The sequence below is a fragment of the Bactrocera tryoni genome, chromosome 2 (assembly GCF_016617805.1).
Source record: "Bactrocera tryoni isolate S06 chromosome 2, CSIRO_BtryS06_freeze2, whole genome shotgun sequence".
Classification (NCBI taxonomy): Eukaryota; Metazoa; Arthropoda; class Insecta; order Diptera; family Tephritidae; genus Bactrocera; species Bactrocera tryoni.
The window spans coordinates 39,506,191-39,635,085 of NC_052500.1; the positions used below are offsets into that span (position 1 = coordinate 39,506,191).

The 128,895-nt window shown below is 35.6% G+C and overlaps 6 protein-coding genes and 1 long non-coding RNA gene across 9 annotated transcripts in view; 2 read left to right on the plus strand and 5 right to left on the minus strand.

Annotated features, from left to right (window-relative positions):
* Positions 1-13,888, minus strand: part of LOC120768679 — a 20,727-nt gene extending 6,839 nt beyond the window's left edge. Inside the window, exons 1-3 of the mRNA XM_040095457.1 lie at positions 13,464-13,888; positions 12,227-13,366; positions 2,742-3,522 (exon numbers count right to left, since the gene is read on the minus strand). Of these exons, the coding sequence (XP_039951391.1) occupies positions 2,742-3,522; positions 12,227-13,366; positions 13,464-13,860 (2,318 nt within the window). The 5' untranslated portion in view covers positions 13,861-13,888. The remainder of the gene's footprint in view (positions 1-2,741; positions 3,523-12,226; positions 13,367-13,463) is intronic.
* A 12,218-nt stretch (positions 13,889-26,106) lies between these two features.
* LOC120769572 (zinc finger BED domain-containing protein RICESLEEPER 1-like) lies at positions 26,107-28,207 on the minus strand. The gene is made up of 3 exons (XM_040096628.1): positions 27,433-28,207; positions 27,056-27,373; positions 26,107-26,997 (listed from the first exon to the last, which is right to left on the minus strand). Exons 2-3 carry the CDS (start codon positions 27,141-27,143, stop codon positions 26,285-26,287), a joined length of 801 nt encoding a protein of 266 aa, XP_039952562.1. The 5' UTR covers positions 27,144-27,373; positions 27,433-28,207; the 3' UTR covers positions 26,107-26,284.
* A 1,858-nt stretch (positions 28,208-30,065) lies between these two features.
* On the plus strand, positions 30,066-62,430 carry LOC120769570 (leucine-rich repeat and fibronectin type-III domain-containing protein 2). Its single transcript, XM_040096625.1, has 8 exons — positions 30,066-30,181; positions 54,611-54,829; positions 54,925-56,205; positions 56,264-56,961; positions 57,240-57,378; positions 57,873-57,997; positions 59,100-59,381; positions 61,371-62,430. Exons 2-8 carry the CDS (start codon positions 54,668-54,670, stop codon positions 61,498-61,500), a joined length of 2,817 nt encoding a protein of 938 aa, XP_039952559.1. The 5' UTR covers positions 30,066-30,181; positions 54,611-54,667; the 3' UTR covers positions 61,501-62,430.
* LOC120769573 lies at positions 36,888-37,912 on the minus strand. The gene is made up of 2 exons (XR_005704855.1): positions 37,873-37,912; positions 36,888-37,745 (listed from the first exon to the last, which is right to left on the minus strand). It is a non-coding gene; the product is annotated as an uncharacterized LOC120769573 (long non-coding RNA).
* On the minus strand, positions 49,688-76,936 carry LOC120769571 (rab3 GTPase-activating protein catalytic subunit). Of its 2 annotated transcripts, XM_040096627.1 has the most exons (7): positions 75,635-76,936; positions 75,407-75,579; positions 52,080-52,456; positions 51,897-52,019; positions 50,531-50,631; positions 50,332-50,457; positions 49,787-50,266 (listed from the first exon to the last, which is right to left on the minus strand). In XM_040096627.1, the coding sequence occupies exons 1-7, from the start codon at positions 76,934-76,936 to the stop codon at positions 49,787-49,789; spliced, it is 2,682 nt and encodes an 893-aa protein (XP_039952561.1). The 2 variants fall into 2 exon arrangements, with proteins under 2 accessions (XP_039952560.1, XP_039952561.1); XM_040096626.1 differs by having other exon boundaries at positions 49,688-50,266; positions 51,897-52,456.
* A 3,269-nt stretch (positions 76,937-80,205) lies between these two features.
* LOC120767925 (probable pseudouridine-5'-phosphatase) lies at positions 80,206-83,163 on the plus strand. Of its 2 annotated transcripts, none has more exons than XM_040094286.1 (3): positions 80,206-80,522; positions 81,053-81,271; positions 82,669-83,163. In XM_040094286.1, the coding sequence occupies exons 1-3, from the start codon at positions 80,462-80,464 to the stop codon at positions 83,085-83,087; spliced, it is 699 nt and encodes a 232-aa protein (XP_039950220.1). In that variant the 5' UTR covers positions 80,206-80,461; the 3' UTR covers positions 83,088-83,163. The 2 variants fall into 2 exon arrangements, with proteins under 2 accessions (XP_039950220.1, XP_039950218.1); XM_040094284.1 differs by lacking the exon at positions 81,053-81,271 and adding an exon at positions 81,310-81,528 and having other exon boundaries at positions 80,207-80,522.
* On the minus strand, positions 83,162-121,301 carry LOC120767926 (NADH dehydrogenase [ubiquinone] 1 alpha subcomplex subunit 2). The gene is made up of 3 exons (XM_040094287.1): positions 121,097-121,301; positions 83,385-83,491; positions 83,162-83,331 (listed from the first exon to the last, which is right to left on the minus strand). Exons 1-3 carry the CDS (start codon positions 121,192-121,194, stop codon positions 83,246-83,248), a joined length of 291 nt encoding a protein of 96 aa, XP_039950221.1. The 5' UTR covers positions 121,195-121,301; the 3' UTR covers positions 83,162-83,245.
* Positions 121,302-128,895: the final 7,594 nt, after the last annotated feature.

Genomic DNA, 128,895 nt, shown 5'->3' on the forward strand with positions numbered 1-128,895 from the left:
CCGGGGGCCCGAAATGCCATTGAATTTTATCTGATTCTAATATGGGAGCTACGGTTGAATTATTTTTGATTGCCATTTTAAAACCTCGGTCTAATCTTCTACAATCTCCGACAAAATTTGTTCCATTGTCCGAGTATGTATGTTGACTTTTACCTCTTCTAGCAAAAAATCTTTTCAAAGCAGCTAGGAACGCTTCGATTGTTAAATCACTTACTGCTTCTAAGTGAATAGCTTTTGTTGCCATACAAACAAATACAGCTATATATCCTTTAAATGTTTTTTGTCCTGTTCCTTTTGAACATTAATGATGACAAATGTGACCTATTTAATATTATTGTGTGCTTTTGATTAAATTGAAGATTTACGTTACCCAATCTACCTCCTACACGAAGGATTCCCTAATTTTCGAAAATTGGATTTAAGCTTGCAATGCTACTTTTATGATTTATTTCTTTTTTGATTCCTAAACTCTGAATTTCCTCTCTAAATTGTAATTTTTGCTGATATCTTATTAACATCTCTTCAGCTTTTTTCATTTCTGAGCTTACTAAGTATTCAGGGCATTTTTTCCCTCTTATACTTTTTATAAATCGCAAAATATAAGCTCCTACCCTTATTAATTTGCTTAAACTAGAATATTTTATTATTACCTTATCCAAGAAATGTAATTCCTTTGAGGTTGTCACATACGTTGCATCGATTTGAATAATCTTCCTTGGCCAATGATGTTCCTCTTCTCGCAACCATTTTGGACCCTTCCACCATAGGTCGTGTTCTATTAGTTTATTCGCCAGTACCCCTCTGGATGCTACATCAGCTGGATTGTCCTTTGTTCCAATATGTTGCCATTTCGCATTGGAAGCAAGTAATTTGATTTCTTCTACTCGTGTTCTAATAAATCTGTCTTTACTTTGGCAATTATTTATCCATACTAACGTTACAGTTGAATCGCTCCAAGCAAATATTTTCATTTCTCTGTTGATGACTGTTTTTATTCTTTGCAGCAATTTAGCAAGTAGGGGAGCCGCGCATAGTTCCAGTTGTGGTAACGTTTTCTTATATTTAATTGGATTCACTTTAGTTTTACCCAACTGCTGCATAAGCTTTCTCTGAAGCATCTGCGAATCCATGTAGTTCAAATAAAGTTGTTTTTAGGTTCAAACCATCTAGGAATTTTTATTTGTTTTATCTCTGGTATATGCTGCATAAACTCTTGCCATTCTTTTGTTAAATTCTCGTCAAGTAATTCGTCCCAGTTGAGTTTCATCAACCAATATTTCTGTATAAATAACTTTGCTATAACGGTTATTGGTGAAAGCCATCCCATTGGGTCTAAATCAGACAAAGCTTGTCTTTTTGTAACTGGCTTTTGCGTTGAAAGATTCGTATTAAATCCAAACATGTCTTTGGTAGGATCCCATTGAATACACAATGTCTTTATTGTTTCGTCCTCTGCTATTTTTTTACTTCATTTGCGTTATTTACTGGAATAGTTGCTATGATTTCACTGTTGTTTGACATCCACTTCCTTAAGGGGTTATATACGTTTTTTAATTTCAAAAAATCGAAATTTTTTTATTACTTTATTTTAAAGAACAACTCCTTGAGAACATTTTCTCAAATTTTCATAGAGATTTGAGCAGTGGAAAAAAAGTTACAGCACTTCTAACCGCGCGCCTCGTCGCTGCCCCAAACCAAAGCGCGAAACTTTAAACGCGAATATCTCGAAATAGATTTTTTTGAAAAATTACTTTGCGGTGACATGGATTGGCGGAAAACTACTGAACCGATTCTCTTCAAATTTTTTTTAAAATGTTCGTAATGAAATTTTTCTGTGCTTGAACGATCGACTTTTTACGCACAAACTTTTTTTTCGTCGAAATGAATTTTTTAGTGAAATTTCTAGTGACCAAAAAGTTCATTTTTTGCATAAAACGTTCCCGTGTGCACAAAAAAAAAATCATAAAAACGATCGTTCAAGCACCAGGAATTACACTAAACTAATGAAATTGTTTACTTTTATGTTTTCAGTAGACTTGTTCGACCTGGGGAACTGTCACCGCAAGGCTCTGCCAAAAAAAGGCCTCTATGGGAAACAGCTACCCCTTAAAAACTATTTGATATTTTTCCACGAAATTTCGCACAAACATTGTTAATAAAGTGTACCTTTAAAAAAATAAAAACATTAGTGTAATGAAATTATTGCTACATACCTTAAAAAAAATCCTAACTTTCCTTTTATTCTTCGACAAAGAAGGTATACTATATAACCCCTTAAGTGAAATCCATATATTTGTAGTTGTTTCGATATTTCATACTGAATGGCTTTAGATTCATCTATTCTGCTCCTGTCATGAAATACTTGTACGTTGGTAATCTTGATCACTATCTGTTATTTTAATTTGTCGAAACATCTTTTCAATATCACTTGTTAATACATATTGCCAAAGTCTCCATTTGATTATAATGTCAAATATATCTTTTTGAAGTATCGGTCCTATGAAGAGGATGTCATTTAAACTACTTCCATTTGTAGTTTTTGCAGACACATCGAAAACTACTAGTAGTTTAGTCGTTCTACCGTCTTCTCGAATCACTGCTTGATGTGGCAAATAGTATTTTCGCATCTGTTTTCACTTGATTTTTCCATGTGGCCCATTTCTGAATATTCTTTCATAAATTGCACAAATTGTTGTTTTAACTCGTCATTTGTAGCGAACCTTTTCTCAAGATTAAGAAACCTTGCCATAGCTGGTTTGCGAGAATCGCCAAATTCATTTTCTTGTTTAAAAGGTAGATTGACGACAAATCGATTATTTTCATCTCTCACTGTTGTTTTTTCAAAAATTTTTAGGCATTCATCATCATCTGCTGTATCTGCTGGAGTTGTAGTGTCTTCTATTTCCCAAAACTTCTCCAATGTTGTAGTAACCGCTGCTAAAATTGTATTGTTTTTTCTCGGTTGTTGTAAAACTCCCGACAATATCCAGCCCAATTTCGTAGCTTGACCTAGTATTCGATCCTTTTTAAATATGCCTTCTTCTAGTATGTCGGCATATATGTCACTTCCAATGACAATATCGATTAGATCCGATTTATTGAAATTGGGATCAGCTAAAGTGTAGTTTTTCAATTGTTCTACATCCCATTTAAACGTTTTGTCTGGTTGAGCACCCGCTAATTTCGGCAAAATTAGTGCTTCGACATTGTACGCCTGTTTGCTTAGGAATCTCGGCTTGATTATAATGTTGATTTTAAATTTAGACATTCCCACTGTGGTATTTCCTAAACCTTGTAGTTCAGTTACGTCTCTTCTTCTTGGTAAATGAAGTATTTGAGCTGCTTCTTCGGAAATAGTAGTCTTTTGGGATCCTTGATCGATTAGAGCTCGCAATGTCACATACTCTCTATTTGCTGCCTTCACCCTTATCTGTGCTGTTGCTAGGAGTATCGCAGTTTCCGAATGTTTCGTCACCATTGTGGAAGATGTTTTTGTGATATTTTCTTCACTTCCTCCTTTTCCTTTTTGGAATTCATAGAAGTACAATAAAATATGATGATTTCTTTCACACTTTTTGCACTTCTTCTTATTATTACATTTGCCTTCATATACGTGATCAAGGCAAATGTAGCATAGCTTGTTGTTTGTTATGAATTTTCTTCGATTCATCGTAGTCAATATCTGAAACTTTCTGCATTCACCAATTTGATGCCCAGGAACCTTGCAGTATACACAATTTTTTTGTGCCGCTGTATAAAATGTAGGTGTTCGTTGTGGCTGCTTTCGATTATTCCATTTAGCTGGTTATCTGTCTCGTATTGCTTCTAGAGCTTGATATTGCTGCTCCAGAAAACTGAAGACGTCATCTAGGCTTTGTACATATATCCTTACTTACCTTATAAACGTAGACTTTCTTTGTCTAGTTTTCGAACCACCATCCGAGCTATGATGGCTTGTTCGTCATTTAAATTTAGATTTAGTCCCTTTAATGCATAAATGCATTCTCTAGTGGTATCTAACAGCTGCTTCATGCTTGTTGCACTTTCTCCATTTGCTGCCGGTTGATCAAGTAGTCTGTCTACTTGTGCTGTGAATTGTAGCCTTCTATTCTCATATCTTTCCTTGAGAATTTGCCAAGCAGTTTCATAATTTGTTCCTGTTACTGGTAGATGTCGAATTAATCTACCAGCTTCTCCACCTAATGATGTCTTCAATCGGAACATCTTTTCCACTTCAGTAAAGTGCTTCGAATCATGCACCAAACTTTTAAAAAGATCGTGGAATGACGACCATTGTTTCATTTCTCCATAAAACATCGGAATTTTAATTTCCTGTAGTTTAATATTAGAACACATTGTTTGTGTCGTATTATAATTTTTTAGTTTCTCCGCTATTCTTGCGGTGATAATTTTATAATCTTGCCGAAATTCATCTATTTGTTCCTCGATAGAGTCTTCAGTTGTTTCTACTAATTTGATATTTTGAGTTTCAAAATATGCTTCTTCAACATTCTCAAATTGTATTTCAAGCTTGATTTTGAATTCTCTCATTTGCTCGAGAGAATTCAATTCATTTTTTTGAATTTCGTTAAGTGTGTTTTTGAGCTTTTTTGCACGACGTTGATATTTTCTTTCAACACCAGATGCAGCTTCAGGTGGTTCGACCTGAATAGTTTGTGGCATAGATTCTATTTGCCCCTTGCTGCTCACTGCTGCCCTTTTTCTTTTAAGAGTCTTCTAGTACTTGCACTTGCTCGATTCTTTTTCAAAAAGAGGATCGAAAGACCAAAATGTACAGAAAAACATCTTTTTAATCCGTACTGTGAGAGTTCACGTTTGACTCTGAAATTCTTTATTTAAATTTGTTTCGTCAATACATTTCTTAATTCTAATCTCTTAACTGGGTACATATGTATATGCTTAATGTACATACACATGTGTACATATGTATTTTATTTTTTATAGCCTTCTTCAGATACCAACGCATTGATATTTTACAGCTATTTATATTAGTACATCTAACGCACTTTATAATACTTTCTTATCTGTTGCTTATGTGCATTAATATTTGGAGTATGTATGTTTTGTATAGTAATATTAGTATTATGTATACTCTAATTTATGAGTTTTCTTTTATATGCAATGATTTTCACAATTTTATGAGTAAGCCTCATATTACAATTTTTGTTGCTTACCATTGCACTTGACATTTAGTGGACTGTATATACTTTTTATTTAATTTATTGCTTACAAGTGTATTTTTATGTATTAATGTATTTGTGTCAAAATAATAATGTTCTACATATAATTCAATCTTAATGAAATAAGACTTTCATGTTCATATATTTATGAACAATTGGAGAACGATTAGGAACGATTATTTTGATAATACAATTGAATAATTTGTAAACGTTGGTCTTGACAAAGTCTTTGTTGAGTTTTGAATATTTGGTCCTTCGAGCCGGATAAGTATCTCGAGCCAAAATTGTAAGACCTGTATGAATAAAATACGGGCAATATATGTAAAAGTCCTATTATATTATATACATATGTGAGTATATAGGCAATATAAAAGCCCTGTTATTTACACAGGCAAATGAATAAAGAAATTATAAGACGGGTCCATATTCCCGCATATTTATATGATCACATAAGCCGTTTTAGTACGAAACTAAACGCTGTGTATAAACCGTTATTTAAAAAAATATTCAGCGGCTGTGAATCGAGGCACAGCAAGGTCAACTAGGCGACCAAAACAATTACCTCCAACGATTTTTTGAAAGAATAAAAACAGTTTTTAAAATGTCGACCACTGCGGACATGTTAGAAAGGAAAAGCGATCTACTCGTAGAAGATATAACATTTGAGAAGAAACTGCGCGTAGAAGATATTAGATTTGAGAAAATAAATCTTGATTATAGGAGAGCCAAAGATTGTAGGAAGCAAATCGAGAAGCTCAAAATGGAACACGCATCCAAAGAGATGGAGATAAGAGCAAGGGCAATAAGCCCAACTGATAAAATGATAGACCTCATGGAGCAGGCAATTGAAAAAAGAGCAGAAAAAATTCGATTTTCCGTTGCAGAGGCAAAAAAAAAATGTAAATAACAGAGACGAAACTGAAATCGAAAGATACGAAAAGCGTGTCAAGCACTATTGGAGCTAAATGGAGAAAATATCGACGAATTGACAATGAAATACAACAAGTCGTGTAATAATTTCGAAATAGAAGAACTTTCTTTTAAAGTCACCGATACTTTGCGAGAATTGAAAAAACAAAAAGAAATCAACTTAAAAAAACAGTTGTGAAATTGGAATTACTAAAAATAGAATTACAAAAATTCTCAGGCGAATTCCGAGAATGGCAACCATTTAAAGAGCTCTTTAAAACCTTGTCTTCAAGGAGATGCTAGACTCATGGTTAGTCACCTGATAACGGGATCAGATGCAAATTACAAAACTGCTTGGGAATTACTGACATGTAGATATGATAACGCGCGAGTTAAGGAATGTATTACTTATAATAGTAACAAACATCAAAACAACCTTTTGTTTCAGTAAACAGAATGCAGAAACAACCTTGAGAACAATTGAAATGCACTATCACTATAACAAACAATCCTAAACAAACAAGTATTAAAACAACATTGAGTTTGAATACCACAACAACCTTATCTTAAAACAAAGCAATTGTATCTAACCAAGCAATATATATGTAAACAAACCTAAACAAATAATATAATCTGTATCTTAACAAACTATCAACTATTAATAAGTAAACATACTAGTTAGTATAAATAGAAGTAAGAACCATGTAATAAGTTAGTCTTAAGAGTATAAATAAAGAGTACACATTTCGGTGCAGCTTAAAATATATTCTTTTGACTCATTTTTACTTTATGTAAAAATTAAGTCGCGCAAACAGTTTAACGATAATTTCGAGAATCATTACGTTGACGACATATCGAAGGAAGGTAAACTACACGTAGAAGATATTACATTTGAGAAAGATAAAAGATCTTACAGAATAAGATATTGAAGTTGATGATACAACGGAAGAGCACGACCCAATGGTAGCTGATAATAAGTCAACAACTAAATGCGATCAAACACCATGCATCCTGGCAGAAACAAAGAAAACTAAAGAGGAGATTAAAGCAAGCACCTCCTTAATGAACGAAAATAAAATCAATGTAGAAGCAGTTAAATTTTTGGATAATGAATTTAAACAAGGGATTTTTTCACCTACGGGAGAGAAGACTTTAAGAGGTGTTTTATTCGCCGGGAGAGTCCTCACTTCGGAGGAAGTAGGGAGGCAGGTTATGATGTTACAGATACAACATTGGTTCTTGACACCTCCAATGAAGAGCCAAATGAAGACATGACAATTAAAGTCGCTGACGATGGAGGTCTGACAGCGGAAGATGCAATACTGAATTCAAAAGCCAAGAAGAAGAAACGGATGAGATGTCTGCCAACCAAGCACTTACGTATGTACAACAATCACCGAAAGACGAAAGTAGTGAAGAGGAGAATAACAGAAACGTCATATCAAAGATATAGCGTCGTCCGATGTGAAAGAGGAAAGTCGACAGGACACCTTTGTAACGAATTTGAAGAAATAGTTATGAGCAAACTATCATTAATTCAACATAGAAAGGCGCATAGTCATCGTGAACGTCACTTAGTTGACGAACATGACACGATTACAAACTGTAGTTACTTTTGTGTCCCGGGAGAATGTTCAAAATTGAACACGTTCGTTGCTACCAAAGGACGGACAACAACATTATATTCAAACCTTTTTTATATTCTTTACATATGCTAAATAAGATAAGAAACATTTTAGCTATTGTAATAAATTATTCAGTCCACATAAATTAGATAAGGCAGAGGCAGTACAAAGCATACATAAATAAACACATAAAAATATATGTATTTTACTTTTTTTTAATTTTCGGGTTGCAATTAATTTTAGCGCGCTGGTTCCTGCTCGGGCTCCAAATAACAACTTTTGTTGCTTTAGATAATAAGAAACATTTTTTTGGAAAGCAATGCTCCTTTATTCAGGTTAGTTTAGAGCTGACTATTACAACTGTATTTACTTAACTGTAAACGTTCTACGTTTGCTTTACAGTCACGAATTTAGTTTTTTACTTCAACGTGACAACGTGAAATACTTGAATAAAAGCAGTGAGCAACGCGTCGTCGTCGAATTAATTTATTAACATCTATACTCGTATAAATAAAAATGAATCGCCAAAATATATGTACGCTCATAACTTTCATACGACTGAACCAAATTTGATCATTTTTTTTTAAATGTTCGTTGAGGTTCAGGAATGGTTTTTACGGAGAGAAAAATTCGAATAATTGCCGGAAAACCCCTAAAAACAGCTCTTTTCTTTTTCCCATACAAACGAATGAATGTTTGTTTGTCAGTAACGCTGCACCAATCTTGATGAAATTTTCAGAGGTTGTTCGTTGTGGATCAAAGAATGTTTAGAAATAAAAATACCTTATACTTTTCATTAAGAAAAGTCGGAAAATTGGATAATTCCAAAAAGTAACTTTTTTCCATACACATTTATTTTCAATTTTTGTTTGTTTTGTTTTTCAATATTTTGATTTGTAAATTATTTGAATCGTTCAATTTCGGTCGCTTGCTTTTTATTCCGGCTATTCAAAAGAAAAATTATTGAAAATTATTCAGTGAAAACTTTACGTGTGTTTCACACAAAGAGGTCAATTGCAGATTGAAATTTGTTACGAAGCCACGAAGAGGTCGCCCTAATATCGGTCGGCGTTCTTTTTGCCATCAACAAACGTGCGGAATTATGGATCGCGGTCAATCAGCAAGCGAGCGTCACGATGTCACAGCATGACTTTTTAAACAACAGTTACGATGTTTGATTGACTTTATCTTGAAGCAACGTATATGTGGTGCTGTTGGATGTTAGATGTACTTTGTTGAGTGGCAAAAGAGAGGTTTTCCGCATTCTTTTTTGGATGATGGTTACACCAGATCAAATTGATGAAATCATTGCTGCTGAAATTCCTGATGTAGAGAAAGATCCAGTAATATACGAAGTGGTGGAAACCAATATGGTTCATCCTTTCGGTTTGTGTGTCTGACAATAAATGAATGAAACACTATCCACTAGCTTTTCTTTCGGATACACAAACTGGAAATGATATCCATTCTATTGGCGTCGCTCACCAGACGACAATGGCAGAACATTCAGCATTGAATTTCGAAGAGTGAATATCGAAGTTGACAACACATAGACCGTACTATATTCACCATTATTGTCTAATTCACATTCAAAACTCATATCAATGTTTAATATTGCAGTTTGGTGAAATCGATAAAATACGTTTGTAAGTACGTCACCAAAGGAAGCAACATGGCGATTCTTGGTCGTAAATGATACGGTGGATACGTGAACTGCAATAAAGCATTTTGTAGGATATTAACTTTTGCAATTCATGAACGTTTTCCGACTGTTGTGCGCCTCGCAGTTAATTTGGAGAATGGTAAAAGAGTGTATTTCAACCAAGAGAATACGGTACGCCAGCGGAAACACTTCCAACAACAAAATTGACATTGACGAGTTTTTTCTCAACTTTCGTCAGTGATCCGTTTGCGAGAACATTGCTCTATTCGGAAATAGCTTGATATTATACATGGAATGCATCGTCGAAGAAATAGTTGCGCAGAAAGCAAGGCCAACCAGTAGATAGACATCCAGATGTGTTCTCAACTAATGAATTAGGGCGAATTTACACAATCCACCTGAAAAACGACGATTGTTTCTACCTTCAGTTGCTATTGATTAATGTACGCGGTTCAACTTTATTTGAGTTGTTTGCAACTTTTGGAGAAGTAAGCCAGCAATTACAATTGCTGGAACACGTTAATCACTGGAATGAAAATGAAGTTCGCACACTTTTCCCGATAATCATTTCGACATATCAGCCTTCAAATCCGCGTCAATTATGGACAAAACTGACATTGGTACAATTTCGGTTGATACTTCCGGTAGTTCGTTATCAATTCCATCTTCTCTTTATCAATTCACGAGAGATGAACTCATCACAAATGTTCGGACATTGGCCAAATTATCGTAACTACGATTCCTTAAGTGCACGCGCAATGTTAGCTGCCAAAAAAAAAAAAAAGCTGCCGATGTTGTTGACTTAAACTGGAAGACTCAAAGTCAAATTCCGGGAGACTTGCGCTCATACAAATCGATCGATCGTCTTGACAATGAAGACGATGCCGTAAATTATCCCGTGAAATTTGTAAATTCTTTGGACAGGCTTGGTATGCCACCCCATCATTTGCGTCTCAAAGTTGGATCTGTCGTTATTACGTTTCGCAATCTTCATGCGCAGAAACTGTGTAATGGAACCCGACTGATTGTGATGCACCTATCGAATACAAGGGGGCAGAATGCTTGATTCTACGAATTCATTTGAGTTCTAACGATTTCCCATTTCAGTTCAACCGTATTTCGTTTTCAGTGAAAATTGTATTTGAGATGACAATCAACAGGACCTAAAGATAGTCGCATAGTGTGAGGCATAAACTTGGAAATGCTATGTTTTTCACATGGCCGTGGCGTGCTCATGAGTTGGAAAACCATCTTTTCTGTGCACCGGAACAGAAACCACAAAATGTTGTTTATCAAGCTGCGTTACATTGAAAAAAAAAAAAAAACAAAAATGAAATGATAAATTTAACTTTCTTTTCATTTCAAAACATATAATTTCACGCAGGACAACGGCTGCGGGGTCAGCTAGTTATTTTTATAAATTTATACAAGCATTAATCATCGCGCGTCAAGAAATTTTTAAGAAAAATTTTAAATGTCTTTGTTTTCTGCAGCCTTCGCTTCTTAATGCGCTGTCAAAATCGAATTTTTCAATGCTCAGCCTTGCCGTTTACTTCGGTATCCCTTTCAGACCTGAGGAATTAAAGTTTACAGATTTTAACGCCACTTCAGACAGTTGCTAATATGACCATCGTGAATGCAATAAAAATAAGAAAAACAAGTAAGGAAGGGCTAAGTTCGGGTGTCACCGAACATTTTATACTCTCCATGATAAAGTGATAATCGAGATTTCATTATCCGTCATTTACATATTTTTCAAATACCGTATTTGTGTAAAGTTTTGTTCCGCTAACATCATTGGTTCATAATGTATGTATATATTATACAGAGAAGGCATCAGATGGAATTCAAAATAGCGTTATATTGGAAGCAGGCGTGGTTGTGAACCGATTTCACCCATATTTCGCACATGTTATCAGGGTGTTAAGAAAATATTATATACCGAATTTCATTGAAATCGGTCTAGTAGTTCCTGAGATATGGTTTTTGGTTCATAAGTGGGCGACGCAACGCCCATTTTCAATTTTTAAAAAAACCCTGGATGCAGCTTCCTTCTGCCATTTCTTTCGTAAAATTTAGTGTTTCTGACGTTTTTTTTTAGTCGGTTAACGCACTTTTAGTGATTTTCAACATAACCTTTGTATGGGAGGTGGGCGTGGTTATTATCCGATTTCTTCCATTTTTAAACTGTATATGGAAATACCTAAAGGAAACGACTCTATAGACATTGATTGACATAGCTATAGTAGTTTCCGAGATATGTACAAAAAACTTAGTAGGGGGCGGGGCCACGCCCACTTTTCCAAAAAAATTACGTCCACATATACCCCACCTTAACCCTAGAACCATAACGTCATTCTATACTACGTTAAGACCAACTATGCGTAAATTTTACGCAGAAATGAGAATCCGCCTAATATAACCCGATTTTGAGCCATTTTGCAGTCTAAATTGATAATTCTTATCAAATAATTTATTTTTAAAATAAAGTATAAGATTTTAAAAGAAAATTCAGTTCATTTTATTAAAGAAAAGAGAAGGAATAGATTAAATTTCATTAACACAGTTTTTACAAACTTTAATTTGATGTTCACCACAAATTGCTGATGATTTGCATACAGAGCAATATGTTGTAGTAAATCGTCTTTTTGTGTAGTGGCAAAATGTGCAGTATTTCCTTTTCGCCTTTTGCTGAGAAGCTTTTTGACTAACTATTGAACCTATTGGGTTGTTAGTTTTTATTATTTCATTTATTTTTTCTTTTAATTTTGTAGGCAACCGTGCATTTAGCAATTCTTCATGAAGTTTAAGTACAAACTTTGACCTACTCATAGGCTTAAGACCGTTTCGTGTTACATTGTAACTATATAAAACGTAGGCATTAACTGAAGCAATATTTAACATATTGTAAAAGAAACAAAGTGGCCACCGTTTCGTCTTTCTGTTGCAGCAAATATTTTGAGTCATCTGATCAAAAGTGTCAACTGCGCCTTTGGTCGAATTATATGTGAGTATAATTTCAGGTTTTTTTGTGGTTGGGTCTAGCGCTCCATTAATATGCATCGTTGAAAGTAATAGTACATTCCTATTTTGTTTTGGCTGGAATGACACTAAAGTCATATTCTCATTGTAAACGAATCGGGATGAGCCACACTGCCGTGACTTAGTGTCAAGTAATTCCGGTGGTATTTCAGCTTTATTTTTACGTAGTGTGCCAACAATTGTCATACTGTAGGGATTACTTAACAGTTTTGTTGCCAAAGGGATGCTCGTAAACCAGTTGTCCATTGTTATATTCCGGTTACTTCCATGCAAAGGTTTCGTCAGTCCTTCAACAAAGTAATTGGCTAGTTGTTTTCCTTGTGTATTAGTAGACTTTCCGAGATACGGCTCTGCGTTAATAACGTATTTTGTAGCGACATCGCAGACCATTACAATTTTTATTCCGAATTTATTTGGTTTGTTCGGAATATACATCCTAAATGGGCATCTACCTCGAAAACCAACAAGTTGCTCATCGATGGTTACATAGGAACCAGGCTTAAAATTCTTTGTACAACTATCAACAAAAATATCCCAAATTTCAGAAATTGGCGCAAATGAAGACTTTTTCTTCCGCTCTTCTCTTGTAGTCATATCGTCGAAACGAAGTGAGTTTAGAAGAAACTCGAATCTATGTCTACTCATTGTCGCTCTATATCGATCGCCCGAATAAGAAGTGTCAAACAAGATATCAGTTGATAGATGGTTGCTCTTCAAAACAGCAGACAAATACAGCAAACCCAACAAGGCTTTCAATTCCATAAGACTTGTATTTGAAACCGTGGCATTTCTTGATTGATATTTATTTCTTAGTTGAGAAATTTTGGCATTTGTATGGTATAAAACAATATTCAATATCTCGTCACTAATAAACAGTTTAAATGCATCGCTTGGTTCCATGGCTTCTTTGGCGTTTCCCGATGGTCCTGTAAATATTTAGTGTAGATGTACGAAAGTGTACTTCTCTCGTTATTATTTTATTACCTGGCTGAATGTATATAATATTTCGTGCTGCGCATTTACCGTATTCACGTTTTATTGGAAAATTATTCCAAATGTGACCGTTTTTGCCCAAAATTTGACTATTTTCCCCAATTTCCGCAAGTTGGTTATCCAATTCTTGTTCCAAATTTGGCAATGTTAAAGTTTTACGTTTTATTTTTGTCTGCTTATTCCCCTCCAATGCTGTTGCTGTTTTTCTTTTTTCAGACCAGACAACTTCTAGTTCTTTTTCTAGCTCTGCTTCATGAATTGGATCAGGAAAATAGCTCATATCGGCCAAACTATCATCGCTATCGAAATCTTCATTTTCCTCTTCTCCATCTCCACTGATATCACTAAAATCTTTATCATGCAGAATAACCTCTATATCGTCATCATCAAATTTTTGTTTTGAAAAACACGGTTTTCCAGCTGCCATTTCGTCAGTGAAAACAAGCCTACATAAAATTTGCACAACAGTTGTATACTTTTATTACGAATAATTATTCCACTTATTACCAACAACGCGTAAATTTTACGTATTCGATTTTTTCGCTTTTTACCAACAATGCGTAAATTTTACGCATAGACTTGTGCTGCACTTGCTCTCAAACCTTCAAATGACCACATTTGCTGGGTTTTCTCATTCCTGCATATATAAAACTAATTGCTACAAGCACTGCCGGCGCTGGGTACCGTTACGTCATGGCACACTTGTGCAAACACAATTTGAAAATTGTATATGCGTAAAATTTACGCATATTGTGGTTCTAGGGTTAATGCGATCCTTTGTGCCAAATTTCACTTTAATATTTTTATTTATGTCTTAGTTATGACACTTTATAGGTTTTAGGTTTTCGCCATTTTGTGGGCGTGGCAGTGGGCCGATTTTGCCCATCTTCGAACTTAACCTTCTTATGGAGCCAATAAATACGTGTACCAAGTTTCATCACGATATCTCAATTTTTACTCAAGTTACAGCTTGCACGGACGCACGGACGGACGGACAGACAGACATCCGGATTTCAACTCTACTCGTCACCCTGATCACTTTGGTATATATAACCCTATATCTGACTCTTTTAGTTTTAGGACTTACAAACAACCGTTATGCGAACAAAACTATAATACTCTCCTTAGAAACTTTGTTGCGAGAGTATAAAAATTATCCGAAGAAAGATTCCTAGAAAAAGGACTCGTACAATTGTGTATTACCGGTCTTAAGGCCATATTATTGAAAGAAAAAGCAGTACGATTTAAAAATCTTATTTCAAGAAAAAAAATGATTTTATATTGATGGAACGTATTTAAAAATGATATTCATGTGACATTGATTGAAAGCGATCATTTTTTTGTGTGGTACTCCTGACAACAGTTTTTATTTTTTGGTTAGACAGAGAAATTCATCGCATTTGGAGCATTTTATTCTAGTTTTGCTTGTACATTCTTTCACGCGGCACATCCGTGGTGTTGTCATATCCATTGCCTCTGGCCAGTGATCATACCGATCAGTACGTTCATCAACGGGAGGATCCAGGGGTCTGTTTCTTTTTGCAGCTGGCTCTGCTGTTGATGTGCAATACGGAACAGGTGGATTAATTGGCCTTTCAGTGAATTTGGCCAATACTTCGCCGAGCTCAGATTTTAATATTATTTTTTCGCCTGCCCGCCTTTAGTGCATCGGCTCTGTACTCTCTCCATGCATTGCATACTGCCATGTCAATCAAATGAAAAGTTGTTTTTACAGTCCATTTCTTCGTTTTTTATAAAAATTCTGTAGTATTCCATTGACTGATCAGCTGCGTCGACTCCGCCCATGCTTCACGATTTGAGAGCATGATACATTAATGTGCTTGCGTTCCTTTTTGTTTCACCTTTGTACCACCCCAACTGGGTCTTTTCCACATTCTGTGGATACTAGCGTACCGCACTTGCTATCGCGCCATTTAACTGCAACTACATTACCTTTCACAAACTGGCTTATGTCTCCTCTATTCATATTTCGGTCTAACGGTAAATCCATCCTCTGCACAGGCAATCGGTTTAAAGCTATGGTTCCAGTAGCCTAGTAGCCGAGTTTTAGGAGCTTTTCTAAAAGCGGAATCGTGGTAAAGTACCGATCAAAACAGAGAAAACTCCCTTCAATGTTGTTGCAAATGTTTTTTCAATCTGATGACAATAGACGGTCCAACTCCCAAGCCTGTGTCAGAAAAAGTTCTTGCTCCTTGGAATATTTCGAAATCGACGATGAGCCCGTTGGAAATTGCAACAACAAGGTTCTTAAGACCTACAGGTCTCGGTTTATTTTTAACGTATTGCTGCATGGACGCCCTTCCTGTAAATGGGATCATTTGCTCATCAATCGAGTATTCCGTCATTTCTGTTGCTAGTGCTTGGCATCGAGATCTGACGCAGTCTATAACCGGCTGAATCTTAAACAGTTTATTTGTCGGAGGCTGTAGAGTATCAACAAAATGGAGGCTGTTCCTTATTGTAAAGAATTTATCTCTAAACATCGCGTTTCTTATTTGTGCTAATCCGGACACTGGGGTAAACTAGGCAACCCATTATGATATGGAGTCCATAAAGATTTTTAATATCGGCAGCAGTAGCATTGAGGACACATCCATTCTGAGATAAGTGATACTTATCCGTGAAAAACGCGGCGTTTTGAAAATGATCTTCAGGAAAATATTTCTGAAAATACTCCATGGGTGTACCAACTAAAATATTTCCTTTATGACTTGTTTGTTGCAGGGGCGTCGAGTCAACAAAACCGACGCTCTTCCAGACTTCATCCCGTGCAGATACGCTTGTATTTACATGACTTACAGTTGGGTCTTGATTAGCTGGAAGTAAAATTTCATCTTCCGAAGAAGTTTCATTACAATCCGACTCGGATGAACCGCCGAATTTGCCTATTTGGTTGTTCCCAGAGCGCATCATCATTTGAGTCATCAAAAATAAAGTCGCATCGCAATTTTCCAATATTTGGAGAAGTTGAAGCACGTCCTCATCAAGATTCAAATTGAAATGACCTGGAATGACACAATTGTGCGGGTAAATGAAAATGCGAGGTCAAAGCCTGAAGCGCACAATTGTGTGGTCCTTTTTTAAACTTGTTCAAAACACTTAATTTAATTATAATTTTTTTACAATAAGACAATATATAGTTTATTTTTTATTTTTCAATACACATTTTTGCAAAACATCACTAAACTAAAACACTGCACAAAATTTATTTCAATTTACCTTTTTCCATTCTTGACAACACGGCTGAACACTTCAAAACTTTGCAAATTGTGACAAAAATATGCAAAAAATCAAAGCAACCGTTAAAAAGAACCGTTAGAAATAAATGGCATAATCATTGCTTTCGGGTCTTAACACGTAGTAAAGCGAAAAAAAACATATTTTTAGTCTTACCCGCACAATTGTGTATTGAAGGTCTGAAAGGGGTATACGTAATACAAAATCTAGGGGTAATTGCCGTTGTCGCTTTTATTTAGGGATGTTTTTTTTAATTTTGCTGTTTAGACGTATAGCAAGCTCAAGCACAACTTTTGGAAGTATAGGCTGGAGAGATATGGGCCGATACGAAGTAATATATCCATGTTTCCAGTAAATATATATGTACGTCCAAATTAATGGTAGCGTTCATTAAAGCATAATTTTGAAACACCAATAAAGTGGAAATATCCCCAGAAATTCTTCTTTTATCATATCGTTTCCATATAAACATTTTTTCTCACACTGCATTAAAACAAGACTGTCGTCATCTTCCAGATCTGATACAAAAGATTTATACTCTAATTTTCTTACATATTTATCTTTTGCTACATCATTAGATATCGACGTCTCGTCAACTAAGAAATGGTCAATATTTTTATTGCAATACAATGCATAATTGATTAAATCTCGCGTCTTATTTAAGTATGTATGTAAAACATTTGTTTAACGACAAATTTATTTCAAAAACAACAGCACTCTTGGTCAATAAAGAAGAATTTTTAAGGGGGTTCTTTTTAATTTCGAAACAATAAGATAAACAAGTAAGGAAGGGCTAAGTTCGGGTGTCACCGAACATTTTATACTCTCGCATGGTAAAGTGATAATCGAGATTTCATTATACGTCATTTATATATTTTTCAAATACCGTATTTTTGTAAAGGTTTATTCCGCTATCATCATTGGTTCCTAATGTATACATATATTATACAGAGAAGGCATCAGATGGAATTCGAAATAGCGTTATATTGGAAGAAGGCGTGGTTGTGAACCGATTTCACCCATATTTCGTACGTGTCATCAGGGTGTTAAGAAAATATTGCATACCGAATTTCATTGAAATCGGTCTAGTAGCTCCTGAGATATGGTTTTTGGTCCATAAGTGGGCGAGGCCACGCCCATTTTCAATTTTTAAAAAAAGCCTGGGTGCAGCTTCCTTGTGCAATTTCTTCCGTAAAATTTAGTGTTTCTGACGTTTTTTGTTAGTCGGTTAACACACTTTTAGTGATTTTCAACATAACCTTTGTATGGGAGGTGGGCGTGGTTATTATCCGATTTCTTCCATTTTTGAACCGTATATAGAAATGCCTGAAGAAAACGACTCTGTAGAGTTTGGTTGACATAGCTATAGTAGTTTCTGAGATATGTACAAAAAACTTAGTAGGGGGCGGGGCCACGCCCACTTTTCCAAAAAAACTGCGTCCAAATATGCCCCTCCCTAATGCGATCCTTTGTGCCAAATTTCACTTTAATATCTTTATTTATGGCTTAGTTATGACACTTAATAGGTTTTCGGTTTCCGCCATTTTGTGGGCGTGGCAGTGGGCCGATTTTGCCCATCTTCGAACTTAACCTTCTTATGGAGCCAAGGAATACGTGTACCAAGTTTCATCATGATATCTCAATTTTTACTCAAGTTACAGCTTGCACGGACGGACGGACGGACAGACGGACGGACGGACAGACAGACATCCGGATTTCGACTCTACTCGTCACCCTGATCACTTTGGTATATATAATCCTATATCTGACTCTTTTAGTTTTAGGACTTTCAAACAACCGTTATGTGAACAAAACTATAATACTCTCCTTAGCAACATTGTTGCGAGAGTATAAAAATAACAAGTAAGGAAGGGCTAAGTTCGGGTGTCACCGAACATTTTATACTCTCGCATGATAAAGTGATAATCGAGATTTCATTATACGTCATTTACATATTTTTCAAATACCGTATTTTTGTAAAGTTTTATTCCGCTATCATCATTGGTTCCTAATGTATATATTATACAGAGAAGGCATCAGATGGAATTCAAAATAGCGTTATATTGGAAGAAGGCGTGGTTGTTAACCGATTTCACCCATATTTCGTTCATGTCATCAGGGTGTTAACAAAATATTATATACCGAATTTCATTGAAATCGATCGAGTACTTCCCGAGATATGGTTTTTGGTCCATAAGTGGGCGACGCCACGCCCATTTTCAATTTTTAAAAAAAGCCTGGGTGCAGCTTCCTTCTGCCATTTCTTCCGTAAAATTTAGTGTTTCTGACGTTTTCTGTTAGTCGGTTAACGCACTTTTAGTGATTTTCAATCTAACCTTTGTATGGGAGGTGGGCGTGGTTATTATCCGATTTCTTCCATTTTTGAACCGTATATGGAAATGCCTGAAGAAAACGACTCTGTAGAGTTTGGTTGACATAGCTGTAGTAGTTTTCGAGATATGTACAAAAAACTTAGTAGGGGCGGGGCCACGCCCACTTTTCCAAAAAAATTGCGACCAAATATGCCCCTCCCTAATGCGATCCTTTGTGCCAAATTTCACTTTAATATCTTTATTTATGGCTTAGTTATGACATTTTATACGTTTTCGGTTTCCGCCATTTTGTGGGCGTGGCAGTGGGCCGATTTTGCCCATCTTCGAACTTAACCTTCTTATGGCGTTAAGGAATACGTGTACCAAGTTTCATCATGATATCTCAATTTTTACTCAAGTTACAGCTTGCACGGACGGACGGACAGACGGACGGACAGACGGACGGACGGACAGACAGACATCCAGATTTCGACTCTACTCGTCACCCTGATCACTTTGTTATATATAACCCTATATCTGACTCTTTTAGTTTTAGGACTTACAAACAACCGTTATGTGAACAAAACTATAATACTCTCCTTAGCAACATTGTTGCGAGAGTATAAAAATACATACATATGTTTGAAGTTCTCTAAAAATATTGGAAATTTAAAGAACCTTCTTTCCGTAACAAATCTTTTATATCGTTTACCGTTTTTATTTAAACATAAAATTTTAATGTTTTGCGTGATGTTTGGTGATATTTATAAAATTTAATAGATTATATATTAATTTAATAGATTTATATATTCATGACCGTAAGTGCACAATAAATTATTGTGATACTTAGTTAGTTAAATAGTTTCAGAAAATTAAATTCAGTACAACTCTTATTACACAAGTAAAATCAGAATTATTTGCTTTTTAAACAATTTTAGCGATACTCAAGGGCAAAAAAAAAAGAAAAAAGAAAGAAACCATGATCTGCTACCAATCTAATACCACATACTAAAAAAGGCAGCAATGCATGGTTCCTTCGGAAACCATTAGGCTGAAATTACCTGATCAGACATAAAAATGATGTAGAATGTTTCTAATTTATTTAAATAAATTTAAAATAATATGGGAGCTTACATATTCGGAAGAGCGAATCATCAATATATAATGGAATTTGAGATACGTTCCCAAGGCCAGTATATTTCAAAATTAATGAGATCCTTAGTAGTCCATGACATGAAAAATAAAACTGTTCATTTTTAAACATATGAGGTATAATTCAAAATTTTTATTGTAAGAATGGATCCCAAATATCTTTTAATAAATTATTTATATGTAAAATTGTTTAGTATTTTGATTGAGTTAAATTGTTAAATTTTTTATAGCAAATTCAGAACTATTTTTTATTCTAATTCTTATTTTGAAGTATAAATACAACAAAAATAAGGTATCTTTAAGCCGTGCGCAAAAATGTTGTAGACCAGTATTATATAATAGATAACATGAAACGAAGCTCTTTTTTATAAACCTTGATATTGTCTCCACTGCGACGCCCACAAAATTACATTAAAGGAAAACCTATAAAGTGGCATAACTAAAGACTGAATTAAAATACCGAAGTGTCGTTTGGTACAGAGGATGCCGGCAACAACGGACTTTTTGACCGCCCCTCAAATGACTCAATGTATATATACAAGTATGTATATCCACCAAACCGCTGAAACTAACTGAGACAAACTTGTTGGGAAGAACTTTTTTTGGTACTTCTTTATATGCTGCGAAAATGGATAAAATCAAATATTAACAAGAAAAAACGTTAACTTCGGTTGCACCGAAGCTAAATACCCTTCACAGGTACATTTCTGTTAGTAACTATGTGTTCAGTTTGTAAGGAAGCTATATGCTATAGTAATCCGTTCTAAACAAGTTTTTTAGAGATTACATTGTTGCCTTAAAAAATAACATACACCAAATTTCGTGAATATATCTTGTCAAATGTGAAAGTTGTCCATACAAGAACTTGATTCCGATCGTTGAGTTTGTATGTCAGCTATATGCTATAGTTAACCGATCTGAACAATTACTTTGGAGATTACATTGTTGCCTTAGAAAATAACATATGTATATCAAATTTCGTGAATATATCTTGTCAAATGTGAAAGTTTTCCATACAAGAACTTGATTCCGACCGTTCAGTTTGTATGGCAGCTATATGCTATAGTCAACTGATCTGAACATTTTCTTCGGAAATTACATTGTAGCTTTAAAAAATAATCTATACCAAATTTCGTGAATATATCTTGTCAAATGTGAAAGTTTTCCATACAAGAACTTGATTCCGATCGTTCAGTTTGTATGGCAGCCATATGATATAGTTAACCGATCTGAACAATTTCTTCGAAAATTACATTGTTGCCTTAGGAAATAACATATACCAAATTTCGTGAATATATCTTGTCAAATGTGAAAGTTTTCCATACAAGAACTTGATTGCGATCGTTCAGTTTGTATGGCGGCTATATGCTATAGTTAACCGATCTGAACAATTTTTTCGGAGATTATATTTTTGCCTTAGAAAATAACATAAATCAAATTTCGTGAATATATCTTGTCAAATGTGAAAGTTGTCCATACAAGCATTTGATTCCGATCGTTCAGTTTGTATGGCAGCTATATGTTATAGTGGTCCGATATCGGCCGTTCCGACAAATGAGCAGCTTCTTGAAGAGAAAATGACGTTTGCAAAATTTCAAAACGATATCTTAAAAACTGAGAGACTAGTTCGTATATATACAGACAGACGGACAGACGGACAGACAGACGGACAGACGGACATGGCTAAATCGACTCAGCTCGGCATACTGATCATTTATATATATACTTTATAGGGTCTCCGACGATTCCTTCTGGATGTTACAAACTTCGTGACAAACTTAATATACCCTGTTCAGGGTATAACAAGTAAGGATGGGCTAAGTTCGGGTACAACCGAACATTTTATACTCTTGCAACTTGCAAGAATCAAAGCTAGGGAAATAATTTAAGGTTTGTTCGAAAATACTTTCGGATGTTCGAAAATTTTGATATTAGTTATATAGGGGCTAGGTCAAATTTATCTATTTCAGGTACAAATATACACTCATAAACCTATCTTATTTTCATTGGGATAACTGACATATTGCTCGATATATGCGATACAAAGTATTGAGTATATGGGGACTAAGGGAAGCATTGGTCCGATTCAACCCATTTTGGACATACAGACAAACCATAATAAGAGAAGGAATCTCCCTTAATTTTAGTTATGTAAATCACACATTGGTTATAAATATGGTTATCTGTAGTACTAGATTCCATCATAACTAGATTCATCACGCTACCTGGCTGTCTGCTGATCGAAAAATCACCAACCAGATCGATCATGTTGTGATAGACGGTGATAGACAGCCGAACGATTTTCTACTCTACCCCTACTCTACGAAAAGGAGCTGCCTCTATTCCGCGATGTCTGAATTTGGTATCTCCGCGAAACACAACACCAAAAGCTCCGTCAGGATCGGGAAGGACCTCTCCGAGCCGTTCGATACCAAACGAGGTTTCAGACAGGGCCGAAAGAGAGTGGCCCGTGTGTCTTCTTCAACATACTTCTGGAGAAAGTAATTCGACCTGCAGAACTAAACCGAGAAGATACCATCTCCTATAAGAGTGTACAGCTGCTGGCGTATGCCGATGATATTGATATCAGTAGTTATATAATAGTTATATAAGTATATTAATTGCTTAGCACTCACGTCACTGTTGACAACTGTCAATGTGTTTTACGTGGGTATCTGCCTGCGAATGCTCAAATCCACGGTGCTATCTATTGCTAGTAGCACATAGATCAAATTAATGCGTTGATCAGCGCCCCAAAGTGGAAGTGCATGCACAACACTACACTCTGGAAGAAACCAAGGTATGAGTGCCGCCCCACACACATACACTTTGGTTCCAATCGGTTCGGGTGAAAACCAAAGAAGACACCCTAGCCACCTTGGTCGGGTTCGAGGCCCATCTAAAACCTCTGCCGTACTCTGGGTCCGGCACCCGGCCGCAGTGCGACTCCACATTGGACAATTGCCCTTCCTGCATTTAGGTTTAAACCACAGCCACCACGAATCTCCCCAAAGGGCCAAGACCCAATGAGCAGACTGAAGCGAACTTCAGGGGCGGCTGCTCCCCGTGGTACCATGTTTTAGTCTTTGGTGTGACCTGTAGCCCAAGCTTGCGCTTAAGCTACTGCCAGTCGAGCCCCCAAAAATTCCGAGGAATTCTTAAGAACCCGACTGTATGATTTTTTTGTTATCCCATTCATTTTTGTGTTTGTTATATAATCGCAAACCCATTCAAAGAATATGATAGTATTTCAATATAGCACTTTTCTGACATCTCTGACCATGCCGACATTCAATAAACCAGACATGTGAATGTCGGACATAGTGCATTTGGATTTTAGTACCTCCTACGACAGGCATGCCTTACCGCGGGAATATTCTTATCTCCCTCCCCGCAGGGAGCGTCACTGTTGACAGTCATAATTTAGAAGTCGTAGATAGTTTCGTATATTTGGGAACCAGTGTAAACACCACCATCAATGTCAGCCTGGAAATCCAACGCAGGATAACTCTTGCCAACAGGTGCTACTTCGGACTGAGTAGGCAATTGAGAAGTAAAGTCCTCTCTTGACGAACGAAAACCAAACTCTATAAATCACTCTTAATTCCCGTCCTGCTATATGGTGCAGAGTATTGGACGCTTGGAATATCCAATTGGCAGCGAAAAGAAGAAACGACTGGCGCGTTGTTGTTAACTCGGCTATAATCGCGTAAGCGGTGTCTACGCCAATTAAGAAGAAGAAATCACATATTGACCGACGTTTTCGATCAAAAGTCAACTATAGGTACCGGGGTCTAAATATTCGGCACCTAGGGGCTTGAACAGTTTTTATTGCATTTAAACAATTTTTGGTCAGAAGGTGGCACATACTACAAACATTATTCGTGCAAAGTTTTATCCCGTTATATTAATTGCTTCTTGATTAGTGTACCTGAAACTGAACGAATCAAGTGGAATTTAAAATTGTGCTATATGGGAAGTAGGCGTGGTTGTGGTCCGATTTCGTACATTTTCAGAATGTAAGAGGTATGCCACGTAATAAATTTTGTCGAAATCGGTTGGTCTGCTCCCGAGATATGGGATTTCACCAAAAAGTAGGCAGTGCCACGCCCATCGTCCAATTTTCACACCGGCTCACATAAAGCCTTCTATACTATCTCGGGAGTAAAATTTAATGTTTTTAGCGTATTCAGTTATTGATTTATCGCATTAGTAGTTTTTAACAGTACCGTTATATGGGGATATCCGTTTTCACGTCGGTAGAAATTCTTAAAGGATTTGTACTCAGCAAATTTGATTGTTGTAGCTTTAGTGGTTTAGGATATAATGTATGTACATTAAACCAGGGCTGCAAAGGACGCCAAATATTGAAACAGTTCGGTTCAGTGGTTCGGACCAGTTTTCAAGAACGTGTACCGGTGCAGAAACCGGTTCCTTGGGTTCCCTGATCCGCGGTTTCGGTTCGGTTCATTTGGTTCAATGATATATTTGGAAGTATTAATTTTTTATATATAATTTTTTTATTGTTGTCCTTTAGTAGGCAATGAAATTCAATTTTTGCATCAATTATTTGTAATATTTTAATTCTCTTTTTACATTTTTCTTTTGTTGTCTTATAGTAGGTACTTATGTATAATAAGAAAATATATAAATATAATAAAATTCAATGCTTACATCAGATATTTTTAGTATATGTAATTGTTTTTTATGTGTTTAAATTTAATAATAGAATGTCTTCCAATAAATCTGTATCAATACTTGCTCTCAAGTCGGATAATATAAATTTAAGTTCTTTCCACTGATACCTGTGTTGCAGGAGCAGCAAGGACAATATTGGCTATAGCCTTTAATTCAATTTCAGAATGATTTTCCCAAAATTTTAACACATTAGATGTTTTAGAAAGGCGTTTAATGTTTGCAAAGCTATTTATAATGCCCTTGATTTTTTTGCCTGGTGACAATGCTCGCTTGTCTAAAAGCGCCCATACACGAGCACACAAGTGCGTTCGATCGGTATGTGTGCGCTTGCGGTTTATCGTGTATGGGCTTGTTCGCGTACCGATCCATGTTCGCGAAAATGTTTGATTTTTTACGATCGGTGCGCGAACATGTTTATCGTGTATGGCGTTGTCGGCGCACAAAATCTCATTTCTCTCGTGTCGCCGAACAGTGAAGATCGCGGACAATGGCAAGTGTTAAGGGGAGAGCCTGCTTTCAAGGCTTCAAAAAATCGATTTTTTTGAGGATTTTTTTGGGAGGGAAAGAAATAATTGATTCAAGCGATATTTCTAGGCTTTATAGTTCTATATTTAAACATCTTTCACAAATTTTTTGCATACGAAATCTTTGATATTCTGCCTTTGGGAAGCAATTACCGGATGCATCTCGCATGTACATTTTTCGGACGGCGGGCAGGATGCAGGTCGCAATTTCTATCGGAAACAAAAAATTCAAAGAGATTCATATTTTTTATTAATTTATCTTCTAGTTAAACTAAGAAAATTAAAAAAAAGTGTAAAATTTAAAATTTTATTAAAAATTGAATAAATAGTGGCTTTTGATCAAAAGAATTTTACTTTATGCTGCTTAAAAATATGTTAAAACTTGCATTTCTTAATATTTTTTTTAGTTTAAATATAAGATAATTATATGTCAATGATAATAAACTTTGCCCTAATTCTATACGACGTTTAGTTTTTTTTCTATCCTGCCCGCCAATTAAGAATAATCGTTAAAATGAAAAACCGAGAAATCACGCTTCAAAGTTTTGGCTTTTTTTGCCTAAGCGCTCATATACATATATACATAGTGTAAGAAAAATAAAAGTTGGAATAACTTATTAACGAAATACAATGAAATAGATAAAAATGCTACATTAGAAATAAATTCCAAGAAATGTTCCGCTTGCCTGCGCACATGTTAACTCTGTGAAGAACGAACGCAAAATGGATATGTGTGTCGTGTATGGGCAAACGAATTCATACCGATCGAACGCACTTGTGTGCTCGTGTATGGGCTCTATAACTGCTCGAGCACAGCATCAAATTCATCATCGGAACTTATTTTCGATTGGGGAGATTGGTCCACATTTTTCTGGCAAATTATATTTTCCCTCAATGTGAAAACTTGCTATATAAATATTTTTGCCAATTCTTTTTCGGAATCGCCAAGCAAAAGCTGATATCTGGGGTCTAAATAAACAGCCGCTAAAACGCAAGAATTATTTAACAATAATTCACCCCGCTTTTTCAATGCTGCAGCGAAATTCTTGCTCATCCACCCAGTCTTCTGCTCCACTTTTAGCTTGCATGAATACCATGCAAAAAACATGTCACCTAATTCAAGTTGTTTGTTTTGAAGTTTGAGAGAAATATTATAAGCTGGAAAAAGAATGTCGCATGCGCTTTCAATTTGCTGCCAATCATCATCGGTCATATATAGCTCTTTAATATCTTTAGAGCTCTCGCAACAAAAATCTTTAACCTCCAATAAACTCTTTAACATATTGTAAGTAGATCCCCACCGAGTGACGCATTCTAGCATAGGCTTACGTAATTTTTTTGTTCGCAGCAAATTCAGCAATGTAGGTGTTCTTAATTTTTTGACTACTACCTTGGCCTTGCTTCGCACATCCTTAATATCCTTTAAAAAATCAGATACTGCCAGGTTCAAAGTGTGTGCGGCACATCGAATTAAACTAACGGAGGAAGATTTCATAAAATCATTCTCGAGTTCTTCACACATTTGTTCATTTGGATCGACATTTTCGATCATATCTTGGTCATCGTTTACACAGTCAATATCTTTTTCATCCTCTTCACCTTCATTTCCAAGTAAATCATCTAAAATAAATTGAAATTATTTTTATACTCATTTATTACATGAACATGTCGTTATTACTATCTGAATCTTCGATAGCAACTTCGTTGCTATTTTCATCACTTGGCACTTTTGAGTTATTATTAAATAATTTACCAACGCAAACCATGTTGGCGGCATTATCGATTGTTATTGAATAAACCCGTTCTATATTTATTTGAAATGATTGAAGAACATCCGTGATTGTATTGAAGAGATTCAGTGCGGTATGTTTCACAAATATTTCCTTTGCCAAAGTTTCAATTTGTATTTCTCCATTTTCAATATATTGTGCGTTGATACCTATTATAGATCGATCTAATCTACATACTTACGCAATCAACTTTAATAGAAAGTAACCTGCAATTAGAATAAACATAGAAATTTAATTTGACAAAACATTATAATCTGTAACTTACCGATTAGTTAATCTGTTTGTTATTTGAGAACGCAGCGCAAAGGCTCTTTGGATAATTTCTTCTTTTACTGTCTTGCAAATCGGATCAATAATTTTGCGAAAACCACTGTCTTCTAATATTTTCAGTGGTCTGCCATTCTTTGTGACCAGCTCCAAACAAGCTTCCAACAATTATTCCTTTGTTAAAGAAAGTTGTGCCTTCGGCGTCTTGGCTACAACGTATTTTAAAATGCCGTTGTCGTTATTAACGTGTTCACTCTTTTTCTTTTTCGGCAACAGTTCCACAACATCACTATGCTTCCTTTTCACATGTCTTAATAAATTTTCCGTATGTTTTCCAGCCATTTGCATGTTGCAATGTTTGCACACACTTTTATTTTCTTTTGCATTGTAAATGAATTCTTCATGCACTTTATTTTTGCTCATTTTGAATAAATAACCATATTAAAATTGAAAAGCAAATACGTAAATGTTGCGAGTATGTAAATGCAATAAGTGATGTGCGCATTTTACAGATGACAAAAGTCAGTACTACAACAATATTGCCATATAAATATAAAAATGCTTGAAATATGCAAGGCGCAGAGTTGCACTTTTTACAAATATTTAGAGTAAAAATTGACTGAAAAATTCTTTATTTGAACCGAACCGAACCATTAGGTTTTAGTGGTTTTCGGTTCGGTTCAGTGTTTTCAAAATAAAAATGGTTCGGTTCGTGGTACAGCTTTTAACGGAAAAAATACGACGGTTCGGTTCAAAAACCGGTTCGGTTCAAAACCGGTTTGCAGCCCTGCATTAAACTTATTAGATGGCTGGTCCACGACCACTATTTTTTCAAAAAATTTTGCCCCCAGGTGCCCCTTGCTACTGCGATCCCGCGACCAAATTAGAGTTTTATATCTTAATTTAGTCCTCAGTTATGGCACTTTATAAGTTTTTGGTTAATGGCGGTTTGTGAGCGTGGAAGTGGTTCGACCGTCCGTGGCGCCCATCGATGAACTCGTGTTTTTTTTTTTGTACTAAGGAACCCGCATACCAAGTTTCATCAAAATATCTCAATTTTTACTCAAGGACAGGCGGACAAATAGACGTGACTGTCTGGATTTCAACTTTTCTTGTCATCCTGATCATTTATATTCTATATGTATATGTACATACAAGTATATAACCCCATATCTATCTCGCTTAGTCTTAGATGATGCGTACACGTTTAGAGTACTTCAAACTAAAAAGTTAAAAATAATTCTTAATACAAGTAAACTGACAATAATATTGACAGAAATATATCATAATAATATTATTTTGAGATAAGCGTGTAATGCTTTGTGTCCTAGTTTTCGTATATCGAGAATATTTTGTAGTGTTTATTTAAAGAGAGTTCGTGCAATGGTCGTCCAGTACAACGAACTTTAGAAATAACGAGTTTTCGGTTTAACGAACAATTAAAATTATCTTATTGACATTTTTATATTACGATCGCAAAATTAGGTTAAACAGGAAGCAGCAATCTTTTTGTTAGAAGTATGTGTATCAAACAATTTGGAACTGTCAAATCTTTAGGTACTAAGGTATTTGAAAGAAATCTTTAAGGAAAAGACACGAAATTAAAACCTTTTTTTTTAATAAATAAAGTTTTAAAATTTTGTTGTCGTTGAATTAAATTGTATATGAATGAATGTACATATATATTTTAAACAAAATGTATTTGGTTATTTATTTGTAAAAGTGGTAGTATTATTTTTCTATGAAGGATTTTACGAATTAGGTGTACAACGTAAGATTCGACAACTACTGTATGTGTTTTCCTTAGTGTATCAATTGTTAATTAAGTAAATATGTATTTTGATTAAAGTTATTTGGAAATGGTATTTTCTCTTCCCTTTCTTAAATACTTAATACTGGAGACTAAAATATGTTCAGGTGTAAGTTGGTGTACCTAATCAGTAAATGTAAATATTCAGTTAAATTTATTTGTAATATCTGTGTTTTGTGTATTGTTAAATATTTTGTTACCGGCGACTTTAAAAATTGTTTTCTGTTATATCCGGTTTTTTTTTTAATATCCATGCTTTCATTTATGAACTGACGCAGTAGTAATGCTTTACATTAAAAATAATCAGTCCCTTGTGTTAACTCAACCCGATTTTCGGTATTTGGGGAATATAAAATTTATTTGAGATCCATGAAACATCATTGCATAACTAAAATTTACTGTTTTTGTGCCGAAATCATCGCTACACTCCAAGATATAAATTTAGAGATATTGAAAGGTATAAATTTAGAGATATTAAAAGTGATGGAGTAAAATAAACTCAAAACAAGTAAGGAACGTAAAACGAACATGTTATACTCTTGCAACTTGCAAGAATCAAATCCAGGGGTATTCTTAAGGTGGTGGTAAAATATTTGCAACTGTCTGCATTGCACACTAAAACTAATCCGAACTTAACTTAAACTTAAATTTTCCTTTTGGGTATGTGAATTTCCTTCACTCAAATGTTAGTTATTACCACTGTATTTATACTTTTCAATATTTGCTCTGACTATTCTGCTGTTCTTCTGTTACGAAGATCGGTGTCTTCTGTTGGTTGAATAAGTGGTTGAAGTTAGGTATTGCACCAGTCGTCTCTTGAGGTTTCGGCTTGCCACAACGTACCTGTGGCTAGCTTTCGGTTTAAACCGCAATTCATTCGGACTTTTTAGTAGAGAAGCGTTTTTCTGGTTATTTTTTTTTTATACAAGATATAGAGGTGAATACTCATGTATAAGTTTTCTTATACCCGTTTATTTGTACATATGTATATACGCACATACATAAGTACATACGTTTATGAATTATAAAAAGTTTAATAGCTTTCGCGTGTGAGTAAAGTGTTTCTGTTGTTAAAATATACGATAATATCTATTTTATTTGGATCCATTTGGCCTAAAAAGCTCTCAAAGTGTTAATTACCATGTTTTTGTGATCGGTTTATTAAAACATATGGGTGGAAATATATGTATGTTATTCATGCTCTCATAAACGAATTCATACATAAGTATGTACTTCGGAATTTAAAATAAATATTTACGAAGAGCGCACACTCGGTTTACTCCAGCGCTTCATCTACAGTACATATCGTTACATTAATCTATAAAACTTTCAACCAATTTACAGAATAAAAATTTTCATTAAACACATTTCAATACGCTTTTTGTTTTTAAATGTAAGACATTTATTCCGAAACCTGTTCTAAGCACCAATAATGGTTACATTCACGTTTGTATGTTAATTCGACTCTCAATATTACGTGCCGGCCAAAGCTGTTGTTCGACTAGTACATATCTACAATAGACTGGTATTATTGAGCGCTTGGCCAGAAGCAGCAGAAGAAACGTTTATACGCAGTATATATGTATGTATGTACATATACGATATGATCTGTGCGCTGTGATAGTGTGGAATGTATAGCATTCCGCTGGGGTTTGGTGCTAACGCAACACATACACATATGTTCATATTTATATGTTGTCGTGTAAACTAAAGTAACAACGCTGTGCTCATTACGGACAATGCAACACGCGAGATTTTAAAGTTATTTTAATCATACTTACAAGTACACAAACAATATTCTTATACCGTTAAGTATAATGCAAATACTATGGCTATTTTCTGATTAATAATTCTGTGTGCGCGGGTTATAACTCCGCAAGCTGAATAAATTCAATAATATTATTCGCCAACAAATAAGGCGTTGGTGTAACCATTTACCAAATATATTTACAAGTCTGCTATTTAATGAAATAAGTAACGGAACTTCACTATCTAAATTAAAAAATTATTGGGAGGTGATATTAGAAAATTTTTTCTTGCCAAAAAGACTATTTTAAACATAATAAAGGCTTTTTAGCTTACTTGCAGGAAAGGCTTGTCCGTAAAGTAATTTTTATAATATGTTTTGTTTTTTGTTAGTTTAATATATTTGAAGATTTGTTATATATTAATATACCATAAATGACAGTATGATCATCTAGTTAAGCCTATTAGAAAAAGGTAGTTTCATAAGCAAAAAAATTTTTAAAATGCCTTTTAAATTGCTAATAAATACTACATAGGTTTCTCAATTTTAACAAAATGGGTAAGAGCTCATGAACACAGTCCCAGTCATGGAGCATAGCATGAAGTGGCGTCTTTTGACGTTGTCTTTTGTGGACTTGTCTGCCGAAAATAATAATATTAAATTTTCATTTACTCCACTTAACCTCACTCAGATTTAAACAAAATAAATATAACAGCAAACCAAACGTAGTACTTAAATCCATGAATACATGTTTGAATTCGTAATGCTCTTTACTAAACAAATTGTCATTCGGACCATTTTGACATTTCATTAAATTGCTGTTTTTAGATATTTTTTTCTTTTCCGTTTTGGAATACTCAGCATGTACAGTTGTATACCGCAATCTATTAGTGACGAGAGTTGTTAGTGGATCACAATCATAGGAGAGAAGAAATCTAAGCATGGCTCTGAGCTTAACCACATTTTTCACATGATTTTTATTGAGGTTACAAATACAATAACATCAAAAGAATAGCAACAACATTACTTGCAACAAACCAAATGTGCATAGTTGTATTGCATGTAGATATATGCGATATACAAGTGTTTATATGTACATATGTGTTTTACAAATGTACATACTACGTAGGTTGCCTTTTATATTTCGGGATTTGGCAACACAAGTGTTGCAACTGGAAACCCACAATTCTATAATAGAATTTGACATTTTTGATGGTATGCATACTCAGAACGTTTTGACATATCAGTGCTGTTTGTGTGATTTACAGTTATTTAAAATATTCTTCTCGAGGATGAAGTCATCAAGCGTACATAGATGAACTTAATTCAATTTTTCGACGATGAAGCTCCATCAAGGACCAGTGTTCATCGACGGTATTGTGAATTCAATCAAGTTCGTAGATGCTGTGCGCAAACTGATATTAGAAGATCGTTATTTAACCTATCGTGATATTGAGACAACTATGGGCATTAGGGAGACTAGCATATATTCAATTTGCACACAATTTGTCGATCGCTCAAAATAAGGCTCGTGTCGAGTGGTGGAGAGAAGCGATGCTTCTATGACTGAAACTTTTGCATTTTTGAGATCGATTTGATGAGTAAAGCACCGCGAAGTCCTGACATGGAATCGAATGACTTCTTTTTATTCCCGCTCGTAAAAAATAAACTAAGAGGTTAACGTTTTTCGACACCTAAACAAGCGGTTGAAGCGTTCAAAAGGCATGTTTTGAAGATACCAATCAATCAGAATGGCGAAAGTGCTTCGACAACTTGCTGAAATGCTAAAGTATTTAGATTTTAATTGAGAATATTTTGAAAAACAATAAAGCGATTTTGGATAAGTAAAATTTGTTTTTGCTCTCGAATTTCGATATATAAAAGGCAACCTACCTAATGGTCAAAATTTACCCATTCCATAATACTAAGCTCCATCCAAAAACAATCTGCGCCACCAATTGACTTTCTCCACTGTTGTTGTACTAAAAGCTGTCTTTAATATTTATTAATACTATTACTATATATGTTCAAATTGCAAGTGCTATTAGGTAGGTGCAGGCGTAGAAATCTAATATATACAAGTATGTATGTATGTATGAATATGCACATATGTAAGTATGTATGTTTTCAAACACTTCATATACATGTACATATATATCATATAATGTACAATTGCAGTTTGTTATACTACTTTTTAGCATTTAGTACACTTACATAAGGGCATGGGGCGGTTTTATTTCAATTAGATGATTTCAATGAATTGTTGATTCAACCCACTTTAACGGTTTTGTGTGTGCTCGTTGAAACTTGAAGTAGGTAATCGATATGAGCTCGCGTCAAAGAATGTGTGGTAGAGTGCGCGCCTTGCTAGAATAGTTTGGTTTTCAATAGCAATAGTTGCTTTATTTGAACAGCTGAATTTAAAGCCCCTAAGTTTATACCTCTTTTTAATTGTGGGGTGGGTGTGTAACAAATATGTAAATCAGATTTAAATTGCTTTAGAACGTAAGCTGTCCACCATAATGTAGCACCTCTAGTATTAGTTTTCTTAACCGGGTATCTGGTCCAAAATAACTTACTGATTCAATTAAAACGTATTCTCGCGACATTGAATCGTCAACCATTACGAACAGCCCGTTTTGACGTAGGGTCACTTCTTGCACACGTTTACTGGTTTTTAATGGCAAACATGGATAGCAGATTTAATGTTAAAACTAAAGAAACTATTTAGTTTAGATTGTAAAAAGTAGGAATTTGCATGCTGTGCTCTATATTATTATATCAAACACCAATTTCTCTTGTTCAAAAAGTCGTAGAGCAAGACAGGAGAAGTAAAAATAAGCGCAATTAATGTCGAAACCAGACCTAGTCAAAAAATCGTTTTTATCTCATTTCAAATCCTTTAATATATAGTATTTTCTTTACTACTACGATTCTAGTGATTTTCCAGCTTTTCGATGCGATTTTTGTACAACAACAAATAGTCGACAATTTATTAGAACATTTTATTTGTCGTTTCTATTAGTTTAACAGGATTTTTGGCTAGGTTCATATAGAATAGAATAGCTTTTATCTTTAAAAAATTAATTCTTTTAACCCAGTTACTATTATATCAAAGCAATATTTTTTTTCATTCGTGCTTTCTTCCACATTTTTGGAAATAATTGAGGTTTACCCAAAATATGTAGAATAAAAAAAGAGTATAAAATATATGACACAAAATTACTTTTGGAAGTAAAATTAGCCTTTAGATCAACTAAATCAAAGGAGTATCTAAAAATAATTTGTCTTTTTTCCACTTTTGGTGTGTTTAGGCAAGTAAGTCATATCTTTTTTTACTAATGTAAAAGCCAAATTTTAATAAAAATGCTCTCTAGTGATTTCGATGGATGATATTACAATAATAAATATATTTTTTAAAATTAGGCTGCTTTTACCATAAATAACTGAAAGATTTATTTAATCTGTTGTACATACATACATATATGTATATAGCAATAATTGGCTTGCTTAGTATCTGCGGTGGAAATGATTGACCCGCTATCATCGGTTGAAAGGAACTTGTTTGCGGTGCATTGTAAATTGCGAAAGACGTGTTGGAAGAATTAATTTGGGTCAGTTGGCTTCTAACATATTCCGGCTCGGCAAGATTGTCACAACAAGAACTGTTGCTGTGGTATTTTTTTATCTCGTATAGACATATTTTACATTTGTGTGTTACAAATTGCTTGCAAACTACTGTAATAAAATCAATTTGCAAAAGTTGCGCATTTCACTACCGCAAGTCTACTCTTTGTTTCAGACATGTGTGCACAAGTGGACATATATTTTTAAAAAGTTCGACAACAAATCATCGTTATTATCGAAAGCTATCAGAACCAATTTAAATGAAATCTAGAATTGTTACCAGACCACTCTCTAAACTATAAAATGTGTGTCGTATTTTCGGAATTAGCCGAGTCATAAAAGGCAAGAGAGTTATAAGCGTTGCGATCTTAAGCTGCTCAGCTGCAGAAATAAAAATTTCAACAGCCAAAATTAAGAATTAAATTGAAGTTTATAATTTTTTAAATGTTACTTGTTAAGAGTAGATAAAATAATTTTTTTAATGGTAAAGAGTGAGTCTGTTAGATCAAATGTGCTGGAATGAGAATTGAAATCATGACATATAAGGCGGAATTGTTCGTTTAACTCAAAATTTGTTATAGAAAATTTTAAAAGTAAGGGTCTAAACTGCTGTAGAGCGAGCGGGAACGTTAAAATTAATATCAGATAACAGAGATGGGCTACACACTGACCCATTCATGAGTTTTACAAGAAATATTATACCAAGCATCTCCCTACGTCTAGCGAGTGTCGGGAGATTTAAAAGTTTTAAACGGTTAGTGTAAGGGGGAAGATTTAAACTGGAATCCCAATGCAAATGATTTAAGGCAAAAAGTAAAAATTGTTTTTGAACGGACTCTAACTTATCCGAATGGACTTGGTAACTAGGGTTCCAAACCACAGAAGCATACTCTAATATAGGCCTCACCAGAGATGTAAAAAGAATTTTTGTGGTAAGCGGATCACTAGAAATTAGTAAATTCGTAAATTTTAAATGTTATGGCCCAAAATAAAAGAAGAGATGTAAGAAGAATTTTTGTGGTAAGCGGATCACTAGAAATTAGTAAATTCGTAAATTTTAAATGTTATGGCCCAAAATAAAAGAAGATTAGACTTCGATTTGTGAATAAAATAATGAAACATTGTCTTTTTACCTAAAACCACTCCCTCCCCAATTTTTTTCCTGCGTTCGCCACTGACACTAGACAACACAGCTGTCCATTTTGCATGTATACAATTTCGTTGTAGCCATACTAATACTTTTCTTTTCAATGAAATTTTAGTATTTTGTTCAAAGTGAAATTTTTTATGCAAAAAATAAGAAAATGGGTAAATTGATTTGTTTTAAATTATCAATTGTTATTACAAATGATATAATAGAGCTATGTTATGCTTTTATTTGTAAAATAACGACAGGTTTGTTAGAGCTTTGAATAATTTTACATTTTACATACTAGTGGCAACACCACTCTACCTCATCTCTCTACTGTCAACTCTACCGCCGTTGGCAAATATAAAATAAATATATTTGACAAATGTCGCTTGCAGTCTGTCGCGCTCAATGTGTTCAGCACTTGAAGCTTCATTGAGACGGGTGTGTATTCAATCCGAGAGCAAAGCGGCAATACTCGTCTTGAGCTAGCTGACAATGTGCACAACAGGAATAATGGGATGCCCAACTCCTCTCTCACTGGAAGTGAGAGAACAATTGCTAAACGTCAAAACCTACTGAACTTTGACAGCTAATCGAGTTCAGTAGGTTTTGACGTTTATCAATTGGAAACGAGCGATGGCCAGATTGAAATCTTACCAAAAAAATGTGTGAACGGAGGGATTTGTTGCATCGTTCAAGACCACTTATAAAAAATGTAAAAATAATAATAATAATAAAAAATAAATTGAAGCATCATAGTTTTATTTTCAATGTAAAATGATTAAAAACATTTAATGATTCAGAGCTGACAAGCTTAAATCCTATTATTGGGTATTGAAAGGACAAAAGTCAGTTGTTATAATATTCTTTAAAAATATTTATATAGTTTCTCCATATAATAAATAACCAATATTTAATAATTTTTATTCGTACTAAATATTGGGTATTGGGTTGATAAATGCCCAAAAATTGTTATTTTGTTCAATCTGGCCATAATGGAAAATGTAATAAAAAACGCTAATTTTGAGGCGCTCTCACACTGGAATAAGTTCAACATCCCTTTATTCCTACCACCGGTGGCTTTCATTCTAGAACTAGATCTGTAAATCCTTTTGCCACAAAATAAAACATAAAATCTGTTCTTAATATTTATCCTTATTATTTATTAATAAATGTTCAAGAGCTATTACGTAGGTGCATGCGTAGAAATTTAATATACTTGTATATGCACATATGTATGTATGTATGTTTGCGAACACTACAAATACATGTACTTATGTATGTAGATATGGTAAAAGGTGCCCTTGCAGTTTGTTATACTACTTTTTAGTATTTATTACTATGTACATATATATTATTTCCAATTGAGGATTTCGATGAATTGTTTATTCAACCCACTTTAACGGTTTTGTGTGTGCTCTTTGGGCATATTTGAATAAAAGCTTGAAATAGGTAATCCATATGAACATGCTCCAAAGAATGTATGGTAAAGTGTGCGCCTATCTCATCAGGCTGAGAAGTAGTCAGTGCTCCACCCGTGACTTTCATTTTAGCAGAAATTTATGCCAGGCTGAAGGCGCTTTGCCGATAAGTGATGATCGTTTTTAGCTATACTTATTTGCATTGAGCGTCACAACGGCGTTCCTAGCTGTCAAAGTGAATATGAATATCAGCCTGCTGATAAGTTTTGTATAAGTTACTTTGTTACTAATTAGGAATAAATACAGATATATTGAACAGGAGACAGTTCCATTCTATTTTATGGGAGATAATAACGTAAATAATTTTACAAAGAGACAACAATTACTCTGTGGCCTATGATGCTGTGGTAACGCTTTCTATTATAAATAGCTTATATTCTTTGTGTGGTTTGTGAGTGCGTGCATGTAATACAATAAACAGCTCAAAGTATACTAAGTGTTCCTAAAAATTATACTTTGTTATTACCACTCCAAAGCATGTTTATTTCAATCCACTCCCGATACAATGTCCGCTCTAATAGATAGGAAACATTAATTTTAGAAGCTAAACGGTCAATTATATAAATACATATTTATTCTAATCACAATCGATTTAAAAAAATCCTTAAAACCTCAATAAAAGCAAACATTTTAATACTTACACTTCTTCTTCTTCTTTATTGGTGTAGAAACCGATTACTTTTCTTCTTTTCGCAAAGTGGCGCCATTTGGAGATTCCAAGCGAAGCCAGGTCCCTCTTCACCTGGTCCTTTCAACGGAGTGGATGTGTTCCCCTTCCTCTGTTTCCCCCGGCGAGTACAGCGTCGAATACTTTCAGAGCTGTAATGTTTTCGTCCATTCGGACGTAGCCACTGTCTTTTAATTCGCTGAACTACTTATGTCAAAGTCGTCGTATATCTCAAGCAGCTCATCGTTCCATCGAATGCGATATTCGCCGTGTCCAACGCTCAAAGGACCATAAATCTTTCGCAGAACTTTTCTCTCGTTGTCATCGTCCATGCCTCTGCACCATATAGCAGAACTGGAATAATGAGTGACTTATAGAGTTTTGTTTTTGTTCGTCTCGAGAGGACTTTACTTCTACTTAGTCCGAAGTAGCACCTGTTGACAAGAGATATCCTCGTTGGATTTCGAGGCTGACGTTGTTGTTGTTGCTAGTTCCAAGATAGACGAAATTATCTACAACTTCGAAGTTATGACTGTCAACAGTGGCGTAGGTGAATAGTTACGAGTGCGACGGCTGTTTGTTTGATGACAGGAGATATTTCGTCTTGCCCTCGTTCACCAGACCCATTTGTTTCTCTTACAAAATTTAAATTTAATAAACAAAAATAATTTAACCGAAAGTCAAAAATAAATATCATTTTCGGAGAATTCTACAGTTTTTAAATTATTCACGTTATCAGATATTATAATTAAAATCTAGCTTATAACTACTTCAAAAAGTATATCGTTTCATAGGCTTTAGAGGAATGTAATGCTCTTCAAAAGGCTCAATCACAACAAATTCCTTATCCTAACTTTTTAAATTGTAAACGGTTAAAGTTTGATTATTTTAGGGAGTTTTTGTTCTTACGAATTTTATAACTCATAGAAAAATTTTAATAAAATAAAAAGCTTAAAGTTTTGTAAGAAATTTACTCATGAATGCTCAATGATCATGAACTCATGCTGTCAACTTAAAACGAGATTATGAGCTCTCACAACAAGCAAAGAGATGAGTTTCGGGTCGGCGTGTCGCCCTTCTGTAGTGTTGTTGTTCTCATTTGAGCATTATTGCTGTTTCAATGTAAAAGACAACTCACCACGACTTCTACCGTTAAAAAAAAGCATGAATATACATATTTGAAATATTCTTAAACTAACTCTCAAATTACAGTCGAATTATTTATAAATAGTTAAACTATTTTTATACTCTTCCAACATGTTGCTACCGAGTATAATAGTTTTGTTCACCTAACTGTTGTATGTATCACCAAAAACTAATCGAGATAGATATCTGGTTGTATATATATATGTAAATGATCAGGATGGCGAGACGAGTTGAAACTCGCTTGCTGTCTGTCTGTCGGTCGTCCGTCCGCCAGTGTAGTTGTAACTTGAGTAAAAATTAAGATATCTTGATGAAAGTTGATACACTGTTCCTTGGGGAAAAAGGCGGAGATGGGCATAATCAGACCACTGCCACGCCCGCAAAATTCCATTTATGGAAAACGTATAAAGGACCATAACTTAAACTAAATTAAGATAAGGAACTGTAATTTGGCACAGAGGGTCGCAAGGGGCACATGTGGAATAAAAATTTTGCAGGGCCTCGCCTTCTAAATGGTTTAATGTGCACATCTCCTAAACCACTTAAGCAAATCCCTTTAGAGGTGCTACATTCAGGGGTGTTGTGGAATCCAAGACAGAATTGCTTAGCTGTCAGAATTGCAAACCAATTCTGATTATCAATGGTGTCACAGAATCTGATTGGATTGTCGTCTTTTCGAACATACGCAAAACCAATATTCAAACCAACTGTTTACTAATGTGACAAAACTTGCAAATGAATACCAGGAATTAAGGGATGTTAAACTTATTTCAGTGTGAGAGCGCCTCAAAATTAGCGTTTTTTATAACATTTTCCATTATGGTCAGGTTGAACAAAATAACAATTTTTGGGCATTTATCAACCCAATACCCAACATTTAGTACGAATAAAAATTACTAAATATTGGTTATTTATTATATGGAGAAACTATTTAAATCTTTTTAAAGAATATTATAACAACTGACTTTTGTCCTTTCAATACACAATAGTAGGATTTAAGCTTGTTAGTTCTCAATCATTAAATGTTTTTAATCATTTTCCATTGAAAATAAAACTATGATGCTTCAAATTACAAAACGTTTCATCAAATATCTTTAAATTTCATAAATTTATTTAATTTTCATTGTTTTACATTTTTTATAAGTGGTCTTGAACGATGCAACAAATCCCTCCGTTTACACATTTTTTTGGTAAAATTTCAAGCTGGCCATCTCTCGTTTCCAATTGATAAACGTCAAAACCTACTGAACTCGATTAGCTGTCAATTAGTCGATTAGCTGTCAAAGTTCCGAATTAAAGAAAGATTTTAAGAGATAATATAGATGGGAATTCGAAATATTGTTGAAGCTAGAAGGGAAATAGTGACCGAGCGATATATGAGCGCTTGGGCAGAAAGCGAAAACTTTGACTCTGTTTTTCATTTTTACGATTTTTCTTAATTGGCGGGCAGGATTGAAAAAAACTAAACGTATGGAATTGGGGCAAAGCTTATTATCTTTGGCATTAAATTATCTTCTATTTAAACTAAAAAAATTAACAAAATAAAGTTTGAACATATGTTTAAGCAACATAAAGTAACATTTTTTTGGTCAAAAACCACTTTTTAAAAAAATTTAGAATTTTGTTTTTTGAAATTTTCCTAGTTTAACTTGAACATAAGTTATTGGCAAATATGAATCTCTTTAAATTTTTTGTTTCCGACAGAAATTGCGACCTGTATACCTTCCGCCATCCGACAAATGCACACGCGAGATGTATTGGGCAAATGCTTCCCTAAGGCAGAATATCACAGAATCCGTATCCAAAAAATTTTTGAGTGATGTTTAAATATAGAACTATAAACCCTAAAAATTTCGCTTCAATTAATTATTTCTTTCCCTCCCAAAAAACTCAATAATTAAAACATCTCGTACTTTATTCATATGCTTTCTTCTATAGAAATAAAGATAAATCAATTCGTAACAATAAAATAACTCGATTTCTTAACTTACATTTCAAATCTGTATGCGACTATTTTCTTGCTTTGTTTCTGACAGCAAAACTGATAAAATTGGTTTCTGTGACACACAAAACCGATACAAATTCTGTTTCGAATGTCAAACCAATAATGTCTGAATTCATGACACCTACTGCTTTTTTTGATCGGTTTCAATTCTGATTCCGACAACTATCAGATTCCACAACACCCCTGATTGTAAAAATATGTACATATATGAAACTGGAAGATAACATCATCTACATGCAATATAACTGTTAAAAACCACCTGAGTATTGCTCTACTTAGCAGTACCAAATGTCAACGAATACACATAAGGGGTATTCTCTTGCTCTTGCAAGACCCGGTGCACGGTGCAAGAATTGCAGATTTACAACGGCACAACAACAAACACACGCAGAAAAATATTTGCAAGGGCTGTAAAATATGTCAGACCAAAACCTATGTATATTTGCGTGCAATGTCACGCAAAAATATAATTGCAACCCTGTTGTAGTTGCCATTTTACATAAAGACATATTACGTCGTTAAATTGTTGAGGAAGATAAGTTTTAAATGGATTTTATTATTTCTATTTAAATTTTAAAGATTTGTTACAGTTTTTTTTCTTAAAAATGTATGCAGAAGATGCGCCAATTCACAATACTTCTTCTTAATTGGCGTAGACACCGCTTACGCGATTATAGCCGAGTTAACAACAGCGCTCCAGTCGTTTCTCCTTTTCGCTACGTGGCGCCAATTGGATATTCCAAGCGTAGCCAGATCCTTCTCCACTTGGTCCTTCCAACGGAGTGGAGGTCTTCCTCTTCCTCTGCTTCCCCCGGCGGGTACAGCGCCGAATACTTTCAGAGCTGGAGTGTTTTCGTCCATTCGGACAACATGACCTAGCCAGCGTAGCCGCTGTCTTTTAATTCGCTGAACTATGTCAATGTCGTCGTATATCTCGTACAGCTCATCGTTCCATCGAATGCGATATTCGCCGTGGCCAACGCGCAAAGGACTATAAATCTTTCGCAGAACTTTTCTCTCGAAAACTCGCAACGTCGACTCATCAGTTGTTGACATCGTCCAAGCCTTAACTTATAGAGTTTGGCTTTTGTTCGTCGAGAGAGGACTTTACTTTTCAATTGCCTACTCAGTCCGAAGTAGCACCTGTTGGCAAGAGCAATCCTGCGTTGGATTTCCAGGCTGACATTGTTGGTGGTGTTAATACTGGTTCCTAAATAGACGAAATTATCTACAACTTCAAAGTTATGACTGTCAACAGTGACGTTAGTGCCAAGTCGCGAGTGCGACGACTCTTTGTTTGATGACAGGAGATATTTCGTCTTGCCCTCGTTCACTGCCAGACCCATTTGTTTTGCTTCCTTGTCTAGTCTGGAAAAAGCAGAACTAACGGCGCGGGTGTTAAGGCCGATGATATCAATATCATCAGCATACGCCAGCAGCTGTACACTCTTATAAAAGATAGTACCTTCTCTACTAAGTTCTGCAGCTCGAACTATTTTCTCCAGAAGCAGGTTGAAAAAGTCACACGATAGGGAATCGCCTTGTCTGAAACCTCGTTTGGTATCGAACGGCTCGGAGAGGTCCTTCCCGATTCTGACGGAGCTCTTCGTGTTGCTCAACGTCAGTTTACACAGCCGTATTAGTTTTGCGGGGATACCAAATTCAGACATCGCGGCATAGAGGCAGTTCCTTTTCGTGTTGTCGAAAGCAGCTTTGAAATCGACGAAGAGGTGGTGTGTGTCGATTCTCCTTTCACGGGTCTTTTCCAAGATTTGGCGCATGGTGAATATCTGGTCGGTTGTTGATTTTCCAGGTCTAAAGCCACACTGATAAGGTCCAATCAGTTTGTTGACGGTGGGCTTTAATCTTTCACACAATACGCTCGATAGAACCTTATATGCGATGTTGAGGAGGCTAATACCACGGTAGTTGGCGCAGATTGTGGGGTCTCCTTTTTTATGGATTGGGCATAGCACACTTAAATTCCAATCGTTGGGCATGCTTTCGTCCGACCATATTTTACAAAGAAGCTGATGCATGCTCCTTATCAGTTCTTCGCCGCCGTGTTTGAATAGCTCGGCCGGTAATCCATCGGCCCCCGCCGCTTTGTTGTTCTTCAGGCGGGTAATTGCTATTCGAACTTCTTCATGGTCGGGCAATGGGACGTCTGCTCCCATTCAGCAGGCTGGAGAAGTGTTCCCTCCATAATTTAAGTATGCTCTGGGCTTCGGTCACTAGATCACCTTTGGGGGTTCTACAAGAGTATCCTCCGGTCTTGAAACCTTCTGTAAGCCGCCGCATTTTTTCGTAGAATTTTCGAGCATTACCCCTGTCGGCCAGCTTATCAAGCTCTTCATACTCACGCATTTCGGCCTCTTTCTTTTTCTGTCTGCAGATGCGTCTCGCTTCCCTCTTCAATTCTCGGTATCTATCCCATCCCGCACGTGTAGTGGTCGATCGTAACGTTGCGAGGTAGGCAGCCTGTTTTCTCTCCGCTGCGACACGGCACTCCTCGTCGTACCAGTTGTTCTTTTGCTCTTTCCGAAAACCAAGGGTTTCGGATGCAGCTGTACGTAAGGAGTTTGAAATGCCGTCCCGCAGTTCCCTTATACCGTGTTGTTGATGAGTGCTCTCAGAGAGCAGGAGTGCAAGCCGAGTAGAAAAACGTTTGGCAGTCTGTTGTGATTGCAGCTTTTCGACGTCGAACCTTCCTTGTGTTTGTTGGCGTGCGTTTTTTGCTGCACAGAGGCGGGAGCGAATCTTGGCTGCAACAAGATAGTGGTCCGAGTCGATGTTAGGACCTCGGAGCGCACGCACATCTAAAACACTGGAGACGTGTCTTCCGTCTATCACAACATGATCGATCTGGTTGGTAGTTGTGCTAGAATCTAGTGCTACAGATAACCATATTTCGGGCCCCGGCGAAGTCGATCAGCCTCAACCCATTTGGGGATGTTTCCTCGTGGAGGCTGAATTTACCGACCGTAGTGCCAAAGATACCTTCTTTGCCCACCCTGGCGTTAAAGTCGCCAAGTACGATTTTGACATCGTGGCGGGGGCATCTCTCATAAGTGCGTTCCAAGCACTCATAAAGGCATCTTTGGTCACATCGTCCTTCTCATCAGTCGGAGCGTGGGCGCAGATAAGCGATATGTTGAAGAACCTCGCTTTGATGCGGATTGTGGCTAGACGTTCATTCACCGGAGTGAATGATAGTACTCGGCGACGGAGTCTCTCTCCCACCACGAATCCCACACCAAACTTGCGCTCCTTTATGATGGCCACTGTAGTAAATGTCACAAGGACCTACTCGTCTCTGTCCTTGTCCCGTCCATCGCATTTCTTGGACGGCGGTGATGTCAGCCTTTATTTTCACGAGGACATCAACCAGCTGGGCAGCGGCACCTTCCCAATTAAGGGACCGGACATTCCAGGTGCATGCCCTGATATCGTTGTCCTTATTTCGTTTGCCATGGTCGTCATCAAAAGAGGGTTTCTCATCCGAGGCTGTTTGTCGCTTTTCATTGGGATAGGCTTTTTACGTGGCGGGTCCCAAACCCAGCGCACAACCCTATGCAGGGGATGTTTCGCCTTCTCACTTTAGCTCACCTTCGAACGGATGTTCTTAGGCTACCCAGAGGATACTAGGTCAAAGACCGGAAGTCGTGAGCTGCTTGAGTCATATGTAAAAGAATCGTTTCTGGCCACTCCCAAGTGAATGGCGATCAGAGAACTTTCCTCACTTGCGTGAACTTCTACACATGACCCCAATTCACAATAGCCATGCTTAATAGTCGTTCACAACAAATTGACCGAATTAGCCATTCATATATCACTAGATTCTGCAATGGGTGCTCTCGTGCTCTTGTATATTTCGGTATAGTATTTTTGCATTCTGCAATTTTGCAAGAGCAAGAGAATACCCCTATATTTTGTATAGAATTCCCCTAAAGTTTTATTATTTTTATAAATTATCAAAAGATATTTATTTATAAAGTATATAAAAAAGAAGTAAGGTTCATGTTTAGGTTATTTAAAACATGTAAGTGCTTGAAATATAAAAATATTTAGTTATGTATATTGAGCTTTAAAGTTAGGTTAGCAGTTAAGAAACAAACTTATAATAAGTGGGCTTGACCATAACTTTTAAATATGAATCGAAATCATAACTATTTTGAAATTGGCAAAAAGCTTGTATTAAAAATTATGCAAATGTTACATGTTGTTAATGTTATTGATAAAAACTGGATTTTTGTATGAATGTGTATATACATATGTACATAGGTACATATGTGTTTGTATGTATGAATATTTGGATGGCTTTTTTTGTATACATGTGCAAACCACATTTCTGGTTACGATATAAAAACAAACAATGGGACGAAGATGAAACCTGAAGAAGCTCAAGGCCGCGCATGACATCATCCAAAGTCTATGAAAATTGCAAACGAACGGAAATAGAGTTTTATATAATCAAGGGTATGCCAGCATGTTATACATGTTGACTGAATGAACCTTATTTGGAGAACGTTTCAAAAATGAACCTTTATTTAATTTTCTAAATTTTATATACAATTTTGGAAAAATAACGCACATATCAAGTTCAAGGTGGAATCCAATGCGTTGGACGTATGATTAATTACTCCCAATAAAAGAATTATGCCCTAAAAATTAATGCTTAAAAAACTGTGAAGAAATAACGCTTAAAGCTTAGTATCCAGCTCTCAAGAAATTTAAAAATTTCGTATAAAAAATGAAATGGTCAAGAAAATTTCCTGCGATAAATTTTCTTGTGCTAGTATGCAGCTCTAAAGAAATCTAGTACTAATTTTTAATACATTTTTTCAATAAAATGCGAATATGGCAAACCTGGTTTTGCGAAGAAACAGTAAATCAACAATTATTTCTTGAAGGAAATTCAAAGTAATCGTTAAATTCATCCTAAATTAGTTAAAACCATTATTATGAAGTATAGTTCATTTTGAAATTTTGTATAAAACCTACCAATCTTCATCCACATTCCTTAAATCGCGATGAAAATATTTATGTTACTATACACATGCATACATACATTTTACACATAAAGCTTGTTTATTCTCTCTTGCTCTTCTAATGTGGCTCATTCACAATGCGTAAAGTTACTTGAAGAAATAATTTATTTTTTTTCTTGAGCAATTACTTAAGAGCTGGATACGGACCTTAACTTCGGGCTGCTGAAGAAAATTTTTTGTGTTTTTAAAGGCTAACTAATTAAATTGTAAAAGAAGAATTAAATTTATTACGTTTTTTTAGAATTAGGGTTCCTAAAAAACATAATGCATTAATTTTGAAACAAAAGAAAACTACGCTATTGGAAATTTAACACTCCTATTGTGTATCTATACTAGCGAGAGTATCAGCTTATACCTAGCGCTGGTAACAGACGTTGCATTCGCTGAAATGTGAGTTATGAAATATGAATGTTAAGGCAACAAAAGTAAGAACTATCTGAAGTTACGAACAAAAGTCTATAGAGAATTTCCTAAAGTTCAGGAAAGTTAGATCCATCACAAAAAAGTTTGGAATTTTTGGCTTTAGCGTCTCTACAATTTATTTTTTTTTTTACTTTCTAGTAAATCTTTTTAGCCAATCAAAATATTCCAATTTTAATAATTGGACATTAAAAAAAAGCGAATAAAATTACATTTTACATGTAAAGGGTAGTTTCCAGCTTTTAAGATATGTAAACACTTCATATTAAAATACGTTTAAAAATGGTCAAGAAAATTTCCTGCGGTAAAGTTTCTTGTGCTAGTATGTAGCTCTAAAGAAATCCAGTACTAATTTTTAATACATTTTTTTAATAAAATGCGTATATGGCAATCCTGGTTTTGCGAAGAAAAATTAAATCAACAATTGTTTCTTGAAGGAAAATCAAAGTAATCATTAAATTCATCACACAATTAGTTAAAATCATTATTATGAAATATAGTTAATTTTGAAAGGTTATATAGAACTTACCAATCATGGCACAACTCCGATTTCTTTGGCGCCGCGATTTGAAGGTACCGTTGGAAAGAGGAAGTTAGTTTACGAGATATTCGGCCTTAAAGTTCAAAAAATCCCAAAATTCGAACATTTCAACAAGCTATTTTACCACATTAAACACACTTTACTCACACTTTTCACTTCGAATTAATTAAATTAAACTATAAACTTTTCAATAAATCCACATTTTACACTTTTAACAGTTTTTTTTACAGAAGAAATCTTCATTTTAAAAATTACATTTTGCACTCGTAGTGAACATCATGTGTGTGCTAAAAATTTCGATGAAATGGAGCGCTGCCATGTGATAATAAGGAAATTCGCTGAAATTCCTTTTTTTCCCAAAAATTCCTATATCCATTCATATGGATATGTTCTATATTTAATTTAATAAACAAATAAGTAATATTATATAGTAATATTATATAATAATATTATATAGTAATATTAAATAATAATATTATATATATTGTCACCTAATATACAAAACAACGTATTATCAAAAATAAATGGAAAACGCTGACAGATATCGGGTGATTTTTTAAGAGCTTGATAACTTTTTTTAAAAAAAAAACGCATAAAATTTGCAAAATCTCATCGGTTCTTTATTTGAAACGTTAGATTGGTTCATGACATTTACTTTTTGAAGATAATTTCATTTAAATGTTGACCGCGGCTGCGTCTTAGGTGGTCCATTCGGAAAGTCCAATTTTGGGCAACTTTTTCGAGCATTTCGGCCGGAATAGCCCGAATTTCTTCGGAAATGTTGTCTTCCAAAGCTGGAATAGTTGCTGGCTTATTTCTGTAGACTTTAGACTTGACGTAGCCCCACAAAAAATAGTCTAAAGGCGTTAAATCGCATGATCTTGGTGGCCAACTTACGGGTCCATTTCTTGAGATGAATTGTTCTCCGAAGTTTTCCCTCAAAATGGCCATAGAATCGCGAGCTGTGTGGCATGTAGCGCCATCTTGTTGAAACCACATGTCAACCAAGTTCAGTTCTTCCATTTTTGGCAACAAAAAGTTTGTTAGCATCTTGGTTGACATGTGGATGTTCGCGAAGTTTAGGAATGTATCTCATTCTGCTTTCCTCTATATCCTTCTTTACCATAGGAATATCAAGATCTTTATGAATGTTTTCATTACGCATGTACTATGGTGAACCCGTGATTGTTTTAAGAATTTTGGATTGGAACCTCTGTATTATATCAATATTGGTTGCACAGGTCGTACCCCACAGTTGAATTTCATACATCCAAATCGGTTTTATGATTGCATTATATAACAAAACTTTGTTGTTTAGGCTAAGTTTAGAATTATTGCTTAAAAGCCAATTTAAATTTGATGCTCTTAACTTCATGCAAGCTATTTTACTCGCTATATGTTTTCGTCACGTGAGCCTTTGATCCAAGTGAATCCCAAGATAAGTTCCTTCATTCGCTTGGTGTACTAAGACATTAGGGCTATTCGCTTGCTCTTGCAAGATTGCAGATTGCAAAAATACTATACCCAAATATACAAGAGCACGAGAGCACCCATTGCAGAATCTAGTCATATATGAACGGCTGATTCGGTCAATTTATTGTGTATGACTATTATGCATGGCTTTGTGAATTGGCGCACCTTCTGCATACATTTTTAACAAAAAAACTGTACCAAATCTTAATAATTTAAATATGTTAAAATCATTTCCACTGCATTTTTGATAACCACCGTCAGCAAGGAAACGCAGAGTTGCGCATAATTTTAATATAGGAGGTATGGCCGTTCCTCGCACACGTTTGTGGAAATGTTCCTTCATCTCATTCAGTAAAAAACAAAATGCTTCTTTATTTAATCGAAAATAACTTATGAATCTGCAACAAATATTAAAAAAAAGCAATTCAATTGTGAAAAAACTATGGCTTACTTTGCATTTGGAAGCTCCAATGGATTTGAGTGATCACGAATATATCCATTTTTTATTTATTGTTTATTATATATGTTTATTCACTTTTTCGCGAGCGACAACTGAATTCAATTGTTTAAATATGTCGTTTACAAAATTTTAGCTGTTTCACTATCTGTCAAATTTCCCTTTCTTAGGTTGGCAACGCCAATCATACTTCGACTGAACTTAGTTGAAGTTCGCAATACCGAAAAAGAGTTTGGTTGATCTGAAGTTGAGTTGCCTTAACTTCAATTCGACCAAGTCGGGTTGAAAACCGCAATAGGGGCATAAAGTTCTTATTTGGGCAATTAGGTTGAAATACATCTTCTGGGTGATTTGCAAAGCAATTTGCCTTTTCTTCATCACTATGTGCCGAATTACCATTCAACTGTCTTAGAGGCATGTTGGTATCTACTGGTGGCTTAAAAGACTTTTGAAATTATTTTACTTTCACTTTTGGGTTTTCCAAAGTGAGTTGCTAGAATTTGGACACAGTTTCTTTATAAAATTTTTAGTGTTGTGTTCTTCCTCGCGTTTAAGCGATTTTTTTAACTTACCTACAGCAGATTTCAGTTGAAGCAGAGTTGAAGGTGTTTAAATAACAAGACCCGATTAAAAGGTTGACATGTTACGAACCCAAGTGGTTGGAATTAATTTTAGAGTAAATAAAAAAAAATAAAATGTTATTATTTGTATTGTTTACAGTGGCATAACAACGGAATTATTTATTTCACACTGTGACAAATTCAAATACATATATTTTTAATCAAAAGAATATCCTTAAATAAGTGTGGTGTTCTCGGTAAAGGCGCCGCATAAACGTACTTCTTCACCTGTTACAACAGCCCGTAAGAAATGTGGTCCTGCCGGTTCATTCGCTCGCACTCGCAAAACATATTCTTTCGTTATCAAATTGCTGTGCAATTCACTGCCATAGGATGTGATAATATGTTTCCCAATGTCCTCTGCATTATTTATGCTGCAACTGTTTTGATTTTCAATCATTTCTTTAAATTTGCACTTAATTTCTTCGAAGGTTATATTGTCTGGATACCCTGTTAGTTGTTCAAAGCATTTATATTGGTAGAACTGAACTTCATATTCTTCAAGTCCCTTAATTAGACCTTCAATTTTTGATTTCGTTTGTTGAATATCAAAAACCTCTGTGTCATCAGCGCGTGATATGTGGCTCAATTCATTAAGTAATGCTTCAATTTTATACTCGAAAAGGTCTAATATTTTCTCAGTTTCTAAAATTCCCTTTTTAATTTAATAGAATGATTAGAATTATTAACTAAACAACTTCGTTATATGTATATACATGCCTTAAACTTTATTATCGCTGCATGCAGTACTGTTATTATTACCATATCATATATTTCAGCTATATTTCTAGTTTCTAAATAGGATAAAACCTTTAGCGCTTCCGTTGTTTCATCAAATAAGCGCTTCTATACGATGAATTATGCAAAGTTTATTTTTTCGTTATTAAGAAAAATTACAAATCTGGTTGAAAATGTATACCTGTTTGTTAGCTGCAACCGGTTGGGCCTGTTTCCACACTGTTTGCCAAGTATTGCCCGGAATTCGCATGCGCGCGCTCAATTGTCCCACTCCGAACTCATCTAAAAATATAAAATAACAAGTGAGAAAGAGCTAAGTTCGGATGCAACCGAATCAAACCCAGGGAAATATTTTAAGATGCAAAACGTCAAACACAGGTTCGAAATTCAAGCAATTTTATGTATAACTCTTATACTCACAGACACATAAGCTTCCTTAAAAAAGCGAAAATCGTTATATGTATTATCTTTTCCAATACCGCATAGTATTAACATGCCACGTACTAAAAAAACTAATCATCTAGAGTAAGGTCAGCCGGATGTTCGAAAATTCTGATATTAATTATATAGGCGCTGGGTCAAGTTTTTGCCCAATTTGTATAATTTTAGGCACAATGATACAATGTTATCAGTGAAACACGATCTCACATTTTCATTGAGATAACTCATATCACCCGGAAAATCGAAAATCTTTATATAAGGTATATGAGGGCTAATGGAAGTATTGGCCCGAGTCATTCATAAGGTTGCATACACTAAAGGCATTAATTTAAAATTATGTTACATGGGATGTAGGCGTGGTAGTCCGATTTCGCACTGTGATACATATATAAATATTATAAAAATGTTATGTACCAAAGAGATATGGGGTTTCACCAAAAAGTGGGCTTTGCCACGCCCATCGTCCTTCACTTAGACTCCTATAAAGCCCTCTCATACCCTGTCTGAGGTAAAATTTAATATCTCTTGTGTATTTATTGATTTATTGCGCTTTTAGTAGTTTTAACAGTACCGTTACATATATGGGGAGTTATATTCTATTTTCACACTGTCGGTAGAAGTTCTTATAAGATTTGTACTCAGTAAATTTGGTTGATGTAGCTTAAGATATATACCTTAAACTTATTAGAGCGCGGAGCCACGCCCACTTTTTTTCAAAAAAATTTGCCCACAGGCGCACCTTGCTACTGCGATCCTCTGTACCAAATTACAGCTTTATATCTTAATTTAGTGCTTAGTTATGGCATTTTATATGTTATCGGCTAATAGCGATTTGAGGCGTGGCAGTGGTCCGATTACGCACATCTACGAGATATCTTAATTTTTACTCAAGTTACAGCTTGCACGGACGGACGTATAGGCAGACAGTCAGCCGGATTTCAACTTTTCTCGTCATCGTAATTATTTATATATACATAACCCTATATCTATCTCGATTTAGGTGAACCGTTAGATGAACAAACCTACACAGAGTATTGCAAGTGGTTGCAAGAGTACAAAAGTATATTTTTAGTTTATAACAGCTGGTCTTCAAAATACAACTTTACCTTTTTCCCAATCCTTCGGACTATACCAACGTATGAAATCCTCCATTTTTCCCTTTGGATTTGCTGCTTTAAACGCCTCCATATCAGAGAGTAAGGAAAAGGACATCATTTGAATGTTGAAACCTATTTGATTCAGAGTAAAGAGTGAATTAGAAAAAATATGTTTCAACATTTCGTTCCGACCTGAACCCAGTTTCAGCATAGCCTCTGAATCGGCTTGCAATTCATCCTCTGTTTTTGGTACAGGATCTTGCGTTACAGGAATGTACAATGGTTCGTCACTATCCAATATATTTTCATCCCCCAATCTCTTTGCGCGTCCTTCTGGAACATATTCTGTACAATCAAAGAACTCGTCTTCAGTTTCATTGCCTGTTTCATCAGAAACTTCTTTGAAGTTTGTACCCTCTAGCCCTTCAGGATCAATATTACTGCCGATGTCGCTTAAATACTTTTTGTTTTCATACTTTCGACACTTGGAACGCTCAATGCAATAGTTAAGCATTTGAAGTTTTTGGTTTAACAGACAAGTACGCGTATCAGGAAACCCGCCAGAAATTCTAATACAAAAAAATAGTAAATTTAGGATAATTTTACAATGGCCATTTGCTAATAATAATATATTATAAACAGGAATATATGTACATATGTATGTACTCCTCTTTGTGGATTATAGTTGCCATTATGTTTTCGTTGGAAATTATATCAGGATTATTTGCGGAAGACAACTCTGAGTTTAAATTTTTTACTTTATACTCGTATAATATATTGCTTAGTCGAAAAAGTCTTTTCGTATTTTGTCATTAGATGTCGTTGCTGACGTATTACTCCAGGGATACCAATCTCATTGTGTCATACCATATAATGATGGAATGGTGTGATTTTAAACTTCATTTAACCAAAAACAAATTAAATTCGGGGAAGTTGAAACAAAGTTACAGCTGTTCAAAAATGAGTGAAAATAATGAAGAAATTCGCTATATTTTGAAATTTTTGTAAAAAAAAAGGAAGAATGACATGCAAGCCACCAATAAAATTTGTGAAGTTTGATCGAAAAATGTCTCTAGCGGAAAAATGACAAAAAATGGCCAATCAAAATGGTACATATCTGTTTATTTATTTATTATTATAAATATAAAAAAAAAAAGTTGAAGTTTGATTAGAAATAAGAAAAGACTTTTTCGACTACCCAGCAGCATTGCCCAAATTTATTTATAAGAACAGAGTACAGAGTATAGATAATGTGAATTCAAAAAAAAACATTTCCCAACAAAAAAGTGTGAAAGTAAATTTCAATTCAAAAATTCATAAGGTATTTAAAGAGCAACAATAATGATTCGAAGGTCAATTTAGATAAATAATTGATTTAGAGACGTTTGTAAATAAATAAATTATAAAGTAAACATATTTTTTAAATATATTTAATGCATTCAAAAATCATTTTATGCGTATTTAACTTCGGGTTTATTTCGTTGCTTTCATTTTTGTTCGGTTTATGATTTTAGTGATACATTTAAAAACATATTTACTTACTTTGAATATGCATATTCATTGAAAGGGTGTGAAATCCAAAACAGATTTAAAGCAGCTGCAAACCAATTCAGATTTTCAATGCTGTCACAGAATATGATTTTTTTTCGTCATTTCGAACATACGCAAGCCATTATTCGAAACAGTTGTTTACTAATGTGACGAAATTTCCAATGAATAAATTTGGTAGCAATTTTATTAAAGTTTATAATGCTCTGCTATTTTAGCTTTTATTTGATTGCAAAAATGTAACAAAAAATTAAAAGGAAGATATTAAGAGATCACAGCAATCCACTTGATGTACTTGTGGAATCTAATATGAAATTTATTTTGCATTTACTTTCATGATTGTATTTACATGCTTACTTAACAGATTTATATCACAATATCTACTAAATAAAGACGCATTTGTTATGTTGTTACATTTTGTAAATATCTGCATTTTTTCATAAAATATTTTTTTTCTGTTTTATTCTTATACTTCCGCTATAAAAATAGAGCTAAATTAATTCGTAACAGCGGACTATTTCAAAGGAGAAAGCTTTAGTGCACTTCACGCAATTTCTTTCTACTATATCCTATAGAATTAAAAAAATCTACAAATAAAATGAAAGAATAATATTGAAATTATATTTAAGGGATCGTCTCAATGTGACCCTAAGAAAAATTACTGATTTTTTTTTAAATAATTTTTTTAACTAATGTAATATAGTAGTTAAATAAATTGTTCAAATAACGCGTAAAAAATGTCCTCTACGATGTCCACGATTGCAATAGTTTTTACAAAAAACTATTCCTTTTAGAGTGGAAATCGTGTTGAAAAACACCATTCTGAGAAAAACGCGTTTAAAAATTTTTCGAAAATTTCACACTGAGACGATCTCTTAATATAAATAACTTATAATTATATTAGAGTTAGCACAGTTGGTTTTCGTTTAATTTTTGTGCAACTATTTTTCAAATGATGCAAGTTTTGCGCAGGAGCCACGGCTGTGATTCAATTTTGACATTGATGTCAGACATTCTATATGTATTTATATTTTGGTATACGGCTATATATCGGTTTCTATACTCGCGCGATTATAGATACACAATAGGGATATGAATTAATATGTTCATAATCTAATAAAATTTCTTTTTGTATATATTGCTAATATATTTAATTTACTTCCAATTGTTTTCAGAGTACATTTTCGCAAATCACACTTTTGACTTCTTAAAGATTTTTCGACAAATGCAAAATGTTTGCGGATATATATATTTTATTCTTATCGCTCTTACTGGCTTCCGCAATTTCGGGAACAATATCTCAATGTCCTTGGCAAAGAGATATCTTGGAACTACAGACATCTTGCATATGCGCATATAATTTAGGACGAGAGCTTTCTGTTCAATGTGATCAGGTTTGTTTTTAAATGTATACTATAGAAATATGTTATATAAATAAATCATAATCACAACGTTTTTTTTGGAAATAACGTTTTTGCTTTTCAAATAGGTGAACTTCTTTTTACTTATGGACGCTTTAAGTATATACGCCACACAAAAACCGATAGATCTACTTTATATCAACAATTCAACAATCAATGAATTGCCAAACAACATCTTCCAAAATCTTAGTGTGCATAATGTACAATTGTCCAGTTGCCAAATAAGAAAAATTCAAAACGGTGCTTTTAATGGCCAAGAAACAATGCTGAAAAATCTCAATTTACAAGACAATTTGTTGACAGAAGTACCGACTAAAGCCATAAATTCTCTAAACAAACTAAGTTTGCTCGATCTTTCAAAAAATCGTATTACATTTGTATCCAACAGCTCATTCTCAAGTCTAAAAATATTATCGACCCTGAAGTTAAATGACAATAACGTTACATTAGATGTTGCAGCCTTTAGTGGGCTGGACGAAAGTCTTAAAAATCTTAATCTGAAAGGCACAAAACAACGTCATATACCCGAAAGTATACGGGGACTTAAAAGTCTGGCATTCCTTGACTTATCATTGAATGGTATTAAGGAATTACCTGGTGCTGGAGGTGTACGTACGTTCGAGGGCCTCGATTCATTAACTGCTTTGAATTTAGAACGGAATTTTATACAAAGTTTGGGAGAGACATCATTTGCTGGCATTCGCAAAACACTGAGTTCCCTCAGCTTATTAAATAATTTACTATCTGAATTCCCCATTGGAGCTATACATGCATTAAAGGAGTTGCGAGTTTTAGACATAGGTTTTAATTTGCTAACCTCATTACCTGAAGGCGCTTTCCGTGGCAACCCCGGTATTACATTACTGGCGTTAGATGGAAATCCACTAAACACAGTACCTCAAATAGCTTTCGCACATTTAAATTCAACACTTCGTGGCCTATCATTAGGTGGCCGATTTCTACACTGCGATTGTAAATTACGTTGGGTTGCTGAGTGGATCCGCAATGGCGACTTGCAAGTAACATCACGAGAGCGTAACCCTCAATTTTGCGGTTCGCCAACTAATTTTCGAGATAGAGGATTTTACTCTATACAACCGGAAGAATTAATCTGCTCTGACGTGCAGAATATATCAAGTATCCTTAAAGATATAAAAACAGAAACATCACTAATAACGCAAACCAACACTACATCCAAACCAATTGCGCAAACATCTACCATTACATCAAATGACGAAATTCACCATCCAGAGTTACTTGCAATAAATACATCTACTACTACAAGCAGTTTACAAGCTTCTACAAAGACAACTCCTATAACAACTACACCACGGCCCACAATAAATCCAGTAAGTTTCGGTCTTATATGACAAATAAAGCTTACTTTTTATTTACATTTGTTTATAGCCAACCAAAAAAAGTTCCACAATGCAGCCGATGGTGGTATCCTCCACATTATCAACTAATCCGACAATCTCTAATTCCGGAAACACTACTTTAACAATAAAGCCTTCTTTATCTAGCATAGGTATCAAAGCAGTAGCAACTAATGCGACAAATAACAGTGCCAGTAATTCGCTCCATAACAACAAGCAATCGGGCACATGGCGACTGAATAGCTCAACAACATCGTCAGTGATAGCACACAGCAAAACGCAAAAGCAGCAGCGTCCACCACTGATACTAAGTTTTCCTCCACAAAGAGACACACGGTTCGACGACACTAATGAAGTACAAGTAAAGAACGCCTTTCGTCAAGAAAACTCGGTCATCATTCAATGGGATTCAGATACAGCTAATATACTTGGCTTCCGTGTGGTATACCGCCTGTTCGGCGAAAAGACATTCAAGCAAGGACCACCGCTAGAAGCAAGTGAGCGCGAGTTTAAAATAAAGAATGTACCAGCTCAAGAATGCATTATTGTTTGTGTAATTTCATTGGAGGAATTGCATGTGACTCCCGAAACGGTGCCTTATCAGCAATGCCGTGAAGTACGTACAGTAGCTTCACAAACTTCTAACATGGACAAGATAACAATTGCAGCAAGTGCGGCAATATGTGGTACAATTATTGTAGCAGTAATTGTATTTATAGCCGCAAGTAGGTAAGGTCATTTGTAGTAAATGTATTTACTAAAGTAAAGTAAATTTTTAATTTCTAACAATATTTCCCACTATTGATCCATTTATAAATAGCCTGTATAATATCTAGACTTTCTGTTATTACGCAATAACGCACACCTCTGATTCAGATTATTTTTATATAAATTTCTTCATTAAATATTTCTCATCTAATTATTTATTAGAAACTAGCAGTAATCAACTAAAAAATATGCTTACACATCCATATATTAATTGGCACATCCTTGAATTTGAAATATAGACGCTCGCGTAAACTCCAGAACACGCAACAGAAGAACCCTTTACCAATTGGGGGATTGCCAGTAGCCTGTTGCGGACCAGCAGGATCCCCTGGGCCGCTGGGCTCCATCGCCACTTTGTCGGCATTTAATAACCATAAGGTAACAATTGAATAATCATTTAATAAATTGATTTGGTGCAAAAGCAATAATAAGCTCTTTTCGCTTTAAAAAGTTTGTATAATAAACTGTAAACGTGAAAAATTAATGTCGCGAAATATAAATTTGAATTTAAAAAAAGTAAAAGTGTACGGATATTATTAGTTATTCGTTATATATGAATATTATTTGTAAAATATTTCGAAATACAGAATTTCTTAACAATATAATAGCAAAAACCACGAAACATTTTTTTCGATAAATCAAAATTGTGACAATATAATATATGGAGGCATTTTCCTTTATTTTAAGCAAATTACAGCTTATACTATATGCATCAATAATAATCATTTTGGTTTTGAGCACAAATTATATTTTTATGTAACTAAGTGCGATACTTTTGTAGCGTGAATAAATAGGAAAGTAATTTTACTAAATTTTTTGTAGTTTTAATAATAAAATTATATCAGTATATACATATATGTTTCTTACTACAGGAATGGGATCAAATGTCTGCATATAGCGGTCGCTCTATTCCACGACCACGAATTTATTCCGTAGATAATCAAGAGGATATGCGAAGTCATTTTTCTGCTATGCCTGGGAAAGTTGGTAAAGCGAGGTAAGCTCTTTTTTATAAACTTAAAAATTTTAATATCAACATCACATTTCCCGTGCATCGAATATTTAATTGAATGATGTTTGAACACATTTCTCCGACTTCTAAAATGATGTATCGACGTGTTATTGAATCCAATTTGAGCATTTAAAACTAAACTGTTTTAATTAAAACGATAAGTTTATTAATACAACCTGCTCCTCACTATGATACCAGGCTTCTTGAGGTTGTTGAATGATTGAATTCTTCTTTTTTACAAATTCACATCTACTTAGAACTTTAATTTCCATGTTAATTAGGTAGTGCATTCAAATGGCTATATTTGAAAGTGTAAGCTATCGATAGTTTTTATCAGATCAACGTTCAATTGAAAATATCATACGACCAGCATTAATCTTTCTTGATCTATAGTGAATTCAGTGGTGTCCAGTAGAGAGCCCTAAAAGCACCTAATTTAAAAATTTAATCTGGGAGTAAGGAAAGAAAGGACCAAATCGCTTTCTTTGAAGCTTCATTAATATTGTGTTTCTGTGTATAAAACATGCTATTATTAACACTTTGATATAAATGTTACACAATGTATTTTTAAATGTTCAAGCAGACTGACTCAAAGGTTTCGACACATACTAATAAAATACTCTTTCACTGTTTTACCAAATTATTAATGGTTCTAAGTGTACTGAAATAATGATTGAAAACAAATCGAGGATTGTATTTGATAATTTCAAAAGATTCGAATTTTTGAAAATCGTATTTAAAATCTCTTCTCATTCAATAGTACTTAGATTATCAAAGTATGATTCATTTCAAAACCATCATCTAAACAGAAGCCAAAAAGTAATGGCTCGATTTGTTTTAATTTTAATCACATGGTGCAATCCTAGTAACTTCCTCAGAAATGCCAATAAATAATAAATGATTGGCAATATCTTTCAAAACATCTGGAAAACCAGAATAATAAAAATTCTTTCTTGATTTTAGTATGATAAGAATTTCATTGAAAGTTATATGACTAATAACTGGTTTTTAATTCTGCATTTCAATTCTTGTGATACATAATCCTCATCAATCATCGCCCTCTAAATACAAACTGGTGTTCAAACAGATCAATAGCTGATGGTCAATCCCACCACAGTTTCTCAAATAATTCACATCGCGGCTATTTAGGCGCAGCATTTCCAACTAATTTGATTAACTCTCGACCAGAACTTCGACAATCCAGACAGTCTTTAGCAGCCGCTTCGGAACGTTTATCGCGTGCTTCATATGCTGGTTCCACGCATGGTCCAACCAGCATAACTTCAAGTACCAGGCGTTCACGTCCACGCTCGAGATCACGCGAGCAACTCAATTCAACACATATACATAATCATAGACCTGGTAGCCGGTAAGTAATAATGTTATAATACGTATATATGGGTACATACAGAAGTTGATCAATGTTTTTGTCAACCAAAAGATTTCAAATTATGAACATATTAACTTTTCAAACACATGTTCCACAGAAACACATATTCCACCAAAAGATTTCAAATTATGAACATATGAACTTTTCAAACACATATTCCACAGAAACTATTCGATAAAAAATACGTTTTTAGCATATTAATATCTAAGCTTACTGTTAAATAAAATCAAGCATTAAAAACAAACACAAAAATTCAACACCATTTTTGATTTGAGGTTTAAAGTTATTCTGAAGAGCAGCGAAATTCTTTCCGAGAATCAAATTAAATCAGATCATTTTTATTTTATACTCTTGCAACCAGTTGCTACAGAGTATTATAGTTTTTTTCACCTAACGGTTGTACATATCACAAAACTAATCGAGATAGATATAGGGTTATATACGTACATATAAATTATCAGGATGACGAGAAAAATTGAGATCCGGTTGACTGTCTGTCTGTCCGTCCGTCCCTCCGTGCAAGCTGTAACTTGTGTAAAAATGAAGATATCTTGATGAAGAGTGGTACGTGGGTTCCTTAGTACAAAAAAAATGTCGAGTTCGTAAGTGGCCATAATCGGACCACTGCCACGCCCTCAAATCCCCATTAACCGAAAACATATAAAGTGCTATAGCTAAACATTAAATTCGATCATCAGGTTGATGTTTTACACCATAAAGTATTTCCCTGGCTTTAATTCTTGTAAGTTAAAAGAGTAGTTGTAAAATGTTCGGTTGTTCATATTGAAATTAATCATATAACTAAACCACACTCATTTATAAACGCGAAATGTGAGTGTGTATGTTTATTACCTCTTCACGGTTAAACGGCTGGAGCGATTTTATTGAAATTTGGTATGGACCCTTAATCACCACAAAGATTACGTTTTATTTCAAAAACATTTCTTATTCCCATAGGAAAATCAATCAAAATGAATTCGCGAATAATGTATGAAGAACTTTGTACAAAACTTTTTCAATTAAAACACGATACTTAAAATGACGCCCAGGTTAAGTAGGTTATATACCCCACTTAAATAATTAATAATTTTGTTTCTTGTCTGTTATACCATAATTCAAACAAAATTAGTTTTCGAGTTTACAAGAAAACCTGGGAAGTGGTTGTGCATACAAATTTCTATAATAGTGGCGTTCTCTATAAATATAAATAAGAGTCAAGGACAAACTCTAAAAGCAGCCGGCATTCACCTGGGCATCCTTTTCTTCTCCCACGGTCAACTGTACGGGAGTTGTTCGCAGGCGTTGAGAGCAAGAAATCTTTTCTGCCCCTCATAAAATTCAAATTATTTTGATTCTGAAAATGTGAATAGTCATTATTTTTACTGTTAATACTCAATTTATTTTCCTTAATAAACCCGGGGTGACACCGTGGGCAAAGCTCGTACTTTGTATATTTGGTCGCTAATTAAGTAATTTCCTTTATTTAGTGCAATTTAAATACGACTTTTTTTTTGTGTAACGTGAACGGAATGAAATTATGCAAACCAAGACATTGCCGTTCGGCCAACACATCTTCTCCGTACACGTTACATAATTTTCGCCTTTATTGAACTGAATTTTTACCCTTTTGATAATAAAACAGTATAATATAAAATATAATATATAATACTTCTTCCACCTTCGATAGGGCACCAAACAAACCCTATTCCAAAAAATTTATAAAAAGAAAATTACAAGCAAGCCTCACTATATGTATCAGCTGATATATATAACAGCAAAATGGTTAAGTGTAAAGCTGGTTTCAAAAAAAAATCAATAACATCAGTTGTTGTCATCAAATGAAATTACTTAGTGAACACATACATATGTATATAGTATATTTAATATGCAGACAATCATTAAACATTTTCCAATTGATTTTATTGACTTTATATTAAGTTGCTTATTTTTTTAATCTGACTATTTTAGATATTCTCAAGCTGGTTCAACGCACACGATAAACAACTATTGTGACACATCCGACAATTGGACTGACCATGATATGGACATTTACATGGCAAGAAACCCAACAACTCGCAATGGTCTAGTGCCATTATGAGGGCAGGTTTTATTCTCCTGATATTTCTATGATGTATTAACTAAAAACGATATTTTCTGCTAAAACGTTACGAATTTGCCTAATGTTGTAATGAAGTGGCGTCATTTTTACAGCCATCAATCGAAATGACATTGTGTTGTTCATGATTACGAACATTATATACGGCCATATCGAAACGATATCGGAAATAACTAATAATAAGGATACCTATAATTCTCAAAATATGGCTTACATTTAAATATTATATGTATTGTTTACATTTTAAAGCTGTGAGCACACTTTTAAATAAATAATCGGCGAAACTAGAACATGCATGTAATTTGGGTTACGCCGAGGATCTTCCTTTCATTTTCGAAATCATACACATACTGACCGCAATGAAATATACCCTTGTATAAGGTATTCGTAATAGCGCTTAATTACACTTCTACGGAGAACAACAAAATTTGTTTGGTAATGAAAGAAATTTGTACAAAATATAATGTATTTCTAATACAATTACTAGGCGGTAATATATTTAATTTATATAATACAGTCAGCATCAAAAGAAAGTGTACAATACTTGTTTACTACATTTTATTTCAGCCTTATACAGGTATATAATGTCCCGTCGGTTACAAATCATAATTAGAGCAAATGAAAAGCATACAAAGTACTAAAAACATGTTTCCATCACATATGTTCTTTTAAATACTTTTTTGACCCCAGAAATATAAAGTATTTTGAGTTTATTGTTTATAACTTGTTTTGTTGTAAGGTTTTTGTTTTTGTTTTTCCATAAATTTGAAGAGTATTAAGTGCGATTTATTTAAAACAAGCAATGTAAAAAACAAGTGTTGTACACATTCTTTTGATGTTGACTGTATAAACATTTTAATAACAAGAATGCAATAAATGCGGAAAAATGGCAATAAAAACCCAAGATGATACTTATATTTTTATATTAAAATTTAAATATTTTTAAGATATTTACTGGTTGTATATTTTTTTATATGCATATGTATGTATGCTTGTAAGCCCACGCTGATTGTTGTAATTACAATAATAATAAACTTGCAAACGCTTAAATTTATTTTTTTCGACAACTTTAGCTATACATACATATACTCGTATTAATTGAAATATAGATTACTTATTTACTATAGAATCTTACTTCGACATTACCAATACGGAGTGAAGCAATTTTGAAAACAGTAAAAAAGTATTTGCAATTATTTTTTTCCAATATTTTTATATAATATTAATATTTCCCATCTGCTTTTGCCATAGACCTGAAATTAGCGCATTCATAGCTTATATAGAGTTTTGTGACCTTTCCATAAAAGTAATCTCATATCAGAACGAAACGGTTGTCCTTAACGCTGATCCAATAGTTTATACTTAAGTGAGTACATCATTTTTGCTCAATTAGTTAAAGTTCTGTATAATATATCGAGACAAAATTCTGACTATTTTGATATGTATAATCATAATATCGGGTAGCCGAAAAAGTATTATCGTATTTTGTTAATAGATGACTATATAACTAATAAGTATTAAGGTAAGTGTTAGGTCAAGGAATATCTGATACGTTTTATAATATATTTACATGAAGAAGTTGAAACAAAATTTCCAAGCCACTTAACGGCAGTATGGAGCTAGGCTATGGAATAATCTGCATCGCTAATTTCTGGGCTGTGGAGGAAGAATTTGTTATGCTAGAAACATTTTACCAATTACATTATAGTTTCTATTTGTAATTTAATCCACACTAAGGCGGGTCCCACACAATTTTTTAAATACATGCCTTCTATTTTGCCTTAACAACAAAATTTAAGAAAACTTATAATTACAGAAAACTATTCTGTTGTTGTTTATAATTTGTATTAGAATATAAAACTATGATACATAGAAATATAAGTATTATGTTTACTTATTATTTATTCAGTAACATTTATAAACATTTTGATTGTATTGACCATATACTTTCTATAATAACAGGTTGTCAAAAAAGTCTTGCGGTATTTTCGCTAGTTGGCGCTGAAAGCGCGTAGTTCTAGTTTTATTCGTCGCATCGAGTCATGCTATACCTTTTTGGAAAGCTCACGCGCTAACACGTGTTTGATTGATTGTCGTTTCTTTTAAGTCGTTGTGCAGTTTATGGACCCGATACAGTTTCCATTTCCACCGCACAACGATGGTTTCAACGTTTTCCTTCTTGTGTAGAGGAGGTCGAAGATGCGCCACGCTCCGGAAGGCCTGTCGTCGAAAATTGCGACAAAATCGCTAAATTGGTCGAAAGAGACCGGCATAGTAGCAGCCGTAGCATCGGTCAAGAGCTGGGCATGGGTCATCAAAAATTCATTTCAATAAAAAAAAAAACTTCAATAAAAATACCGCAAGACTTTTTTGACAAGCCATTATAAAAGGTTATTGTGTTACAACAGTAATTTGACAAGTAAAGAAGGGCTAAGTTCGGGTGTAACCGAACATTTTATCCTCTCCCAAAGGCGGGCAGCAAAGCTGTATATTAAAAAAAGTTCAGAATCAATTCTACCTAATTAACTCAAATATTGAGTTTATCTCAATCATAGCTAAATTTAATATATGGAGTTAAATTGGTCAAATAGTTCTTGAGACATCTTCATTTAAAGATGTGCGGTGCCACGCCCATTATCCAATTTTTAAACTTACTCTTGTAAAGTCCTTTCCTACCAATTTAGGTGTGAAATTTATGTGAATTATAGCACTTGTAAGTATTTTTCAACATAGCCGTTATATGGAGAGTGGGCATACATAGTTATTATCTGGTTTTACCCACACAGTTCACAGTGTATTAAGAAGTACTAAAAGACTTCTTCTCAGCAAGTTTGTTTAGTTGTGTTAGCTTCAGGGTTTGAAATATTTATATGTACATTAAGCCATTTAAAGGTCGGGTCTCCCCACCATTGGTGTAATTTGTTAATATTTTATTTATTAAGAGAATGAAAATTTAAAGCGAAATTACAAATGCTGTGGAAAGACTCATTTGGTTCTAAATTTTTTTTACAAGGTTTTAACAGTAAGGGTCTAAACTGCATCGAGAAGCAGCATATTACATTGAACTTCAGAGAAGAGAAAATAACTGCAAACTGTTCCATTCAAGACTTTCATTAAGGATATTATGCCAAGCGACTAGTAATCATAGGTAGATTTATCAGTTTTAAACGACTTAACCTAGATTCCCATCGGGAATATCTAAGGAAAATAGTAAAAAAATTTTTGAACGGATTCTAACTTGTCAATATAGATTTGGTAACTAGAGTTCCATACCACAGAACCATATTGCAATATACTTATGTAAGTCTAACCAAAGTTGTAAAAAAGAGTTTAAGCAACGTACATGTCTCTAAATTGTTTGTACTAGCGTTTAACAAAACTAAAATCGCCTTTTGTTTTCAAAACCATGATAGAAATATGAAGAACAAAGTGAAAAACTTGCTCTATAGTCTATAATTTTGTATTATATGTATATATATTGAAACAAGTAAGGAAGAGCAAAGTTCGGGTGCAACCGAACGTTTTATACTCTTGCAACTTACATGAATCAAATCCATTTAAGTTGTAAAACCAATCAAATATGGTAACGTCAGCTGAATGGTCGAAAATCCTGATACTAGTTATATAGGGGCTAGGCCAAGTTTTCGCTCAAATGTATCTATTTTAGCCACAAAGATATACTGTTATGAATAAAATACGCTCTCTTATTTTCATTGAGATAACTCTCAAATTAGCCGATATATACGGTACAAAGTCACCCCGAAGTTCGGAAACTTTTATATTAAGTATATAGGGGCTAACATTCAGAAATACTTTTATAAGAGAAGGATTGTTCCTTAATTTCAATTATATATATCACATATTGATCGACATTTTCGATCAAAAATCAACTATAGGTACTGGGGTCCACATATCCGGAGCTTGAACAGTTTTTATTGGATTTATGCAATTTTTGGTCCCAAGGTGGCACACACTAAAGACATTATTTCTGCAAAGTTTTATCCCGGTATATTAATTTCTTCTTGATTTGTGTACTGGAAACTAAACGAATGAAGTGGAATTTAAAATTATTGTCCATTTTCACAACGTAACATAAGAATGTAAGAAGAATGTCATGTACTAAATTTTGTCGAAATAGATTTGCGGTTCCCGAGATATGGGATTGCACCAAAAAGTGGGCGGTGCTACGTCCATCGTCCAATTTTCACACCGGCTCCCATAAAGCCTTCTCATGCCATCTCGGTGGTAATATTTTATTTAGATACACTTTTAGTAGTTTTTAACAGTACCGTTATATGGGGAGTGAGCGGAGTTATCCTCCGATTTTATCTATTTTCACACTGTCGGTAGGAGTTCTTGTAATATGTGCTGGGCGAATTTGGCAACTTAATGGTTTAGAAGATATTGACATTAAACCTGTTATAAGCCCGGGCCACGCCAAATTACATCATTTAGATATACATATATAATACTATTTCTACCTCGCTTAGTTTTAGGTGATTCGTACAACCGTTAAATGAACAAAACTTTAATACTCTGTAGCGACTGGTTGCAAGAATATAAAAATATACCTTGTTTAAGAGAGGAAAAGATATACTATATTTGGTACTACTTGTATTTTTGAGAAAGCATTAGGGTGAAGTTAACGAAACCATAAAACATTTCTAAATTTCGTACAATATTAATTTTACCTTAGGCCTGAATGCTGTGGTCGCAATGCTAAATATTTAAAATAGTGGACAAGTAAACAAGCTTTTTAAAATATTAAATTCCGAGATTTTTAATTAACTTGCGACAACCACGGATTTGTACTTTTATTTTTGTAAACAAATAGTTTTGGAATATATTTTTCAAATAAATGTATAATAGTTTTATTTAAATGTTAAACACTAGTAATTTTAATCCTTCCATTATTGTCTAAAGTTAAATTAGAAAATTCCATACTCAGCTTTTTAAATTTAGTTTTTACAAAATGAAACCGAGTACAGAAACTAGAAGGTTGATGACTATTATCAAGTAAATAGCTTATCGTTTCAAAAGTTATTTCGACAGCAGGAACCAATAGGAGCAGGAGTAACAGACATTTTTAAAGCTGTATCAAAGTATAATAAATGCAAGAATTTACCAAATTTGTTCGGAATTAAATTAATTTCGTTAAGCCTCCACTCACACTTTTTTCTAAAAACTCATTAGAGTATGACTGAGTGTAAATTGATATGATTTAATCATCGAAAGCTTTCTACGAGTCACATGGTAAATTTAAACCTCCCTGAAACACTCATCGAGATAGCACCATTTATAAAAGAAGAATGCTTCATATACATATGTATGTATAAGATAAGTCTGATTTGGGAGATATATAACATAAAGTTAAATAAATAAAGCAAATATTAACACAAACTATAAAGAACTTAAATTCAAATGAGTCAGTACCAGAAACGAGGAAAAGCATGAGACACAGACAATATCTATGAAATATTTAGAAACACATTCGTATGGGCACAGTTAATTTGAGAATGGTACATGTTCACGGCAGCAGGCTAGCAGTTGTCAATATAAAATTATTCGAAGCTCTAACAAATGAAACGTTATTTTACCTACAGCAGTATTCAATAGCTTTGAGGTTTCATTTGTAATAACAATTAAAAATTCAAAAGAAATGAATCGGGCTTTTTACTCATATTTTGCACAAGAAATTTCAATTTGAACAAAATATTTAAATTTCAGTGAAAGGTAAAGTACGGCAGCAACGAAAAGTGCACATCAATTGTTTGATAAGCGTTGCTGCCTTCAAAATGTTTTAAAACTGGCTTCGAGATACCATTTGCTGACAAAGAAATTTCGCCTTTGTTACAGCAGTTCTTTATGTTTTTAATGCTTAGAGCGCAATCAGCGAATTCCGCAAAACCGTGGCCCGAATCAGCTGATACGACCTATCTACACCGCTTCTACCGCCCGCTTTACCGTAGATTTTTACGGTAATTGGATTTTTCCAGTAGAAATGTGTCTGCTGATTGCTCTCTCACAACACAGGGTTACCACTTTCGATATACTGTAGTAATTATAAAAATTGTCTTCAATATGTTTGAAATTTTCTTAAACTAACTCAAAATCAGAGTCGAATGCTATTACTTATAAATATTTAAACTATTTTTAATAGTTTATTTTCAGTTTGTTTTATATTATGAAAAATTGTAATTAAAAACTTAGATGTGTACAAAACTATATATGCGTATTGAGCAATGGCAACATTGTTCAAATGAAAACAAACAAAGATGGCTGATTTCTACGGGCTCAACTTTTGGCACATTTTACTCGCTACGGACGGCAACTGACGAAGGGAGTAACGGAATTCGCTGATCCAGCTATTAGAGCATGATGTGCCTCTCTCACTTATAAAATATACACGTTCTTATGGACACAGTTATTTAGACAGCTGCAGACTGACTACAAGACTGCAGGCTCTTAGTTGTCGTTCTCGCTAACTTGAAAATATTTTTAATTTTACCGACGACAGTAGAGAGGAGAGCAGAGAGGAGAGAGGAGAGGATGCCACTAATATGTTAAATGTAAAATTATTCAAAGTTCTAACAAACCTGACGTTATTTTACAAAGAGAAGAATAAAATAGCTCTGTTATATCATCTGTGATAACAACTAATAATTTAAAACAAATAAATTTACCTATTTACTTATTTTTAGCATAAAAAATTTCACTTTGAACAAAATATTAAAATTGCATTGAAGTGAAAGGTATTAGTATGGCAACAACGAAATTGTGTACATACAAAATGTACAGCTGAGTTGTTGTGTACATGCCGGCCATTGTTATGTCGCTGAGAGCACACGTTGACAGCTTAAGAAAAAGAGAGAGCTACTAGTTTCTGATCGACATTTGTAAATGAGCGATATTTGGCGCATTTGGTTTGAATTTGTTTCTTCTTAATTGGCGTAGAGACCGCTTACGCGATTATAGCCGAGTTAACAACCGCGCGCCAGTCGTTTCTTCTTTTCGCTACGTGGCGCCAATTGGATATTCCAAGCGAAGCCAGGTCCTTCTCCACTTGGTCCTTCCAACGGAGTGGAGGTCTTCCTCTTCCTCTGCTTCCCCCGGCGGGTACTGCGTCGAATTCCGTCCATTCGGACAACATGACCTAGCCAGCGTAGCCGCTATCTTTTAATTCGCTGAACTATGTCAAGGTCGTCGTATATCTCGTACAGCTCATCGTTCCATCGAATGCGATATTCGATTTCTCTCGAAAACTCGTAACGTCGGCTCATCGGTTGCTGTCATCGCCCAAGCCCAAGCAGGACGGGAATTATGAGCGACTTATAGAGTTTAGTCGAGAGAGGACTTTACTTTTCAATTGCCTACTCAGTCCGAAGTAGCACCTGCTGGCAAGAGCAATCCTGCGTTGGATTTCCAGGCTGACATTGTTGGTGGTGTTAATACTGGTTCCTAAATAGACGAAATTATCTACAACTTCAAAGTTATTACTTTTCAATTGCCTACTCAGTCCGAAGTAGCACCTGTTGGCAAGAGCAATCCTGCGTTGGATTTCTAGGCTGACATTGTTGGTGTTGTTTACGCTGGTTCTTAAATAAACGAAAATATCTACAACTTCAATCATCGGCATACGCCAGCAGCTGTACATTCTTATAGAAGATGGAACCTTCTCTTTTTAGTTCTGCAGCTCGAACTATTTTCTCCAGAAGCAGGTTGAAGAAGTCGCACGATAGGGAGTCGCCTTGTCTGAAACCTCGTTTGGTATCGAACGGCTCGGAGAGGTCCTTCCCGATCCTGATGGAGCTTTTGGTGTTACTCAACGTCAGTTTATTAGCCGGGGGTACCAAATTCAGACATCGCGGCATAAAGGCAGGCTCCGAAGAGGTGGTGTGTGTCGATTCTCCTTTCACGGGTCTTTTCCAAGATTTGACGCATGATGAATATCTGGTCGGTTGTTGATTTGCCAGGTCTAAAGCCACACTAATAAGTTCCAATCAGGTTGTTGACGGTGGGCTTTAATTTTTCACACAATACACTTACCTTATATTCGATGTTGAGGAGGCCAATCCCACGATAGTTGGCGCAAATTGTGGGGTCTCCTTTTTTATGGATTGAGCATAGCACACTTAAACTCCAATCGGTGGGCATGCTTTCGACCGACCATATTTTACAAAGAAGCTGATGCATGCTCCTTATCAGTTCTTCGTCGCCGTGTTTGAATAGCTCGGCCGGTAATCCATCGGCGACCGCCGCTTTGTTGTTCTTCAGACGGGTAATTGCTATTCGAACTTTTTCATGGTCGGGCAATGGAACGTCTGCGCCATCGTCATCGATTGGGGAATCGGGTTCGCCTTCTCCTGGCGTTGTGCGTTCACTGCCATTCAGCATGCTAGAGAAGTGTTCCCTCCATAATTTAAGTATTCTCTGGGCATCGGTGACTAGATTACCTTTGGGGGTTCTACAAAAGTATGCACCGGTCTTGAAACTTTCTATAAGCCGCCGCATTTTTTCGTAGAATTTTCGAGCATTACCCCTGTCGGCCAGCTTATCAAGCTCTTCATACTTACGCATTTCGGCCTCTTTCTTTTTCTGTCTACAAATGCGTCTCGCTTCCCTCCTCAACTCTCGGTATCTATCCCATCCCGCACGTGTTGTGGTCGATCGTAACGTTGCGAGGTAGGTAGCCTGTTTTCTCTCCGCTGCAACACGGCACTCCCCGTCGTACCAGCTGTTCTTTTGCACTTTTCGAAAACCAATGGCTTCGGTTGCAGCTGTACGTAAGGAATTTGAAATGCCGTCCCACAGTTCCCTTATACCGAGTTGTTGACGAGTGCTCTCAGAGAGCAGGAGTGCAAGCCGAGTAGAAAATCGTTCGGCTGTCTGTTAAGATTGCAGCTTCTCGACTTCGAACCTTCCTTGTATTTGTTGGCGTGCGTTTTTTGCTGCACAGAGGCGGGTGCGAATCTTGGCTGCAACAAGATAGTGGTCCGAGTCGATGTTAGGACCTCGGAGCGCACGCAATTTGTTTATTTTAATAGTTTTGAATTGTTTAAATAAGAATGACCTTTAAATCACGCCACTCCCGTAGCATTTCATTTTGCTATTGCTACCGCTCTCACCTTGTCGGGAGCCGTAGCAGAGCCATAGCAAAACAAACTAAAAGCATGGATAATGGGATGCCCAACTTATTCCAGTGTGAGAGCGCCTCAAAATAAGCGTTTTTTTTAAGATTTTTCATTATGGCCAGATCGAAAAAAATAAGAATTTGTGGGCATTTTAAATTAAAACACCCAACATTTATTACGATTGCAAATTATTATATATTGGACTTTTAATATATGATGAAACTACTTAAATCCTTTTTTATGATTTTATGGTATATTAAAACAACTGACTTTTGATCTTTCAATACTTAATAAGCTGAATTAAGCCTGTTAGTTCTCAATTAATAAATGTTTTTAATAATTTGTAATTGAAAACTAATTCTATTATGCATCAAATTACAAAACGTTTCATGAAATATATCTAAATTTCGCATTTTCTTTGATTTTCATTGTTTTAAATTTTTATTAGCGATCTTGAACGGCGGCAACAAATTCCTCCGTTCACATATATTTTTGGTATAATTTTAATCTTGCCGTTCCAGTCATTCCAATTGCAAAACGTCAAAACCTACCCAATCCAATCAACCAGGATAATATTTTATACAGAATTTGGTAGAAATTCGTAGAGTAGGCCTCTGAGATATAGATTTTCACTTGGATGTAAGCGACTCACGCCCCTCGTCCAAATTTGTAAAGCTTTTTCGTACTTTTTCGGGCGTAAATTTTAGTGTTTTTCACGTATTTAGTTATTGATTTATCGCGTTTTTAGTGGTTTTTAATAAAACCGTTATAAAGGGAGTGGGCAGGGTTACATCCGATTTCGTCTATTTTCATATTGTTTTAGGAGGTTAAGAATTCCAAAAATTTGGGAGCAGTCCTATACGCCCATCTACGAACCATTTACTCAAGTTACAGCTTGCTCGGGCAGTCACTCGGAATTTACCTCGGTCCATCATCATGATCACATATGTATATGTATGTACATATATACACGCGGTGTCAAAAAAATAAATTTACTTTTATTCATGGTTGGAGGGAAAGAAAGTTACATTTAAATAAAAGAAATAAAGATATTAGTAATAAAAATTTATATAGCACCTCAAGTTTCTAGGGATAATTGAAATACTGTAAATTGCCTGCACAAAGTAATAAGTACATCAGGTATCTGATATTGAGAAAATGTATTAGTTTCAGTTTTCTGTACAATATTTGATTTTTTGCTTATTTATTTCATTAGTATTTAGTATATTCGCTTATATTTTCAAATACTTTTGAAATTTGTTTTGGCATGACGGGTATAAGTTTGCGGCACGTATCTATTGAAGTCTCACAACAGCTTTTTCTACAAAATTTCATAACTGGACCTTACTTTGGAATGATTGCTGCCAAATTGGGGGTACACAAAGGTTATCAATTAGAACCAAATCGGGAACTGACTTGGCCAATTAAGAGAACAATTATCCTGCTGAAATATGTATATCAGTAACATACTTTCCTTATAGCAGCATCGTGTTCTCCAAGATATCTTCATATTGGAATATATTCACGGTGTCTGTAATACGATGTATTGGTCATACACCACATCATGAAAACAGCAGCAGACCATGCCGTCGAAATGTTCATCGGGTTCTTTTTTGTAAACCGCGCATGGAACTTTTTGCCTTTCGGGCGGCGAACATTACGTCTGGCATCACTCAAACAAATTAATTTTCATGTCGGACAAATTTTCATGATTTTTCGCGAATTGTAAACTTATCCTTACATTTTTTGTCGCATACCACTGGCTCTTCTTCCTAGGGACAGCATTACCAAAAAGGTGAACATCAATAAGAAGTTTAAGATCACCCTCAGCAGCAAAACCGAATGGAGCGACTCCGCTCTCGAGCTACTACTCAGGGATAGTACAATCAGGTGGTACACCGACGGCTCGAAAACGTCGGAGGGAATTGGCACAGGGTCGCAGGACCACGTGCAAAACTCTCCATATCTATGGGTAGGTTTCCGAGCATATTCCAAGCAGAGGTATTTGCTATAAGTCGGTGCGTAGAGTTAAACCTCCAACGCGGCCATCGCAACGAACGTATAACCATACTAAGCGATAGCCAAGCGGCACTCAAAGCGATTTCGTCATACGAGATAAAATCACTATTGGTGCAGGAGTGTATAGAATGGCTGAATAGTCTGGCAGAATGTAACCAAGTGCACCTTATTTGGGTGCCAGGTCACAAAGGCATCGCCAGAAACGAACTGGCCGATGAGCTTGCCCGCTCTGCAGCGTCCACCAACATGGTAGGACCGGAACCTTTCATAGCGGTAGGTTCCCACAACATAAAGGAACAGCTCCGCAAGGATGAAGCGGTGGGTAGGGAGAGACATTGGCAACAACTTCCAAGCTTGCGCCACGCAAGGTTGCTAATGAATGGTTTCAACCTTAAAAGGTTTAAATATGTAATCAATCTCCCAAGGGATAAAGTCAGGCTACTGGTTGTTGTTGTTTTAACGGTTATCAGTCTCCGTCAGGATGGTAAGGGTTATCTGTGTTGTCATCGACGTCATCTTACGGGAGGCCCAGGAAACGTGCTGTTTCGACGGGGTCGGACCAAAGGGAAAAGTGTTAGATGAGTGGGGTTGGTAGGGCATGCAAAGAGGTGGTCAGTGTCATGCGGAGACTCGTTGCATGCAGGGCATACATTGGGTATGTCTGAGTCAATTCTGGATAGGTAGGAGTTTAACCTGCTACAATATCCAGAACGAAGCTGCGCTAGGGTCACTCGCGTTTCTCGCGGCAACTCAAGCTCTTCGTCTGCGATGGGTGGTGGTTTGACTCCAAGAACGCCATTTACGGGAAGGGAGTCGGTGAAGGTGTTAATGGCTCCACTGTGAATGGCGGTCAGTACCTGTCGAAAGTCAGTTGCGTCCGAAGTCCGGTCGGCGTACTGTACGACGTTGGCGATGTCGTCAAGGAAGGACCTTTTGATGTTCCTAGGAGGCGATTCCGCTCCAAGCAGATGGCTGCAAGGATGATTTCTACGAAAACATCCCAGCAGGAACTGCTTGGAGAGGAGTTCATTATGCTCCTTAACCGGGAGCATAAGCGTCTCACTGTGTAGGTGTTCGATAGGAGACATCAAAAGGCATCCCGTCGTGGTCCGGAGTGCAGTATTCTGACAGGTCTGGAGTTTCCTCATCTGCGTACCTCTGCATCCAGGCGACCATATAGGTGTTGCGTAGTTGAGGACCGGCCGGCCGATTGCCTTGTATGTTGCCAACAACGTTTCTTTGTCTTGCGGCTAGCGACTTGAGGATTTTATTGCGGCTCTGTACCTTGGCAATAATCGCGGTCGTATGGGGAATGAAGGAGCATAGACTATCGAAGGTTACAACTAAAATCTTAGGGTTATTTACGGTCGGAATTTTCACGCCATTGACTGCAATATTAAGTTCAAGTCTATACTCCTTCGTCCAGTTCGTAAAAATTATCGCTGTGGATTTGGTGGGGGAAAGTGTGAGGTTCCGTGCAGTAAGGAAACGATAAAGGTCAGAGAGACAGCTGTTTACCTTCGAACACATGCCATCAATTCCATTGCCCGACGTCAATATCGTGCAATCATCTGCGTACGAGGTTATGGAAACCCCCTCTGGTGGCTGCGGGTGTTTCGAGATGTAAAAATCAGGCTACTAGTCGCCTTCTACACTGCAAACTCAAGAAGTACTTATTCAACATGGGCCTAGCTTTTTTGCAAATTGTCGGTTCTGCGACCTGGAAACTCCAGAACACCTGCTAACGGATTGCACAGCAATCTGTAGACGCAGGACTAAGGCCCTTGGATCAATATTTCCAAATAGGGATCACATCGCCTCATTAACACCTAGCAGTATATTGGAATTCATAAATTTGTTGGGGCTAGTTGAGACGTTGTGAGATAGGAGAGGGCACAATAGACCCTAGGTCGCGGTGCAATACTTATTTAGTTAGTTAACGCAAAAACAAACAAATACCAAAAACCCAAAAAACCAGCACATAGGTAAAGTTACTAAAGCAAACTTGAATGACAAAGCTTGGGACCCCGCACTATTACAAAAAAACCTAATTTGCTAATATACTTTAAAAAGTGGGGAATATTGAATACAGTATACTTTATCTTTATTCGATGAAAACGGGAAAAAATTACAGTAACCTTTTGTGTCATATTAACTTATGATATACTTGGTCAACTTGGACTAACTTCATTTCATGAGTACATTTTGCTTCCTGACCAAGATATTTATAATAAAATCAAAGTAATTAACTGATGTCAACTCAACCGAAAGGGCTAAATCAAATATAGTGATTATATGAGAAATAATAAACCAGGAAATCGAAGGACATTATATTTAGGATATGGGATTAAATCAATATTTAGACCGATTTAATTCATATTTAGTGCTAAAGCACATTATCTTTAAAAAAAATATATCTACTTATTTAGATAACTCACACATTAGCCGATATGTTCGGAATATGTGTGATGTTTTGTGGCAATGAATGGAAAACATCCCAAATTCAACATGTCTCGACATAATCATCATTTTAGTTGTTACAAATACCCGTCCAACTTAGATGCAATGAAAATTTCTTAAAAACTAATTGGTCTATAAATCAAAGCATTTAAAAGTCAACATAATGATTTTATAAGGTTAAGAGTTATGCCAATAATAATTGGCGTGTAACTAAAACGAATTTTAATTAGGCAAGACAACAAAAGTACATATATATGTTTCAATAGTCGAATGCTCACCCTTGAATTGAAAGTCTACAATTCCATATAAATCGGAGCTCCCTAATAAACGCAATCCAAAGCTGAGCAAGCCCATTTTTCCCACCAAAGTGAGCATTACAAGTAACTAGTACGCAGCTAAGACGGCTGGATAAAGAGTTGAATGGAGATGATTTTATCCGATGAGGATTACCCTGAAATATATTTGATAATTTCAAAGTCATATTGTGTTACATGTTTATATAGTACCTCAATATTTCGTGCCGCTATATCATTTATATAACAATAATTTTCGTTATCTGGATATAAATCTGGGAACATAAATGCTATAAACGACTTTAGTTCAGATTCATTTAATGGTCCAGCAATTTTTTTTAAACTCTGATAACCTTCCTTGATATTTAATTTATTGTTTGACCGAATTTGTCTAATTTGAGGGTTTGTCAAGTGATATCGTGCATCTGCCATATTGACACCATCAAAAGAATCAGTAACATTACGACCTACAAATGTTTCTAAGGCTTCTCTACTATTATATAACTTTAAAAAATCTCGTAAACTACTCGTCAAATAGGAACCCACATTAGCCGTTTGGTACATATTACAAATATGCGCTTTCGATGGTACAAAGTCAGTATGCAGTGGCGAGTCTATTGCAAAAATTTCCGAAATTCCTACCCAACTGTAAACGAGGTATACATCTGTACCTGAATCGGGAAAATAACCACATGGTAGTGCTATATTTCTATCCCAACTTTTGTATTTATCTCCAATTCCGTCTTTACCATTTACATCAAAACGTTTAAGAAATGGGACATTCATTGGATAACGAAACCGTATAGTTCCCAGCGCATATATATTTCGCACTGATAATGAAATGGGTTGCACATTACTAAACGGAAGTTTTTCTTTAAATATTTGTAGTAATCCAGATAGGTAACGGCAGTCGACAGGAGACTGTTTAAGAACAACAATATCAAAATTAGTTCGTAGCATGGCATTCATTCCAACTCCTAAAAAAATATTTAATTTTGGGTCATAAATTTGAACAAATATTGGCACTGTACAATATTCCGAAGCCACAACCGTCGCAGCACTGAGAAAAAAACAAAATTCCGAAGGATTAGTTATATATTTTTGATTTGTCTGATGTGGATGGATGACCGCAAACCGTTGCAATCCAAATAAACTAGATATTACATGTAAACATTTACAATTGGAAGTTTTTAACGGTGGACCAAAAGTTCGCCTAATATTCATAAGGTCGTAGTACATTGAGTTATACGTGTTGTCGTCTTTGGAATTCCTCTCTCGATGTTCAGAGATTGTGGAATAATAAAAACTTACACAAATTTTAGCTTTATGTACTAAAAAAGTTTCGGTGTGTACTTTATAGTTAAGTTGGTAGGTATCAGTTCCGCTGGTAGCATCAATTTCAATTGCATTTAATTTTTGAATAACATCTCCTAATTGGGCATTAAAAACCTCCCAGTCGGACACTGTACTAAAATCCTGTCTATAAAAGCCACTATCATCTATTTCCTCAGCCATTTCACGATATTTTGTATCAAACAACTAAAATAACAAATGTTCCCTCTGCTTTTCTTCAATACAAGCTACAAAGATAAAAAAACAAATGAAAAGTTCGTAAAAAAATTACCTTTGATAGTTGAGAGAGCTATAGTGGTTTGTTTGGCAGCACTGAAAATTCGTGCCCAGTGGCAGTACAGCTGAGAAGCAAAACAACGAAGTACCACTAAAATCCCACAGAAATCAATAGAGGGTTCTCTTGCTCTTAAACATCCCTTACACGGTGGACGTATTGCACGAATTTTAAAATTTTCCAAATGGTGCAACGGCAGAACAAAAAAACACACGCAGAAAAATATTTTCAATGGCTGTTAAATATGTTGCAACCATTTGCCATTTTTGCAAAAATTTCGCCGTTAAATTGTTGAGAAAGGTAAGTTTTAAATAGATTTTATAATTCCCATTTAAATAATAAAGATTTGTTACATTTTTATGTTAAGAATGAATTCAGAAGGTGCGCAAATTCACAATTGTCCTGCGCAATAGCCATTCTAAACAAATTGACCGCATCTGCTGTTCATATATCACTAGATTCTGCAATGGGTGCTCTCGTATATTTAAAGAGATTAAATTTATATTTTTAAGAACAAGCGGATATTTTGTCCCAGAGTATTTTATTGCTTAGCATTACCAAATGTAATGTATTTACATATTTTGGTTAGAATTGTCGAAAATATTATTTAAGCTTTGACTACCGAATGAAGTATTAAAAAATATTGGTTTACTAAATTTATAATTAGACCAGAAAAAGAACTTTACCTCATATATGGATTATTCAAAACATGTACTACTCTGATGAAATTGAAAGGTGAATTTTTATTTTATACTTCGCGTGTTTTTCGAATCGGTAATCGGTTTCTTTCTCTAAGTTGGTAGTACTGTTAGTGACATCTATGCAAAATTTCATGTCAAAATACTTATTCGTATTTGAGATACGCGTCGTTTTGTGAGGCTCTGAAAGTGAATTCTTCTATTTTTACTATGTCTGAATTTATTGAACAAAGAAGTGCGATAATGGTCTCTCAACGGAGTGGAGGTCTTCCTCCTCCTCTGCTTTCCTCGGCGGGTACTTCGTCGAAAACTTTCAGAGCTGGAGTGTTTTCGTTCATTCGGACGACATGACCTAGCCAGCGTAGCCGCTGTCTTTTAATTCGCTGAACTACATATGTCAATCTTCCGCAAGACCTTTCTCTCGAAAACTCGTAACGTCGATTCATCACACGGTATCATCGTCTATGCCATAATGAGTGACTTATACAGTTTGGTTTTTGCTCGTTGAGAGAGAACCTTCCTTGTGTTTGCTGGCGTGCGTTTTTTGCCCCACAGAGGCGTGTGTGTCTCTTGGCTGCAACAAGATAGTGGTCCGAGTCGATGTTAGGATCTTGAAAAGTACGCACGTCTAGAACATTGGGGACGTTCCTTCCGTCTATTGCAACAGGAACGACCTGGTTTGTGACTTTTCATTCTTATGCTGAAATCTAGTACTACAAATAACCATAATTCGGCATCCGGCGAAGTCGATTAGCTTCAACCCATTTGGGGATATTTCATCGTGGAGACTAAATTTATCGACAGCAGTGCCAAAGATACCTTCTTTGTCCAGGATGGCGTTAAAGTCGCCAAGCACGATTTTCACTCTTATAGGTGTGCTCCAAGGGCTCATAGAAGGCATCAATGGTCACATCGTTCTTCTCTTCCGTCGGGCGTGGGAGCAAATCAGCGATATGTTAGAACTTCGCTTTGATGCGGATTGTGGCTAGACGTTTATCCACTGAAAGAATCGTTTCAGGCCACTCCCAAGTGAATAGCAATCAGAGAACTTTCCGCACTTGCGTGGACTTCTACACATGGGTCCATCCTCCAATTACCTGATTTGTCGTTTGTTAAAAAATAATTAATGATCACATCAATATATATTTGTGACTCGTATTTCTCGTATATTTCGTATTATTTCTCTCATATCTAAGATAAAATATGTGTGCTATGGTCCAAGAAACAGGGTTTTTGTTATTATATTTATTTAAAAAAAATACATTTCTGGTAGCACTTTTGGATAAGGAACCGGTGACTAAACGATAGCTGGGTTTTAGGATATATTTGTGACTCGCATTTGAGGTATAATCATGAATTTCTAGATATAATCCTTATCCTTTATGCCCCTTTGTTCATTTGCAAAAATTAATTATATGAATAAATGAGTTCAATAGACAATTTATTAGTGAATTAATACTATTTTGAAAATAATTGATAGAAAATAAATGCGCAGGAGATAAATAAGTGTAAGGGGTGTCCGAAAATGAATGCAAGATTTAAATTTACCGCTACTTCTGTTAATCTCTTTATACCATGTTCAGACCGACACTTAATCACACGATTTCGGCTTTTGAATGGATTATCCCACTAATCTTAAAAATTTATCAAGATTTCGCCATACAAAAATGACAGTTCCAAATCACTTCATTGAAATGATTTGAAACTGATCCACGCTAAATCTCTCTGTGCGACTCTGATTTTGCGCAATCTACTTGTCAGCACTGGAAATCTGTTACATTATCACAGCTGATTTAGACACTACAAAGGGAAAAAAATGTAAACAAACAAATTTTTTTTTAAGCAATGAATCTAATTTCATCTGAAAATCGACTTAACAAATGAAAAAATGCATCCATTATTGCTATTATATGGAAAATATTAAAAAAAGCCGTCTTTTTATTTCAAAATACTATATGACAATCTTTTCTTTTGATAAATATTAAGCGATGTGAATTCTTAATTGACAATAACAGCTGTGTTTTGATCTTTCTAACGGCAGTGAGAAGACTGTTGGGTTATGAAATGCTTAAATATAATCTAATCTTTTAAATTTTCGGTCTGAACATGGTATTACAGCTGATAAAGTCAAAACACTTTCCGACGATATTTTGTATGAAGTTTTTACACTTCAGCTGCCAAGTTTTCAATATGTTAGAAATTGTGTTCAATAATTGATACACTTTCTTTTATAGTGTAACTCTCCAATTCTACTAATCCAAAACTGTCAGGTGGCTAGTTGTTGTTTTTAAGGGTTGTCAAAATTTTATTACATAAATGGCGGTAAATCTTTCGTTAATTTGGGACACCCTTTATAAGATTGAACTCCAAATTATGCAGGTGTGATAGGTATGGAGGAAATTTACCAGAAAATGGTGAAGTCAGCACTGGTAAGCGAATTCGCAAAACAGCTGATTCCAGTGTTTTCTTTTCACGATGTACTCATCGAAATATCCAGCAAATAGAATCCAGCTGTCATCAAAAGATACGACCTTGATAATTAGTCTTTTTAATGCACCGAAATATTTGAATGAATACATTGGTATCAATAGTATTGCAATCGTTATATAATTTTATTTCAGTCGCAAAGGCAGTAAAGTTTTCAAATAAAATTGTTTCTAATATTTAACACACTTTAGCGCATAGATCTTGATAGATTATTAAAAACTGTGCAGTATGTGTATTAAATTTAAAAATGTTACGCATTGCTTATTTGATATGGATGGTTTATTACTAGGTGAGTATGTGTGTCTATACCTTTGAAGCAACTACATAATACATAAATTCGGAAATTCAAATAATTAATTTAACTATTTTTTATAGGAAGGAGATCAAAATTAACAGCGTAACTGAACTACTTTTTATTGTTTTATAACGACATCATTCCTTACATACTTACATTCATTTTATACATAAGTATATTAGTTATACAGATATTTTTATTCGAGAAATTATTAGGTTCAGATAATCAGATTTTACCAGCAAGAGCTTAAAAGTTGGTATGTATGCTGAAAAAGATCTTAGATTAACTACATACCATATATCCGAGCCATTATAAAGATTTTTCAAAAATTAAGACAGAATTTTTGAAAATAATACCTGTCAGGATATCAATCGAAGATATTGTCAGTAATATAACTGCTACCCTTGATCAACCTCCCTCATTCAATAATCCATAGTATATTTGCTATTTTAATCATGCTCCGAATATTTTAGGTTTTTATATTATGCAGCCCCAAATTTATTTTTTGGTATATTAATCCTTAGATACGGAAAAATTGTATTCGCAAGCCACTCAGGAAATTCTGGATCTGTATGGTAAAACTTACACTTGGGACGTTAAAGTAAGTGTTATGGGGTTGCAGACCCAGCAAGTAGCTGAAGCTATAGTTGCTGCTTATAAATTACCTATAAGCTGGGAAGAATATGCACAAAGGCAACGCGAGCGAACAGAATTTTTAATGACAGAAGCTGAATTAATGCCAGGTAATATCCAAATCTAATCTACTTTTTTTTTGTTGTAGATACTGAAGTGGTTTATGAAGAAATTGTAAGGCAAATAGCTGACTCTTTTAACAAGTCTTACCCTCGTGATGTGCGAGTAAAAATGCTTGGCTCAACCGAGCAAAAATCGGCTGCAATTGCTGTCATTGAACTAGAATTGCCCATAACTGTAGAGGAATACCTGAAAATATTTACAATTAAATGTAAAGAAATGTTGGGAAATTCTCCGTTAATGCCAGGTTAGATCATATACGACCTTTTCAAATAGGTAACTAGATCAGCCGTTAGATATTTTACTTTCATTGAATATTTGTATATATGAAGCGATGTTTTTTTTATGATGCAGTGTTTAGATAAGAAAAATATTTCAATCTCTCCTATTGATAAAAAAATATTTATATTTTTAAACTTTGCATCATTTGTTGACTCACTGACATTTCTTTTTCGAAATGTATACATACCATAAACAGACATACGTGTATATGTATAATATTTGGCTGACTTTTGTCCAAACAATGTAATATTGATCTATAGTATTCAATTCAGTATTTTTAATATAAAATCAAAAATATAAAAATCATCGTTTCACTAAAAATAATTATTTTTCTTTTATCCTTAAACCTTATTCAGTAATTTGTTTTATTATTTGCCGTTCTTTATTATTACCGGTTTTTTATCAATGATACACAGGAACATGCACAAAATAGCAGTTTAAAATTAATATTCACATAAATGTTAAACATTCTATTATTCCTATGATGAATTCTTAACTTATCCAAAATATATGAAAATATCAAACAATGTTGAATGAAGTAAGCAAGTTTACCAAATAGGCAACACTGTGATAAAATGAAATACTTATAACTCCTGAGTAATAATGCTGCTAATTGTAGGTAAATGGAAAAATTAAAAAGTATACAAACAACAAAACGAATCTAATTTTAAACAAATATCTTGTAATCCAATTAAAATACACCCTGTGCTCATAAAAATATTTAGAATGTAAATACAATAATATTTTACAGTAAAATTTATTAACGTTTAGAAAGTTTATCCAAGTTTACATACATACGCGGATTATCCTGAATTAGTTCTAAGCACTTCCAAATAGTAAACAAACGTATTAGTACCACTATGTTTACAAAACAATAATTTTTAAGTTTTTCCATCTGAATATTTGCATGTAAAATAATTATTTTCATTACAATTATACATTTTGTTTTATATATTTTACTTTGAGAGATATCATTATGAAATTTATTATCAACGGTAATAATTATTTTCATATTTGAGGGAAATCGAAAACACAATGCTTACATACGTATGTACATATAAACTATCGATCGCTTTAATCATTGTGTTCTTATTATAATTTATAGGTGCTGAGCGATTGCTGAGGCATCTCCATGCTAATAAGATCCCCATAGCATTGGCTACTAGTTCTGGTGAGCATATGGTTGAAATAAAAGTTACTCATCATCGCGACGTGTTTGAACTTTTTCATCATCGTGTTTGCGGGTCAACTGACCCAGAAGTTAAAGCAGGCAAACCTTCACCTGACATATTTCTTATAGCTGCTTCTCGGTTCTTGGACAAACCTGACCCATCAAACTGTCTTGTGTTTGAAGATGCCCCAAATGGCGTACAGGCAGCCTTAAGCGCAGGGATGCAAGTTGTGATGGTACCAGATAAACTAGTAACGGAAGAGATGCGTAAGGGTGCAACTCAAGTGTTAAGGTCTTTAGAGGATTTTCGTCCCGAAGATTTTGGCTTGCCACCTTTTCCAACAATTGGCTAATTAATAAGTTTAATAAGTTATAGCCATAAAATTATATTTATATTTAATAGAAGAGCTTAATAAAATTCAAATCATATGGTTGATGTTTCTTTATTATATTTTATTATTTAGATAAACATATGTTAACAATTTTGGCTTGTAGTCAAAAATATATAAATTTACGCTTTTGCTACAGCTTCAACTTGCTTTTGAATTTCTGGTGCCGATTGATTTGTCAAAGGAACGGAAGTTTCTTTACCTAGAACTATGAACAAATAATTATAATTATATATCGTTTCTACTCTCTAATGATCTTACCATATCGTGCCCATAGTCGCGGCTGAATCCCTGAACATTCTCGAATTAAAATGGGCAATTCTGGGTTGTTCTTCTTAAGATTTGGATAAAATTTCTCCACGTATTCCCTAAAAAATTATTGCTTTTTATTTATATATGTATATAGAAAAGTGTGCTCTATACTAAAATAAACAATGCAAATAATACTGTATATGTAGTTATGAAGAAATATTTACAGAATATTCGACCCTATTCCTATTGTCGTTTTTAAGTTGCTGTCGTTTTTCGTTCCGAAATTAAATATAATATATAGCAAAGTCAAAGAGAAGTTATCGAAATTTTAAATTAAAATTAAGAAAGTATAATAACTCCCAAAAGCGTCATGGTCAGGGGTGTTGTGGAATCCAAGACAGAATTGCTTAGCTGTCAGAATTGCAAACCAATTCTGATTTTCAATGGTGTCACCGAATCTGATTGGATTTTCTTTTCGAACATACGCAAAACCAATATACGAACCAGCTGTTTACTAATGTGACCAAGTTTGCAAATGAATACATTTGGAAGCAAGACTACTAGGAAGGTTTTAAGAGATAACATCTATCGAATGAATACAGACACATTTGGGTGTTAAATTACGTGTATTACGTTTTGTAAATCTAGTAGATGTTGTGGAATCTGATAGTTATCGGAATCAGAATTGAAACCGATCAAAAAAAGCAGTAGGTGTCATGAATTCAGACATTATTGGTTTGATATTCGAAACAGAATTTTTATCGGTTTTGGGTGTCACAGAAACCAATTTTATAGGTTTTGCTGTCAGAAACAAAGCTAGAAGATAGTCGCACACAGATTTTAAATGTAAGTTAAGAAATCGAGTTATTTTATTGTTACGAATTGATTTATCTTTATTTCTATAGGAGAAAACATAAGAATAAAGTACGAAATGTCTTAATTTCGAGTTTTGAAAAAAATGCGGATATTTGGGGGGGAGCTAGGGTTTATATTTAAACATCACCCGAAAATTTTTTGGATACGAATTCTTTGATATTCTGCCTTAGGGAAGCAATTGCCCGATGCATCTCGCGTGTGCATTTGTCGGACGGCGGAAAGTATGGAGGTCGCAATTTCTGTCGGAAACAAAAAATTTCAAGAGATTCATATTTTTTAATAACTTATGTTCAAGTTAAACCAGGAAAATTTAAAAAAATAAATTTCTAAATGTTTTAAAAAAGTGGTTTATGACCAAAAAAATTTTACTTTATGTTGCTTAAACATATGTATGTTCAAACTTAAATTTTCCTAATTTTTTTAGTTTAAATAGAAGATAATTTAATGCCAAAGATAACACAGGCCAACACTCAATTTGCTTCTTTGAATTTATCAACTGATTCTAGTTAATTTGGGTGCGCTGAATTCAAATCTGTAATCAGTTTGTCTCTATCAGCTCTAGTTTTCATGATATAGTTTTTTAATACCTTCCAATTATGATCGTCTGTCGGTTTTTTCAATTTTTTTTTTTAATCAAAATTTCTTATTTACAGCTATAGTAGTTGCCAAAAAAAATTTTTTTCGGAAAACAATTTTTTACGCAAAATTTTTTTTCCAAAATTTCTTTTTCATCAAAATTTTTTATTTGCTGTTACAGTTATTGCCAAAAAAAAAATGCCCAAATTTTTTAAGTATTTAAAAAAGTAAAACTTTTCCATAGGAATATAAAAATAAATAAAAAGAAGTAAAACTGTTTCATACAGATTTATTAAAATAAAAAAAATTCTCACAACGCATTAAAAATATAATATATACATATATGTATATAGTTCTAGTTACAGAATGTAAAGCTTCTTTTAAGATACAATCTGGAATGAACACCCGGATCAGAGGCTCTTTGCAAATTCCAATAGTAGTCTGCCATCATATGTATGTGTATCCCACCTTCCCTGGTACAGATTCTCCATACTTTTGATATCTTGGTGAAACCTCTCTCCTTGTTTTTCGCTTAAATTACTCAAATTTTCGGGAAATCGGTCCAAGTGACTGTGCAAAAAATGAATTTTAATACTCATGTTGCAGCCAAGGTCTCTGAACTTATCCAGCACATTATCCACTAATTGAACATAATAGCTATTATTTCCCAAGAAATTTTTTATAACTTGAACGAATGATGCCCACGCATTTTGTTCAGTTTCGGTCATTGACCTATCAAAATCGTTGTCATTCATAAACTGCTTTATTTGGGGACCGTCAAAAACTCCTGCTCTAATCTTATCTCTACTTAGATTAGGCATTTTGCTGCAAATATATGCAAAACATTCCCCATCGCGATTCAGAGCCTTAATAAACTATAACATGAAAACTGCTTCATGTGTCCTAATTTGATGTGCAACGGTGGTAGGACGATCTTTTCACGTGGAACTAAAGCTTCATTTACAATATTTTTATCGCCAACAATATTTTTTTCTCTCGTAGGCCAATATTTTTGCCGGATCTGCTATCCCAGAGACATAAAAAGCAAGGGTACTTAGTATAACCACTCTGTTGTCCAAGAAGAAAATTGACAATTTTAAGATCAACACAAATGATCCATTGGTGGTCTTGGTATTTTATCTTTTTCATCACTAATGCAATGTTGTTATATTCTTCTTTCATTGTTGTGGAGAGCGCAATTGGAATTGATGCATACACATTGACATTGTGCAATAAGATGTACTTCAAACTTCTCTTGGAACTGTCCACGAAGAGACGCCAATCGCTAGGTAGGTACTTGGATAGCCCCATTTCCTTCATAAGACCATTTATATTATTACAAAACACCAGATTGCCTTCCTTAGTAAAAAATGTTAAAAAAGCTTTATCCCTGGAGCAGTAATAAGTTATTTTTGTTCCACGTTCTAACAATTTCTTATCATTTAACCTCGAAGCTAACTAAGAAGCGTCTGAAGGCTTCTTTTGATAATGCCAAATCTCGAATTAAGTTATTCAACTCGCATTGATTAAAACGTTGAGGAATAGTTTCTGTGTCTTCGAAAACACTGTCGCAATCACTTAGATCATTAGCGGCATTATGTTCAAACTCCGATCTCGGCTCTGGAGAATCATTCAGTTTTGGAATGGGAACATCTTCGAAATGGGGAATTGGACGGCGTGCTGACGGTAAGTCGGGATACTGCCATTTATTTCGATTTTTCCTATTAATACCAGCAATACTCACTAAACAGAAGTAACAGTCCTCCAAATGATTTCTGGGCTCTCTCCAAACCATCGGCACACCAAACCGAAATAGGTCTTATGTTTTCTTTAAAGGTGTATTCTCCACACACCCAACCCACAATGTAACAAAACACCGTCTTCTATTGGAAGTCATTTCTATTTAGATCAACACTTTTTAATAAACTTTGCCAACTGCAATAAATCACTTCTTACAAGCAACTCACTTCTGATATGCAATTGGAGCGCAATATGAAAAAAATAACGTTCTCAATAATATTATACAAATAAAATTTCCGTTAATCAGCTAGCAACTACACAAAAAATAATATTTTCGGAAACTGTTTGTACCGAATTTTATATACATACATACCATCCAGTAAATGAGTTACTAAGTTAAATTAACCGAATTCATCAAAAAAGCATATCTTAATACCTATAAGTTGACTGGAAGGTAAAATATACTTATGAAACGAAAAAAATATTTGAATTAAAAAAAAATTTAAGGTAAAGTCCTTTTAAGTCCTTTTTAAGGTAAACATTTTTTTTGCGAAATTTTTTTTTCAGGTCATAAGTTAAGTGGAGGGTATAAAAAAGCTATATCATGAAAACTAGAGCTGATAGAACCAAACTGATTACAGATTTGAATTCCGCGCTAACTAACTAGAATCAGTTGATAAATTCAAAGAAGCAAAATTTTTTTTTAATTTTGTCGGGCTGTGTAATAAACTTTGCCCCAACTCCATACGTTAAGTTTTTTTTTTTAATCTTGCCCGCCAATTAAGAAAAGTCGTAAAAATTAAAAACCGAGTCAAAGTTTTCTCTTTCTGCCCAAGCGTTCATATATCGCTCGGTCACTATTTCCCTTCTAGCTTCGACAATATTTCGAATTCCCATCTATAAATGTTATCTCTTAAGATCTTTCTTTAATTCGGAACTCATTAAACACTTTAATAGGATTGCCTCCAAATGTATTCATTTGCAAGTTTTGTCACATTAGTAAACAGCTGGTTCGAATATTGGTTTTGCGTATGTTCGAAAAGACGAAAACCCAATCAGATTCTGTGACACCATTGCTAATCAGATTTGGTTTGCAAATCTGACACCTAAGCAATTCTGTCTTGGATTCCACAACACCCCTGAATAAAACACTAATAACTTCTACTCTTGTTTCGGATTTGTTGCGTAACAGTTTTTTCTTTATTTTAAATTTTAAGTCTTATGTACTTATGTACATAAATTTTAAACACATACTATACATAAAATTTCTTCTTCTTCTTTACTGGCGTAGACACCGCTTACGCGATTATAGCCGAGTTAACAACAGCGCGCAAGTCGTTTCTTCTTTTCGCTACGCGGCGGCAATTGGATGTTCAAGCAAAGCCAGGTCCTTCTCCACTTGGTCCTTCAAACGGAGTGGAGGTCTTTCGGACAACATGACCTAGCCAGCGAAGCCGCTATGTTTTAACGTCGACTCATCAGTTGTTGTCATCGTCCAAGCCTCTGCACCATATAGCAGGACGGGAATTATGAGCGACTTAAAGAGTTTGGTTTTTGTTCGTCGAGAGAGGACTTTGCTTCTCAATTGCCTACTCAGTCCGAAGTAGCATCTGTTGGTAAGTTATCCTGCGTTGGATTTCTAGGCTGACATTGTTGGTGGTGTTTACGCTGGTTCCAAGATAGACGAAATTATCTACAACTTCAAAGTTATGACTGTCAACAGTGACGTGAGTGCCAAGTCGCGAGCGCGACGACTGTTTGTTTGATGACAGGAGATATTTCGTCTTGCACTCGTTCACTGCCAGACCCATTTCTTTTGCTTCCTTGTCCAGCCTGGAGAAAGCAGAACTAACGGCGCGGGTGTTGAGGCCGATGATATCAATATCATCGACATACGCCAGCAGCTGTACACTCTTATAGAAGATGGTACCTTCTCTATTTAGTTCTGCGGCTCGAACTATTTTCTCCAAAAGCAGGTTTAAAAAGTCGCACGATAGGGAGTTGCCTTGTCTGAAACCTCTTTTGGTATCGAACGGCTCGGAGAGGTCCTTCCCGATCCTGACGGAGCTTTTCGTGTTGTCCAACGTCAGTTTACACAGCCGTATTAGTTTTGCGGGGATACCAAATTCAGACATCGCGGCATAAAGGCAGCTCCTTTTCGTGCTGTCGAAAGCAGCTTTGAAATCGACGAAGAGGTGGTGTGTGTCGATTCTTCTTTCACGGGTTTTTTCCAAGATTTGGCGCATGGTGAATATCTGGTCGGTTGTTGATTTTCCAGGTCTAAAGCCACACTGATAAGGTCCAATCAGCTTGTTGACGGTGGGCTTTAATCTTTCACACAATACGCTCGATAGAACCTTATATGCGATGTTGAGGAGGCTAATCCCACGGTAGTTGGCGCAGATTGTGGGGTCTCCTTTTTTATGGATTGGGCATAGCACACTTAAATTCCAATCGTTGGGCATGCTTTCGTCCGACCATATTTTACAAAGAAGTTGATGCATGCTCCTTATCAGTTCTTCGCCGCCGTGTTTGAATAGCTCGGCCGGCAATCCGTCGGCCACTGCCGCTTTGTTGTTCTTCAGGTGAGCAATTGCTATTCGAACTTTTTCATGGTCGGGTAATGGAACGTCTGCTCCATCGTCATCGATTGGGGAATCGGGTTCGCCTTCTCCTGGTGTTGTGCATTCACTGCCATTCAGCAGGCTGGAGAAGTGTTCCCTCCATAATCTAAGTATCCTCTGGGCATCGGTCACTAGATCACCTTTGGGGGTTCTACAAGAGTATACTCCGGTCTTGAAATCTTCTGTAAGCCGCCGCATTTTTTCGTAGAATTTTCGAGCATTACTCCTGTCGGCCAGCTTATCAAGCTCTTCGTACTCACGCATTTCGGCCTCTTTCTTCTTCTGTGTGCAAATGCGTCTCGCTTCCCTCTTCAACTCTCGGTATCTATCCCATCCCGCAAGCGTTGTGGTCGATCGTTACGTTGCGAGGTAGGCAGTCTGTTTTCTCTCCGCTGCGACACGGCACTCCTCGTCGTACCAGCTGTTCTTTTGCACTTTCCGAAACCCAATGGTTTCGGTTGCAGCTGTACGTAAGGAGTTTGAAATGCCGTCCCACAGTTCCCTTATACCGAGTTGTTGACGAGTGCTCTCAGAGAGCAGCGGTGCAAGCCGAGTAGAAAATCGTTCGTCTGTCTGTTGAGATTGCAGCTTCTCGAAGTCGAACCTTCCTTGTGTTTGGTGGCGTGCGTTTTTTGCTGCACAGAGGCGGGTGCGAATCTTGGCTGCAACAAGATAGTGGTCCGAGTCGATGTTAGGACCTCGGAGCGTACGCACGTCTAGAACACTGGAGACGTGTCTTCCGTCTATCACAACATGGTCTGATCTGGTTGGTGGCTTTTCGATACGGAGACAGCCAGGTAGCTTGATGTATTTTCTTGTGCTGGAATCTAGTACCACAGATAACCATATTTCGGGCCCCGGCGAAGTCGATCAGCCTCAACCCATTTGGCGATGTTTCGTCGTGGAGGCTGAATTTACCGACCGTAGTGCCAAAGATACTTTATTTGCCCACCCTGGCGTTAAAGTCGTAGAAGGCATCTTTGGTCATCGTCCTTCTCTTCCGTCGGTGCGTGGGCGCAAATCAGCGATATGTTGAAGAACCTCGCTTTGATGCGGATTGTGGCTAGACGTTCATTCACCGCAGTGGATTATAGTATTCTTCGACGGAGTCTCTCTCCCACCGCGAAGCCCACATTAAACTTGCGCTCCCTTATATGGCCACTGTAGTAAATGCCACAAGGACCTACTTGTCTCAGTCCTTGTCCCGTCTATCGCATTTCTTGGACGGCGGTGATTTCAGCCTTTATTTTCGTGAGGACATCAACCAGCTGGGCAGCGGCACCTTCCCAATTAAGGGACCGGACATTCCAGGTGCATGCCCTCAATTCGTAGTCCTTATTTCGTTTGCCATGGTCGTCATCAAAAGGGGGATCTCTCATCCGAGGCTGATTGCTAATTTTCAATGGGGGTGTTTTTTACGTGGTGGGTCCCAAACCCAGCGCACAACCCTATGCTTCTCACTTTAGCTCGCCTTTAAACGGATGTTATTAGGCTACCCAGAGGATACTTGGTCAAAGACCGGAAGTCGTGAGCTGCTTGAGCCATATGTAAAAGAATTGTTTCTGGCCACTCCCAAGTGAATGCCGATCAGAGAACTTTCCTCACTTGCGTGAACTTCTACACATGACTCCATCCTAGATAAAATTTTAATTTACAAATTTTATTTACTTTATACCAACCGTTTGCGTCGCGACAAGGAGGAGCAAGTTATTATTATTTTTATTTTACTAATATATTGCAACTAGTTCAGGTAAAATAAAGGACTAACAAACAACTTGAATATTTTTTAAACGTATAATTATTACAAAATTATAAAACTACAATGAAAGTATTGGCTAATTTGAAGGATCGCTAGGCATGAGCCGTTTGAGTCGTCTTGGTGGTCCATCTCTAGAACTTAACATGGCTACTTCTTCGTTACAATGCTGTAGCAATCTTGTACTATGTGCTGCTGCAATTTTTAATATTTCTGCGATAACCGAGTTTACGCCTAGATCGTGCTCTATATATCAACACATCTACAATACCAAGGCGCTTTGACAATTAGTCTTAGTACTATGTTTTGAAATTGTTGGGTGACTTTCTTATTACTTGCGTTAGTACATCCATAGAGTGTTTGTTTGTAGATAAGTAACCAATTTTCGATGGATAACACTGATTTGTTACCAATTAATATTTTTGAGTCGCATATCTAGCTCTCCGTTTGTTTTTTTACATTAACTTTCCACCGTAACTTAAAATCTAGCGTCATTCCTAAGTATTCAGCCTAGTTAAGGGCACACCTAGTGTTAAATTAAAAAAAAATCGATTTTTTTTTCGTATTTCGATAGGTTATACCTTTAAAAATAACATACTATAATTTCAATCGATATCTGAAACAGTTTTTGAGTTACAGCGATTTAAAAGAGTAGCCGCTCGGTAGTTATGTAGATAACAATCACTTTATCTTTAAACGCGTTTTTCTAGAAACAGCATTTTTCGAATTTGCTGGAGTGATTACTCGGAGACAAATGATCCGATCGCTATCAAATTTTTTTTGCATCTTCTCTATATAGTTTTCCATACGACCCAGTTTTTTGATCTAACCAAAAATAGAATTTTGGCAGGCCAAAAACGACCATAATTTTGGGTGAAATTTAACTTTTTTTTTTCAAAATGCCGCCATTTTGTCAATTTTTGATTTTTTTTTTACTAGCCAAGGGTCATCGTACAGACAATATGTTTTAGTTTAACGAGATTTTTTTTTTTTCGTTTTATCAACATAGAAAGCCGCAATCATGGCAGCAGTGGATGACCTTTTTTTTTGGCGCCGCCGGAGATCGCTTGTCATTTCAAAAATATTTAATATTTTCTTTCAAACATTTTTTATTTTACTCTTAAAACATGTATAAATATACCCTTAAAATTTTAAAACGATTGTTTGACAAGTTTTTTTTTTGATCCCAAAAAATGCCTTTTTTTACGCTGTCACACTAGGTGTGCCCCTTAAAGTACAGTACATGAAAACAATGTTTACAGACTTAGCAGCTTCATTCAGTTTTATCTGCCATTCCTCTGGAAATTGTAAACTTTATTTACGGCAAATTAGTAGTTGACTCGTGTTCACTACTACCAACAGCAAGCAACGCGGTATCATCTGCAAATGTGGCTGTTGTACTATAATTGCAGTCTACTGGCGGGTCATGTGTGAATATAATATAAAGAAGAGGGCCCAACACGCTACCTTGTGGAATTCCTGCTTTTATTTCCCTAAGAATAAGAACTTGTTTTTATCGAACTATTTTGCAACATCCAAACACATGGCAGAGCAGATTTTTTTTCTTCAAAGTATTTTTCAATAATGTGTGTAATTCTGTAGATTTGATCAATCGTTGAATGGTTAGCTTGAAATCCAAACTGATGTGCGGCAATTACGACTTTTTGTTATATGATTTTTTGAGACGTTTTATAAGAATTTTCTCAAAAAACTTCGATATTATCGGTAGAAGTGATATGGGCCTGTAAGAAGATAGATCATATCCAGGCTTTCCTGGCTTTTGAATCATAATAACATCAACAATTTTTCAATATGTTGGCACGTATTTAAAATGAAGAATATCGAAATTCAGTGGTTTTATCCTCTTATTTAAAACTTTGGCATACGCGGAATTTTTCTCCATTTTAGACGATAAAATTTCTAACTGATTCATGTCATTTTTATATTCACTTCAAATAAACGCGCGTAAAAACGAGCCCAATTACTGCAACGACTACACTCTTTTTAAAATGGGGTACTTATTTTCTTATTTCGTTTTAGAGGGACAACGGGCCGATTAAAAAAACAATAGAGCTAAATCAGGGTTGCAAGTTTCTTTTATCGGGTGATTTTTTAAGAGCTTGATAACTTTTTTAAAAAAAAAACGCATAAAATTTGCAAAATCTCATCGGTTCTTTATTTGAAACGTTAGATTGGTTCATGACATTTACTTTTTGAAGATAATTTCATTTAAATGTTGACCGCGGCTGCGTCTTAGGTGGTCCATTCGGAAAGTCCAATTTTGGGCAACTTTTTCGAGCATTTCGGCCGGAATAGCCCGAATTTCTTCGGAAATGTTGTCTTCCAAAAGCTGGAATAGTTGCTGGCTTATTTCTGTAGACTTTAGACTTGACGTAGCCCCACAAAAAATAGTCTAAAGGCGTTAAATCGCATGATCTTGGTGGCCAACTTACGGGTCCATTTCTTGAGATGAATTGTTCTCCGAAGTTTTCCCTCAAAATGGCCATAGAATCGCGAGCTGTGTGGCATGTAGCGCCATCTTGTTGAAACCACATGTCAACCAAGTTCAGTTCTTCCATTTTTGGCAACAAAAAGTTTGTTAGCATCGAACGATAGCGATCGCCATTCACCGTAACGTTGCGTCCAACAGCATCTTTGAAAAATACGGTCCAATGATTCCACCAGCGTACAAACCACACCAAACAGTGCATTTTTCGGGATGCATGGGCAGTTGGCCACCAAGATCATGCGATTTAACGCCTTTAGACTATTTTTTGTGGGGTTACGTCAAGTCTAAAGTCTACAGAAATAAGCCAGCAACTATTCCAGCTTTGGAAGACAACATTTCCGAAGAAATTCGGGCTATTCCGGCCGAAATGCTCGAAAAAGTTGCCCAAAATTGGACTTTCCGAATGGACCACCTAAGACGCAGCCGCGGTCAACATTTAAATGAAATTATCTTCAAAAAGTAAATCTCATGAACCAATCTAACGTTTCAAATAAAGAACCGATGAGATTTTGCAAATTTTATGCGTTTTTTTTTTAAAAAAAGTTATCAAGCTCTTAAAAAATCACCCGATATAAACAATTTTCGATTAAAATTTGTATTTTCATTTTTAAATTCGATTTTGGGATTAAAAAAAAATTTAATGAACATATACGTGCAAAATTGGAATTAAAATTTTCCCAAAATCAGAAATAAAAATGGATAAAATATACATATGTAAATCGTTTGAATATGTGAGTTTAACGACCACTGCCGTTGACATTTGTAATGTCATCATACTCAGAACGTTTTGACACACGACAGTAATTTAAAATATGCACCTCGGCCCAAAAATTTAATTAGTCCGTTAACATTTTCGAGCGATTATTTTTAAAACTTTAAACGTGGATTAATTTAGCAGCATTGCATTGATGAACTTAAGTAAGTTTTTGACGCTAAAATTCCTCCAGGGGTCAATGTTTATTGATGATATGATGAATTTAATCGAGGTTGTAGATCACTCTAAGCCGGATTCCCTGAAGCTCGTCCAATTTGTTATTTCGGCAATTGTTGATGCTGTGCGCAAACTTAGATTGTCAGATCGTCATGTGATCTATCATGAGATAGAGGCATTAAACATTTGAATTGCATGGATATTTGACTGTAAACATTTCTTTTCACGTTGGATAGCTTAAAAAGGCTCGTGTCAATTGGTTGATGATGAAACGTGGATTTATGCATAGAAGCCGGAAAGTAAAGTTCAGTCGACTGCATAGGTGTTTCAAGATGAGCCGAACCCAACAAAAGTTGTTCGCGCACGAGCAAATTCCACGAAAACTATTGTCGAACTTAAAATTTTTTCTACACTTGCAACCAGTTGCTACAGAGTATTATAGTTTTGTTCAATAACTGTTGCCCCTATCACCTAAAACTAAGCGAGATAGATATAGGGTTATATATATATAAATGATCCAGGTGATGGGGAAAAGTTGAAATCCAATGAAACTTGGTATGTGCCATAACTAAGAACTAAATCTTTACTAATATTATAAAGAGGAAAGATTTGTACCTATTTTTGTATGTTTGTAATGAATAGGCTCAAAAAGTACTGGGCCGATTAAAAAAAATCTTTCACCAATAGAATGCTACTTTCTTCCAATTTGACATAGGCTACATTTCATTTTGAAAAAAATTAGGAATCCTGGGTAAAATTTGAACAATGTAACCGAAGGTGTAGAAAAATTAGTCTTATACATATGTCTTTCGTCGAATGCGCTGCCGAAACTATTAGCGATAGAACAAAATAATGTACAACAATATTGAAGAACATCATAATGTCTACAAAAAAACTCCGCGGTAGCATATGTCTAACTATTGTAGTTATGTCACTACAAAAGAGGAAAGATTTTTATAAAGAGGAAAGATTTGTACCTATTTTTGTATGTTTGTATGTTTGTAATGAATAGGCTTAAAAAATACTGGGTCGATTTAAAAAATTCTTTCACCAATAGAATGCTACATTCTTCCAATTTGACATAACGTACACATTCTTCTTTGGATGGTGGATGGTGGTTACACCAGATCAAATTGAAGAAATTATTTCTGCGGAAATTCCTGACGCAGAGAAAGATTCAGTATTATAAGAAGTGATGAAAACCAATATGGTACATGGACCTTGCGGATACCACAATCCCACTTTGGTTTGTATGTCTGACAATACTATCCACATTCAAAAGTCATGTCAATGTTGCGTATTGCAGTTTGGTGTAATCGATAAAATACGTTTGTAAATACATCACCAAAGGAAGCAACATGGCGGTTACTGGTCTTGAACGATACGGTCGATACTTGAACTGCAACAAAGCGCTTTGTATGATATTTATTTTTGCGATTCATGAACGTTTTCCGACCGTTGTGCGTCTCGCAGTTAATTTGGAGAATGACCAAATAGTCTATTTCAACACAGAGAATACAGTACAGACAGGGGAAACACCCCCAGCAACAAAATTAACATTTACGAGTTTTTTCTCAACTTTTGTCAGTGAACCGTTTGCGAGAACTTGCTCTATTCGGAAATACCTTGATATTATACATACAATTACAATTACAATTGCTGGAACATGATAATCACTGGAATGAAGTTCGCACACTTTTCGCGATGAACAGCCTTCAAATTCACGTCAGTTATGGGATACGACCAAAAATTACATAGCCGAAGACATTTTACATCGTATACGCTAAGAATTGGAAATGGGTCAATACCGGTTGATACTTCCGGTGGTTTGATATCAATTCCATATGCCGTTTATCAATTCACGAAAGATGGACTCATCAGGAATGTTTATACGAACATTGGACAAATTATCGTTGGTACGATTCCTTAAATGCATGCGCAATGTTAGCTGGCAAAAATACCGATGTTGTTGACTTAAACTAGAAGATTCAAAGTCAAATTCCGGGAGACTTGCGCTCATACAAATCGATCGATCGTCTTGACAATGAAGACAACACCGTGAATTATCCCGTGAAATTTGTAAATTCTTTGGAGAGGCTTGGTATGCCACCGTATCATTTGCGTCTTAAAGTTGGATCTGTCGTTACTATGTTTCGCAATATGATAGCGACGCACCTATCAAATACATGGGGCAGAATGATTTCTTTTGAGTTCTAACGATTTGCCATTTCAGTTCAAACGTATTCCGTTTCCAGGGAAAATTGCATTTGAAATGGAAATCGACAGGACACGAAGGATAGTCGCATAGTGTGTGGCAAAAATTTGGAAATGCTATAATTTTCCCACGGCCAGATATACGTGGCGTGTTCACGAGTTGGAAATCCATTTTTCTGTACACCGGAACAGAAACCAAAAATTGTTGTTTATCAAGCTGCGTTACATTGAAATAAAAATGTAGAAAAATCTCAAATAAGTGATAATCAACACAATATGAATTTTTGTCTTTTCATTTCAAAAGACATAATTTCGCGCAAGACAACGGCTGCGGGGTCAGCTAGTTAAGATATAAAGCTATAATTTGGTACAAAGGATCGCTGTAGCAAGGAGCACATGTAGGAAAAGTTTAATGTACATATCTCCTAAGCCACTTAAACGACAACAACCAAATTTTCTAAGTACTAATCTTATAGGAACTTCTACCGAAAGTATGAAAATGCATGAAATTGGAGAATAACCTCGCTCACTCTCCATATAACTACTAAAAACGCTATAAATCAATAACCAAATACACCAAAGACATTAAACTTTGCCATCGAAATGGTAAATCGAGAGCTTAATGGGAACTGGTGTGAAAATTGGACGATGGACGTGGCATCGCCCACTTTTTGGTGAAATCCCATATCTCATTATTTTTACATTCTTACGCCTACTTCCTATATAGCACAATTTTAAATTCTACTTGATTCGTTCAGTTTCCAGTACACAAATCAAGAAGAAATTAATATAATGGGATAAAACTTTGCACGAATAATATCCTTAGTGTGGGCCACCTTATGCCCATAAATTGTTTAAATCCAATAAAAACTGTTCAAGCTCCTAGGTACCGAATAATGACCCCGGTACCTATAGTTGACTTTTGGTCGAAAATGTCGATCAATGTATGACATATGTATGTATGTATATAACTGAAATTAAGGGATAATCTTTCTCTTTTAATGGTATGTCCGTATGTCAAAAATGAGTTGAATCGGACCAATACTTTCCTTAGCCCCCATATACTTAATATAGAGATTTTCGAATTTCGGGGTGACTTTGTATCACATTTATGGACCAATATGTGAGTTATCCCACTGAAAAGAAGATAGCGTGTTTTATTCATAACAGAGTATAAAATAGATATGTAAATTTAAGCGATAACTTGGCCCCTATAAAACTAATATCAAGATTTTCGAACATTCGGCTAACTTTACTCTATATGATTCGTTTTACACCTTTAAGTAATTCCCAGGCTTTGATTATTGCAAGTTGCAAAAGTATGAAATGTTCGGTTGCACCCGAACTTAGCCTTTCCCTACTTGTTTTGATTTACGGTTTTTAACTCTTACTGGGTTGACTAGAGTATCAGTAGAGTATTTTTAACTGCTAACAAGCAGTTGGAGTTAAACATTAATGAATTTATTTAGGAAATATATTATTAGAAAATTTGAAGTATTTTAATAACTTAAGTATTATGTATAAATCTAGGAAAAGTTAAAAATTTGTTGAGCTCGTGGAGTAAAATTCAGAAACTGGACGCGATAAGCTACAATTTGGAAATAGGATTGTGGGTCGTGTTTCGAACATATTTACTCGATGCAATCTACTATTCCTAGGAATATACTTTTTAAGTAAAATTAAAACTCAACTTAGTGGAGTAAAAACCACAATGGGTTAAAAATATTACTATTTTAACTGATAAGCTAAATTTTAATACATATTTTACCATTGATTGTATTAAAAAGTAATAACAAGAAAAAAGTTTACTTCGTTAGCACCGAAGCTAAAATATCATTCCAAATTTGAAGTTTCCATTGAAAAAATTGATTTTGATAGGTTGTTGAGGTTGGATGTCAAAGTGTATAATGTATAGTGTATAGTGTATTATGATATAAAGACACATGGACATCGTTAAATCAACTCAGCTCGTCACGCTGGTCATTTATATATATTTTTATAGGGTGTTACAAAAATTGTGGCAAACTTAACATACCCTGTTCAGTGTATAAAAGTGAGGTCTGCTGTTTATAAAAGCAATAAAACGTTGTGAACGAACTGATACAGCAGCATACATCGGACTAGTCAAAGCAAACGTCTGATACAAAGCGAAGCAAAAGTTATATAAAGAATCAGTCATTATTTCAAGTGAAAGAAATATACATAATTATTTTTACTTATGTACACTGAGTTTGTCATAATTATTAAAGTATTGTAAATAGGTAAATGTAAGCAAACGTACATAAATATAGGCGCATTTGCAAATGCAATTCAAATTAAGGACAGCAGTTTAATTATTTACGATAACATAGTAGCCACTTAAATACTTAATATGCATATATACGTAATTTAAAAATTAATATATTGGATTTTGATTAAATTTATTAACAATTTTAAATATTGCAATAATAGATTAATACCATCAAATTACAATGTTTGCTTAATAACTAAATCAGCCTTCAATAATAACTGCTGCAGAAGGTCATCTTATTTACAAAATTAGTAAAATTAAGAAGTTAAGAGATTCATACAATTCTTATATAATATTACTAAATGCTTTAACCCATTCGTGTCTTTTTTTTACAAAATCTTTTAAATTGGCTTTTATATTTTCTTACTTTCCTGTTTTTAAACTTTACTAAATGGTGATTAGATTCGGTTTGAGTAAGTCTTACTTTTTATAGGGGTTACTAATCTTGTCTATCATTTTTCTGGAGGTTTCGGCGCTAACACAATTCGTATATATTTCTTTTTCTTGTCGGTTTTGATTTATGTTATTTATTCTTTTAATTAATTCTTTTTAATTAATTGGGGATTTGTTTTTGGGTGTTTTCGATTAAAAAATATGTTATACTGACTTTCACCTATAGTGAAATGAGAAATAATATGGTTGTAGTTAAATAATGCTTGTTCAATTTGAAGGTATTTCAACTCTTTATTCCCAGAGCCACAAATAATTCGCAATTTTTCATTCATCGTTTTATGAAACCGCTCAATGTCAACCAATACCAGTTTTCCCAGTTGTGAGTTCCGATTGCTATATTCAATTGTTGACACCACTGCTTTATGCTAATATGATCGATATCTTGGTCCTGGCCTATTTTAATGTTTTCGGATGTCCCATAAAATTAAAAATCTTTAGGAGGGCTTTCTTAGTTTCTAACCAATTTAAAGCTGATACTTTTTCAGCTGCATCAAATTTGGAAAACAAATCAATACATGTTAAATAATTTTTATCATCCCATTACCAAAAGTCGCCTACAAACTTTTCTCGAGTTGCATGCACAGGAGGCGTAACTTTAAATGGTAATTTGTTCGAAATGTGGTCATTTTTGCAATGGTTGCATAGCTCAAATTCATTAATTATTTTAGTTATCTCCTTAACGTGATTAGGGTGGAAATATTTTTGCTTGAAGTAATTTGCAACTTTTTCGATTCCCTGATGCAGTCTTCGAAGTGAATTTCTATTACTTTGGATTTGAATGCCGAATAATTTTCAATATTTTCTAATTCCTACATGGTAAGTAAATTTTAAATCTGTTGGAAGTGATCATTCTATTATAAATGTTTTGAAATTGTGCAAAGTCGTCGTCATCAGTCATAAGTATTGTTGTATTTTTGTGTAAGTTGTTAGTTAGTTAGATGTTAGTTCCGTATAAGTTATAGTGGTAAGATTTTTAGAAAATATTTTGCGTGTGTTTGTACAATTTTGCTTAGATCTTATTAGTTTAAGTTGATTTTTGAATACGTTCAATGGTCTTTTGGTAATTTTAATAAACTTACCCGAGTCTTCGTCAGCGGAATGGATTGTGGTTACATTCGAAGCAGTTTCTTCATTAACGTTACATTCTTCAATTCTAACGCGAGATAGCGCATCGGCAACATAGTTTTCTTTACCAGGAATGTATATCAAAATCGTATTCATTCAACCTAATCTGCCATCATTGCAGTTTTGCATTTGACTCTTTTAAATTATGTAACCATTGTAGAGGGCGATTGTCACTATTTATTAAGAATTATCTGACATATAAATACGGTCAAAAGTACTTCGTAGCCATACCATTGCCAAGAGTTGGTTTTCTGTTGCCGAATAATTCAACTCATGTTCATTAAGTGTACGGCTGGCGAAACAAATCGGATGTCCATTTTGGCTTGGATTAACACTGCTCCTAATGCTACGTTAGAGGCGTCTGTCGTTAACGTAAATAACTTCTCGTAATTTGGATATGCCAAGATCGGCTCTTTTGTTATTAATAACTTTATAGTTCTATGGCTCTGATAAATTCTTTATCTGAATTATTCACCACATTGCCTTTTTTTTAAGCAAATTGTTAAGGGTTTTGTTATTTTTGAATAAATTTGCGGTAAATTCCCGCTAAACCCTAAAATTGTTTTATTTCCCTTTCCGTTTTGGGAATCGGACAATTTAAAATTACTACGATTTTATTAGGATTTGGTTTTATGCCAGTAGGGTAAGTCTGTTTTTCGTCTATCTATTGGATCCATTTCGATTTGGTGGAATCCTTGCGCCAAATCAATTGTCGTGAAGTATAAACATCTATCTAACTTGTCCAGTATCTCGTCCATATTTGGAATGGGGTACTTTTCATGCACAATGATATTGTTTAACTTACGATAATCTACAACGATTCTCTACTTCTCTTTACCTAGTAGGTACCACCCAAATCGGTATGGAGAAGTACTGTCGCAAATAATTTTTTGTTCCAGCTTATCTTTTATTTGTTTATTTACTTCCAATTTATGAACTTCTAGGTACCTATAGGATTTAACGTAGATTGGATCTCATGAATAGTTTTTATTTTATGTTTAATTTTCTGAGTTAATGTAAATTTCTCACCTTCCTTGTAAAATAAAGTTTTGTGTTTGTCCAGCAATTTATTCATTTTTTCCCATTCTTCATTATTTAAAGGGTTGAGTCTAAATGTGTCAGTAAATTTGCCATCATTAACTTTCAACTCGGTTAGTAAGTTAATGTGTGTATAATTTTTAAGTGTTGAAAATGTGTTTAAATTTCACGCTTAGACAGATAAATTTTTATCATAGGTTTGTACAACTATCCTTAATTATGATGCCAAAAATTAGGGCGATCTGTCAACCAGTGTGTTTACAGCAGCTGTTTATGTCAGTCGACCTTAGTAGTGTAAAATTCGACATACAATGACCGAAAATATTGATCAACGTATTTATGTTAAATTTTATGTTGCGAACGAATTTTCGTATGCCGATACATTGAAAATGTTGCAGAAGGATAGAGAAGATTCACCAATTCTCTATCAAAAACGCGCACTTACGAGTGGCACAGAGCATTCAAGGAGGGTCGGGAGACCGTCGAAGACATGCCTTGTTATAGACAGCTTGCAACGAGTGTGACCGATGCTAACGTTGAAAAAGTGAAGGACATTGTTGCAGAAAATAGCCATGTGAGCTTGAGAGGGATTTCTCTTAAATTGGAGATGTCACACGAGTGCGTACGTACGATTATGCATGAAAAATTCGGCATACAATGCGTTGCTGAATTTCCTTCAAAAATGGTATCGAGAGCAGGTAGCTGCAGACATGCTGAATAGAGCCAATTCGGATCCCACCTTCATGGAACACATAATTACCAGTGAGGAGACATGGGTCTACGAATATGACACACTTACGAACCAGCAATTATCCGAATGACGGTCCAAAGGCGCGCCAAAACCGAAAAACCTCGCCCAAGCCGTTCGAAAGTGAAGGTAATGCTCATTGTTTTCATCGATATTCGTGGTGTCGTCCACTATGACTACGTTCCAACTGGTCAAACCGTCAACAAAGAGTATTATCTTGGTGTTATGAGGTGCTTAATAGACGCTATCCGTCGTAAACATCCGAGTTTGTGGTCAAACAATTCGTGGATTCTTCATCATGACACAAAGCCATCATTGTGAATGAATTTTTGGCCAAACACTGAAGAAATATCATTGAGCAAGCACCGTATTCATCTGGTATGTCCGCCTGTGACTTTACCTTCCTTCACACTGAAATATCCACTTCGGGGAACACGCTTCGACGCAATTGAAGACATCAAAAAAAAAAATTCGACGCGAGAGCTGAAAGAAGAGTTGGCACATGTGCATCGCTTCAAATGGATGTTACTTTGAAGGCGATAAAATAAATTTGGATGATGATTGAAAAATTTTCGTTTTATTTATAAATTCCCGATATATTCTTGACATTATTTCTTAAATCGATCTTAGAGTTGAGCTGAAGAAGTGTATTGTAGCCTATAAATCCGTTGTAATTTTCGGAAAATTATAAACATAAAACGTTAATTTGTGGTTATGGTAATTGTAAAAAACTTCTTGAATTTGTTTAAATACTACTTTTTCTGTAATTGTTGTTAATAATATTGGTTCAACTTCAACGACTCTACTACTAAGAACTTGGAGCTTAATTAAGCTAACAGAAGACCCCGTATCTATCAAGAACCTTATAAATTTATCTTCAATCTTTAATTTTATCGTTGGCAATCCTCCGAAATTGATTCGAATTAGTTTCATTTTGCCTTCTTATTTGTTGCGAACTTATTTTAGGTACATTATTGGCATTAAGCGCACTAAAATAATTTTTGTTAGTATAACTATTAGGACAATTTAAAGTTGTATTTATTTGTGGGTGCTAAATAAATGGAGGATGGAGTCATGTGTAGAAGTTCACGCAAGTGAGGAAAGTTCTCTGATCGCCATTCACTTGGGAGTGGCCAGAAACGATTCTTTTACACACGGCTCAAGCAGCTCACGACTTCCGGTCTTTGACCAAGTATCCTCTGGGTAGCCTAAGAACATCCGTTTGAAGGCGAGCTAAAGTGAGAAGCATAGGGTTGTGCGCTGGGTTTGGGACCCGCCACGTAAAAAAACACCCCCAGTGAATAGGTATAACCAGCCTCGGATGAGAGACCCCAAACGAAACCGGCAAACGAAATAAGGACTACGAATTGAGGGCATGCACCTGAAATGTCCGGTCCCTTAATTGGGAAGGTGCCGCTGCCCAGCTGGTTGATGTCCTCGTAAAAACAAAGGCTGACATCACCGCCGTCCAAGAGATGCGATGGACGGGACAAGGACAGAGACGAGTAGGTCCTTGTGACATTTACTACAGTGGCCATATAAAGGAGCGCAAGTTTGGTCTAGGATTCGTGGTGGGAGAGAGACTACGTCGCCGAGTACTATCATTCACTGCGGTGAATGAACGTCTAGCCACAATCCGCATCAAAGCGAGGTTTTTCAACATATCGCTGATTTGCGCCCACGCCCCGACGGAAGAGAAGGACGATGTGACCAAAGATGCCTTTTATGAGTGCTTGGAGCACACCTATGTGCGCTGCCCCCGCCACGATGTCAAAATCGTGCTTGGCGACTTTAACGCCAGGGTGGGCAAAGAAGGTATATTTGGCACTACGGTCGGTAAATTCAGCCTCCACGACGAAACATCCCAAATGGGTTGAGGCTGATTGACTTCGCCGGGGCCCGAAATATGGTTATCTGTGGTACTAGATTCCAGCATAAGAAGATTCATCAAGCTACCTGGCTGTCTCCGTATCGAAAAACTACCAACCAGATCGATCATGTTGTGATAGACGGAAGACACGTCTCCAGTGTTTGTTTAGCGCACGCACAGCTCCGAGGTCCTAACATCGACTCGGACCACTATCTTGCTGCAGCTAAGATTCGCACCTGCCTCTGTGCAGCAAAAAACGCACGCCACCAAACACAAGGAAGGTTCGACGTCGAGAAGCTGCAATCACAATAGACAGCCGAACGATTTTCTACTCGGCTTGCACTCCTGCTCTCTGAGAGCACTCGTCAACAACTCGGTATAAGGGAAATGTGGGACGGCATTTCAAACTGCTTACGTACAGCTGCAACCGAAACCATTGGTTTTCGGAAAGTGCAAAAGAACAGCTGGTACGACGAGGAGTGCCGTGTCGCAGCGGAGAGAAAACAGGCTGCCTACCTCGCAACGTTACGATCGACCACTACACGTGCGGGATGGGATAGATACCGAGAGTTGAAGAGGGAAGCGAGACGCATTTGTAGACAGAAAAAGAAAGAGGTCGAAATGCGTGAGTATGAAGCGCTTGATAAGCTGGCCGACAGGGGTAATGCTCGAAAATTCTACGAAAAAATGCGGCGGCTTACAGAAGGTTTCAAGACCGGAGCATACTCTTAAAGAACCCCCAAAGGTGATCTAGTCACTGATGCCCAGATCATACTTAAATTATGGAGGGAACACTTCTCCAGCCTGCTGAATGGCAGTGAACGCACAACACCAGGAGAAGGCGAACCCGATTCCCCAATCGATGACGATGGAGCAGACGTTCCATTACCCGACCATGAAGAGGTTCGAATAGCAATTGCCCGCCTGAAGAACAACAAAGCGGCAGGGGCCGATGGATTACCGGCCGAGCTATTCAAACACTGATAAGGAGCATGCATCAGCTTCTTTGTAAAATATGGTCGGACGAAAGCATAACCAACGATTCGAATTTAAGTGTGCTATGCCCAATCTATAAAAAAGGAGACCCCACAATCTGCGCCAACTACCGTGGGATTAGCCTCCTCAACATCGCATATAAGGTTCTATCGAGCGTATTGTGTGAAAGATTAAAGCCCACCGTCAACAAACTGATTGGACCTTATCAGTGTGGCTTTAGACCTGGAAAATCAACAACCGACCAGATATTCACCATGCGCCAAATCTTGGAAAAAACCCGTGAAAGAAGAATCGACACACACCACCTCTTCGTCGATTTCAAAGCTGCTTTCGACAACACGAAAAGGAGCTGCCTTTATGCCGCGATGTCTGAATTTGGTATCCCCGCAAAACTAATACGGCTGTGTAAACTGACGTTGGACAACACGAAAAGCTCCGTCAGGATCGGGAAGGACCTCTCCGAGCCATTCGATTCCAAACGAGGTTTCAGACAAGGCAACTCCCAATCGTGCGACTTTTTCAACCAGAAGGTACCATCTTCTATAAGAGTGTACAGCTGCTGGCGTATGCTGATGATATTGATATCATCGGCCTTAACACCCGTGCCGTTAGTTCTGCTTTCTCCAGACTAGACAAGGAAGCAAAACAAATGGGTCTGGCAGTGAACGAGGGCAAGACGAAATATCTCCTGCCATCAAACAAACAGTCGTCGCACTCGCGACTTGGCACTCACGTCACTGTTGACAGTCATAACTTTGAAGTTGTAGATAATTTCGTCTATCTTGGAACCAGCGTAAACACCACCAACAATGTCAGCCTAGAAATCCAACGCAGAATAACTCTTGCCAACAGGTGTTACTTCGGACTGAGTAGGCAATTGAGAAGTAAAGTCCTCTCTCGACAAACAAAAACCAAACTCTATAAGTCACTCATAAGTCCCGTCCTGCTATATGGTGCAGAGTCTTGGACGATGTCAACAACGGATGAGTCGACGTTGCGAGTTTTCGAGAGAAAAGTTCTGCGAAAGATTTATGGTCCTTTGCGCGTTAGCCACGGCGAATACCGCATTCGATGGAACGATGAGCTGTACGAGATATACGACGATATTGACATGGTTCAGCGAATTAAAAGACAGCGGCTACGCTGGGCAGGTCATGTTGTCCGGATGGACGAAAACACTCCAGCTCTGAAAGTATTCGAGGCAGTACCGGGGAAAGCAGAGGAAGAGGAAGACCTCCAATCCGTTGGAAGGACCAAGTGGAGAAGACCTGGCTTCGCTTGGAATATCCAATTGGCGCCACATAGCGAAAAGAAGAAACGACTGGCGCGCTGTTGTTAACTCGGCTATAATCGCGTAAGCGGTGTCTCCGCCAATTAAGAAGAAGAAGAAGAATACGAAAATATCAGTCACATTTTTCATATCAGTTCTCGTTTTATCTTTATCTTGATTGCCAATTTCAATACCAAAGTAAGCAGAATACAAGCGAATTACAACGTCATTAATGGGTTTCCGTGGATTTTTCATTATATACTCGCCGCGTATATAACAAAACTTGTCAGAATCATTACTGCAACTACTCGACTTACTTTCCATTATAAATTTGTACTATTAATCTCATAAAAGTGATAATCAGATTGACAGACTTTGAATAAATCCGGAAAAACAACACACAAATTTTTTTTTGTAGGCCAGTGTTATGATTTTGCTCAGTCTTCTATCATCTTCTAACACATTATTTTCTTTCAAATTTCTTATTGCTGACGTAAGGTCAGTTACTAAATTTGCGTTAATTTGGCAATTCTCTTTTTAACATCTTTAAACCAATCTGATCTAGCTCTTTATACAAAAATGTTTTAGTGGATATATTTTAATTTAATCTAATCTTTTACTCTACATACTTCGATTTCTTTGCACAATGATTTTACACTATTCTGACAAGCTGACCCCGCAGGCGTTGTCTTGCGTGATATTATTATATGTGTTTTGAAATAAAAAGAAAGTTGTGTTAAAAATCATTTATTTTCGATGTGTCTAAAATTTTTTCAATGTAACGCAGCCTGATAAACCACATTTTTGGTTTCTGTATCGGTGCGTCAATGTACAGAGAATATGGTTTTCCAACTCGTGAACATGCCATGTATAACTGACCGTGTGAAAAACATGGGAGATTTATGCAACACACTTCTAGGGACTATCCTTGTGTCCTGTTGATTGTCATCGCAAATGTAATTTTCACTGGATACGTTCGAACTGAAATGGCAAATCGTTGAAGCTCAAAGGAATCCGTAGGGTTCCATTACAAAATTTCGGCGCTTTCCAAAGATTTTAGACATTCCACTGGATAATTCACGGCTTCGTATTTTTGACAGCTAAAATTGCGCGTGCACTTAAGCAAACGTAGTTACGATAATTTGGTCAATGTTGGCATAAACATTCGAGATGAGTTCATATTTCGTTGAAGTGAATTGTTAAAAGGCAGGTGGAATTGATATCAAACCACTGGAAGTATCAACCGAAATTTGCCCTTTTCCGATTCTTAGCGAATACGATATAAAATGTCTTCGGCAATGTAATTTTTGTTCGTATCCCATAACTGACGCGCATTTGAAGGCTGATCTGTCGAAATGATCATCGCGAAAAGTGTACAAACTTCAGTGGCATGCGAAGTAGTTATCACATGATTCCAGTGATTATCATGTTCCAGCAATTGTAATTGCTGCCTTGCTTCTCAAAAAGTTGCACACATCTTACCCTTCACAGTACGCAATAACACACATGAAATTGAACCACGTACATTTATCAATAGCAACCGAAGGAAGAAGCAATCGTCGTTTTTCGGGTGGATTGTGTAAATTCGTCCTAAAGCATTAGTCGAGAACACACCTGGATGCTAATCTACTTGTTGTCCTTTCTTTCTGCATTCTATATATAATATCAAGGCATTTCCGAATAGAGCAGTGTTCTCGCAAGCGGATCACTTGCGCAAGTTAAAGTCTATCGAACAGCTGTTGTTTGAAAAGTATTTGAAAATTTCATCAAGATTGGTTCAGCCGTTCTCGAGCCTTAGCGTTGCCAACAAACAAACATTAATTCGTTTGTATGAGAAAAATAAAAGGACTATTTTTAGGGTTTTTGCCGGCAATTATTCGAATTTTTCGCCGTGAAAACCATCCTTGAACTTCAACGAACATTAAAAAAAAGAATTGGCCAAATTGGTCCAGGCGTTGTTGAGTTATGCGCTTAGCAACACATTTTGCGATTCATTTTTATATTATAGATTTTTCATATGCTGTGAGTATTTTTGAGTTTCTTCTCTTAAGTAGTTAATATTCGTGTAAATCACCAGAACCGTTTTTATTATTATTTTTTATAATGTAGATCTCTTTCCTTTGACATTAATTTCACCATAAGTTACATTGACATTTTCATGATTTTGAGAGACACTACACTGACCTTTACTTCACTTGAACTACCTTACATTGACATTGAACATTATATTGATGTCCAACGGCATGACATTAGAATAAACTTCTTTTTTTTTTGCTTTTTTGACTAACTTTCCTTTTATTATTATGATTAGTATTAATTTTTAATAGTAGATTCGTTTAAGGATCGTTTTGGTAGATCCTACAGACTGATCCAGTAAAATTTAAAAATTAATATATTGGATTTTGTTTAAATTTATTAACAATTTTAAATATTACAATATTAAATTAATACCATCACATTTCAACGGTTGCTTAATAGCTCAATCATCCTTCGATAATAACTGCTGCAGAAGGTCATGTCCATTATTTCACTCCCAACGTATAACAGCGTATTCGTTTATTGTTTCAGTGAGTGTAGCAATGTCACTTAGATGCTCACGTATAATAAATAATATATTCACCTGGGCACATCGCACCACAACTTGTGCCGAAAACTTCAGCTATATAATTGTAAATTTTAAACTTTCTATATGAGCGGAGATGCAAAATTTTCCCAAAGTGGATTTAAGTTTATATGGAAAATAAAAACATGCCAAAAAGCTACAACTAACGCAAATATTAAGGCTGCAAGATTTTCTTGATCTAAAAAGTACCAAAATTATAGTCAAAATTATTGACAACATATTACGTGGCTGACGAAGGCAAATTTAATCTGCTAAGCTTACAAAATCTGCTTTACGTGCTCCGTTCAGCTAATGAGGGGTTCCTCCTATGTCACCTCAAAGACAAATGATTTGGAATAATGAATGCACAAAAATAGGGGCCAGTGGTTAACGATTTTTTGTACCCACAATTGAAGATATTTATACGGATCACCTTATCTTCCATCGTGCGAAATGTTTAAGATAAAATAGGAAACAAATCATGCAAATTCCGATTTCGTTGGCGGCGCGATCTGAAGGTACCGTAGGAAAGAGGAAGTTCTCCTGATTAAAAAATTAATAGGTACCGCAAACGCTTAGTTTACGAGATATTCAAAATAAGGACATAAGTTTAATGTTCAAAAATTCCAAACATTTCAACTAGCTATTCTACTATTTTATTTAACACACTACGCCCATTTTTCACTTAAAATTAATTTAATTAAACCTAAAACATTTAAACAAAATCACATTTTACACTTTTTACAGGCTTTTAAGAGAGAAATAAATATTTTAAAATTACTTTTTACACTCGTTTTGGACATCGTTTATGTACTAACAATTATGAGGAAATGAGGTGATAATGCCAATAAGCAAATAATAGCGTTTCGCTGAAATTCCTGTTTTTAGCTAAAATTCCTCTTTTTTTATATAGCAATCTTAGTAGAAATAAAAACAAGTGCCATGCATATGAATATTTTAAAACTTAAATTTAATAAACAAATAAGTTATATTATATAATAATATTACGTAATAAAGTGTAAAGTATAGAGAAAGAAGGGGTCGGCTTTAGTATACCATCCCACGATTTCAGGGTTAAAAGTGGTATGGTTGGATAGTGCTGATGCTCCAGATTAAGAATATATATAATTATTGCCGCCGCAAACTTATAGTTTTCGAGATATTTGCATTTAAAGTTGAAAATTTTGCAAATTTAATTTTGCAATTTCTCGACTTATGGTTAGTTTTTCTTCCGTATTATGCACTTTTGATACACTTACAATTCACTACAATATTTCTATGTACATATTTATTTTTTATTAACATTTTAGATGTTTGCTTAAAATAAGCATTTTATATTTTACATAAATATTATTACACGCACAATAACAATAAGTGTTCCGTGTTGTCAAATAATAAGTATTGCCATATCTACACATTTATCAAACGAATAAAAAATAGGTTTATACGCCAAATACATAAATCATTATCCTTTTTCTTGCTATATCATGAGTAATAATCAAAAAAGGAGTTTTACTCGAAAATAACCCTGACACACCCTGGTGTTGGCACACCCCGGTGTTGGATCGGCCAGGGTTATTTTTTTGAAGCGCGACCGAAGGCCGCCAACGCAAAAGGAAGTTTTACTCGAAAAAAAACCTGACACACCCTGGTGTTGGCACACCACGGTGTTGGATCGGCCAGGGTTATTTTTTTGAAGCGCGGCCAAACGCCGCCAACGCAAAAAGGAGTTTTACTCGAAAAAAAACCTGACACACCCCGGTGTTGGCACACCACGGTGTTGGATCGGCCAGGGTTATTTTTTTGAAACGCGGCCGAAGGCCGCCAACGCAAAAAGGAGTTTTACTCGAAAAAAAACCTGACACACCCTGGTGTTGGCACCCCCCGGTGTTGGATCGGCCAGGGTTATTTTTTTGAAGCGCACAACGCAACGCAAAAAGGAGTTTCAATCGTAAAAACCTGACACACCCAAGTGTTGGTCGCCCAGGATAATTTTTTTTCATGCATTTGAGTTTTTTTTTATTTATTTTTATTGTTTTCAATCATTTCTGATATGGTAACACTTATTATTTGACAACACGGAACACTTATTGTTATTGTGCGTGTAGTAATATTTATGTAAAATATAAAATGCTTATTTTAAGCAAATATCTAAAATATTAATAAAAAGTAAATATGTAGAAATATTGTAGTGAATTGTAAGTGTATAAAAAGTGCATAATACGGAAGAAAAACTAACCATAAGTCGAGAAATTGCAAAATTAAATTTGCAAAATTTTCAACTTTAAATGCAAATATCTCGAAAACTATAAGTTTGCGGCGGCAATAATTATATATATTCTTAATCTGGAGCATCAGAAAAATCAAAAAAATGATCCAACCATACCACTTTTAACCCTGAAATCGTGGGATGGTAAACTAAAGTTTCCCCGAAAGAAGTACTATGCGTAAGTACTTTAGTATTGGCCCGACCCGGGCCGAATGCCGGCAATGCAGAAAGCAGTACTATGGGAAGGTTCTTCTTAAAGGTTAATTTTAGCATAGCATACCCCGATTTCGGGATGAAATTGGGTATGAATATATAACCGCCGCTGACTTATGGTTTTTGAGTTATTTGCATTTAAAGTTCAAAAATTTAACACGCATTTTTGTGTTTTTCTTATTTATAATGAATTATACACTTATATTTTTAACTTTTATATTCACTAATACTTCATTAATTCGTTTCTATCCATTTATTTTATATTAAATAGTGTAAAAATAACTTCTATTCAATATTTATTTAACTTTTGTTCAATTCTTTTTGATCACACAATAACGAAAGGGTTGCATTCTAACTAATAACAGGTGTTACCTTACGTACATATTTTACAAAACAAGCAAAAAAATAAAGTAAACAAATAATACCGCAACGACAGAAAATAAATAGGGATACACGTAAAATACCGAAGTTTAAAATGCCGACACATCAAAATACCGACAAAATTTAAATATGAAGTTAAATTAAAATACCGACCCACAAATCAATACACCGGCAAACCAAAATGCCTACATGTGAAACATATTTTACCTTGTTCGCTCTTATTTCTGTCGAAGCACAGAAAGAGAATTCTACTGACAAATGGTTATGATCCTGAACGTGTTCATGGCCGGAGACCGAAGCCCGCAGGGCCTCGTACGAACAACGCCACGTTTTCGTGGTTTGCCGGTATTGTGATTTGTCGGTGTTATGATTTGTTGGTATTTTGATTTTTTGGTGTTTTAGTTTGTCAGTGTTTTGATTTGTCGGTACTGTCGGAATTCTGAATTTCGAGATTTTGATTGTCGGCATTACGTTACACACCCAAATAAATTAAAACATTATTAGTTTTTTGTAAGAATTACTTTCTGCATTGGCGCTTCAAAAAAATAACCCTGGTCCGACCAACACCTGGGCGTGTCCAGTTCTTTCGCGTTGAACTACTTTTTTCGTTGGCGGCCTTCAGCCGCGCTTAAAAAAATGACCCTGGCTGGTCAAACACCAGAATTTATCAAGGTATTGAACATTCTGAAAGATTTTACATTACATGTCACACGCAGAAAACGTATATTATAGAGAAGATTCACGATGTCGAGAATTTAGGGATATTTCAATTTTGGGATATTTAATGTTTTGGATGAGTGTATTTCACAACAGAAAATTACTAGCGCATTTCACCACTTAACATCAGGGGCACGACAATAACAGAACTGAGTAGTTGTTAGAGCCAATGGGAAAAAATATGTTAATTTCAATGTTTAGAAATGTACGCTTACAGATTCCCTTTTTTACTATGCGCAAACGATGCTGCATATAATTTATAGATCGGTATATGCACATATGTACATATATTTGTTATGAAAGCACATAAGTGTGTACATACATATGTATATTTATATACTTAAATAAATATTTGCTTTGGTCATTAAACTTTTCGATATCATGTTCAAAGACCAAGCGGTCGCACATTTGTCCATATATAATTATGTGTGCATGTAAACAAATATGACAGACCATACGCATAATGTTTGTAAATTTGTCTACATGCAACATATGTATGTAAATATGTACACTCAATGCTTCATGCGAAATCTACGTTGACGCGGACAACCAATGGCGAAGCTCATATTTTTTGCTTTCATGCAAAGAGTCAATGTGTCGAAAGAATGACGCGTCTTCACACGCTTCACAACATTGTGTTGTTGGTAGAAAATCCGAGCTGTGCCGAAAACACAAACGAACGATCTCCAATTGCCACTGCTTCCCTTGCCGCTGTACCAACTTCGCTTACCAACCAACGTAGATATGTATGTTTGTGTGTGAGCTTGCATACATATCGACGCAGAATTTTGCAAGCCGCGTAACAATATTTTGTACATTCCTTGACAAATACAGTCAATCCCGGTTATGTGCTACATCCAAAGATAGAGATTTTTGTGGTTTGTTAAAAAAAATTTAATATGGCACATAAGCGAGTGCGGATACTGAAGCGAGTGGTACCTAAAACAATAATCTCCATGTATATCCAAAAACATCCGTGTGATGCAGCAAGATATGGGCAGTTAAGAGGGCTGATTTTCATTTAAGCGGAATACTACTTAACCGGGATTCACCGTACACATAAATCAGAGGAATATTGAATATTTTCTTTGGCACATTTCTTGACTTGAAAATCGACAAATAAACTATGTTGTCAATTTTATTCTATACTTATATTTGCGGGGTTGTCGCTTTTTCCTTCTCATACAAATATCAGAAATTGTTCAATTTATGATTTTTAGCTTTTGCCATCGTTGCGAAAAGACGCTTGTTGGCAAAGGCATGCTCGGGGAGATGTAATGGTATTTGTTTTTATGAATGAGGCAAACTGCCTGTTGAAAGTGCGCTTGCGTTCATGAATGAAAATATTGTTGTTGTGTTTTTTCTACAAATTTGGGTATCGACTTGGCTGCCATATTGACTTGTGACGCTGCTGATGCTACTTGAAACCATAGTTGTTTTTGTAGAACAATATTCGTAGTTTTTGCGGGTGACATATCTACATGTGAACGTATGTATGTATAAGTATGTATGTTGTGTATGCATTATTTGTGTGTGAATGTCATGAGCATATATTTACATGTGTACTCATATTTGTATGTTGGTTGGTATACATTATTTGTTCGGCAATGTCGTACACATATGCATGTACATATAGAGCAGTGCGCGCACACTTTTTACTGATAATTGATATTACGATTTGAATTTGAATTGTACTTACATACATACATATGTATGTGCATATGTAATTATGCGCTGATATGTAGATGCGTATGAAAATTAAATGACATATTATTGTAATATGTATATTAAGTTTTTATGATATTATGATAGTATCTCATACATATTCATACATATGTATATTATATTTACAAACATGGGGATGGGGTCATGTGTAGAAGTTCACGCAATTGAGGAAAGTTCTCTGATCGCCATTCACTTGGGAGTGGCCAGAAACGCTCCTTTTACATATGACTCAAGCAGTTCACGACTTCCGGTCTTTGACCAAGTATCCTCTGGGTAGCCTAAGAACATCCGTTCGAAGGTGAGCTAAAGTGAAAAGGCGAAACATCCCCTGCATAGGGTTGTGCGCTGGGTTTGGGACCCGCCACGTAAAAAGCCTACCCCAATGAAAAGCGACAAACAGCCTCGGCTGAGAAACCCCCCTTTTGATGACGACCATGATATCAGGGCATGAACCTGGAATGTCCGGTCCCTTAATTGGGAAGGTGCCGCTGCCCAGCTGGTTGATGTCCTCGTGAAAATAAAGGCTGACATCACCGCCGTCCAAGAAATGCGATGGACGGGACAAGGACAGAGACGAGTAGGTCCTTGTGACATTTACTACAGTGGCCATATAAAGGAGCGCAAGTTTGGTGTGGGATTCGTGGTGGGAGAGAGACTCCGTCGCCGAGTACTATCATTCACTCCGGTGAATGAACGTCTAGCCACAATCCGCATCAAAGCGAGGCTCTTCAACATATCGCTGATCTGCGCCCACGCTCCGACGGATGAGAAGGACGATGTGACCAAAGTTGCCTTTGATGAGTGCTTGGAACGCACTTATGAGAGATGCCCCCGCCACGATGTCAAAATCGGGCTTGGCGATTTTAACGCCAGGGTGGGCAAAGAAAGTATCTTTGGCACGACGTTCGGTAAATTCAGCCTCCACGACGAAACATCCCCAAATGGGTTGAGGCTGATCGACTTCGCCGGGGCCCGAAATATGGTTATCTGTAGTACTAGATTCCAGCATAAGAAGATTCATCAAGCTACCTGGCTGTCCCCGGATCGAAAAACTACCAACCAGATCGATCATGTTGTGATAGACGGAAGACACGTCTCCAGTGTTTTAGATGTGCGTGCGCTCCGAGGTCCTAACATCGACTCGGACCACTATCTTGTTGCAGCCAAGATTCGCACCCGCCTCTGTGCAGCAAAAACCGCACGCCAACAAACACAAGGAAGGTTCGACGTCGAAAAGCTGCAATCACAACAGACTGCCGAACGATTTTCTACTCGGCTTGCACTCCTGCTCTCTGAGAGCACTCATCAACAACTCGGTGTAAGGGAACTGTGGGACGGCATTTCAAACTCCTTACGAACAGCTGCACCCTTGGTTTTCGGAAAGTGCAAAAGAACAACTGGTACGACGAGGAGTGCCGCGCCGCAGCGGAGAGAAAACAGGCTGCCTACCTCGCAACGTTACGATCGACCACTACACGTGCGGGATGGGATAGATACCGAGAATTGAAGAGGGAAGCGAGACGCATCTGCAGACAGAAAAAGAAAGAGGCCGAAATGCGTGAGTATGAAGCGCTTGATAAGCTGGCCGACAGGGGTAATGCTCGAAAATTCTACGAAAAAATGCGGCGGCTTACAGAAGGTTTCAAGACCGGAGCATACTCTTTTAGAAACCCCAAAGGTGATCTAGTGACCGATGCCCAGAGCATACTTAAATTATGGAGGGAACACTTCTCCAGCCTGCTGAATGGCAGAGAATGCACAACGCCAGGAGAAGGCGAACCCGATTCCTCAATCGATGACGATGGAGCAGACGTCCCATTGCCCGACCATGAAGAAGTTCGAATAGCAATTACCTGACTGAAGAACAACAAAGAGGCGGGGGCCGATGGATTGCCGGCCGAGCTATTCAAACACGGCGGCGAAGAACTGATAAGGAGCATGCATCAACTTCTTTGTAAAATATGGTCGGACGAAAGCATGCCCAACGATTGGAATTTAAGTGTGCTATGCCCAATCCATAAAAAAGGAGACCCCACAATCTGCGCCAACTACCGTGGGATTAGCCTCCTCAACATCGCATATAAGGTTCTATCGAGCGTATTGTGTGAAAGATTAAAGCCCACCGTCAACAAACTGATTGGACCTTATCAGTGTGGCTTTAGACCTGGAAAATCAACAACCGACCAGATATTCACCATGCGCCAAATCTTGGAAAAGACCCGTGAAAGGAGAATCGATACACACCACCTCTTCGTCGATTTCAAAGCTGCTTTCGACAGCACGAAAAGGAACTGCCTCCATGCCGCGATGTCTGAATTTGGTATCCCCGCAAAACTAATACGGCTGTGTAAACTGACGTTGAGCAACACGAAGAGCTCCGTCAGAATCGGGAAGGACCTCTCCGAGCCGTTCGATACCAAACAAGGTTTCAGACAAGGCGATTCCCTATCGTGTGACTTTTTCAACCTGCTTCTGGAGAAAATAGTTCGAGCTGCAGAACTTAGTAGAGAAGGTACCATCTTTTATAAGAGTGTACAGCTGCTGGCGTATGCTGATGATATTGATATCATCGGCCTTAACACCCGTGCCGTTAGTTCTGCTTTCTCCAGACTAGACAAGGAAGCAAAACAAATGGGTCTGGCAGTGAACGAGGGCAAGACGAAATATCTCCTGTCATCAAACAAACAGTCGTCGCACTCGCGACTTGGCACTCACGTCACTGTTGACAGTCATAACTTTGAAGTTGTAGATAATTTCGTCTATTTAGGAACCAGTATTAACACCACCAACAATGTCAGCCTGGAAATCCAACGCAGGATTGCTCTTGCCAAGAGGTGCTACTTCGGACTGAGTAGGCAATTGATAAGTAAAGTTCTCTCTAGACGAACAAAAGCTAAACTCTATAAGTCGCTCATAATTCCTGTCCTGCTATATGGTGCAGAGGCTTGGACGATGTCAACAACTGATGAGTCGATGTTGCGAGTTTTCGAGAGAAAAGTTCTGCGAAAGATTTATGGTCCTTTGCGCGTTGGCCACGGCGAATATCGCGTTCTATGGAACGATGAGCTGTACGAGATATATGACGACATTGACATAGTTCAGCGAATTAAAAGACAGCGGCTACGCTGGCTAGGTCAGGTTGTCCGAATGGACGAAAACACTCCAGCTCTGAAAGTATTCGACGCTGTACCCGCCGGGGGAAGCAGAGGAAGAGGAAGACCTCCACTCCATCGGAAGGACCAAGTGGAGAAGGACCTGGCTACGCTTGGAATATCCAATTGGCGACACGTAGCGAAAAGGAGAAACGACTGGCGCGCTGTTGTTAACTCGGCTATAATCGCGTAAGCGGTGTCTACGCCAATTAAGAAGAAGACATATTCATATAAATATGAAATTATAATATATTCTCAAACATAAGAAATATTTTAATAAATAACTCTTAGTTGCACATTAACTACAAATATTGTTTTGAAAATAGCATAATTTAATTATAATGATATAAATTATGCATATATTCATAGAAATACGCAAAATGATAATCACATCAATTAACATGATGGCATATGAGCTTATAAAAATATAAGCAAAAGGCCAACATACGTCTGTAATAGCAATGCATGTTTCTGAGCACAATTTTCATTAAATGCTCAGCTCTGTTCACGCACCACTGTTAAGATTTCTCCTTCTTAGCTAGCTGTGGTGAAATGCACTCATCGCATTTTGTTAGCTTTTGACAGTTTACACGCCTGTCCGTTGTTGGACCTTCTCTATAATATACGTTCTCTGTCACACGATACGATTCTTTACTTATTCTTATTCAATTACAAAATATGGTAACACAAATGTTTTTTTGTTTGCAACCATTTTTTTATTGTATTAATAAATGGATTCTAACGAAAGCTAAAGGCGGAATTCAAGCAGTGTTTAAAAAACTGCAGTCGAATTAGCAGAAGTCGCAATATTGTTGTTATTCGCTACTTCAACTGCGAGCGATATCGAGAAGTATGCAAGTGCTTTTGCTTCTGCTTCTGAAAAAATCAGAAGTCGCATGCTTTGACTGGCGCAAAAATCAAACAGCTACGAAAATCAGAAATCAGCATAAGTCGCCGTTATTCGTTTTTCTGCTTTCTGCTTTGCTGTAGCTTTCGATCGTATATATAAGTTGCCGCAGCAGCTATCGACAATTTTCGACAGTCGTCGGCAGTCACAGTCGCGAAAAGTAATGCATTCGACTTTTTGCTACTTTTGATTTTTGTCGCTGTTGCTTTCGATCAGCAGCGTAAGTCGAAAAAAGCAAGAAGCGTCCGATTCGTGGAAGTCGGCCGTTGCGACCGTTTTTGATTAGCTATGACTTTAAAGAAATGTTTGGCAATTACTTATAGTGTACTTGAATTTTTTTATTATGTTGTTCATTTTCAACTTTTTTAATTTTTCTTAAGTTTATAAATATAAAAAACTAAATCAAAATTCGTTGGAATAAATAACATAAAAACATAACAGTAAATTAATTTTTCATTGCTTTCATTACATACATTACTCATTGTTTTGATTATTCATTACAATGTTCCTCCTGTTCAAAAAGTGGCAACGTATCAATGGCCATGTCCCGAAAGCTAGGATTTAATTTTACTAGCAATATGTTCTCAAGAACATCGTGGCTTAATCGATTGCGAGAGTCAGTAGGCACCAGTCTTAAAGTAGAGAAAGCTCGTTCAATCGACACCTGTTATAAAAATAATAAATAAATGAGAAAACTTTCCACGCTGCATTTGGCGCCATAGCTGAACACGTGTGAGTCTAGCAGCGTTCTAATTGCCAGTAAAAGCAAAAGAGCAAAAAGAACAAGACGGCGACTGCTGGTGACTTCCACGAATCGGACGCTTCTTGCTTTTTTCGACTTACGCTGCTGATCGAAAGCAACAGCGACAAAAATCAAAAGTAGCAAAAAGTCGAATGCATTACTTTTCGCGAATGTGACTGCCGACGACTGTCGAAAATTGTCGATAGCTGCTGCGGCAACTTATGTATACGATCGAAAGCCACAGCAAATCAGAAAGCAGAAAAACGAATAACGGCGACTTACGCTGATTTCTGATTTTCGTAGCTGATTGATTTTTGCGCCAGTCAGAGCATGCGACTTCTGATTTTTTCAGAAGCAGTAGCAGAAGCAAAATCATATGATCTGAAACTTGCCGCAGTTTTTTAAACGCTGAATTCAAGTTATTTTTGCACTACTTAATTCAAAACAAATGTGTAGAAACGAATTAGTGTAGTGTTAGTGGATATAAAGTTAAAGATTTTAGTGTAAAATGCATTATAAATGGGAGGAACACTCATTTTATATTGTTTAATTTTTTAACATTAAATGCAAATACAGAAAGAACCCTAAGTCCGCAGCAACTATATTCATATATATATATTTTCTTGATCTGTAGGACCTCCTCTATCCGTTCATACCCATTTTAACCCCGAAAGCGGGCGATGCTATTATTAATCCCAGCCGGGCACGATTACGGTTTTTCCGGCGCCGCGATTTGATGGTACGGATGGATAGAGGAGATCCTCAGGATTAAAAAATGTATGCGTCCTCAGACGCATAGTTTCCGAGATATTTCACTTTAAAGTTCCACAATTTTACATACAATTTAGTCGTTTTGTTTTGTTTTTCTTCACATGTCATTACAAGTACCAGTGTTGCCACATATTATGTTTTAAAAAAACTATGAAAAATTTTTCTTTTTAACATTTATAAAGAAAATGATACAAACGGTTTTTGTATATTATGTTAATTGATAAATAAAGATAAAAAATAACATTCCTTTGTGTCGAACTACTTTCTGCACTGGCGGCCTTCGGCCGCGCTTCAAAAAAAATAACCCTCATCGATCGAACACCGGGGTATTATAAATATATGAAACACATTTTTGATTATATTTTCAGGACACAAAGTATGGCAACACTGGTATTTGTCATAAATGTAAACACGCAAATCGCTTGAAACTTTGAATGTGCAAAATAATTTTGAAAGTATATTTATTTTCTTAAAAAATATACAATTAGTGTAAATTTTTGATAAATACGAATGTGTACAGTGTAATTAAATATATATTAATTAAAAAATATGTGAAAAGTGGGTTAAACATAGTGAAATAACGAGCATTGTTCTTACAAATTTTTGAACTTTAAAGTGAAATATCTCGGAAACTATGCCTCTGAGGACAGTATATGTGTATACATTTTTTAATGCTGAGGACCTCCTCTATCCATCCGTACCATCAAATCGCGGCGCCGGAAAAATCGTAATATTACCCCCAGCCGTATTGAGGAGAAGCTCCCATATCAGCAAATACTCCATTTATACCAAAATTCGGTTCCCGACCCGAAACCGGTAGACGCTATTCTAAATCCTAGCCAAAATTTTTTGTACAACTTATTTCCACTATGAGAACAAACAAATAAAAATGTCCCAATATTCTAAGTTCATAAACAATTTGCTCATCTATCCGCCGATACTATAGTCACAGAGCCTAAACAATTGTAATCGTGACATAAATAGTATTAATAATATAAACCAAATCCTGTTATCCTTCTTTGGTTGGTTTGCCGGTATAATAATAAATGTGTTTGAAATATTTCTGATTCATATATATTTTGGAAGGATTATTATAAAAGTCTTCTGATAGCAGTGTATTATAAAAGTATTTTTTAATCTTAATAGTATTTCAGAGAAATACTTAGAATAAATATAAATAGCAGGTAAATCCACAACTATTATATAACTATAACTTTTTAGCATACCTTGCTCCTTTTGAAGCTTCACCCGATTGACAAAGATGTATACGTAGCTCCTTTAATTTTGGAGACACTTTAGTCAAACGAACAATAGAAGCACGCATTTTTTAACTCTGGTTGTTATGTCTCTTTTGTTACTGCGAACTGTTGTTTATATTTTTGACATTTAGAAACAATTTTGATTGAACTTTGTAATAGAGATGTGTCAGATTTATCAAGCACCAGCTTCGTATTTTAAAGAATTTTCCGATAAATCGTACATATATCTTCGAACTCACTCATGAATTCTATCACTGCCCTACAAGACAAATATCTGTTAGCAAACGTGTAAGCGACTTCTCATTGTTCACTTTTGTTTGTGTTAAAAATAGATTAGATAAGTAAGGTGCTAAGTCCATAGATAGATTATTAATGAGGTAATGCACCGCGACCTAGGTGCCCTCTCCTATATCACATGTCTTCCCCAAGTGTAAGCGACTTCTCATTGTTCACTTTTGTTTGCGTTAAAAATAGATAAAGGCGCCCATACACGAGCATACAAGTGCGTTCGATCGGTATGTGTGCGCTTGCGGTTTATCGGGTATGGGCTTGTTCGCGTACCGATCCATGTTCGCGAAAATGTTTGATTTTTTACGATCGGTGCGCGAACATGTTTATCGTGTATGGCGGGAGGGAGGGAAAGAAATTATTGATTCAAGCGAAATTTCTAGGCTTTATAGTTATATATTTGAACATCTTTCACAAATTTTTTGGATACGAAATCTTTGATATTCTGGGGAGCAATTACCCGATGCATCTCGCATGTACATTTTTCGCAATTTCTATCGGAAACAAAAAATTCAAAAAGATTCATATTTTTTATTAATTTATCTTCTAGTTAAACTAAGAAAATTCTAAAAAAAAGTGTAAAATTTAAAATTTTATTAAAAATTGAATAATAGTGGCTTTTGATCAAAATAATTTTACTTTATGCTGTTTTAAAATATGTTAAAACTTGACTTTTCTTAATATTTTTTTTCGTTTAAATATAAGATAATTTTATGTCAATGATAATAAACTTTGCCCTAATTCCATACGACGTTTAGTTTTCTTCTATCCTGTCCGCCAATTAAGAATATTCGTAAAAATGAAAAACCGAGAAATCACGCTTCAAAGTTTTCGCTTTTTGGCTAAGCGTTTATACATATACATACATAGTGTAAGAAAAATAAAAGTTGCAATAACTTATTAACGAAATACAATGAAATAGATAAAAATGCTACATTAGAAATAAATTCCAAGAAATGTTCCGCTTGCCTGTCGCACATGTTAACTCTGTGAAGAACGAACGCAAAATGGATTTGTGTGAGGTGTATGGGCAAACGAATTCATACCGATCGAACGCACTTGTGTGCTCGTGTATGGGCACTATAAGTAAGGTACTAGGTAGATGAAGTAATGCACCGGGACCTAGGGTCTATTGTGCACTCTCCTATATCACATTTTTTCCCCAAGTTCCAGCAGCCTGAATAGTTCCATGAGTTTGCCGGGCGCTACTGAGGTTATGTGATCCCTGCTAATGTATATGGAACCCAGGCCTTAAGCCTTCTTCTGCAGATCGCTGTACAATCCAGAATGCCTTGTGTAGATCGCGACGAGGAGGCGAAATTTGTCACGGGGGATGTTAATTAGTTCTTTGAACCTGGAGAGAGTGTACCCCCCTAGAAGCAGCTTGGCATGACGCATACCTGCTGCCAACGCCGTTCTCTCTCTGTTCTCTCTTCTGTGCGGAACAGCTCCTTAAGAGTGTGGGATCCCATCGCTGCCACGATTCCGATTACTTTGGCGGAGGGGTAAAAAAACCCGAATTTTCGTATAAATGGGGTATGTGCGGATAGGGGAGCTTCTCCAGAGGACGAATATCCAAAAATTATACAAAAAAAATTATATTTTTTAAAATATTTACGTTTGAAAGTTTAAACATTTGCACTAGTAACACATGGTATTTCTCTATGTTTCACTAAATTTTTTCACGTTTTTGACTCTGTATATATATATATACACTCTTAACATTGAAATAAGTTCACATTTCACTTTTATTTTGCTATATTTTACCTAAATTTATTAATTTAAAAATCACTTAGCACACTCATCGTTGAAAAGGTTAGATTATTTACAATTACATATGAGGAAAACGAGCGTTGACACATCTTAAACAGCAAATATGTAGGACTTTTAACGATTTTTCTCTGTTTGTTTTTTCGCGTGATCCTTTTTCCTATATTAACAATAATAAAAAATACTTTCCAATATTTTTCAAGTTATAATTGAGTTGTGAACACTTTTTCCATCTACATATGTATGTATGTGTATAATATGTGATTTATCTATACTAATATTATAAAGAGGAAAGATTTGTACCTATTTTTGTATGTTTGTAATGAATAGGCTCAAAAAGTAGTGGGCCGATTGAAAAAATTCTTTCACCAATAGAATGCTACATTCTTCGAATTTGACATATTCTACATTTCATTTTGAAAAAAATTAGGGATCCTTGGTAAAATTTGAACAATGTAACCGAAGGTGCAGAAAAATTAGTCTTAAAATGTCTTTCATCGAATGCGCTGCCGAAACTATTGGCGATTGAACAAAATAATGTACAACAATAATGAAGAACATCATAATGTCTACAAAAAACTCCGCGGTAGCATATGTCCAACTATCGTAGTTATGTCACTACAACAACCTTTTTTTAAATTTAAACATTAATGAAAATGCTAATGTGTTAATATTAATCCTTATCCAAATAAATTATTTAAATTGGACTTTTCATTCAAAAGATATTACGAATTAAAAAATTCAAATAGTAAACAAAACCGCCATAGCGCCGTGGCCGTTGTTTGCGATGCAGTCTGAAAAGCGCGCCGGGCCAGAGAATGTAAAGTATAGAGAAGGTGCAAATTGAATTCTGTATGATGTTCGATTTGGCGGCTAACAGCGTCGGTAGAATCAAAGTAAGAAATTCGCCGTTGTCGCTGCTATTTAGCAGAATTAAGCACGTGCAGTGGCAAAAATATATGTAAAACGACTGAATTCATGGCAGAATAAATAAAGAGAAATGCTTTGAAGAAAAATATACAAAGCATTCTCTGAGTCACATATGCGTGATTATTTTGTATTATACGAGTATAAACCTTTGTTTTCTGGAAAATGGTAAAAATTTTAATTATTTTTACAAAATCGGGAAAAATTAGGAAACGTTATTTTATTTTTCTTTAATTTAATTTTTTAATTTTTAAATAAATTAAAATGTCAAATAAATTATATTTATTTCGACCATTAAAAAGTGAAGAAGAAAATTGATGACCTTCATGAAATATGCATATTCGCATTATTTCGTTATCATTTCCATATTTGTACCAATAGAATTTCTATGATTTCTTTGGCACATTTGTCTGTATGTTTACAAAAGCAAATGCGAGCCATATACATATGTATGTAAATACATTCATAATAACAAGTGTCGCACGCTTCTTTCGCATCTTCGTTGTCACGGTCAACCCAAGAATGATAGAGAAAGAGATTACGCAATGCGCATATTTGCTTTCAGTCAGCTGTTCTTGCTGATGTCACGGTTGACTTATTATTCGCCCGCGCTATTGAAAGTGAATTCGAATTGTTTTTTCAAGTGTTATATTAATTGTTAAATTCTATATTTTTAAAATGCGCTGTGCAGTGTTCGGTTGTAATAATAACAATGGTAATAATAGTGCTACGAAGTGGAGATTTTTTCATTTCCCTAAGGATAATTAAAACAATGGATTCATTTTTGTCGTCGGACGGACCAAATTAACGTTAAAAATGCGTGCGTTTGTGAAGTGCACTTTGCGCCGGAAACTTTCGAAAGAAATTTGCAGTTTGAAATGGGTAATTATAGCATTTTGATAACAATAATTTTACTTATATAACCCAACACTCTTGCAGGTTTAAGTTCGCGGAATCCAACGAAGTTGGTACCCAGCGCTTTTCCCACGTCACCCACTGCTCCTGCAGAGGCTAATGAACGGCAGAAGAGGATGGAGTCTCGTTCCAAAAAAGAGATGTTGACAACAATCTTGAAGAATACCGACAAACTAAGTTTTTGCATACTAACCACTGTTTTTTATCCTAATTATACTACTAATAATAACTAACAATTTACTCCATTTATTGATACGCATGTACATATGTATGTTTATTATATTTTTGCAGGTAATATTTTTCAACGTGTGTCACTTGATCTGAATTCCACTGACCCAATCGAAAAAAATGATGACTTGGAGATTCTCAACAACGACGGACTTGAGAATTTGGCAGAGTACATCTGCCACAAACTCGGTAAAGACAACCCTGAAATTTGTGCCAATTCCGAAAATTGTTCGTCCCATACTTGGGTGGATCACCTTTCTGAAGGAGGACTCTCAAAACCAACAGATATGTTGATGGAACATATGAGAGCCTTGCAAGCAATATTTGACGACGTCAATGGTAATGATTTGCATATATGTACAAATTAAGTCCAGAAACACATAGATTTAAGTGATTTTCTAAATCGTAGCTCGAAAATAAAAAAAATTATTTTTCAGAGCTAGAATGTATTTTAGGATTCGTTCCTTAAATAAAAACATAATTGAACATATGTTTAGTAAAAAAAAAATTAAATAAAACAATAAATGGATACTTGGTTACAAAATATTCAATCTTTTTATTTACATAAATGTATATGGTTGAAACAAACACAGCAAAGATTGTCTCTTTTTAAATAATACAATGAAAATTCAATTAAATGAATATGTAAGTAAATGTTCACTATAAAATATTCACTTATATTGATATCTTTTATTAATATTCACTTATATTGATGTTAAATTTGATGATATTCATGATTATTGCAAAGAAAAACAACCAACTGAAAATCAGCTGATTGTAAGTTGGTCAACCGTGACGTAGATGCGCAGAACGAACAAAATTTGAACTCGTCATTGCGCAATCTTTGTCTCTATCATTCTTGCGGTCAACCAATGGCCGAAAGTTGCATTTTGTCAAAGAGTCAAGTGCTCAACACATTGAGCACGATAGACTGCAAGCGACATCTGTCAAACATTAAAATATAAACGTTCTTAGGGACACAGTTATGTAGTTGTGAAGCTGCCTCAATACCTGTATCCCTAAGAACGTGTGTATTCTAATATCTGTCGCGCTCATTGGTTCAGCACTTGTGTGATGATAGAAAATCCAAGCTGTGCCGAAAAAAATAAACGAATGGCCGCCTATTGACCGCTTCCCTTGCCGCTGTAACAGCTTCGCATACAAACTAGTGGAAATATGTGCGCATATGTATGAGCTTGCATACATATCGACGCAGACAAATGCGGCGAATTCCTTACTTTGAATCTAACAAATGTTCGACATCGAACCTGCACCTTCTCTATACTTTACATTCTCTGGCTGATAACCAGACATTGAGATTACGGCCCTATGAAACTAAATTAAGCACATATTATGCGTCTATATACATTTGTAGTTGTCTACATATGAATGTGTGGAAATATTATGATACCTCATTTAATATTAAAACGATTATTTATTAAAGAGACTATTTACTCAACAAAGCCTTTTTGTAAACCTTACCTCTGGTGGGGGGAATTCAAAACAATGTTTTGTTGAGTGAGAAATCTTTCATTCTGATTTTATTTAGAATTTTCACTTATTTATATACAATTTTAAGAACTATCTTAACTATCTTAATATATGTGTATGTGTGTATGTGTGTATGTTCATATGTACTATATGTAGCATATTGTTTATGCTACATGGTATGGTATTATTTTCAAGTGCACATGTTGTGTGACCTTGGATTTGTTTTAATGTGAGTACATTTACAGACAGTTGCTACAATGTATTCTAAGAACCCATGGGTTATCATATGTAAACATCTTATCCTTTGTAATGTTTGTGTTATTGTCTGTTGAATGCTATTGGTTTGCATGACAATGCATTTTTAGTATGTGTTTATGTTTATGTGCATGTATGTTCAATATATTTGAACATAGATATCTAATAATAGTGGACTGTATCAATAGTAAGATTTAATAATATATAAACGTTTTTAAATATAATGTTGTTGTCCGTCCTTTGGCAGCAACGAACATGTTCAATTTTGAACATTCTCCCGGGCGGCAAAAGTGACTTCAGGGAAATTGATTGCAGCTTGTAGTCGTCGCCTGGTTTTCAATCGATAGTAAATATAGATTGCTGCTAGCACGCCGATTATAAATAATAGCAATGATATGTGTCCGGTAACATGATGTATTTTTATTTCTTTTAATTTTATGTTTTCTTTCTTGAGTTGCTTCACTATGACTTGCAATTCTTTGATGTCTTTTAAACTTGTAGTTAAGGTCTCTGGTTGAGCAATTACTTGAGGGATAGATACTTCATTTATTTCCATCATTGGTTGATTCATAGGTGCCTCAATTAATTTTTGCGTGTAATATTGTTGTGGAGCTGTTAGAATAACTCCTTTATAACGTCCAGTGCATCCTTCTCCTAATTTCATTATTCCTTTCGATGGTATGTTGAAAAATTCTTTTAATTTGCTGCATTCTACATCTATAGTTCCATTTGAAAAAATGTTGTAAAGCCAACTATTACCACTTTGAAGCTTTATCCAATAGCTAGTCCAATGACCCTTTTTGAAGAGACAGTTCTTTGTTGCCATGCCACGTAATACCGAGATTTCACATGACTGGTCTGATGATGGTTTCCATGGCCAGCTTCCTTTACATGTGTAATGGTTCTCCAGACTTGTTTCACATTTATCCAATTCCGTTTGTTGCATTAAATTGTATGCATCTAAACCGAAATTGTAAATTAAATAGCTTCCTCTAATAATTGGTATCATCATTAAATATTTTGGGCATATAATCGCAAATTTTGCTTTATTGAATTATAATTTAATTTTTAAAAATATTTTTTTTTTATTTTGGAAAAAAAGTCGAAAATGTTTCACATATTTTTTTTAAACAAATTTTTATACTTTAATTGTATAAAATTATACTCTGCTATAGATGCAACATCTATTTAGTAGATATGTACTTACATATGTACATGTGTATATCGTTCACTTTTTAAGTATCTTAGCATACTTTTCGGTGCTTTTCGTTAAAAAAAAGTTGCAAAAATTACGGCAAAGTTTTACAAAAATTAAGTATAACTTTTTTTAGTCAAAAAAAATGCAATACAGCCATATTTAAAAAAAATTGCATGCATTCAGGCGCAATATTCATTAAGCCGCAGCTTATATATTTTTTCAAAGTTTTTAACATGTAAACACTACCTTTTTCGAAAAAATATTTATATATTATTTTCAAATCATTTGTAACTCCATAATTCGGAAGCATAAAAACTTTTCAAAAGAGCTTAGCATACTTTTCGGTGCTAAAAAATTTTGTATAAACAAATTTGAGTTTACAGGATATAAGAATAAGCAAATAATATGAACGCAATCATATTTACCTATGGATATAACATAAATGTGTTGCCTACATTTTGGCGCCAATGCGTAAAAAGCAAATCTTGCGCAGGCTTAGGTACTACAAGCGTATTTACCCACTCTAAATTCAAAAACGAAAAGCAAATGTTTCAATATTTTTTACTGCATAACAAATTGAAATTACATCACATACTTTCGGGCACACCAAATACTTCCTAAAGCAGCGCCACCCAAAGCATTAAAAAATATTAATTTATATTCAATCAAGCTGTTGTGCCATTGACAGATGCGT

What these genes read in the sequence shown, in the direction of transcription:
- LOC120769572 (XM_040096628.1), bottom strand. Translation starts at nt 27,143, where the DNA reads ATGGTTTGCGTTGGTAAATTATTTAATAATAACTCAAAAGTGCCAAGT. An exon ending in TGCTATCGAAGATTCAGATA is followed by an intron (nt 26,998 to 27,055) that starts GTAATAACGACA and finishes AATTTATTTTAG; the next exon opens with ATGATTTACTTGGAAATGAA.
- LOC120769570 (XM_040096625.1), top strand. Translation starts at nt 54,668, where the DNA reads ATGTTTGCGGATATATATATTTTATTCTTATCGCTCTTACTGGCTTCC. An exon ending in GGGAAAGTTGGTAAAGCGAG is followed by an intron (nt 57,998 to 59,099) that starts GTAAGCTCTTTT and finishes GTGTTCAAACAG; the next exon opens with ATCAATAGCTGATGGTCAAT. An exon ending in AATCATAGACCTGGTAGCCG is followed by an intron (nt 59,382 to 61,370) that starts GTAAGTAATAAT and finishes TGACTATTTTAG; the next exon opens with ATATTCTCAAGCTGGTTCAA.
- LOC120769571 (XM_040096626.1), bottom strand. Translation starts at nt 76,936, where the DNA reads ATGGCTGAGGAAATAGATGATAGTGGCTTTTATAGACAGGATTTTAGT. An exon ending in TGTAGACTTTCAATTCAAGG is followed by an intron (nt 52,457 to 75,406) that starts GTGAGCATTCGA and finishes TTTTTGTATTAG; the next exon opens with AATTTCTGGCGGGTTTCCTG. An exon ending in CAGCGATAATAAAGTTTAAG is followed by an intron (nt 50,267 to 50,331) that starts GCATGTATATAC and finishes TAAATTAAAAAG; the next exon opens with GGAATTTTAGAAACTGAGAA.
- LOC120767925 (XM_040094286.1), top strand. Translation starts at nt 80,462, where the DNA reads ATGTGTATTAAATTTAAAAATGTTACGCATTGCTTATTTGATATGGAT. An exon ending in TATGGATGGTTTATTACTAG is followed by an intron (nt 80,523 to 81,052) that starts GTGAGTATGTGT and finishes ATTAATCCTTAG; the next exon opens with ATACGGAAAAATTGTATTCG. An exon ending in AGAAGCTGAATTAATGCCAG is followed by an intron (nt 81,272 to 82,668) that starts GTAATATCCAAA and finishes TATAATTTATAG; the next exon opens with GTGCTGAGCGATTGCTGAGG.
- LOC120767926 (XM_040094287.1), bottom strand. Translation starts at nt 121,194, where the DNA reads ATGCGTGCTTCTATTGTTCGTTTGACTAAAGTGTCTCCAAAATTAAAG. An exon ending in GAAGCTTCAAAAGGAGCAAG is followed by an intron (nt 83,492 to 121,096) that starts GTATGCTAAAAA and finishes ATAATTTTTTAG; the next exon opens with GGAATACGTGGAGAAATTTT. An exon ending in GCGACTATGGGCACGATATG is followed by an intron (nt 83,332 to 83,384) that starts GTAAGATCATTA and finishes ATTTGTTCATAG; the next exon opens with TTCTAGGTAAAGAAACTTCC.